The 142,195-nt window shown below is 48.5% G+C and overlaps 4 protein-coding genes and 1 pseudogene across 4 annotated transcripts; 2 read left to right on the forward strand and 3 right to left on the reverse strand.

The window, feature by feature from the left end:
* The first annotated feature begins 24,609 nt into the window (after positions 1-24,609).
* ZNF488 (zinc finger protein 488) lies at positions 24,610-28,014 on the forward strand. The gene is made up of 2 exons (XM_027530898.1): positions 24,610-24,902; positions 25,724-28,014. The coding sequence occupies exon 2, from the start codon at positions 25,873-25,875 to the stop codon at positions 26,845-26,847; it is 975 nt and encodes a 324-aa protein (XP_027386699.1). The 5' UTR covers positions 24,610-24,902; positions 25,724-25,872; the 3' UTR covers positions 26,848-28,014.
* A 4,587-nt stretch (positions 28,015-32,601) lies between these two features.
* Positions 32,602-48,543, reverse strand: RBP3 (retinol binding protein 3). Its single transcript, XM_027530901.1, has 4 exons — positions 42,005-48,543; positions 39,584-39,774; positions 37,481-37,623; positions 32,602-35,989 (listed from the first exon to the last, which is right to left on the reverse strand). Exons 1-4 carry the CDS (start codon positions 45,050-45,052, stop codon positions 35,511-35,513), a joined length of 3,861 nt encoding a protein of 1,286 aa, XP_027386702.1. The 5' UTR covers positions 45,053-48,543; the 3' UTR covers positions 32,602-35,510.
* A 3,423-nt stretch (positions 48,544-51,966) lies between these two features.
* On the reverse strand, positions 51,967-57,603 carry GDF2 (growth differentiation factor 2). The gene is made up of 2 exons (XM_027530844.1): positions 56,911-57,603; positions 51,967-54,100 (listed from the first exon to the last, which is right to left on the reverse strand). The coding sequence occupies exons 1-2, from the start codon at positions 57,254-57,256 to the stop codon at positions 53,151-53,153; spliced, it is 1,296 nt and encodes a 431-aa protein (XP_027386645.1). The 5' UTR covers positions 57,257-57,603; the 3' UTR covers positions 51,967-53,150.
* Positions 57,604-57,731: 128 nt separating this feature from the next.
* LOC113885477 lies at positions 57,732-59,745 on the forward strand (annotated as a pseudogene).
* A 6,795-nt stretch (positions 59,746-66,540) lies between these two features.
* GDF10 (growth differentiation factor 10) lies at positions 66,541-79,471 on the reverse strand. Its single transcript, XM_027530761.1, has 3 exons — positions 78,567-79,471; positions 69,524-70,449; positions 66,541-67,527 (listed from the first exon to the last, which is right to left on the reverse strand). The coding sequence occupies exons 1-3, from the start codon at positions 78,883-78,885 to the stop codon at positions 67,336-67,338; spliced, it is 1,437 nt and encodes a 478-aa protein (XP_027386562.1). The 5' UTR covers positions 78,886-79,471; the 3' UTR covers positions 66,541-67,335.
* Between the last annotated feature and the right edge of the window lie 62,724 nt (positions 79,472-142,195).

Here is a 142,195-nt window from a genome sequence, read left to right on the forward strand (position 1 = left end):
GCCTTCATCTGTTCCTGAAGAAACAGACCATAAGCTGGAAAAGCAACCTGAGGGCTGTCCATGAAAGGGAGAGTAGTGACTCCAGGCTGCCATGACAATGAGATGTCATCCTCTGCTAAAGCAGATTGCAGGGGATGGGACTGGGACACACTGGGGTGGGGGGCGGAGACTTAGGTTCAGGCTTATCCAGTGTGATGGGCTGAGCTGTCACAGCAAGTCTAAGGATTACATGGTCCCTGAAGGCTGGCTTCTCACTGCAGGCAGAGATGCTCAATGTGCAGTGAAATATGAGAGCCCCAGACCTACTCAACCTAGCCCATGAGAAGAGGAGACCTGGGACCCATTGCCAGGGCAAGCCAAAGCAGATCTTACCTAGCTGAGCAGAAACACATGTCCTGGCACTTTCTAGAAGATTTCAGTTTCGTCATTCACACTTCAGAATATGCTGGAACTCTCAGTGCTCACAGCCTCCTGCCCAGGACCCACATCATCAGGCAACGTTCTCACATGAGTGGCTCTCTCTTCTGCTGCCCTTCCAGCTCTTCTCATACCATGACACCAGGCTCCTACTTCCCTCAGCAATCACTCCTGCTCTTAAAGTACCCCTCTCACACGACAGGAGCTGCTGAACCTCTTCCCAGTTCTCACCCACCCCCACCAGCATGCCTGAGGCTTCCTAGCCCCGTGCTGTCTGGCTTCTCCAGCACCAGAGCAAGGCCTGTGTGGACGGTGCCCTCTCAGCCTGCTCGCCCCAGTGGATAGGGCTCAGAGAGCACCAGCCCCGGTCCCAGTCCTGCCCCAAATCCTCTGCAGACCCTCTAGAGTCACACTTCTTATCAGGCTCCCTCAGCCACTCTGGACTCACCTTGTACAGCAAGACCCACCCCAGCCCTCTGCCACATCCTCCTAAATGCCTAGGCACTTTTGGAAATGCCCAACCCCACGCTGAGACCAGCTCCCAGCAAGATTCTGTGGGGTCCTCCTGAGCTGGAAGAATGAGGGTCATGGTTGATGTTGACCTGTTTTCCTAGGTATGTATTCCCCTCCCCATCCAAACCACTCCCCCCCACCCCCCACACACAGGATTTCACTTCTTTTCCTCTCCCTTGAGCTCCATTCCCCCTCCTGAACCCTCTTGTCATGGAAGATTTCTCTCCTTCACTTTCCAGAGAGGACTGTGGAGGCCCTCCATGAGCCTCACTAAACCTCTCTTGGTTCGGGCCTCGAGCCCCACGCCTTGGAAGAGGCAGTTGTCCTCCTCTCCTCCTTGGGCAGCTCTGCCCCCAGAGGTATGTTTCCAGTCCTCACTGGACACCTCTCTGCCACCTGTCTCCATGAACTGACACCATCACACTTCCTCCTTGGAAACCTTGCTGTCCTGTTTAAGCTGCTGCTTGTGGCTTCTCTCCAAGGTCCTGAAAAGGGTGCTGTGCCACAAATCCTGGACCCACTTAGTTCTAAATGACCTTAACCTCTCTTTGGTGTTTCACCCACTGAACTGGGTTCAGCGCATCAGGAGCATCTTTATCTCCCTGTTACTAGAAGCACGTCTTAACACCTCCAGGCTTTTTGGCACACTTAGGATGCTGCTGTGTCATGCTTCCCTCCTACACCCATTTCTGCCTGGTATTTGGAACCACACGCATGGGCTTCCTTGTCTCAGATCCACCAAGGGACCAAGCTCCCACACAGTGAAGCTCCAGCACTTCATCACGCCCATCCCTGCTGCGTGGTTCTGACTCTGCCTGCCCTCTTCCCCCATGGCCCAGAGCAGAGACTGGCACGCAGGGCAGGTGCCCAACACAGGCCAGGGTTCACAAAGGGCCTGCATCTGCTCCTCCAGGTCCCAGGAGTCCTCACAGTGAGCCAGTTCTGAGAAAGGCGAAGAGGGCTGAGAGGACAGGATGAGTGGAAGGCAGGGCTAGGAGGGGGTTGAGATGATCCAGCAGCACAGGAGTCTGCTGGTGTCAGTACAGCCAGGGGTCAGTGGGAGCCAGGGAATCAGGACTGGGGTCTGAGTGGGCACTCAGGAGAGCCCAGGCTGGCCCAGCCTGCACCCAGTGGAGACCCTCAGCTCCCTGGGCCTCTCTGTGACCCTGCCCACCAGGCCTACCTTGGAGATTTAAAATGACACTTACCTGTCTGAGGTGAGTGGCAGAATGATATTGCTGACTGAGGAGTAGGTGATGAGAGAAATCCTCAGTTTAGGGCTGGGGAGGAAGCAAGGGCTCATAAGAAGCCATGAACACTGGTCAAAATTAATATCAACGAGCAGCCAGAGAGGCAGCGGTGCGTGTCAATTTCTGCCCTACCCATCCCAACTCTTTCGCCTTGGTGTGCGTTTCTCTAATCCTGAAAGTTCCAATACTTTCATGACGGGTTCAGAGGCCTGTAAGATGTACAATCTTGCTGAAAGTTGCTAAGATGTCATCTCGGTCCATTTCTATATCCCCCCACCCCAAGCCCCCAAAGTTTCTTTCTCTCTCTCTCAGACACACACACACACACACACACACAAACACACACACACACGTAAGCACACACAGAAACATGTGCATGCTTCCTGCACGCACAAGAAAGTGGGCACTTATGCACTTGTGCGTGAGGGCCTCTCCACGGACCTCTCCTCTAATGTAAAATTCTTTGGACCTTACCACACTTCCTTCCTCTCTGTCTTCCATGCTTGCCTTTTATCTCAGGGAAATTGTTCTACCTCTCAGCAGCCATTCATGCACACATCCTTCTCTCTTTCCCCCACTGTCTTCTGGTCCATTGACTCATCTTTTCATGAAATTGCTACCTAGCTGGGTTCCCCCTTCTCCTGGTTCAAGTTCCATCTCATTTAATCCATAATTATCAGACTTTTCTCCTGAAGCACAACCTTGATCATGTCAGATCCCTGCCCTAGAATAATCTATAGCTCCCTATTGCTCACAGCAGGTAATCACGAACCTGGCACAAGAAGCCTCCCGAACTGCCCTGTTTAGCTTCATCTCTCAGTCGTCCCTTGAGTCAACCCCGCTTTCTAGCCAAACAGACCACTCACTACAGAAGTGGTTTCCGTTACCCTGTCTTTCCTCATCCTTTAAGATCTAGTTCAATATTCCACAGTCTTTAGGAAGCCAAGCTTGCCTTCTTCTTTTTCTAAGAATACTTGCTTTTTCCTTAAAGTTGCAAGTAACTCCTTTGTTCTTATCCTTTGGTCGTTGGCACCCTTTAACTCGGTGTTTAGGTATGAGACTTGCCTGTTTCCTAATCTGTGAGGTCCTTAAGGACAGAGGGTGTCCCCTACACTGTGACCTGATTCCCAGGCAGGAGTCAAGAAAGATGTTGAGCATGTACTTAGTTGCTTGGTCGTGTCCAACTCTTGCAACCCCATGGACTGCAGCCCATCAGGCTCCTCTGTCCATGGGATTCTCCAGGCAAGAATACTGGAGTGGGTTGCCATTTCATTATTCAGGGGATCTTCCCAACCCAGGAAACGAACGCAGGTCTCCTGTATTGCAGGCAGACTCTTTACCGACTGAGCTATTGGGACCTGGTAAGATCAGTGTGACTGGTAATTCTGCCTCAGAACACCACCTAGGGCTCTCTGCTCCTGAAACCGAAGGACTCCCATTTTCACCAACTGTAAAGAGCTGTGTGCTCCGTCTGGCAGAGAAAAACGCCAGCCATACTTGGTAAACCTCTTCAGCAGCCGTTCTGTTAAATCACAAATTTCATTCCAGGTGTTGCCTTCACCGTTTGACCTGAAAACAAAGAAGACCTGATTAGGAGGGATGAGGCGCCTCCTTGCGGTGGGCAGATTGTCTGCCTCTCCAGTTTCCAGCAGAGTCTTTAGCAACCCTTCCCCACCCCGTGTAGCTGAAGGCTGTCATACTCCCTTAGCAACCTCTTTGGGTCACCCTGGTGGTGACTTTCACCAGCGTGAGTGGTGGAGAAGGTGACCAACCTGACTCTTGTTGGGGATGAGACACTTTGGGTAGTAAACCAGGTTGGTTGACACTCAAGGAATAAGGGAGGATATACTGGCTGGAGAAGTCTGAGCAATTCTAATACGTTTGCACTCCTGGTCCCCTAATTTCGACACGACAAGAAGAGCCCTGGCCTCAGGCAGGAGAAGGATGTACTACTTGGATTATTTTATTCTACTACTTTCTTATCGGCCTGCAAAGCTGAGCCACGCTGAACACTGAAGGCCTTTTCTGGGAACATTCATGGGGAGGGCAGCACTAGGTCCAGGATGCTGCTATCCTGGTGCCGTGATGCCACACCGTCAGGGAGAGCTGCAGGGCCTCCCTATCCCCACTTCCAGTTTCTCACTGCCATCGGCTCTGACCAGTTACCTGAATGGAGAATGGGGAGGCTGGAGAGCCTCACAACCTCTTATATGTAGGTGTGAAGAACTTCCACATGCCCTGCTGGCCTCGCAGTCCCACACCTCTGCAGGATGTGCTCCAAGTTACGGAGGGCAAATGTGGGTCTCTCTGGCTAACGGTTTTGTCAAGGTTCTGCACATGGTAGTAGAGAAACTGAGGCTGGTGCCTCGTTCTGGGCTCTTCCTCCGTGAATGTTGGCTCAAGTCTTTGATATGGATTGTGAGTCTGAGAAAACCTGCCGGAGCTCCTTCTTTTTACCTGCAGTGATCACCATGCCCATAAACACCCTGAATATCATATTTAAATGTGTAATTCTCATATACCCAAGGGCATCCTGACTCCTCTTGGCTGTATCTAAAGCTGTTAGGAGATGGTGAGTAAACTAAGGGTATATAATTCTAACAATGCTATAGTTATTATTCATGGAGTATGTCACCCCACTCCAGTACTCTTGCCTGGAAAATTGCATGGATGGAGAAGCCTGGTAGGCTGCAGTCCATGGGGCCGCTAAGAGTCGGACATGACTGAGTGACTTCGCTTTCACTTTTCACTTTCATGCATTGGAGAAGGAAATGGCAATCCACTCCAGTGTTGTTGCCTGGAGAATCCCAGGGACGGGGGAGCCTGGTGGGCTGCCGTCTATGGGGTCACACAGAGTCGGACACGACTGAGGTGACTCAGCAGCAGCAGCATGGAGTATGTATATACCAGACACATTACATGCATGATATCCAATGCTGAACACTTCTATGAAATCATCATTATTTGTATTTTACAGATGAGAAAATGGAACTACTTACAGATCAAGCAACATTTCCATGGATGTGAACCATAAGAACCAGCTGTAAACCCCATGATTTACCCCCTCAACTTAGCAGACCCGGGAGACATGCTGTGTGTGGCAACTGTGGGCGACAAAGCATGAGATGGCCCACCTACCCACAATGCACACCTACCCACAATGCACACCTACCCACAATGCACACTTTGTCCTGGGAGTTCCTGTACTTTTGGTGCGAGGCAACGCCTTTCCTGACTATGCACACCACATCCTGCTTTCCCTCCCATCACTCCTCTCCACTGAGTGCCCCCTCACTGCAGAGGGTCTTCCAAAGAAGATACAAAGGAAACTCAAGTCTTTAACCCACCCAACTACTCTGCAAAAGGTTTCAGTGTGGGATTATTGTGAACGAAGCGTTAGATTCTAGAATATAAGAGAACACCAGTGTTTATGGCAGTGGAAACCATGACAGGGAGCTCCGGGTCCCTAGGAAGGGGGCACTCTGGAACCGAGCAGCCACATGGGCTTCTGCCAAACAAGTTTCAAGCATCAGCAGTGCCCTCCTCTTATACGGGAGTGGAGAGACAAGGACCACCAGCAATTGCAGGATAGCTTTGATACTATGCTTGAGACCAAAACACCCTACGGAGATAACTATGATGGGACATTGGAAGTTGTTGGGGCAGGGTCATGTAGGAGAGCTGACCTCTAAGAAAGCTAAATTTTCTTCCTCCTCTAATAAGAACTCAGTAGAGAAGGTGTAAGCCTCAAAAAGCAGGAAACAGTAGTCAGTACAAGCACAGGACTGGAAATGTGATCGTATTATCAGAAGGAAAATCTGCAAGATTTTTCTTGGAAGTGAGATCCCGTGGCTGCCTCTTGGAAGTGAGATCAAAACTGGTGAGGAAAGGGTTAGGAGCCTCACGACTTTTGCTGTGAACAGTAAGAGTGTTTGATTTAAAATTTGTGTTCAAGTAGTTTCTCCCAAATGTGAAAATAAAATTGCAAACAACAACTTATAGCATGAAGGATGTCATCAACATGGCAGATTCTGAAAATCTAAGCTTTCATTCCCCCAGGGACACACTCAACAACCATACCTATCAGCATCAGCTTTCTAGGAGTCCTAAAAAACAAAAACCAACAATAAAGCAAAGGTGCAGCCAACAAATAGTTCATTTCAAAATGGTAGGAAAGTTCTGCTGCATATTTCATCACCTTTCTCCCACACCTTCTCTGGCATGGCGACAATTTTGTTTTTGATCACCGGCTTTGTCCCAAGCTGACTTTGATCCAGAGGGCGGAATGTTGACCTTACTTACACATGATTTTGTAAAACTCACCTTACCTGGCTGGTGTCAATTAGGATGTTTAAAATCAGCTGTGGCGGGCATAGGTGAATTTAGAAACAGACCCATATGCGCAGCCCAAGAGAATGCGCAGGAAAGTCTTGAGAAGACTTTAAGTTTCCACCTCAGGCTGGTCCCTAGGCTCAGTGGTGGTCTGGCTAAGTGCTAAAGAAATGTCCTAGTAAAGAAACATTCTACAAAGAATGGAAGAGGTGGCTTCTTCCCATCACTCCCATGTCTTTTTACTGTTTTGCAATGATTTCATGTTTGTTTCAGATCCTGGCATTTGGGAAATCTCTGTCAATACACTCAATGAATCAGAGTTACAGGAACAGAAACTCTAGTGATCACATACAACAACAAGGAATATTCTTTGCAAAAGTAGTTTGGAAATGATTCAGAATAAATGGACTATTACATGAGTCTATATTAACAGATGAAAGCAAATACAACCCAGTGAGCTATGGTGAATTCTGCTTTCTAGATGTACCACATTATAGTAATAAAAATCCTAATTTTCAACAAAAATAATCATAAAAAATACGAAGAAACCAGACCACTGTTCATTCAAAGGAAGTAAATAAAATTACAGAAATCATTCCTGAAGATGAATGGCATCAGACTTACTAGAAACTCTGTAAGGCATCAGACTTACTGGAAAAACACTTAAAGTCATCTTAAATATACTCAGACAGTGGGAAAATAAAGAGAAAGAAATAGAGGAAATTGGGATAGTGATACATGAGCAAAATAAATATCATGAAGGACAAATCATTAACAGATCAAGGAGGAATTTTGGAGCAGAAAAGTATAATAATAAATTGAAAAAATCATAATTAGGGTGGTTCAATAAAAAAATTTACTAGGCAGAGAAAGGAACAAGCAAAGCGGAGGACAGGACAATCGCTGCGGTCTAGTGTTAGGAGCATAACGGAAAAGGAACGAATAAACATGGTCAGAGTCTGAGGGACCTGCAGGACACACTTAAGCAGAACGATATACATACTGTGTGCATTAATAAAGCAAAAAGAAAAAGAAACAAACATTATTTGAAGAAATAACATCCAAAAATGTCCAAAATTAGACAAAATATGTGATCCTATAATTCCAAGGATCTTAGGTACAAATGAAATAAACTAAAGAGACTCGCATCAAGATACATTATAATCATACTGTTGAAGAGAAAGACTAAGACTCCGGAGCTCCGATTCTGGATCTGTGTATTCTATATTGAGGCTTCGGTAGGTCATTCATCCCCAGGCCTTGAGCAGCCTCCTGGCCTCATGCGTAAAATGGAGATAATGATATTTACTCACATTATGAAGAAGACATGGTGAAGAAACTGCTTTCCTCTCCTACCCCTATCTCCAACCTAGCAACGCACCTGGCTCCCCCAGCCGCTGACCATCCACACTCTCTGGAATCCTGGAGTCTCTGATTTCAAAATAGCTCCATAATCTTTCCACTCATCACTGCCACCCATATCTACTGGTCCACGCTACCATCATCTCCTCCCTGGATTCCTGCACCAGACCCCTCACTTAGAAGGCTCTATTCTTGTGCCCTTCATCTGTGACTCTTTTAAACATGATCCAATCACACACCTACTCTGTTCAAAAGTCATCCAAGTATTCTCAGTCTGTCACTATAGTCTTTCCTGGGTACCTCTTTAGAACAGTCCCTCCCTCAAAACTTCTTATCCTCCTGTCCTGATTTTCCCCCTGGTGTTTATCCCCATCTAATACCCTACTTCCTCTTTGATTTATGTCTTGCCTCCTAAAACGAAAGCTCTAAGAGGAAAAGGACTTTTCAAGTTCTGTTGTGTTTGCTGCCTTATCTCCATTGCCCAAAACAGTGAGTGGTGTATAGAAGTTTTCCAGTAATTATTTCAGTGAGGGGATGAGCAAGGGGACAAGGGAGTGAATAAGACTGCTCACCAATGGATGAAAGAGCCAGACAATTCTGGGAGTGTCACCCACAGAAGTGGGCCTTAGGAAGCATCACTATGAACAAAGCTAGTGGAGGTGATGGGATTCCAGTTGAGCTCTTTCAAATCCTGAAAGAGGATGCTGTGAAAGTGCTGCACTAAATATGCCAGCAAATTTGGAAAACTCAGCAGTGGCCACAGGACTGGAAAAGGTCAGTTTTCATTCCAATCCCAAAGAAAGGCAATGCCAAAGAATGCTCAAACTACCGCACAATCGCACTCATCTCACACACTAGCAAAGTAATGCTCAAAATTCTCCAAGCCAGGCTTCAGCAATATATGAACCATGAGCTTCCAGATGTTCAAGCTGGATTTACAAAAGGCAGAGGAACCAGAGATCAAATTGCCAGCATCTGCTGGATCATCCAAAAAGCAAGAGAGTTCCAGAAAAACATCTATTTCTGCTTTATTGACTATGCCAAAGCCTTTGACTGTGTGGATCACAATCAACTGTGGAAAATTCTTCAAGAGATGGGAATACCAGACCACCTGATCTGCCTCTTGAGAAACTTATATGCAGGTCAGGAAGCAACAGTTAGAACTGGACATGGAACAGACTGGTTCCAAATAGGAAAAGGAGTACGTCAAGGCTGTATATTGTCACCCTGCTTATTTAACTTCTATGCAGAGTACATCATGAGAAATGCTGGGCTGGAAGAAGCACAAGCTGGAATCAAGATTGCCGGGAGAAATATCAATACCCTCAGATATGCAGATGACACAACCATTATGGCAGAAAGTGAAGAGGAACTAAAAAGCCTCTTGATGAAAGTGAAAGAGGAGAGTGAAAAAGTTGGCTTAAAATTCAACATTCAGAAAACTAAGATCATGGCATCTGGTCCCATCACTTCATGGGAAATAGATGGGGAAACAGTGGAAACAGTGTCAGATTTATTTTTGGGGGCTCCAAAATCACTGCAGATGGTGACTGCAGCCATGAAATTAAAAGACACTTACTCCTTGGAAGGAAAGTTATGACCAACCTAGATAGCATATTCAAAAGCAGAGACATTATTTGCCAACAAAGGTCCATCTAGTCAAGGCTATGGTTTCTCCAGTAGTCACGTATGGATGTGAGACTTGGACTGTGAAGAAAGCTGAGCGCTGAAGAATTGATGCTTTTGAAGTGTGGTGTTGGAGAAGACTCTTGAGAGTCCCTTGGACTGCAAGGAGATCCAACCAGTCCATTCTAAAGGAGACCAGTCCTGGGTGTTCTTTGGAAGGAATGATGCTAAAGCTGAAACTCCAGTACTTTGGCCACCTCATGCAAAGAGTTGACTCATTGGAAAAGACTCTGATGCTGGGAGGGATTGGGGGCAGGAGGAGAATGGGACGACAAAGGATGAGATAGCTGGATGGCATCACCAACTAGATGGACATGAGTTTGAGTGAACTCTGGGAGTTGGTGATGGACAGGGAGGCCTGGCGTGCTGCAATTCATGGGGTCGCAAAGAGTCGGACACGACTGAGCGACTGAACTGAACTGAACTGAGGCTTATTCTTCTTACTGTAATGGCCTGAGGCTGGGGAATGGGTATGTAGGTCCCTTTCTTGGACAGCCTCTTTTCCTCCACCCATTTGCAGAATCCAGCAGGATTTGGTCCTGGCACCTCCACCAGCCTCTGTCATACCTCATCCAACCTCTAGGAGTCCATTTCCCTTTTCCAAGAGATTGCATAGGCAAATACATTCCCACTATGTCTCCCAGGATTGTCTTGAGGATGATAGATGCCAGTGATGAGCCTTGGAAACTGTAAAAATGTTTCAGTGCTACTGAGAGTCAAGCCATTGTTACTACTAAAAAGTAAAGTTTATCCTCCGTCTCACAGAGGAGTTGAAAATAGAACCAAGGCAATCTCTCCAGCCTGAGGATTCACCTCGCCCTTTCCTTTGAGGGTCAGAAGGTACCTAATGCACAGCTCAGGTTTCCCAGGGCCACAGGTAGACAAACCAAACTGTTCTTAAAGTGACACAAATTAAAACGTGGTTCTCCAAGCTTTCGAAGAAAGCAGCAAAACAGTTACAACCAGCAAAGCAAAGGACTTTCCAAGCAGAAACACTACAAGAGTGCCTAACAGAGGACACAGCAATCTCTCTGGAAAGAAAACAAAACCAAAACGCACTGTGAGCTTCCCACGGCTGCTGAGAAGGCGGGGCCTAGCAATCACCTGCCACTCCAGGTGTTTAAGGTCATGCACGTGCATCGCAGATCCTGGCCGAGCTGAAGAAAGAGAGACTGGGAAACCTTATGGTGCCCTTTTTCCTTCCAGAAGTAGATATCGCAGGAAATAGATGCCTGGGGCTTTCTTTTTGTCTAGGAACAAGGAGGCCATAGAGGTCTATTCCGTGGGTCTGACCAAGACCGTCCTCACCTCCTCTCTCACAGAGCCAGGGGACCCCTTGAACCCCTTCTTCCCGTCAGTGACCTTGGTGACAGAGGCTCCTTGAGAAGCACAGGGGGCCAGACGGGAGGGCTACTCACGCATCCAAGACTAAATAGAAGTCAAAAGCACCATCACAGTCATGCAACTTGCTCGCCTTGCTCCTGATGCTCCTGTGGAGGCTTCCCCAGCCTGGGCTGAGGTAGCGGTGAATGGTTTTCCAGCCAAAGTCAAGGTGGCGGAAATTTCTCCAGTTCAGGACATCGTGCTGGAAGCTCCCTGCACTCAGCAGTGGAGGGAGCAGCAACAGCAACAGGAAGAGCCCGGGGCCGGGTATCCAGGGCCCACTGCTCTCCATTTACCTGGCCATACATACGGCCCTGTTGGACCCTGGCCACTCCAGGCCCCCTCAGGCCACAGCCCCCACGACCTCCGCTGCCCAGGGGCCTCCACCCCTCTAGCCTTCTAACCGCGGTGCAAAATGAGCCGCCCCTGGTACCTCCCCCGAGGGGGAAGAGGCAAAGATGGTTGGCTTTGGGCCCTTCCCCCACCCCAAGGAAGCAGAATTCCTTGTGATGACCCTTATAATGGATGGGAAGGTTGGCATAGTGACTTTATGACCTGCGGTTCTACTCAATGTCCTGCCTGTGGACAACCCTGGGGGGAGGCAGGGGATGTTTGGAGGGGCAGTAGGGTGAGACCTCTGTCCCTCATCCTTCTCAGGGGGCCATTAAAATCCTGGAGAAATCCTACCTTTTTGTCAACTGAAAGAGAGCAGCTGAGATGGCTTAGATGAGGATATCACTGATGGGAGGAAGTCTGGAAAGTGGAAGTGTAGAGAGTTTCAGTGATCATTCTTGTGACTCCATGGATGGAAGGATCTAGAAGGGGAAGAAGGTCCTGCAAGGATGTCAAAGTACCTTGTGAATGAGGGGCATGCCAGTTATTTTCTGTTGTTTAACAAACCACCCCAAACTGGGTGACATAAAGCAAGAGCTATTTTATTATGGGGCTTCCCTGGTAGCTCAACCTGCAATGCAGGAGACCCTGGTTTGATTCCTGGGCCAGGAAGATGCTCTGGAGAAGGGATGTGTTACCCACTCCAGTATTCTTGGGTTTCTCTGGTGGCTCAGGCAGTAAAGAATCCACCCTGCAGTGTGGGAGACCTGGGTTCGATCCCTGAGTTGGGAAGATCCCTAGAGGAGGGCATGGCAACTCACACCAGTATTCTTGCCTGGAGAATCCCATGGACAGAGAAGCCTGGCAGGCTACAGTCCATGGGGTCACAAAGAGTCAGACATGACTGAGCAAGTAAGCACAAGCTTTTATTATGCTCATAGTTTCTGGGACCAGAAATCAGAAAGGGGTGGGTGACTTGTGTCTCCAAAGATCAACCTTGGACATAAACAACTCTGAGTCAAAAGTGTTTCAAAAACTCAGATTGTGAATATAAACATTTTTAGAAACAATTTTTCCAATTTATTTTATTTTCTTTTGTTGTCACAAAAGAAGAGAGAAATATGCTGCAAGTCATTGTGTAATAAATATAAAATAGATCTTCAAATATGTATAACAAAATACAAAAACTACAAATGTCTAGGCATTGTGTTGGAGATTTTTGTAGTTCCTGTTATTCAAGTGGTGTTTTAAATAATGGAATATCTTAAATAAAAGATATTTGGAATTGATGAAGTCCAGTATACTTCTCCCTACAGCTTATTAGGTTTTCTTTGCTTCACATCCTTCATGACACTTGCTATTGTCATATTTTTATATATTTTTATATTGATTCAACATCTGTTTCAGTCTGAAGGGACTGATGCTCTTTCTGTTCAACAGATTTTGGGTCATTCATTTTCCATGCTTTGTGAAATGCCTGTTTCTGCATGTATCCATTCTCCAATTCAGTTGTTTCTCTTTCATATTGATTCCTTAAAATTCCATGTTTATTGAGGATACTAATCTTTTATCAATTGTTGCAAAGATCTTCTTCAGTGTGTGGCTCTTTTTTCACTCTATTTAATGCCTTTTAATAAAACAAATTTTTGGTTTTATAAAAATGAAGTATAGTTGATTTGCAATGTGGTAGTTTCAGGTGTAGAACAAAGTGATTTATATGTGTAAATATATGTATTCCTGAATAAGTGTGTGTGTGTGTGTATGTGTGTATGTGTGTGTGTGTGTATTGTATGTATACATACGTACTCTTTTTTAAGTTCTTGATTTTAACGTAGTTGAATTTGTCACTTTTTAGAAGCTGTTAAGTTTTGCACAGCTTGTATCTTATTTACGAAATTCTTTGTTAAGGTGAAAGAGGTTTTATCTTAAAAGTTTTAAAGATTTGCCTTTCACACTGACATCTTGAATCCACCTGCAATTAATTTATAAGTATGATTCTTGCTACGGACCTGATTTCATGTTTCTCATATATAGAGCAAATTGTTCCCACATCATTTGCTGTCTGTTCTCTTTTTTCCTCCATGATTCACACATCACCTCTGATGTGTTCAAAATCCGTACTGTTTTGGCCCGGTTCTGTGCTCTCTGTTCTATTGTCTTTATCCATCTATTGGTTTATATCCAGAGTATTGATACCACACTGTCTGAATTACCATCATGTGAATGACTGTATTACTGTTTTTCCTGCTCCCTTTCTCTTGTAGAGGACTGCTTCCTTGCCATATTCATGGCAGACTTGGACTTGACTCCACCGAGGAAACATTAATAGAAGTTACATGTACCACTTCTGAACAGAATCTTTACAAATCCAGGTGTGACTTATGTGGAACTAACAGCCTAGGAGCTGAGTAAGTGAGAAGTGCTGCTCCCTCTTGGGAATCTGGGATGGACATGTATATGTGCAACAGTGAGATATATGAGTGAAATATAGTTTGTGCTTTTCAGCTGATAAGATTTGGTGTGGTTTGTTATAATCTAATATACACAGGGTTCAATTATTATACCTAGCCTAACGTACTTAGAGAGCTAGAGCGAGCCTTGATAGTACAAGGCAAATCACCCATTGAATTTTTCTTAGGGTAATTGTTGGCCATCTGTTTGGTCATGCACATTTTAGAATCAACTCTTGATTTTAGAATTGTTTTGTATATTTTGTGAGAAACATATTTTTCCAGTAATCTATTAATATGGCTAATTAAATTAATGCAGCTGAAACAACATTAACATATTGTCAATAGATTCAAATTGGCCATGATATTTTTTAGCTGCTGGATTGAATTTAGTATTAGTTCAGATTTTTTTTTGCCTTTGCTCATGAGAGGCTAGTCAGTAATTTCCTATTTTTGTGCTGTTCTTATCTGGATTGGCTATTAGGTAAGACTATTATGCCAAATTCAGACTTAAATTGAAGAAAGTAGGGAAAACCACTAGACCATTCAGGTATGACCTAAATCAAATCCCTTATGATTATACAGTGGAAGTGAGAAATAGATTTAAGGGCCTAGATCTGATAGATAGAGTGCCTGATGAACTATGGACTAAGGTTCGTGACATTGTACAGGAGACAGGGATCAAGACCATCCCCATGGAAAAGAAATGCAAAAAAGCAAAATGGCTGTCTGGGGAGGCCTTACAAATAGCTGTGAAAAGAAAAGAAGTGAAAAGCAAAGGAGAAAAGGAAAGATATAAGCATCTTAATGCAGAGTTCCAAAGAATACCAAGAAGAGATAAGCAAGACTTCCTCAGCGATCAATGCAAAGAAATAGAGGAAAACAACAGAATGGGAAAGACTAGAGATCTCTTCAAGAAAATTAGAGATACCAAGGGGACATTTCATGCAAAGATGGGCTCAATAAAGGACAGAAATGGTATGGACCTAACAGAAGCAGAAGATATTAAGAAGAGGTGGCAAGAATACACAGAAGAACTGTACAAAAAAGATCTTCATGACCCAGATAATCACGATGGTGTGATCACTGACCTAGAGCCAGATATCCTGGAATGTGAAGTCAAGTGGGCCTTAGAAAGCATCACTACCAACAAAGCTAGTGGAGGTGATGGAATTCCAGTTGAGCTATTTCAAATCCTGAAAGAGGATGCTGTGAAAGTGCTGCACTCAATATGCCAGCAAATTTGGAAAACTCAGCAGTGGCCACAGGACTGGAAAAGGTCAGTTTTCATTCCAATCCCAAAGAAAGGCAATGCCAAAGAATGCTCAAACTACCGCACAATTGCATTCATCTCACACGCTAGTAAAGTAATGCTCAAAATTCTCCAAACCAGGTTTCAGCAATACATGAACTGTGAACTTCCTGATGTTCAAGCTGGTTTTAGAAAAGGCAGAGGAACCAGAGACCAAATTGCCAGCATCCGCTGGATCATGGAAATAGCAAGAGAGTTCCAGAAAAACATCTATTTCTGCTTTATTGACTGTGCCAAAGACTTTGACTGTGTGGATCACAATCAACTGTGGAAAATTCTGAAAGAGATGGGAATACCAGACCACCTGACCTGCCTCTTGAGAAATCTGTATGCAGGTCAGGAAGCAACAGTTAGAACTGGACATGGAACAACAGACTGGTTCCAAATAGGAAAAGGAGTACGTCAAGGCTGTATGTTGTCACCCTGCTTATTTAACTTCTATGCAGAGTACATCATGAGAAAAGCTGGACTGGAAGAAACACAAGCTGGAATCAGGATTGTCAGGAGAAATATCAATAACCTCAGATATGCAGATGACATCACCCTTATGGCAGAAAGTCAAGAGGAACTAAAAAGCCTCTTGATGAAAGTGAAAGAGGAGAGTGAAAAAGTTGGCTTAAAGCTCAACATTCAGAAAACGAAGATCATGGCATCTGGTCCCATCAATTCATGGCAAATAGATAAGGAAACAGTGGAAACAGTGTCAGACTTTATTTTGGGGGGCTCCCAAATCACTGCAGATGGTGACTGCAGCCATGAAATTAAAAGACACTTACTCCTTGGAAGGAAAGTTATGACCAACCTAGATAGCATATTCAAAAGCAGAGACATTACTTTGTCAACAAAGTCGGTCTAGTCAAGGCTATGGTTTTTCCTGTGGTCGTGTATAGATGTGAGAGTTGGACTGTGAAGAAAGCTGAGTATCGAAGAATTGATGCTTTTGAACTGTGGTGTTGGAGAAGACTCTTGAGAGTCCCTTGAACTGCAAGGAGATCCAACCAGTCCATTCCAAAGGAGATCAGTCCTGGGTGTTCATTGAAAGGACTGATGCTAAAGCTGAAACTCTAGTACTTTGGCCACCTCATGCTAAGAGTTGACTCTGATGGAGTCATCAGAGTCATCTGATGCTGGGAGGGAAAAGACCCTGATGCTGGGAGGGATTGGGGGTAGGAGGAGAAGGGGACGACAGAGGATGTGATAGCTGGATGGCATCACCGACTCGATGGACATGAGTTTGAGTGAGCTCTGGGAGTTGGTGATGGACAGGGAGGCCTGGTGTGCTGCGATTCATGGGGTTGCAAAGAGTCAGACATGACTGAGTGACTGAACTGAGCTGAACTGAGCCTCCTAAAATGCACTTGGGAGGGTTTTACATTGTCTTTGGAAAGATTTTGAACATGATCACAATGATTTGCTTCATGAATATTTGATATGCTATCTCCTATATCTGGTATTTTCTTTGTGGGAAGTTTTTTAAGTACTGATGTAACTTATTTGATATTTACTGAGTGCTATGAGCTGAATTGTGCCCAAACTGCCAAGTTCATTTATCAAGCCCTAATCCTTAATGGGACTGCATTTAGATGCTGGGTGTTTAGGGAGGTGATTAAGGTTAAATAAGGTCTTAAGTGTTGGGCCTAAGTCTAGTATCCTCATAAGAAAAGGAAGAGACACCAGAGATGGGCCTCAAACAGTTACAGTGAAAAGGCAGTGTTTGGGACACAGAGGGCAGGTGGCTGCCTACAATTCAGGGAGGTTTCATAAAAAACCAACCCTACTGACATCTTGATCTTGGACTTACAGTCACTGTTTCTTGAAACTCTCTGCTTTCTTCTGGGTTCTGTTTCCTTCCTTCTGAAACACATTCTTTGTTAGTTCTTTCACCAAGGTTGTGAGGGTGTTCAATTTAGGCTCTGTACCCCTGAAAATATCTGTGTTGTGCTCACTCTTGAATAACAGTTGGGTCAGATACAGAATTCTAGGTGGACAGATTATTTTCGAGGTTGTCCTAGAAGTCCTGTAATTCCAGTAAGGCTGACTGAGCTGCACATTAGAGATTTGATTTCTCATGTCCATGTTAATTAGTGGGCTCTCTTCACAGAAGGAAAGTTTTGCTTTGGGGGCCGTTACCAGAACTTTAATGTCTGTTCTGAATTTCACTTTGCCCACCTCAGACTCATCATAATTTTGGTCCTTTACAATCTTGCCTTGTGTAACAGATGCTCCCAAATCTTTGAGAAAAGCACAGGGCTTTGTCACCTTAGGAAACCACACTCTCCTTTCAGGGGCATCCAGAACAGTTACTGAGTGACTGAAGGAAGGTTCCCTTTAGTCCCTCAAGGATTCTCTCTTCCCCTATCCAATCTGCTCTGCCCTTCTGCTGGGCTCAAACAATGTGACCCATACACCTGGATGCCACTGCAACCATTCAGGTTACCTGAGACTCTACTCCCGTCTCCTCTCACCCTCACTCCAGGTCTATGTCCTATTTAGTCCACGATCTGGCATGAATGCAGTCACTTAGAAGGCATTTCCTCTGGTCCCCAACCCTTTAGGTGCTGGCCTCTCCCACCTTCCGCGAGTAATTAAGTTCCCTGCCACCTGTGCATTCTGTGAAGTCACAGAACTCACCGTTATCTGGCAAAACGCTGCCATTTCAGAACTGAGGTGGCTCAGCAAAGGCTGAGAGGCCGAGGGTCAGCTCCAGTGAAGTCTGGGTGATTCTCAGGGAAGCCACAAATATGGAGCTTGCACGGGCGCTCAGCCTGGAAGGGAAGGAGAGTCCATGACGCTGATGGGGGTCTCTGGGCAGCGCACGGAGGATCTGCAGCCGCAGGGCACCGACCATCTGTACTGTCTGTCGCCTGGGTCTCGGAGACCTAAGAGAGTAGAAGTCGCAGCACACAGATCACGTACAGCCTCTGCCGTGGTCCAAGGGCCGCCTCCAAAGGCGAGCCCGCGCGCCAGGGCACCCTCCTCAGTCCCGAACTTGCGAGGCATGGGGCAAGACCTGAGCCAGCGGGGGCGGCCGGTCGAGATATGCGGAGCCGGGCTCGCGGGCCGGCCAGGCCCCGCCAAGAGGGCTAGGTGAAGGCGGGCGGTGCCGCGAGCGGGTCTCCTGCTGCTGCTGCTGCTGCTGCTGCTAAGTCGCGTCAGTCGTGTCCAACCCCATGGACTGCAGCCCACCGGGCTCCTCCGCCCATGGGATTTTCCAGGCAAGAGTACTGGAGTGGGGCCATTGCCTTCTCGGAGCGGGTCTCCTAGGCGCCCCTTTCTGAGGGCTCAGCCCACTCGCAGGCCCTTCCCAGAAACCCTTCTGCCCGCTGCGGGCGGGGCGGGGCCGGGCCCGAGGCCCCGCCTCAGAGGCGGGGCAGTCCGGGAAGGCGGGGACCAGCCGGCCCCCAGGGCTCGCGCGCCAAGTTCCCAGCCGCGTGTCACGGCCGCGACCTGGAGGCGGCCGGGGCTGCCAGCGCGTCCCCAGCGCCGCGAGAGAGCCGAGGTGAGACGCTCTGTCCTGCCCCCGGGACGGGGCCGCGAATGGGCGTGGGGGTCGGGAGTCATCTCATTTCTACTGGCCTTACCCCGGGGCAGGTTCTCAGCCCTGCCTTTAACTGCTCGGTTCTTGCCGCTGTCACCAGCCTTCTCCATCGCTCCTTTCTCCCCGCTCCTGTGCTGCCCCTCTCCCTGCCCTCTGCCTCTGTCTTTTGTCTCCTTGCTTCTCTCTGTATTTTTCTCTCATCTGTCTCACCTTTTCTTGTCCATCGTTGTTTTACCTGTGTCCCCCGTCCTTCCTTTTCTCTCTCCTTCTTTCTCTCTCTCCTCCTCCCTTCTTCCCCTTTTCCTTCCCCCATCAAGAATTCCACCTTGGATTTTTTTTTTTTTTTTCCTCCTAGGTTGACTTTTTGTGCTGCAATCCTTTTAATTCATCCCTTCAGCCCTTCACCCATCCTCTGCCGCTCCGTTATTAGCCAGAGTTTGTTCTGGGTACTAGGATAATAACGATGCATTTGTTCCAGATCCTTTCTCCAACTGATTATATCAAAGATCTAGGCATGTAACCTGTTCAGTGCCTGTTGTGGGAAAATACATAAAGGATCAAGTTATAAATCTCTGAGTTTTCAGGGTGAGCTGAAAGAAATACTTGGCTTTAGAAACAAGGCATTGATTGAATCCTTTTCTTGGTATTTGGCCTTTAGTAATAGACACAGACAGCACCAGGAAGCTAAATTTTGCAGGACCATTAAGGGAACATGGGGGCCCATGCCATCCTTCTGTGCAGGCAGTCCTAGGCCAGGTTGGTGGGGAGGGCCAGGGTGGGATTCAGAGAGCAGTTATGGGAAGACAATAGGCCAGAGCTTTGCATGGGAAACATTTGGCTGAGAGTTGAAACTGGAAGTTAACTATAAATTTATAAAGTGTATACTTGGCAATGCTGGTGGTGTGCAGAAATTAGGTTTCAGAATTACTGTTGAATGATCCAGCCTTTTTATAACAATTATTGTGACATTGGAGAGTGATGTTTTTGTGTACATGAGATAAGACCACAGTAGAAAGGTTTCATTTTCATATCCAAGATACTAAGTGAATATAGGAAAACAAATCTGATTCATTTTTGAGAAATGAAGTAGAAAATATTATATAGCAAAGCAGTTTTTTGCTTCTTAAAAATTTAATCAGACATGATTTCATTATTTGATGATATTTTTGTGGCATGTATAGCTATATGTTCAAACATGCGCATATACATACTATATATATATGTGTGTATATATATATAATTGTAAAAATGAAACTTGTTTGGTTTTAAAGCTGCTAATTACTGCCCAACATTTGAGACTTTTGTTTTTCATAATTAATTTAACCTGCTTTTTGAGTTTGTTATGATTTTTAGTGATAATTCATCTTATTTAACTTTTGGTTGATATGCAAAAGGAAATTTGTCAGTAGATAAATCACACAGAATTGAACAAAAATTAAAAATGATGGAAGAAGATTTCAGTGTGTTTATTGAAAGAAAATTTTTTTTCTACTTTATGTCAAAGAACATTGGACACTTTCATAGGTATAAGCATGACACTTTGATTTGGGAGACTGTTCTCTGGACTGAAGAGTTAAATTGTCTTTTGCATCATTTAACCTCTGACTTCCCAGGTATTAGACTTTGGGGAGGGAGGCGGAAGGGATGCTTTTCCAATGATATAGAACTATCATGTCTGCTTTGATTAGCAGATTTCTTTTTCAGAAAACCTAAGAGGTGACAACTTTTCTTTAAAACAGATGATCGCATAATTTTTTTTTATTCTAGGCAAAATCTTGAGCTGCAGTGCTTTTGAATTTCTTTTCTTTCTCCAATAGACTGCATCTCTTCTTCTTTCTAGCCAATGATGTTCTTGTAGAGTCTGACTATGCAGTCTATTGTACAAACCATGGACTTTTCCTCTGAAGACTGCCACTGGAACTGGCCAAGTTGTGTTAGGACTGCAGCTGACCTCACAGTGGGCCTGGGAGCTGGCTACATTCTGGGAATCCTGCATTTGGTTTTGCTTGATCATAGCAGGCATTGCTACTAGAGGGATGTAGGCATAACTGAATGTGGAGCCTTCGAGGGCTGGCTGGAAAGTCCTTCTCTTCTTTCCCACCACGTGGCACCAGTAGCCAACCTCCAGGAAGGCCTGGACAACTCTGCAGTTTTTCATTTTCTCAGAGTTCTTTGGCTAGAGGATATCTAGAAAACATGTGTTTCCCTTTTAGGAAAACCCAGCACCACACAATCCACATATAGAAGAGGTAGATAGATGATTATCCTCAGAAATCTTCCAAAAAAGTATGAGAAGCATCTTCAGAGTCTGAGGAAACCAAAGTCTTGGGGCCCAGAAGACTTTTTTCTGTTCTCATTTGTTTTAGCTGAAGAGGAAGCAGTGGAGAAAGGCCCTGTCGGCGGAGATGGTTTCACTGAATAAGACCTAGTTTCTGAGCTGCAACTTGGGACAATTGGAGGCTGGCTAGCTTGGGGTGGTGAGTATGTTCAGATATCAGTAACATGCTATCATTCAGTTGCTTGAGAAAGAGTTCTTTTTCCTGTAAATGGAGGGGGAAGGTGGAAACTGCCCAGGCCGTTTGGACCCTTATTAAACACTACTGTGTGCTGGTCCCTGGCAGGGAGGGGCATGAGTGGAGGGAAGGCAGCCCTGGGCTTGTCTTTAACCTTCAGAACTAGTATGATAATAAATTACTAGTATGATGATAAACCTGGGCTTCCCTAGTGGCTCAGACGGAGAAGAATCTGCCTGCAATGCAAGAGACCCGGGTTCGATTCCTGGGTTGGGAAGATCCCCTGGAGAAGGAATGGCTACACACTCCACTATTCTTGCCTGGAGAATTCCACGGACAGAGGAGCCTGGCGGGCTACAGTATATAGGGTGGCAAAGAGCTGGACACGTCTGAGTGACTAACATTTTCACTTTCACATTTATTGAGGCAGGCTCTTTAGCACTCTAGGTATGTTAATCCATTTAATCCTCACAACCACCTCATGAAGTGGGCACTAAGGTGATCCATAGTGAGACAACAGAGGCAGGGAGAGGATCGGGACCTTGTCCAGGGTCACGTGATTGGCAAGAGCAGAGCTGTATTTGACCCAGGCATTCTGACCCTAGAAACCCACACACTTAAATTCCCTGTGAACAGCCTGGTTAGAACCTGAACAGAAAGTTAGAACGTGACCAGTGCTGCTCAGATGAGGGAATGATTGGAGTCTGCAGCCAGTGCCCCAGCAGTAGGTAATAAACAGAGAAACAAGCGCTTTTACACTGCGGGGCAGGTGAGGCTTCACCTCTCGGAAAACTTCATCTTTTGGTCAGTAGAACACTGGTTGGTGGACTGAGTCCTGAGGGAGAAGTATTCCCGGTGGGAGGGGAGGACAGACGTGGTCAGACAAACTCTTGACTTGGGAGGCTCAGTTTCAGAAGTCTGCCAAGATCAGTACTTCATCTGAAGGCTGGGAAAAGGTTGGCGAGTTTGGGATTGAAGTCAGATTGCTTCAATAGGAAGACCACAAGTGTGTAAGTGTAAGTATTAGTCGCTCAGTCATGCCCGGCTCTTTGTGACCCCATGGACTGCAGCCCACCAGGCTCCTCTGTCCATGGGACTTTCCAGGCAAGGATACTGCAGTGGGTTGCCATTTCCTTCTCCAGGGGATCTTCCCGACCCAGGGATCGAATCCGGGTCTCCTGCACTGCAGGCAGATTCTTTACCATCTGAGCTACCAGGGAAGCCAGCACTGAATGATGTCTGTATGGCTCAGAGGTTTGTCTTGCTGAGCTCAGACTGAAATAACCAAGGAAGGCAAGAAGAGTCCCTTCTCAGGACACGTACAGCAGAGTGACAAGGATGAGTAAATAATGTCAGGGATCAAGAGCCCAGAATGGACTTAGGCTACTGAGGAGTGTGGAGGACAGCAAAGTTCCTTTAATATTGGAAGGGAGGAAAAAATCAAGGGATGCATAGATCCGCTTGCTGCTAGAACAGCTGGTGTCAGTGGAAAGAGAAAGAGGAGGGAGCGGCTCTGCTTTGCTCAGCGATCTTCTGGACAGAGAGCCACCTTCCAGTTGCAAAGGGCGTTGGTAGGTCCATGTAGGAAAGGGGGACAGAAGCAGCACTGAGCGGCTGTGCCTGTGTTCCCCTAACCCCGAACAAGCCACAACAGACTCATATCATCTTTCATTTGAAAGACTTCCTTCTGGTGATTGCCGCAGATGCAGTGGACCAAGGTTAGGTGGGTCCCCAGAAGGGGTTTGCTAGGACATTCTTTGCACTTGCCTGGGTGACCTGACCTGGCGGTGCTGGTGCGTGTGAGAGTGGTGACCCTCAGTCAGGGAGGGTGGACGGCATGCTAAGGTCTTCCATCAGTTCGGTACCTTGGTCTCCACCTTTCCCTCCTTCTCCTCCTTGTTCTCATTATCATTATCAGGAGTTGGATGATAACACTGATGAGTGTTTTGGGTGGATTCAGCAGTTGACAGAATCCAGATCTAGAAGAGTCTCAAACAGCTGGAGCAGCACAGGGTTTATTGATACGGCATCTGTAGGTTGTAGATGGACACATTTGGATTGAGACCTGCAACACTCATGTAGTTGTGAAAATGCCATAACGTAAGATGTGTTAAGCTCTGGGCATCTCTGGCACGTACATTTATGTAGTCAATAAATGGTGAGATGTATACTTATATCATGAAGCATTCTGGTAGCAAACACTCCAGCCTGCAGGAAGACAGCATGTTTCAAATTTTATAGCTGAGAAGGTCTTCTCATCTGTCGTTCAAAACACTGGAAGTTCTGTCAATGGGGTCTGCATGGCTGTGGTTGGACAATGTTGCCCGAGCTGTGAGGGCAACGCAGTAGGGCTGTGTGCAGAGGGGTACAGGGGTGCAGCCAGGTCAGCAAGGCAGCCTCCTGCCCAGCTGTGGGAAACATCAGGTGGTTCTACATCTGGTAAACAGTGAGGGGCAGAGAGTGAGAGAGAGAAGAAGGGGGAGTTTGTGTGAGGGTGTATGTGCATTTGATTGTGTAATAGTGTGTATGTGTTTGAGTGTATGTGAGTATGTACGTGAGAGTGACTACTTGTGAGATTGTGGGTGTGTGTGTATTGTGAATGAATGTGTATGTGAGGGTGTGAATGTGCCTGGATGTGTGTGTGTGTGTCGAGCAGACTGCTAGAGGGAGAAACGGCTTCATCCCAACTGGAGTCACACATGGTTAGATCTGGAAAGGACTGTGGAGATAATTCAGTCCAACCCCAGTTAATGGGAAATTGAAGCTGAGAGAGGTGAGAAGGACAGCTCAGGGTCACTCGGTGCAGTGACATGGCCATCTCTGCCTCTTCAAGTAACGTTGACCGGCACTAATTCTGATGTCAATGGCATCTCCTTTGAGGACTCAGTTTGGAAAAGATATTTGGGGAGGCTCACCTCCCCCTGGTGGCCCATCTTGGAAGTCCTTTCAGGACGACCAAGCAGGAGACTGGAGTCACACTGGATGGGCTGAAGGGTAGGTCTGGCATGTGTTTCCTCACAAACTGTTCAAACTTCACAGGTTAGACAAAGAGTCTGACTTTCTGATTGGGTAAAAGCTTGGGAGAAGTTGGAGAGAAGGCGGGAAAAGGAAGCTTAAACCTTCAGTATACCCTCCTTTGGTATTTGGGTCATGTAGTTGGCTTGCTTGTTCATCAGGGGGACTCTGGGAAGGCGACGTGGCCAGTGCAGCCATGCAGGCTTTGGGGGCGCACACCTGGGTTTCAGTCCCAGCTGTGCCTCCTCTTTGCAGGGACATCGGGCAGGATGTTTAGTACTGCAGGACCAGGGTCCTCTTCACTCATATGCCAAGCACATGTCACAGACTTCTGTCACCAAGATAGTGATAAGGAGGGCAGGTATCTGTGAGGCCTTTTACAGGTGGAGCAGGAGGCAGGCCAAGAAGAAGAAGAAGCTGAGTTGAACCTAAATGATGTCCCTGTGAGGAAGGATCAGAGCTGCCCACTCCTCACAGTCCTCCTGGGCTCGGGACACATATTTCTTAATGATAAAAGCTCAGAACACTCAGTGGAGTGTGGTCCGGCAAACCTCTCACAAGCCGAGGAGACACTTAAAGATGGGTCTGCAAGCTTCAAGAACTTGCTGGTGGGCTGGTCAGGGAAGAGGGGTAAATGTCTCCCCAGCAGGGCTGATGGCTCCCTCTCCTTCCAGGCGCATTCACATATGGCCCTTGTGTATCTCCCCTGCGCCATGAGCACCTTGAGGGCAAAGCAGAGGCTGATTCCCCTGTTAATGCCAAGTAGGTTGGCACAAGAAGACCTCTGACAGTTGACAGGTGAGCAGAGGACAAGCAAGTGGATGAATGTGTGAAAAACAAGTGTAGTCAGGAGAGTGGAGAGGGGAGACCCACACTTGTTGCAGGGTCAGGGCCTGGTAGAAAGGTGGCTCCCCCAGGCATGGGAGCAGGGGCCAGGAACAGCCGCGCACCCAGCCTGCCTTGCCTGGGTGTTTATTGTCCAGCTTTTACCCTCTGGTCACCTGTGCTACAGAGTTCCTGTCATCAAGTGCTTGAAATGTCCTGGTGTGTGTGATTATTTGGAAGAAAAATTAGCACACTGAGCAGGAAGGAACAAAAACTGCTGTTTATCAGGGTGCGGAGATGTTAAGAGTGTCAACCAAGTCACTACTGACCGGTGGAAGCCTCGTGCCGCTGTTAACACAGCAGCTCCTGCCTGGATGCTGATAGATGCTGGGCAGTACTGAGTCTGGCCTCTGGGTGGCAGCATTGTGCGCTGTGGTCCTCTGATGGAGCCCTAGTGGTGAAACCGTGGTGCTCTGAGTCAGGGTGAGTCGCTGCATCTGTAGCAGTCAGGATGCTTTGGAGGCAAAGGAGGAAAACTGTCTCTGGTCAAGTTAGCTGAGAAGATTAATTAGAAGGGTAGCTCGTCTAACATCACACAGCTGAAGACTGGCAGAGTTTGGACTCACATGGACACTTGTCTGCCTTCAAGTTCATGCTCTTATCAGCAACTGGCCCAAGATACTGAGGTCCCGGGTGAGGGGAGGAGTTCTCTAAGTTCCTACAGGCTGCATGCTATGATATGTCCCTGAGTGAAGAGCACACGTTTCATGGCCTGTTGCTTCCTCTCTCTGCAGAGCCCTGTCGTCCAAGTGTGCTGGCCCAGGCCCCAGGGGAGCCCTTCAATCTCACAGCCACTCCCCGGGCCAAGCCCTCCAGAAACTCCTGGGGCTGACAGCTGCCGGAGGATCCACCTTACTTAGCTGGCTCAGGCTCTGTGGCCCCCATGGCTACTGGGAAGGGAGTTCTGCAGAGCCCTTCAGCTGAAAACAGATGGCAGCTTAGTGAATCTGAGCAGGGCTGGGGCCAGAAGCCAGTGCTACTGGAGAAAACAAACTGCCTGGGCTCTGAGACTGCCCTGGGCGGCAGTGGCCAGGATGAGGCCTGTGCCGAGATGGTACTATCAGTGGCCCCAGGCAAGCTCAGGCTGGGAAAGCTGATGCCCCAAAAGACTTGGTGGGAACAGGGGCAGAGCGCCTTCACAGAGGTGCGTCAGCTCAAGAAGAGGCTTGGGGGTGGGCAGGCCCAGGACAGGAAGCACAGTGGCCCTGTAGGCCAGCCTGGCCCCCAGCAGCTGACCCCCGATATCCGCAGGGACCTAACTGGCAGCACCCGCGTCTCTGTGTGGCCCAGTGGAGCCCGCAGGGAGCAGAGAAGTGCCTTCAGCAAGCCAGCCAGGGGTCCAGCAGGGAGACTGGGACCAGCCTGTGTCTTTCAGGCCGGTGAACCTGCAGATGCCCTGGGAGAGCTGCTGGGACTCATCAGCACGGTTGATGTCACTTGCTGGGGTCGACTTTCCAACTCCAAGCTTTTGGTGGGTGATTTCTGGAACCTGCAAACAGGGCCACCACATGCTCCTCTCTGCGGCACTTTCCTGGGCGCCCCCGCGCTGTGGCTCAAGCACGCCACGGTCCAGATCCCCACGCCCCCATCGTCGTCCTCCACCAGCTCTTGGGCCCTGCTGCCCCCTACGCTCACCTCCCTGGGCCTGTCCACCCAGAACTGGTGCGCCAACTGCAACCTGTCCTTCCGCCTGACGTCCGACCTGGTCTTCCACATGAGATCCCACCACAAAAAGGAGCATGCGGGGCCCAGCCTGCATTCCAAGAGGCTGAGAGCAGAGGCCCTCACGTGCCCCATCTGCCACGAGTGCTTCCGTGAGCGCCACCACCTCTCCCGGCACATGACTTCACACAGTTAACGGGCGGTCTGGAGCAAGCGCTGGCCGTGAGGCCAAGATGGCTCACAGGGCCTTCCTCTGAAAAGGCTGGTCACGGTTGTCTGCAGGGCTGTCTCCTGGGGCATTTGAGGATGAACAGCTCAGTCAGAATTGGAAAAAGACAACCAGCCCCCATATGTGTTTTAAAGGAAATACAGTTGTGAAACAAGGCACTTTCTAGTCACAGGGTATGCCGAGGAAGAGGCACCAAGCGCTTCCGGCACCTTCAGGAGGGGGCTCTTCTCCTGTCAGCACAGCTTCTGCTCCACGTGGAAGCAAGTTTGGTGCACAGCAGGGGCTTTGGAGGCAGACAGGCATGATTGGAGTCCTGACCTTTCACATACGAGCCCTGAGCTTGGGCAGACTCTTCTAGCTGAGTCCCAGCATCCTTATCTGTAAAGTGGAGATGGTGACGCCTGTGTCTGAGGGATGTTGTCACGATTATGTGGGAAGATGTGTGGGAAATGGCCAGCACATGCCTGGCAGTGTCATCACTAAGTAAAGAGTGCAGTTGTCATGGTCCAGATTAGTCAGCTGTTGTTAACTCACAGAATTGCAGTGGCGAGCAGTGCAGGGCCGGGTTTCTCGGTCCTGGGTCTGTGAGTTGGATGGGGTTGAGCTGGGCTTGCCTGATCTTGGTTCCAGGTAGCTTTTTCTCTCAGGACTCATGGGCTACCACATCGTGCTTCTCTCATGGCTATGCCAAGAGCACAGAAGGATGAGTCCAAATACACAAACACACTTCAAGCCTCTGCTTCGGTCACTTCCAGTAACATCTGCTCGGCCAAAACAAGTTGATGGCCAAACCCAGAGTTAAGGGGCGAGATGTGCAGGGGGCCAGTAGGGAAGTCATGAGTGCGTGTATAATCCTACAGGGGCTGGAGGAACTGGGACCAGTAGTTCAACCAACACCTGGTCCACGGTTATTCACATTCTGAATATGTGAAAATGGGAAAGTGAAACAACACCCCCCTCTTAGTTCTCGGGAAGTGACCGTAAAACCTTAGGGCGTGAAGCACCGTGAGGACGGGAAGAGCTGTGGATGCTGTTTATCGTCTAACGCATGTTGTTTCCGCCCCTGCTGTTCATCCACATTTGTCCTTATTCCTAATGATGCAAATTCAGATCATAAACTCTGCTGAAACACAAGCTGGTTTGTGAAAGCCATTTGTTGGAATTTCTTTCAAGTCACTGCAGTGTGTTTTTAATTGGTTTCCACTTCACGTTCAAGATTTGCTCATTTGACTTGCAGACCTCAGTTGCAGAACTCAGGCTTGTGGATAGAAAGGAGCTGGTGGGGGTCTCAGCCAGCCGCCATCCATCTAAATACCCCCAGACTCCACCTCTCTCCGTCACCATATCTGGCTCCCGCCTTGCCCGAGGCAGCTGCTTGTCCCTCCTGCCACCCTGCCCCATCCCTCTCTTTCCTACTCCCCCGACTTCCTACCTACCCTCACATCCACTCTCCACAGCCACCCATATATTCATCCATTTCTTGGCCTCCCTGGGTGTCTGGGCTGTGCCAGATTGTGTGCCAGGCCCTGGGGGGGCCATATGAGTTCAACCCATGGTCCTTGTTTGGAAGGTGAGATGATTCGGGTGCAGTATGACAGATGCAGAACAGAGAGGCCTGTGCTGCACTGGTCACATCAAGGGGCATGACTGAGTCAAACCCATGGGTAGGGGTGGGGGTGTAAGCTGAGCTGCAGAGTCCAGCAAGAGCTGGTGATTCAGAAAGGGCAGGAAATGCTAGGGAGAGGGTGCTCCTGAGATACAGGTGTCTGAGGCTGCTGCAAGGCACAGATGGGCAGACAGAGTGAGGATGCGACTCTTGGAGATGCAACGGTGGGAAGGCATTGAAGGAAAGGAGTTGGAGCTAGGGTCCTGGAGGGCTGGCTCTGAGAAGACCTTCCAGGGGGCCTCTGGCTGCAACAGGTAAAGTGGGCTGGAGGAGCGAAGATGTACCTCCTGAACCATTTCCTCTCCATCTGGAAGGAAGAAGCAGGGTTCTCAGAAGCACCAAGGAAGCACTCCCGTTTCTACAGAGAGGCTTGGAGCCCAGGAGCCCTGCAGGCTGAGTCCCTTTGGAAACTGCATGGAGCTAGAATTTGCCCACAGGGAGGTTCTGCCCAGAAGGAGACTGAAGCTTTGGGGAGTCTCCCTCCCCTACTGTCCCATGCGGGGCAGGGAAGGACACCTCATGTGGTTGGAACCTTAGACTCCACATCACACAGCAACGTACATTATGTCATTTAATTTGCATGATATGCCCTGGAGATAGACACTTAATTCCCATTTTACAGCAGAAGAAACTGAACTCCAAGAGGCCAGCTGATTTTCCTAAGACTATGGCTTCTGGAGAAGCAGTGTGAGAATAAGAACCCAGACTGCTCCACTCGTGCTCACATCCTTCCCAGCCTGCCACGTGTCTGCTTGGCCCAGCTGGGCTGTGTGGCATTGTGCCCAGTTGAAAAACTGGGACTTAGGACCAGGCATCGACTCCCTGCCTAAAAATTCAACTTGCACCCTGCCCTCCCCAACATTTTCTGTTGCCTTCTCTTGAGGATTTTCATTCTCTTGCATACTGTTTTTTTTTTGTTTGTTTGTTTTACTGAATTTTTACTGAATTATCTGGTTTATTGTATCTCCCATCACTAGAATGTAAGGAATTTTTGCTGTGTTGTTCACTTCTCTGTCCCCAGCAACTAGAACAATGGAGGCCAAAGCAAGTGTTCAACAGACCTCTGTAGAAGGAATGAGTAAGATGCCTGGTCTGGCCTCACCCCTGATAAACCAGCTTCTCACAAGGGTTTTGACATCTGTTAAACTGCATGCACAGCTGTCTTCCTCTGGCTTGTTGGATTATTCCATAATTTCTTTGAAATCAGTTTGACAGGTATAAGTACACTGAAATAAAAAAAAATTATAAATAGAAATTTAGAATTGTAAGGGATTCTGCGTTTCTGGTCCATCCCCTCACTTTATAGCAGTGAGGTCCACCAAGAGCTGACGTGCAAAGCGATGCAGGGACAGGAGGTGGTGCGGTCAAGGCTAGGACCCTGTAGATGTCTAGACCAGTGTGTCTTCCCTGGCCCACCCATACTCCTCTGGCTTGGTTGCAAACAGAATGCTTACTAATAATGACCGCATCACTTGTAAGCAAGAGAAACATTTTGAAAACAATTTAATAAAGTTAATTTAATGAAGAAGCACAAGAAAACATCTCCCAACTTAACTTTTTAAGACAGAGTTCATTGTGGTAAAAACTGATGCAGATGCAGGTCGTTTTGCTGACATTCAGATCGACAGACTCCAAGATGACTCACGGAGGTGATGTCTTACAGTTTATTAATGTGGCATTTCCTCCTTGTCCCTAGGCTGGGTTCCCAAAGTCCCCATTGCGGTTGAAGACTGTCTCACCCCTTTTCTCTCCCCCCCTCCTGTATCTGCCGGAGAGCAGTCACTTTTAATCACAACTTTGCTCACACTCTCTCTGCCACCTTCCATCCCGGTTAAGAGTTGGCGGGTGAAGTTGCCACAAAACATCACATCAGCAGGTATGAATTTTACTTGACAATTCTGGAGTAAGAATTGCCACATTCCTTAAATTCTCTTTATATAATTTAATCTGTTCTTCACCCCAATCCTGTTCTGGTAGTGTAGGCTGGATGTCTTTTTAAAATCCCTGCCCTGTCTCTCCAGTTTACAGAAGTTTCCCCAGCACCTCACACCTGAGAATACCCTCTCAGCATCAAACAGCCCCCCCGAGCTGTGCTGGCATCTTTGCCTCTGTGGACCTTCTCCCTGGATCTCAGCCCTGGTGGCTTTCTGGCAATGCCAGCATTAGGCAGGTAACACAGGAACCACTGAGCCGATAAACAAAGTCTTGGCTTCTTTTCTGGACAATGGAAAGGAAAATACCTATAGTGGCTGGAAAAAATAGCAAATTATATTTTAATATGTGATCTCCCAAGTAGCAGCCATTCAGATAGGGTTTTTAAAAGTCCCCCCAAGTGTGCTAATAAGGCTAAAATAAGACATTCCACATTCACATCCATTTTAGTTTTCAATTTTGACCAAGATCTGGTTTTCTTTCTGCTTTTTCTGGAAGAGAAGTAAAACCTTAACAAGGTCAGGGTCCCAGATTTCTACTTCTGGCCAGTTCCTGAATCCTAGACCAGGGAGTCTAGTCAAATGGCTATAAAATTAGGTTCAAGAAAGTGAGTGAAGCCCACTGGGCTTGGGGGAGGGTGGCCCTGAAACCTAGAGTGATCTCTGGGTGAGGGCTCCTTAGGGCCAGGATGAACACAGGCCTCAGGCGAGGCCAGCAATCGGGGCTGTATGTGACATTATTACCATTTATCCAGATGTCCTTTAAAAACTGATGGTCAAAATGGCACGGGGCGAAGGAAGCACTTTAGTGGTGGCGGCAATGGGGTGGGGCAGGAGCCACCAGATGGAGACCTTTACCTCTACTGCGATCCCAGTCTTTGAATCGACTGGGTGCTGGCCTAGCCTTGTAACCTTGCAGTACCGCCCTGTTCCTCTGGCCAGAGGGAGAGACCCCTACAGAGGGGTGAAAGTCAGCAGGGGTTGTCCCAAGGGGAAGCCTGTAGTCTTTCTTTCCTTGGGAGGTGCTGGTGCCCCCTGGTGGCAGCAGGCCTCCCCTGCAGGTCACTTCTCTTAAGAGCCTATTTTGTTTAATTTTTTTTTTTTTCTAGTAGAAGTCATGTGCGCGGTCTAAAGATCATATAGTAAGATATGAAAGTAATAGAATGAAGCTTCTATTTAAAAAACAGATTATTCTCCAATGTGTTTTGATTTGTGCCATGTCCTAGAAAAGAATTTTGGAAGGCGATTTTGAATAGGGGTTGGGGAGTCAGTGCTTTCTGAAAGGAGGGTTGCCATTCTTTACGTTTAACCTTTTGTTCCCCAACCATCTCATGTTTTCCTGGAACTGGAGACAGGAAGCCAGTGGCCTCTGATACCCTTATTCTAAGCTGCTTGGATTATGCAGCTATTTTCACTGCCAGCCACCCTGATCTGCAAAGTAGTAAGGAGATCCTTAGGCCAGGTGGCAGCTAATCCTAGAGAAACCAGGGCGTGGGAGATGGGTGCCCTCCAGCGGGGACCTTGGAGGCAGGTTTCCTTGCTCATGACTGTTTCCGGCTGCATCCTTCTACTTTCTGAACTGTATCCTCTCATTGCATTAAAGCTGTGTGGGTGGTCATGACCCTCCCTGAAACACAGACGTGTCTATCTGATTCGTGTTGGGCTGCTTGGCAGAGGCAGGCACACAGGAAGCAGGGGGGTGAGATGGGAGAGAAGCTGGCATCCTCTCCTCTGGTGCTTCAGTGTGGTGCCTGGGAGCTGGGCCCAGCAGCAATCCTGATGATGCAGGTCCAGCACGTCTGTGACTGGGTATATCTTGGGAGAGGGGATACACAGCCTCGTCTAAACCCTCTCACGGCAAATCAGTGGGTGCCTTGAGGGGTTCTCAAGCAGCAGGAGATGTGAGAAGACTGCATGGCAAAACAGCGGCCCTGGCTACAGGCTGGGATACAGAAATGGAGCAGAAGGCTGGTGAGGACTCAGGCACTGAGCCAGGACCTCAAGACAAGGGAGGGGGAGGGATGGTGCAGTTCATTGTACAAAAACAAAGTCTGTGTATGGTTGAAGCAGAAAAGTTTGTCTTGAGAGGAGCCAGGGCTTCACCCGGTGTTGTTGGGTGGGCAAGCTGGGGGCCCAGGATGAATAGTAAGCAGAAGCAAGGAGCTACTCAGCAAGACCTCAGCTGTGGCCAGGCATAGGAACTGCCTCTGGAGGGTGCTGCTGCTGCCCCTGATAAGTTGGGGCGTGGCGGTGCTGCCCTGCACACTCGACATCTGGACATTGCTGCTACTCAGCTTCCCTGGGTCATTTGCTGCAGAAATTAAAACAAAACAAAACATCCGGTACAGGGGCCTCTGATTGGCCCAGGCAGGAACACGTGTCCAACAGAGAGCTGGAAAAGTGCACTCCAGGGTATCTGGTTTCATGGTGGAGGAATGGTTATAGTGGACATTGGCCAAGCATGAGATTAACTCATGCATGTACACAGCCCCAAAGATGCTAATATCTTGCCCATGGCGTGGAAGAGGAAACTGAGGCACAGAGATATGAATTAAGTTGCCCAGAGTCACACAGCTGGCCTTCCCGCCTGGGCAGGCTCAAGCTGGAACCTGGGCTCTCAACCACCTCTCTGCTTCTGAGTGAGCCTGTTTCCCACAAGTTCATATGGAGCAATTCTCTGAACACCCAAAGTGCAAATGCTGGTGGCCTAAACGAAGGCAAACAGCACTATGCTAGACGTATGGCTGCCAGTGAATAACCGCTGATGTCTATGGCTCTGAGGCAGAGTTGACTCTGCGGAGATGGTAATAATGGGTGTCCAGGTGGTGTGACACTTGGAAGGGAGATCTGTGTATGTCACCCACCCCAAGAACTGCTCCACCCCTTGCCCTACTTAAGACATTTAAGACCCACCAGGATCTTCTCCATCTGTGGACCCCACAACACATACAAGACACCTTAAACAAAATAAGCTATAGTAAATGTCAGTGGTGCATATCAAGGAAATCCAAATGATGTAAAAGGAAAACTCATAAAAGATAAACAACTGCTAATGATCACTATGATAGTGACTCAGTTATATAATTTATTTTATCTTATTATATTTTTGGAATAATGACTGCTGCATCCTGAAATAATGACATATGCTAATCATAAGAATTTAAGAAAAAGAGAAAGTATAAAGAAGAAAGTTAAAATATCACCCTAAATACTACCATCTAGAAGATACTATTGTTTGCTTTAGGTAATCATCAGATAGCTATATATATAATATATATGCATGTATATATATGTGTGTGTGTGTGTGTATGTATGTGAGAGAGAGAGAAGAGGGAGGAGAGAGAGTCCTAGAGTGGAAGCATAGAAGGTGATCATACATTTGTCTGTATGGCAATAGGTCTAATGAAGAAAAAGGTTAGATCACAGGATATATGATACTACTAAATTCAATCATGCCCTGAATCTTTCTTGAATTTAGCAGGAGGAAAAGGAGCTGGAGTAAAATCTTGCCTTTCATGGGGGCTTTCCAGGGCTGGTTTGAGGTCTTCTAGCAGAGAAAACCCCTAGGGATGGGTGGTGGCCCAGATTCTCCAGACCTCTGAGGTCTGGGAAGGGGACTGATGAAGTCCAGGCTGTTCCTAGCCCCCTGGGGAAGTCACTGTGGCGACCACAGCCTGCACTCACCAGAGGGCAAGGCAGAACTTCACCCTCAGCGTGCAGTCCTGGAGCCTGGGCCTCCAGAGGCAGGGATGGGCAGTGGGGGCCCCCTGTCCTCCTGGCCTCGCCCCACCACGACTTTGGTCCCCGTGACTCTAGCAGAGCAGGGTTGCATGGTCCCAGGACATCAGCTAGAGGTGTCTCACTTCCCCAGGCCACCCCTGGGCTCCAGGTCTCCTCCCAGGGCTGGCCCAGATCCAGGGGAGTTCTTGGGCTCTGCCTGCCTCAAACTTCTCACCCTGTTAGGAGTCAGCTTGGTTGTCAGAGCGGGCACAGTGACAGGCTGCACTTGGACGAGCTGGGCAGGTTCCCAGACTGCCGCCCAGGGCCACTCTCTCCTCTGACAGCAACACTGCATGGTGGGAAGCTTCGTGGCATCAGAGCTCATTTTTGGGTCCGTGGCAGAAGCAGGAGAAGCGGTCATGGGAGAAACATGCAGGAAAGATAGACTTATCGTGTACAATTGGATTGGGAGGGTTTGGGGCAGAGAAGAGAGGATTACTAAGGGACCTGAACTCGTGTTCGCGTGTCTGAGAGCAGCTACCTGGAGGAACACGTAGCTTTTCAGCTTGATAGGTGTGTGTTCACTGTGTATCCACTGCCTGTGTCAGGCGCCATGCCAGCTGGCAGCAGTAGGAGACGAGCTGAGCAGGACATCCCTGTCCCTGAGAGCAACATCGCGTGATGGGGACAGACGTGGTCCCAGGCAGAGGGAGAGAGGCGCTCTAATGGGAAAGATGCAGGCCCAGGGAGGACAGAATGGGGACAGTGTGGAGAGGGAGTGGGCGCTCCGCACCCCTGGGCCTGCACTGTGCCACACGGGAGCCGCCAGCTGCAGGTGGCTGCTGTGAGCTGGACCAATGTGACATGTGCTGATGGAAAGGTACAAGCATGGGCCACATACCCGATCTCAAAGACTTGGTGCAAAAGCATCCCAATTCATAGTAATTTTTGTATTGAGTATACACTGAAATGATACTACTGTGAATATAGTGAGTTAAAGTACATCATTCAAATTAATCTTACCTGCTTCTTTGTACTTTTCTTAAATGTGTCTACCAGAAAATGTACATGTGCCTAGCATCTGTGGCTCAAATTATCATGCGATTAGACCGAGATGCTCTAGTTGACAGCGTGAGGACCAGGGGCTGGTGATTAAGAAGCATGGGTGGGGATAGATTTGGACTTCACTTCCCTGCAGGGGACTGACTTTGAAGGGGATGAGCTTCCTGTCCCTAGGTGTTCCAACAGAAAGGATGCTGGCAGTTGGGAAGAGACCAAATGTATGAGCCCCAAGGGCAGCTGCGATTCTAACCCTAACCACACTGCAGCAGGCCCCTTTTCTGCCCACTGGGGGCCTCAGTCAGGACCTCAGGCCTGACCACCCCTTGGTTGCGGCCCAGAGATCCCGCCCTTCCCTGGCTCTGCCTGTGGTGGCCCTTGCGGCGGCCATGCAGGCGTGGGCTGCGCCTCGCCCTTAGCGGAGTGTGCTGGAGCATCTCCTGGGCTCTGGTAAGGGCGGCCTCTGCAGGAACAGCCACGTCAGGTACCACGCCCACCCCTTCCCATGAGCTGCCGTCTGCAGCCCCCACTGAGCGGGCGGTGGGGATGGTGAGGTACAGGTCAGTGTCATCCACGTGGTAGGTCTGCGGTGGCTGGCAGCCCCCACTGGTCACCTCTCCGATGACCAGTGCTCGGCCCAGCCTCTTCATGATGTAGGTGAATTCCTCTGCGGCGCCAGCAGTCAAAGTGCTGGTCAGAATGACCATACTCTTCTTGGAGCCATAGCGTTCACCTGCAAGATACAAGACCCTTCAAAATAGGGAGTCAAATCCCCACGCTGGGTACTGGTCTTCTCCAGACTGCCTCAACTCAGAGAGAGGAGGGTTGGTTCTGTATCCTCATGTCTGCGTGCGATTCACTCCACCTTTCTAAGCCCCAGTTTCTGCATCTATAAAATGAGGATAAGGATGTGTGCCTGATCCTGAGCATGCAAGTGCTTGAGAGTGTTTTTCACCAAGTGATGGGAAAAGGCTTGACTGATTTACCTGAGAGAAGGGCTAACCTGACCAGACTCTTTTCACTCTGGACCCCCAGAAGAGCCAAGTTTGTGATTTAATGGTGACAACCTCTAGGACAGTGATGTCCAATAGGAATGCAACATGAGCTTAAATGCAAGCCACCAATGTCATTTCAAGTTTTCTAGCAACCATGTTAAACAAGTGTAAGGGAATTGATAAAATGAAGTTTAATACTGTTTATTAATTATTTATTAATACTAACTCCATGGATCCAAAATATGCTCCTCTCAAAATTTTTAAACAATAAAGTTATTGAGATATTTTACATCCTTTTTTTCATAAAATCTTCAAAATCTCGTGTGCACTTAACACTTTACACATTCCAATGCATGCGGGGCATGTGGCTCCCATATTGGACGTGGCAATTCCTGGGCTCCATGGTCTGCAGATCTGATTTTAACTTCCAGTCTTGAATATCTATTTAAATTGAGAATTCATCTGGTCCTGATTTTTATTTACATTTTGTAATATTATTGAATGTGTATCTTGGAAGATTGCCCCCAAATGCTTGTGTGATAAGAAAATGCGCAAATGAAAATTGCAGAGCGCTTTTCTGATTAGATGCACAACCTCCGTGGGTTTCCCAGCGCCTTCCTGTCAGATGGGCATCCAGGTTCCTTGGTTTTGCAAGCTAAGCAAGGGAGACAGAGGCAGGCTATCCCCTGGGATGTGAACGGGAGACCCGTGGTTCTGTAAAGCAGAGGGGCTGTACTGCCTCCTCCAGCCTCTGCTCTGGGCCCAGGGCAGGTAACAGAAGGTTCATTAGAGTTATGAACTTTCTTCAGGCAGATGTGCTGGGCAGCTACTGAGAGTTCAGATAAGGTGGAAAACCACTGGAAACCCATTGGGATTTGGTTATGGGCAGGGGGTCCTTCTGGCTCTACATTTGTCTTTCAGACTGATGGTTGTCATGGCAAGAATGGCAGGCATTTTGGTTTTAGACAAACCAGTGTTCAAATTTTGGAACAATCATTAGCTGAGTGACCTTAGACAAGGTAGCTGACTTAGAACTCATTTTTCTCGTCTAGAAAATGGGCATAATGGTAAATGTTTTGCAGGGATTGAAGGTCTCATACACAGAGTGCATGGAATAGGACAGGGGTTTTATATTCTGGCTACGATTACTTTTACCTGAACCCAAACTGTCTTTCCTTGATTTCTCAGGAGGTTCTAGAATAATAGGAAGGAAAGCCTTCTGCACGCACCTTCAAGCTGAGAAAGGGTCCAGAGCTCACTGACAGAGTCGTTGGGCCGGTTGTAGATTTTGTCCAGCAGAATAGGTGGGCCTTCGTCGAAAAAGTAGGAGCACAGGGCAGAGATGGAGGAGGTGGGGCCACCGATGTTGAACCTGAAGGAAGGGAAAAGTTGCCCACTAAGGGGCAGAACCCACAGGGAAGCCCTCGATGCCCCCAGGGGGCCCAAATCCTCGCCCTGTGGACTGTTCTTAATTCCAGGCAGCCTAAGTATGGTGCCCTTTCCTTATCTTACAGAATTCTTTGGTTGGCATTTCCCAGAGTACAAGATTCTTGAGAACAAGGGACTTTGTGGTCAAATTCGTTAAAAAAAATAGTACATAACAGACCCATTCTTTCTGTTCATGTATTAATATGTTATGTGATACATATTGTATGTTATATTAAAGGCTCTGCAAGTCCTGCAGCTTGGAACTTGTTGATAAATTTCCTCAGCTTGCTGACCATGGACTGCTCCCCTGAACTCATGCTGCCTGTGAGTGGAGCACATTTTGAGAACACTCTCTTCCCAGGTTCATGCTTACTAATTTCACAGTCCCCACTGGGCATCTTAGCTGAGACGTCCTAACGGCATTTGGTGTGGTGGAGTCTGTCCTTGAGTGGTGGAGTGTTCAGAGCTGTGGGACTGCACCGCGGAGCCTGTGGTCATTCCAGGCCATTTGTATATGTCCCACTGTGTGACTTCTCTGGCCCCTGTCTCCTTATCTGTGAAACAAGGAGTCCAGCAAGGAATGCCAACAGCTGCGTTGGCAGTGTATTAGCAATCTCTTCTGGTTGATGGTCTAGGATGGCCTGGATGGGCTCAGGGCCCATGACTTCAGCATCTGAACCTCCAAACTGTGGCTTGGAAGGATCTTTAAGCAAAGCACACCTGTGGGATGGGTCTCCTCTGTAAAAAAAAAAAAAAAATGTGGACTATACTGTTAAGCTGGTGAAGGACGGGAGGCTTGGCATGCTGCAGTCTATGGGGTGGCAAAGAGTCAGATACGACTGAGCGACTGAACAACAAGTACAGTTAAGCAGAAAGAGATTTGGCATGAGGGTCATTTGGATGTTCAATAGAGCGTTTGAAGGATAAAGTCATTAGAGACGCCACAAGTTCTGACATACCCAAACCCAAGCCCTGGGAGTTTCTCTTCCAGGGAGGAGAACCCACCTCTGTGATCTAGGGCCACCTAGTGACAAATAAGAATCACAACAGTATTGCAAGCCAGCAACCAGAGTTCTCTCTCAGTCAATCCAGCAGCTGGGGGTGGAGGCAGTGTCCATTTTCCCGGGGAGCAGGCTTCCCTCCTCCCAGTGCACGTGGAAGATGCCTGATGGTCCTTGGAGTGAGGAGAGGGCTGGCCACTACACACGGGCATTCTTCTGCCCATTACCCTCCTAACTCCCCTCCCCCAGCTCTGGGAAGGAAACTCGCCTTGTGTGAGGCATACCTTCACAGAAGCAGATGCGAGGTCTAGCTGAAAGCATCCCCTCAGCAATAATTTTGTGATGTAAAGAGTTCTTTTTGCAGCAATAGTGGCTGAACTGTAATATTCTGACTGGGCCATTGGCTTTATGATTCTCATGACCAGGGTTGTCCTGCGCTGATTTTGTAAGATATGAGATCCAAGCATAGGAGGAGGCCTAGCTTTCCCAAACATGGCTGATCATCAGAGTCACTTGGATGATGCTTGTCAAATATACTAGTCACTGGGTCTCATGCCTGGGGCTTTGGATTCGCAGGGATTTGGATTCAGAAGGACCCTGGACTCAGTGTTTTTAAGGTCACCCTTCCCCTCTCTCCTCACTTAATCCTATGACCAGGGACATTTGGGGACCACCAGACTGGCCCAGCGCTTCTCAGCCTAGAATGCACATTGAGGCCATGTGAGCTTAAAACCTACCAGTGGTGGAGCCCCATCCGGCCAATTACACCAGAACCCCGGGCTAGCAGGCCAGAGCCCCGACAGCCGGGTGCTCCCCTTAGTCCCGTCCTGTGTCCCAGAGTCCTTTCTTCCCTACCATGCACATGGCTTTGACTGTCTACAGCAGCTGCTCAGGCCCACTGACCTCATGTCGACAATCAGAGCATCCGTGTGTACAATCTTCTTCCAGACGTGCTCCACCAGCAGCTCGGAGACCTGGGTGAGCAGCTCACAGTCCCCAAACATGTCAAACCTCAGGTAGCCAACATTGCCCTCCAGCACGTTAGTGTGGAAGGAGAACTTGATCAGGTCTTCAAAGACTTCAGGGGAAGGGATCTGAAAGAGTGGGAGGTCAGCTCCATGTCAGGAAAGGAAAGATTTGAAAGCTCACTTGTTTTTAGGGGTTTGATTACTTTATTTCTTTATTTCATTACTGATCATGGTACTTAAATGGACAACCACCTCTGCTAAAGAAGAAAGTCCACATCCAGCTCTTCCATAGCTGTGGTTCCCTGTTCTGCCAAGCCCCGCCCGGCATCTACTCCCTGTCACTTCTGCAGATACAGTGAAAGCTCAGATTTGAAAGTGGGTGCCATGGAATTCCTTTACATCGTGAAAAATGTTGATGGCACGGGAAGGGAGCTAACATTTTGTAAGGAAGGAGTGGGTGCCAGGGCCTTTCCTGATGGTACCTGGAAAGTTAAATGGGTAGTGGGCCTGGGGCGTGAATCCCATGTGTGATCAGCAGCCTCCTTACAGGGAATGCTCACGGGTGCCAACTCCTCAACCTGGCATCTGAGTTGAGAGGCCCAGGCGCAGTCTCCACTCTGACTTCCCTGAGCTCCCCAGATACTTTTTGTCTCTGAGTTCATCACTCCCTCCCTATCTGAGGCAGGAAGGGAAGGCATGAGCTACAGGGCTCCTGAGTCTTTACCGGGGATGTGGACCTGGGCTGAGCGCAGTGTGGAAATTGCTGTAGAGAAGACACTATTATCCTCATCTTTTAAATTAAAAAAAAAAAAACCGAAGCACAGAGTGATTAAGGAACTTGCTCGGGCTCATATAGCCAGCCAGTGGTAGAGCCAGGACCCGAATCCATACAAGGTGACTCCAGCCCAGGAGCACCCCTGCTGACTTCAGGACCCCTGCCTTCCAGACCTTGAGCTGACCTCAGTCACAAGTTCTCTGGCTGCAGGCCACTGTCCCGTGTGCTCCTCCAGGCCTCAGTGCCCCGTTTGGTAAAATGAGATGACAGTTCGGTCGTAGATGCTTTTGGTGCCTCAGCCCTCTGATTTCAGCCACAGCCGACAGGGCCCTGCCTCTGGGCACCCTTGTCTTTTTCTACTTCAAGATCTTCTCCAAGCTGCTCCAGAACCTGAGCGAGTTCTTGTTTGGGGGTGACTTTCAGCTAACAGAGGATGGAACTACTGAGTTCTATCTGCAGAGGGACAGCTCCAGGAGGCACTCTTCACACTTGTCAGGGTGCTATTGGACTCTTCAGAAACAACAGCCTCAATAATGGACTCACCAATTGGGCTCCATCCAATTCACCCTGCTCCCTCACTCCAGCTTCAGCAAACATCTCCCACACCAACTGCCCGCACGCAAGCCCCTGTCTCAGGTCCTGCCTTCAAAGGAACCAGGACAAATGCTCCCTGCTTAAGTGTTGTGGCCATGCAGTGAAATAGTAGATGATAAAGGCCGTGGAGAGGTGTTGTAAAGCTGTTTTGATGGAGCTCTTTGTTGACAGGAGAGCTTGCTGAGGCTTGCGGCGAACTTTGGCCCCTGATCTGCAGAATTTTTCTCTCATCCACCCTGCAGCAAACCTCCTTAGCCTTGATTTACCCAGATCTGCAATGCTGACATCAAATATTTTGACCAGACAGCTTCACTCAGAATTTCCCATTCTGTTGGCCCTTGTATCTAGGCGCACACTCACCCAGCATGACACCTTTGGGAGACAGTACTTGGCATTGGGGGAGGGGAGAAGGCAGTCAGTGCCCCAAGGCAGCCTCACCTCGGGAGTTGTCTAGGCTGGGCACCAGCACCCCTGGGCGTGTCCCCAGGCTCCTTGTTCTAGCCCCAAGGCACATGTGAGGCCAGGGCCACTCCCCGATTCCCTGTCTCCATCCCCCGGCTCATTCACAAAAACTGCAATTCCCCCGAGGCAGACAGGTGACGTAGATGGACACAAACCCCACATTTCCAGGAGAGGAACTCATGGGGACCTCATGTGACTTAGCAACCTCTTTCTCTAACACCAACAAAGAGAAATTCTGCAAACTCTTGCTTTCTACCCGGACAAGAATGAAGTTCCTTCTGTACTAGCATTTTTCAACCTGAGCTTCTGTGGGTACTGATGTTCTCCAGAGGTGGTCAGGGACCTCATGGGCACGAGGAGTGGAGGACAGGGTCAGAGAGAGGAAAAGATTTGACTGGTGAAACTTTAACATGAAAACAAGTCCGGAAGCCATTGCCTTGAACCCTGCACAGAGCCCTGGATGTGTGGACAGTCGATTGACTTCCTCATGGGACCATGTGGGACCAACTTTCCCTTGTGACTCACCTGCATGGGTACAATGCCAGGAATGCGGTCTTTGGCATCCTCAGGTATATGAGCTGTCTTCAGGTGTGGGTCCCCGGACAGCACCTGCAGGTCGGCTTGCAGCAGCTCGGCGAGGGCGGCTTCTGAGGTCACCCTGGCATAGCGGCTCTGCAGACCACTCAGTTCGGCTGCCATCTTGACTCCCAGCTCAGGGGAGGCGTAGTTATCCGCTACGAGCTTCCCAGCTGTCTGCAGCACAGTGGGCACCTTGGCACGCAGGGTCACTATGTCCCGGGCTGTGGAGAGGGCCACGCTCATGGGCACAGTGATGTCCGGCTCCACCCCAGCCAGATCCCAGGCCTCGCCGGTGCTGGCACTCATGGCCATCTGCGTGGGCATGGAGGCGTATAAGGCGCTGCTGCCCACCTGGTAGATTCCCACGGAGAGTGCCCCTCCGGCCGTGGGCTCCCCGATGATGGTGGCTCGCTGCAGATCCTGCATGGTGTGAGCAAAAGCCTCAGCTGCTGAACCGCTGGTGTGGCTCACCAGAACGTAGAGGTCCTTGTGGGAGCCATAGCGCTGGCCTGTAACGTGGGGCAGGGTCCATACCTCTGTGACCCTTGACGTGGCCCTGTCAAAGACAGAGTAGAGGTGCCGGCGGGGCTCTGCCTCGAAGAAGTAGGAGCAGAGTAGAGGCACGGCTGTGGAGTAGCTGCCGGGGTTGTAGCGCAGGTCGACCACCAGCGCGGCCGTGTCCACCAGCTTCTGCCACACCAGCTGCACCAGCTGTGGCCCGACGGCCTTCACCGTCTCCAGCTCAGCCATGGCGTCGAAACGCAGGTAGCCCAGCTGGCCGGGCAGCACCTCAGTCTTGAACAGGGCCTCGATGAGATAGGACAGCTCCTCCGGGGAGGGGACGACGGGAGGCGGTGGGGGCGCCTCCTCAGCCACCATTTCGCCGGGGCTGTGGAACACCAGCAGACGGTGGTCCCCAGACATCTCCTGCAGGTCGGCCGTAAGCTGGGAAGCCAGCGACTCCAGGTCCACCGCGGTGCGGTAGGCCCCCTGGGCCAGCTTGGCTCGCAGCAGGGCACCCATCTGCCCCACGACCTCTGGCCGAGCGTAGTGGGCCTCCAGCAGGCGCCCCGTGCCTTCCACCAACTCCCCCAAGCTTCGGTGGAACTCCAGCACCTCCTGGGCTCTGTCTAGGGCTTCCTCGGCCAGCACGATGGCATCGGGGACCACACCGCCCCCCAGCCAGCACTCGCCATGGTTGTCGATGAAGGTGAGCACAGGCACCGTGAGCGCCAGGCCGCCCTCGGGCGTCTCCAGCAGGGATACTGTGTGTGTGTGCAGCAGGCTGCCCGCGGTGATCTCGCCCACCAGCGTGGCCCAGCCCAGTGACTGCATGAGGAAGGCCAGCTCCTCGGCCGCGGTGGCGGTGCGGTGGCTAGTGAGCAGGTACACGCCACGCTGGGTGCCGTAGGGCCGGCCCAGCAGCTCCGTCTGGCTGAAGTGCTCGCGTGTGATGTTGGTGCGCCGGTCGTAGGTGGAGAAGAGGCGCACGGGGCTGGCGTCAGGGCTCTGGAAGTAGGAGAGCAGCAGGGGCACCGCGGAGGACGGCCCCCCGGGGTTCTGCCGCAGGTCCATGATGAGGTGCTCCGTGTCCTGCAGGGGCTCCCACACCTGGTGCAGGATGTAGGGGCCCAGCACCTCCAGGACAGAGGCATCAGCGAAACTGTCGAAGCGCAGGTAGCCCACGTTGCCCGGCAGCACAGAAACCTGGAACACGGAGTCCACCAGAGCCCGCCGAACAGCCTCGTCCTCGGGCACTTCCGGGACCGCCTCTGGAGGTTCTTCAGCTTCTTCCTCAGGCCCAGAAGAGGCTTCTTTGGGTCTGACCACCTGCACCTGGAGCCTGGGGTCCTCAGACACAGCCTGCAGGCCAGCATTGAGCTTAGTGACCAGATCGTCCTCGGAGACCACCGAGGACAGGTCCATGGCGGCCAGGTGGCTCAGCAGGGCGGGCACACGGTCCACCAGCGTGTAGTACTCGCGCAGCGCCTCCTGAAGGCGCTGAATGACTCCTGGCAGGGCCCTGCGCAGCATGAGAACGGCCAGGGCTTTCTCCAGGGCCTGCTCGGCCGGTGTCCCCACACAGGGCAGCACCCCACTGCCCTCCCACGTCTGGCTGCCCTCACCCAGGGGCCCCAGGGATCTGGACACAGGCACAGTGAGAAAGAAGTCGGACTGGCCTACCCTCAGCTTCTGGAGGTTCAGAGCCCCCCCAACAGTCCGCTCGCCCACCACGATGGCCCTGCGCATCTGTTTGAGGATGTAAGCGATGTCCTCAGCCACGCCCCCCGTGCGGCTGCTGGTGAGGACCACCACATCCTTGTCTGCACTGTACTTCTCTCCCAGGGCTTCAGGCAGGGTCCAGATCTCAGTGGTTGTGTTGGAGGGGCGGTCGTAGACGGTGTCCACGTGCGAGACTGTGCTCCCTGGGTGCAGGTAGGAGATGACATAGGGGATGCCAGACACGTGTCCCCCAGTGCAGTGCCGGAGGTCCAGCACCAAGGCGGACGTGTTCACGAGCTTCCTCCAGACGTTGGCCACCAGGAAGCTCCTCAGCTTGCTCATCACCTCCTGGCCCGGGATGTCGTCCACCCGCAGGTAGCCCACATTGCCTTCCAGAATCTCATGGCGAAGGCCATCCTGCAGCCCTGCGATGATTTCCTCTAGTGTGAGGTTCGTGACTGCTGGAGCTCGCGGAGGGGCCTCGAGGGTGCTGGGCTCATAGGAGATGACCAGGCGAGGGTCATTCAAGGAGCTCTGCACCCCAGCTGTCAACACATGGGCCAGAGTCTGAGGGTCTGAGATAGACAGAATCTCCTGACTTTTGATGGCCTGCTCGATGGCTCCCTGCATCCCCATCAGGTTCTCTGGGAAGCAGTAGTTATCCAAGAGGACCTGGGCCATCTCCAGCACCAGGCTTGGCTGGAAGAGGTGTGCGGGACCAGTCAGGCCGCAGAGCAGCATGGGCAGGAGCAGGGCCCATTTTCTCACCATGGGGATCCGGAGGGAGGGCTGGCTCCTGCACAGAAGCTCTCTTGACACCGTGCGAAGGCAACAGCCACTCCCCTGCGCAGCTGCCTTTCTCGCTCGTCCTTCTCAGCTGGCGGACAGAAGGTCTGGGGCTAAACTCAGGAGTTGGGGTGTAGCTCCCAGCCCTGATAAGCCTTTAATCCTATTTAATTCAAGCTCATAAGCCCTGGGGACTGGGGAGAAGGGGCGGAAGTGGCTTGACCCAGAAGGTATGTTGGGGTCTCATCTGGCTGCACCACCTCTGGTAGAATGACATGAATAACTTCCATTTGAATTCCTGCCACGTGCCAGGCTCTGTGCTCCATACTTTATATGCAGATGGTTTTCATCCTGCAAAGGAAAGTTATTAACGTGCAAGTAAATAGCATTTCCCCTCTACACTGGATGACCTGCACCACTGGAATTAGGGAGAACTCACTGGAGGTCTGGTTCTGCCACCCTCTGTGGCCTTAGGGAAGTGTCTTACTTATTGTATAGACTAAGTGAGAAAATATGGGTAAGGTGCTTAGCATCAGGCAAGAAGAAAGCACTAAATTACTGATAAGGTTTCCGTGTTAGATAGTCTATTTTGTAGCTGAATAAACAGAGTTCAGTAGCTACCAGAAGCCCACCGTCCTAGGTGTGAGGGGGATGTGACAGCCAGAAGAAACCAGTGGGGCCATAGTCACTCAGATCATGCCGAGGTTGAGTCTAAGCTTCCATCTGCCTCACAGCTTGAAGTTATTCCCTTCCATAGGGAACTGAAATGGTGCCCATGGCAGCTTTCATGTGACGGGAATGAAATGTCCGGACTTCACCACGGGGCATGGGGAATGGGATTGGTGATTCCAGGGCAGGAGAAGTTAGCTCTGAGATATAACAAGTATCCATTCTCCTGACTAGAGAAGACTCCCCTCCTGGTTGAGTGCCCAGCCCACAACCCTCTGCTTGCAAGGAGAATTGAGTTGGAGGACTTGGGTCTCTGAGGTCCAGGCCCCACAGGTATCCAAATCATTAGTCCCCAGTAAACAGCTGGACTTCTGCTCCTTTGCATAGACGTGACATGGGTCCATCTTCTGACTGACTTATCACAGATTTCCCAGAATACGTACTACAGAGCCTAGACCCTGGAACCCCTGCTTTATGTCCCCATCCCTCTGGGCGTGGGCATTTCCTTCACGTAACAGTCTGGATGATTATGGCTCAGAGTGTGGGCCACATAGCCAAGGAGAGTTGCCAGGCTCCACTCTCTTCCCTTAGCCCCGTTACCGCCAGGGTACCCTCCTGAGACCAGGCACGTATGTGCTTCAGCAGGCAGCCGGAGGAGGTGGTCTTGGGGCTGGGGGCCCTTCTCAGCACACTTGAAAGCCACAATCCGCTCTCTGGAAATCATTATCTGAGGATGTTTACCCAGTGGTTGATGAAGGCCAAAGAGGTCAATTAGCTAAACAAACATATTCTTAGCTCATGAGGATTTGTTTAATGCCCAAGTGACATATGGTCACATCACTCCACCATTTGCAGCCAATCAAGTGAGACTGATTTATTATAATAATAAGGCCTCCTTAGTCCCCACTGGGGAGGCTGAGCCCTCTGCTCCACCTCCACCTGGGGAATCACAACTCAGCCTCCTCCTCTGAGGACACTTTTCTATCATTGCTTGAGCCCAGGCAGAGCCTCTGGACTAGGAAAGGTGGGGATGGTGAGCAGAAATAAGAACCTCTTTGGAGAAAATGTTTCCCCTTAGTTCTTATTAAAATGAAGTCTTAGAATGGGATACCTGGAGCTGGTGCTGGGCTTTGATTCGTGCAGATGGCCCAGAGCCTCAGGGAGGATGTAGAAGCAGGGCAGGGTCTGTGGCAAGTCCCTGAAGTGCTGAGTCAGTGCCTGCGAGGGGACATGATGTGTCGTCCGTGGATGTGGCCTGAAGCCAGTGGGATAATTCTGTCCCCAGAACTCTCCAAGAGGAAGGGATGTCCCGGCCCCCAGATAAGGGGGATACAAGGAGGTGGCAGTGGGCTAAGGTGAGCATGTGGGAGCCAGGAGGATCTTCCCATCCAGCCCCTGCCAGCGTTTGGCCCCAGGGCTACAGAGAGTCCTGGAGGTGATCTCCGGGGCTGTGTTTGGAATTGGGATGGTTATAAGCCTCTGCCTCCCCCTCACTTGTACAGCACCCATGTGAGCAGAAGGGTCAGGAGTTATCCCCAAACCCTACTGCTTTCTAAAGTATAGACCCCGATTAGGTGACCTGACTGGTTTTTGCCCTAGTTTCCTCGAAAGGGAAGTAAGATAAGAAAAGACTCACAGCATTGTTGAGTGCTGACAGTGTCAGCATGTGTAACAAAGGAGTCCAGGGGGCTGTTCTTTGTCTTGTTATTGATCAAGTAAGAATTATTTTGGCGATTCTAAATGTCTTTGCCTGATGTATGTGTTGCAAATTTTCCTCCTAGTCTGTGGCTTGCCTTTTCATGACCTTAACGGTGCCTTTTGAAGATTAAAAGATTTTTGATAGATCCCAATTTATCGATTTTTTCTTTTATGATTCCTACCCTTGGTGCCATATTTAAGAAATCCTTGCTTATTCCAAGGTCACCAGTTTTTCTTCAGTATTTTCTAGAAGTTTTAACCTTTATAATCCTTTTTGAATTAATATTTAGGTAGAGTATGTTAATTTTATTGTATGAGGAAGGGGTCAAGATTTATTTTTTTTCCATGTTGATATCCAGTTGATCCAACACTAGTTGTTGAAAAACCTTTCCTGTTCCATTGAATTCCCTTGGCATTAGGTCAAAAAGTGATTAACCACGTGTGTGCGGGTCTATTTCTGTCCTCTCTGCTCTGTGGTATTCAGTTGCTTGTCTTTTTCACCAGTGCCCACTGTCTTGGTTACTATATGTCTTGAAATCACGTGCTGTAAACCCTGTAACTTTGTTATTGTCCATCAAAATTATTTTGGTTATTCTAGTTCCACTGATTACCCATATAAATTTTAGATTCTGATTTTTTTTTTTTAAAGAATCAGACAGTTGATCTGAATTGAATTGAAGCTATAAATCAGTAGGGGGAACAATTGACATCTTATCAAAACTGAGACTTCCCGTCTATGAAAATGGTATATATCCATTTAGGAGAACTGAGATTAGGAAAACTCTCTTATATTCCTAGTATTTCAAGAATTAAAAAAATAATGAACAGATGTTAAATATTGTCAGATGCATCTGTTAAGATGACCGTGTTTTTCCTTTTTTAGCTTGTTAACACTGAACAAACCAGTGGTTTGCTGAGGACACTGATTGGTTTTCTAGTATTTAACCAACCTTGTGTTTGTGAGATAAGCCTCCGTTGGTCATGATGTGTTATTGTGTTATATGCTGTTGAATTCAATTCTGGAGGATTTTTGCACGTTCATGAAGAATCTCCGTATGTAGCCCTTTTTATTTGGCTTTGGTTTCTAGGCAAAGCTGACCTTATTAAATGAGTTGAAAAACATGTCTATTTCCTAATTTTTCTACTTTATGGAACAGTTCATGTAGTATTGGTATTATTTTAAGTAATTAAGGCTCTAAGAAGTACTTCTCTAGATAAGGAAGGAGGGCTGGTTCTGTTTATTCCTTATCCCTACTTCCCAACAGAGCATTCTCACAGTTTTGTGCCATGACAGGAAAACTATAACTGAAGTCCCAGAATAAATAATCACTCCAGCTGTTAATCACTCGCATAAGAAGTGTTCACTGCCCCCAAACAACATTGTTTGCCTGATGGGAAGGCAGAAGAGAACTAAGTAACTATGGGCGCAGCTCCCATTGTCACCTCCAGGGGGTGCTGTGTGTCAGGCTATGAGCCTGGCGGCGCCAGGTGCGGTGGGGGAGGTGATTTGAACTGGAATTAATTCAGAGGTGTGTGTAGGAGGGGTGGGAGGGGAAGCTTCTCAGAGTGACCAAGGTCCTAAGAGCAGTGGGAATATCACCCACATGCTTTCTCTGCAGGCAGGGAAGCTCTATGAAGCAAGGCTGTCTAGCCTCTTCCCTGCATCAAATATTTTCTGCGCAGTGCAGGCAGAAATTCAAGTTTATAGACAGTGAGAGTAAATTGTGGCCAGAACCCGCCTAGAAACTGTGCAGGGCCTAAAGAGGTTCTGGGAATGAATGCTTTTCTTTCTTTCTTGTTTTTCACAAATAAATAAGATTTATTTTAAATTAAATCCGGAGAGAGTTTGTGCCTAAGCAGTCATTGTTACCAGAGAGATAAAACCGTAAGAGTAGTAACCAAGGGTCAAGTGGATTTCTTGCTGCCCTCAGTCGGCGAGGCCTTGTGCAGTATTTGTTCATGATGATGCCTTGACTCATAGGTCTTACTCACATCCTGCTTCTAAGACAAATTCTCCTAAACCACTCTTTCTGCTGTTTTATGGGTGAGGATGCTGGGGCTTGGCGGGATAATAGGACTTGCCCAGAATTACAAAGCTGAGGAGCAGTGGATTGACTGAAGGCAGGGAGGATACTGTCATCCTCTGAAGATTCTGCACACACCTACCTGGGCTTTGGTCCCTGACTATGTGTCATAATCCTAGGCGTGGACTTGTGGTGGGAGGTGGGGGGTAGGAACATGATCAAGGCCTAGATTCCCTCTGGCTTTAGTAACTCCAACAACGCCACGTCTCCATAACTCCAGGGCAGTCTGCTGGATGCTTGGGTGAAGCTTGGACCCAGCAGGGGGATCACCATCCCCTATTCCATGGGAATCCACAGGATAAGATGGGATGACATAGATGAATGGGGACGATGAATGGAACATAGCCTTGGAAATCTAAGAGCAGATACACCTGGCAGGCCTGGGAACAGGTTGCAGGGCACACCTTGGAGGGCTTGGGGATCTGCTCAGGTTACTAGGCTCAGCTGTTCCCTGAGCATATCTGTTCCCAAAGAGGGCTGCCTCCTGCCCTCTCCTGTTCATTCCCCTCTCTCTCTCTCTCTCCTCCTATCACCCTCCCAAGCCACTTAGCAAAGACTTCCCTTTCAGCTCTCTCCGGGAAGGCTTGGGAGCTTGTACCTGTCATCTCACAGCCTTAGCAGCTTTCGCTCTCGACGGTGCTCTTTGGCCTGGTCTACCTGTAGTCTGTCCTTCCCAGGACATCTTGCCCGGGGGGGCCTCACCTTGTGTCTGGAGTCATCAGTACATTGCTGGTGAGCAGGGCCTGCCCTCCAGATGCTGACCTCACTTTCCCTCCATGACTTAACCATTCTTGCATTTTTCTCCTAGGCTCACCAGACATGTCATTACATGCATAAACCCCAATAATGAACAGGTTTCAGGATTTTCTCCATGAGACCCCTGGGTCCAGGCAAATCAAGGAAGAAGAGAGTTGTCTTTGCAGTTCCCAAATATATGGTTACCTTTCAGGTTTGTGTGCCCAGGACCAGAGGACCTCTGGTGTGTGTGCCTGGGAAGGGGACATGCTGGCAGAGGTGACTCTTGCTTCCAACCCAGGTACAGGTAGGAAGGCCAAAGATATTGGCAGAGCATGGGGAAAAATGAAGAGGGGGGATCAAAAAGATAATGAGGAAAGAAATGAAGATTTCAGGGTGAAAGAGAATAATAGAAGGTAACAGAGTAGCTCTAATATTTTTCTAAGCATTATTCAGAAAGAGAAGCAAGACCTCAATAAACTTCTTCTAAGCACTGGGAAGCATTTGCACTTTGGGGGTTGTAAGCAAGGACATAAAGACTCAGTGACCATTGATGTGACTGTGAACCAGTGAGTGACCTGGTCAGGACGTGAGCCCAGGGTAGGCAATGCCACACCTGGTGTGCTTCCAGCCAACCTGCTGCTCCTAACTGTCCTCCGTTATTGGGCCCTGAGATGTCCCTGACTGTGGATATCATGTGATCTTTCATCCAAACAGGAGCCCTAGTTATATGTGGACTACATGGATTAACCAGGACCATCCCAGGCAAACCAGGGTGATGGTCACTGAGCCAGAGGAAGAGGCTAGTTAAGCAGCATCTGGCATGAGCATTTCCAGGCAAAGGAAGGACAGTCTGGGCACCAACCTGGATGATCCCTAAGGCACTGGAGGTGGGGCCCTGCATGGCCCCCAGAATGCAAGCGTGATACTGGGGTCTTGAGAGGACCATGGAGCTGACACACTCACTGTCCGGCAGAGACTTCATTCACACACGCCCACCACTCTCTGTGCCCCTCCATTCCACCTCCCCTCAGGGAAAGAAGGGCCTGGAGGGAGGAATGGGCAGGGTGTGGGGCTAGGGGACCACCAGGCCCAGGTCTCACACATAAGAAAGGCCACATATTAGACATCTGACTTTATTTCCAAGTGAAATTTTGATGCAGGCACAGAAACACCCTACAGGGACTAAAAGATGTCTGTCATCCATCCTTATGATTGAGCAACACTGTCATACCACGAATTAGTATTTTCTGTAACTCCAGTAATTAAACAATAATGTTTTATTGTGTTTTGGTATTAAAGCTGTTCATTGGTTCCATGTAAACATTTAACACAAGCCATTAAAAAAATAATCTGGGAACTTCAACCAATCGGAACGACCTAGGTCTCTCCAGGCCTTCTTTGGGATCTGCTCTGGCTGGTGATCAGAAGGGCCGTGGAGTGGAATCTTCGCCACTTCCAGAATCTTCCTACTCGACCCCCTTCCATGTGTGACTCTGAGAGTCAGAGGTCCTCTCTTGCGGTCAGTGGGGATGAAGTCTGGTCCCAAGGCCCAAGCCCAGGACCGGGACTGGATGCACATTACTCAAAACAGTCAGTGCATGCAGCCAGAGTCAAATGTGGCCAATAAAGACCTGAGTTCATCAATGGCGGGAGCCCTCACCCAGGAAGACTGGATGTTGTCACCTGAGTACTGGAGTAAAAACAAGGATATTGCAAATACCAAAGCAAGAATGCATTTATTTCAACAAATTCAAATCCAGGTCTCATCATCCATGGAGTCCTTGTGGGACGGGAGCCCATGGGTGTGTGATGGTGGTGAGCTGGTCATGCTAAGTAACTGCAGAGACACAGGCCATGGGCTGCCCATCCCTCAGGGTAAACTCAGTGCACCCCCGCCAACCATCTTGCAGTCTGAGTCCACGGCAGCGAGTGGCCCTGTATGAACCACTGGTCACACAGTCTCTGTGCCAGTGGGTCAAAGTTCCTCTGGCCACAGCGTACACTGCAGCCTGAGGGCGTTCGTCCTGCATTTGCTCCATCCTGCAGCTGGTTTAAGGGATAGTTCTGTGACTCAGGGGTATCTTAAAAAGCACTTGGACACTGAATCGACACAGGCACAGAGCAGTCAGAATGTACCCTAGATGCGACAAGTAGCCCAGTCATCCTGCTGGGCACTGGTCGGACTTAGTCCAGTTTGTCCCCCAGTCTCCATTTCCCAAAGTCTAATTGTCTTCAGTTACCAGATGACCTGCTAAACTGCAGCAGGGTACTTGGGGAGTCCTTGGCTTTGGTGACCGACGGACCTGTAGAGATCCCTGGATTGGAATCATGCCATTGACTGTTGCTATTTGGGCTACTTGAGCCCAAGTTTTGGCTCCCATATGTGTGAATTGGGAGTCATGACGCCCATCTCATGAGTTGTGGGAATAATGTGCAGTGGGTGTGGCACACGGCCCATTCCTTTCCCCTTTATTCACTGTGGTTATTGGAGTCAATCCTGTCCCTCTCACTTGCTTTAATTTCCATTAATCTGTGTGCATCTCCTGTTTAGACTTCTCGGCCTCTTTTTTGCTCAGTTTTCTGCTGACTCTGGATTATTCTTTCTCTTGTCCCCATTTCTTCATCTCCCCTCCCACCCCAGCAACCCTTCCAGGCTTCCCTCTTCTCCCCAAACCCTACTGCCCATTGGCATCCCCTCCCCTGTAGTTTACCCAGTGGCGTGTGCTTGGGGTGGGCCCTGAGAGGGACAGCAGGTCTTTACCTCCGGGACCTGGTGGCTCCCCTTCCTTCTCCAGATTGGCATGCAGGTGGGCTTGGTCCCTGTCATGCCCAGCGGGACACAGGGCCTGTCACTAAGAGCCCATCCACCCTGCCTCCCCGCCCGCAGGCCAGCACTACCTACACCCACACTCTGCCACGCTCATCCCTTCATAGTGGTACTTGAGGGTGGGGACCCCCATGTCATCCTTGTAGAGGATGGAGATGGGGCTCAGTTTGGTGGGCACACAGCAGGCCTTGCCCACCTTCATGGGGAACTTGAGATGCACCAGGGTCTTCACAATGGCATGTTTCGTTGGGGTCACATCGTCGGCCAGGGGGAAGAAGCAGCCACCTTTACATTCAAAGGCATCATACTCCTTGGGCGCAATGATCCAGCTGTCCCAGCCGATGTCCTCGAAGTTCACCCGCAGGGAGGTCTTCTGACAGTGGTTGTTGGCCCCAGTACTCCTCTTCCGTCTGACCAAAGACGATTCCGTGGGCGTGTGGCTTCGCACATCCTCCTCCTCCTCGTCTTTGTTCTCACCTGCCTCCACCACGGTGTTCTTGGACAACTTCCTGAGCACACTCTCCTGCTCGTGGCCGATCATCTCTCTGAGCTCCAGCCTGGTCTCCTTAGTCCCATTGCTGCGGTCATTGGAGAAGACGACAAAGAAGGGCAGGTTTTTGGATCCCGGGGGGACACTGATATCCAGCTTGTCACAGCCCTTCCTGTGACTCTCCACCGTCACTTCCAGTTTATTTTTGCTCTTGGTGGAGTCTGCCCGGATCCACCGCTTCACGGCACTGGACACCTCAAAGGTCTCCCAGCCCTCGTCCCGGATGTCCTGAGACACCAGGAAGGTCTTGGTTCCCGCAGGAGCGTCCCAGACCTCAGCTCCATCCAGAACGTCATAAATGACCATGTTTCCTTTCAGCTCGTGAGGGGAGTCCATGTGACTCTGACAGGAGAGGTAGAGTCTGAGCTCGGCCCTGGTGATCTGCTCATGCCTGGGAATGGAGATATTGAAGAGCAAGATGTGCTTCTGGAAAGGGAAGTCTTCTGTGGTGGCTATAGAGACAGCATCTGAAATGCAAATATACAGCAGTCTGCCGGGAGGGTCTGTTTTCACAATACCAAACCTGAGACTCATGGTTTATATGAAAGGGCACTGGGCGTGACACTGTCTATCTCTAACAAGTCTCTCTTTGGTTTCACTCAAGACCTTAATGTAGTAGGGTATTTAAAACATACATTTGACATCTTCCAAAGAAAAACAAAGGCAGGAGATGTCTTGCATTGAAGCTGATGTTTACTGAGCATCTACTATGTGCCCACCTTTGCATACTATATTTTACTTTTCTCTTCACATTGACCCAAGGAACATGTAATTATTATTACACTTTTACAGATGTGGAGACTTGGATTTAGCGTGTGCAGCTGCCAAAGTGCACATATCCTGTAAAGATCCTCACTTAAAAGAAAAAAGAAAGAACCAAGTAAACAAAACGGCAAAGCACGCTATCAGCCTCAGAGTGCAAATCCTGAGCGTCCAGTATTAAAGGAGAGACCCTGGGAGGGGATGGTGGAATTTTGTTACTACAGTGTTAAAAATATCACCTAAATCACATAGAAAATCATTCAGAATGGTAACTTATGAGCAAAATGAAGGTGGTTTTTCTTTTTTTTTTCAGTATGTGAGGAAAAAATAGATTAATCTCAATGGCTTGGTCATGTTAGACATATGGAGACAGGTATATGTTAGGCAGATATTTAGCCACACAACTGTCTCTCTTCCCACTTCCCTGGCTGACTCTCACTAGCACATCTCTATTATACCACGGCCTGGTCACAGGAGGGAAGACAAGTTGTGTTTCCTGAGCATCTACTATATGCCAACATGAGGGGAGACTGTGTGCTTCATGGAACCTGGCAGCATCTGGCAGCCTAAAATTCCAATCCTTCCTCTCCCTCTTCTAGGCGTATGAACTGGGAGAAGTCCTGAGTCTCTCTGGTCCTCGGTTTCCTCATCTGTAGAATGGGGCTCCATCCTACTACCTTCCCAGGGTTGGTGTGAAGCTTTGACAAGAAGGCACATGAAGCCTACCCAACAGTGCCCCTGGTTCACAGCAGGTGTTCAATCAGTACTTCCATGTCCTCCCCAGAAACTGTGCATCTCCACTTTACCTGTGCCTGCTCCCCTACCCCAAGCTCATGGCCTTTCACACAGCTCTCTGCGCGTCCTCACCCAGCCTGGATGAGCTGTTCAGGTTTCCGTACCATTTGTTAAGCCCACTGTGTCATATGTGGGTAGTCAGTGGGATCCATGAGCAGTGCATTAGCTACTGGCTGTGCTCTGCGGCATGCCTTGAAAATTGCCAAGGGACTCTAGATCCATCAGGTATCTAGAGAACAAGTGCTCTCTCTGCCTGAGCCACACTCAGGCTGTTTGTGATAATGATCACTGCCTCCACAGCAGTACTGGCCACAGGCAGAGCTGGGATCAGATCAGAGCACTTGCTTCTGGGACACAGAATATGCTGGGGGTAGGGGAGCAGGGAGGGGTCTCCGAGATGGCTCCCAACATTGGACTCCCAGACTACAGGATTTGGTGATTAGGGCCAGCCAAAGAAGCTCAGCCTTTCCCTAAAGCAGGGGTTACACACATGTCCCATGGGCGTAGTATGATGCTGGCAGTATCTATATTACCTGCAGACTGCATGTAAAAAAAATTAAACCCATCTTTTAGAAATAATACAGGTCCACATTAAATCTAGATTTTTGTTTTCCTTTGGGGCCATCAGGGGCCTCCCTGGTGGCTCAGATGATAAAGAATCTGCCTGCGATGCAGGAGTCCTGGGTTCGATCCTTGGGTTGGGAAGATCCTCAGGAGAAGGGCATGGCAACCCACTCCAGTATTCTTGCCTGGAGAAAGCCCATGGACAGAGGAGTCTGGCAGGCTATAGTCCATGGGGTCACAAAGAGTCAGACATGAGTGAGCAAATAAGCACAGCACAGGGGCCACTGGAAATACAGCTTTGCCAGGCACACAGCATGACCACAGCATGTTTTAGCTAGGGCATATGGTCAGGAGTCTGCAGGCCTCAAGCTCAGGAGGGAAGAAGTCCTGTGTGCCTGGTTGGTTAGAGGCTGCAACTGCAGAAAAAGCCTGAGCTGTGCAAACAGGTGGGACTGGGTCAGAATCCAGCTGATTAATTAATATGTGAACTGGGAAAGTTCCCTCAGGGTCTGCAAGCCTCCGCTCACTGCTCACAAGATCTTGTCACCTACGTGGTGTGAATTAGAGGACATAAGCCCTAAATTGACATTCGTTCTCTTCTAGTCCTACTAAATCAGGGAAATTATTTTATACTTAGAAAATAATTACGTTGTCTTCCAGTGTTTCTCAGAGGAATTTGTCTGAATTTTAAACACCTTTTGATGAGTGACAAAGGCAGTCTTTCAGTGTTTAAAAAGACGCCTGTTAGAGGCTAAATAAGTTGTCTGTGTCTAAGTAGGAAGGAGACAGGATGGGAAGGGAGGGGTAGGGAAGGGATGGAAGAAAGCGAGCAGGCATTCCATCAGCACCTACTGTGTTAATGTGGTGCTGGGCCCAGAGAGGGAGAATTTTCTAGAGCAGAGCTGTCTGGTAGAACTTTACGCAATGATGGAATTGTTCTACAGTCTCCATTTCCTATAGGGTAGCTAGGCGTGATTGCTGAGCACTTGCACCCAAGCTACTGAAACTAAATTATTAATTTTATTTCATTTAGATTAACCTAAATTGAAACAAAGAGTCCCACGTCTCCAGTGGCCACCATATTGGGCAGCGCAGCCGTGGACCGACCACTGAGCCCCCCGCCCCCGCCCGGGGCGCCCCGTGGAGCCGACTCTACCTTCCACGCTGAAGCTGCGCACAATGTTTGACGCAGGGGTGGACGTCTTGTCGGTGGTATATCTGTTGTACAGATCGATCATGTACTGCGGTGGCTCGGCTCGGGTTCTGTCCTGAGAAGGGACCCCACTCAGGTTGAGGTTGCGCAGAAAATCCACTTTCATGTTCTCCAGGAACATCCTCAGGTCGAAGGTGACCCCCTCCTGCTCACCGCCGGGCCCCCCTAGCAGGCCGTGGGCATCTGCCCCAGTGGACGGCCGCCCCCGGTTCTCCAGTGGCTTCCCTAGGGCGGAGCAGGCCAGCAGGCAGAGCACAGGCAGGGCCACCCAGAGCGCCCCACGACCCATCTTGGTATGCTCTCGCCCGGGTCTAGAGACTGCGGCAGCCGCGGTGTGTTAGCGGGTGCTGGGAGGAGCCCGGAAGGAGCCGGCCTACATTGTCCTGCACAGCTCTGTACAGCGCACCCGGGCCAGTTCACAGGCTCACCCTTCTGCTGTCCCCGAAGTGCCCTCCACTTGTTCTTATCTGGCCCTTGATGCTGTTCAGGCCTCTTATCTAAGGGGGCTCTCTGTTAATGAAGGCTCTATAAACATCTGACAAACGCACAGGGCTAATGGGAAGGACACGGACTGCTGCAAAGAATCCGAGTTTCTCCTTAGGGTTATCGCCCCCTAATTAGGATGGATCCTCTCTCATTTCCTTGCCAGCTCTCAAAAGAATCTTGAGGCGGGGTGACATATGCTCCATCTCCTGGGCCACAGAAACAAAGAATCCAGGAAAGAAATAAGACCCAGAAGTCCTCCAAATATGGGAACAACAGCACAAAACTCCCAGAAGCCCCTGGGCTGACCACTGGGGTGGGGATGGGGGGTGAGTAAGAAGCCTGGTTCCCGTGGAACTGGAATGTGCGTCTGTGGCTCAAGTACTTGGTGCCTCGGCTTCTCATCTGTCAAGTGAATTCCTGAGTCTTAGAGATCATGGGTAAAGGTGGCACATATAATTTAGTGAGGTGGTAGAGACTTTGGAGTCAGACCAGATGTGGGTTCAAATCCCAGCTCACTCAGCTGTTCTTACATGCGTGACCCGGAGCAAGTCATTTACCTTTCTGGGCCTCCACTTCAGAAGAGCGCAGTAAGGACTTAAGGTAATAAGTGCTAACCATCATGGCAGTCACTGCAAGCCGCAGTCGGTTGGGTGGTTGCATTCTGGCTACAGCTTCTCTACCCTGGGTCTGACTGAATGGGAGCTTGGGGGGAATCCCCAGAGGCCCTGCGCCTGCCTGGCCTGCTCTCTAGAAACATCACTTACACACCAAGGCCTCCTGGCCCTGGCACCCAAGTACAGCTCTGTCAGTGGTCTGGGGGTGATGGTGAGGTCTTGATTCATGTCATCCGGGCGGTTGCCTGGGCCACGCTTGTCAGTCAGGAGAACCATGTAATCTGGGAGACAACGGAGCAGGGAAGCACTGAGTCCAGGGCATGCCCAGGAGATGTTTCCCCTGCCGGAAGAAGCTGAGAGACTGTGGCCCAGCTGAGCCCTGCTGGGCTTCAAGGTCTGCGTTAAGAACGGCAGGCCCACACTTAGATCTGAACATTTCCATTGCATGTGGGTTTGACTGTAGCAAAGAATAAGCATAAAATATTCTGGGAGTCTACTGTGAGGAGGATTTAAATGTGAGGTTTTTCCAAGCTGGTGAGGCTTCTGGGGATGGGGGGTGCAGTGAGCTAAGCAGATTCAGGAAGATGAACAAGGGGCCAGGGCAGGCAGGGTCAGAGGTCCTGGGTGTGCATCCAGCTTTTCCCCACCCCTAGTGAGGGTGGGCTGGAACCAGGAATCCCCAGTGGCCAGGCCTGGACAGAACTTGCTGTCCCTGTCCTCTGGGGACTCTGCCAAGGAGGATGAATGGGAAGGGTGCCGTTTCAGAAGGGCTGCTTGCAGAGCGGATGGGAAGCATACTGGGCTTTGAGCCCAGTCAACTCAAGAACTCCGAGGCAGGGGAAAGATGAATGGGTGCATGGCCCCCAGAAGTGGGGCTGCAACTTCCCAGCAGGGAGCGGGCTGGGAGGAGCTGGGGAACTAGGCAGGCACCCCCCCAGGGTGCTCTAGTCCCTGGAGGCAGCCCAGAAGCCTGTCATGTTCAAGAGGTGGAGCCAGGGGACTCAGGGGGCAGGGGTGGGCTGAATGTGCTCTTGAAGCGGGAGGAGCTGCTCTTCGATGTTTTCTTAAAAACATGACAGATTGCTATTCTGATGATAAGAGTATATAGTGCAGATAATTTTGGAAATGCAAAGCATTAGAAAGAATGTAAAAATAACCTGCAGTCTCACCATTTTGAGATATATGCAGCTCCACAATCCCCTATTTAAAACTCTTGTGGCCAGGAGGGTTTCGAAGTTCAGGAAGCTTCAGATTTGGGGAAGGATCTTTCTGTGTTGTTGGGTGTTGTCATTATAGACATGCCTGAACCAGCTAAGTCTGCTCCTGCCCCTAAAAAGGGCTCTAAAAAAGCTGTGACCAAGGCCCAGAAGAAGGACGGCAAGAAGCGCAAGCGCAGCCGCAAGGAGAGCTACTCCATGTACGTGTACAAGGTGCTGAAGCAAGTCCATCCGGACACCGGCATCTCGTCCAAGGCCACGGGCATCATGAACTCCTTCATCAACGACATTTTCGAGCGCATCGCTGGTGAGGCATCGCGCCTGGTGCATTACAACAAGCGCTCGACTATCACATCCAGGGAAATACAGACTGCCGTGCGCTTGCTGCTATCTGGGGAGCTGGCCAAGCACGCCGTGCCGAGGGCACTGAGGCTGTCACCAAGTGTACCAGCTCCAAGTAAATATAATACGCCTAGCCGCTGCTAACGGAGAAGGCGATGGCACCCCACTCCGGTACTCTTGCCTGGAAAATCCCATGGACGGAGGGCCTGGTGGGCTGTAGTCCATGGGGTCGCTAAGAGTCGGACACGACTGAGTGACTTCCCTATACAGTATATGGAGTGTATACTGTCATATCCCCAGTGGGGACAACATATTGGTATTTCTGCAGTGAAACAAATAAAAACACAAATCTCCTTTCAGGTCAGGTTTTGTCTTGAAAGGAATTGAAATAAACTTCAGGTTTTCTAATAGTTTTGGATTTGGTCATCTCGGATATCAGACTGTAGACCTGTTTACATAGGGGGTCATCGTATCCGGTCATGGAGGCTGCACTGTCTGGAGGTCCTGGCCACATAGACTGTGATGAGGATGGCGCCTGCAGACCTGTGCCTCTGTGTGCGATGATCTGCCCCACAAACTCAGGATATCAATATGTCCATATCTCCTTTATTGTTCTTAAGTAATTGTATGAGACCTCCTGATCCATATTACTGGAAGGTCTGCTTTTCTTTCTTAGCGCATCCCTTTCCTGAATTGTCCAAGAGCTCTATAGGTTTATTTATTCCAAAAGAGATGGAGGTGGGATGGTATCAGTCCAAACTTTAAGGCTGGAAAGGGAAATAAGGTTGGGATAGAGGTCCTGGAAGGTCCCACACGCCGTTGCTTCTCACTGGCACGCAGCTTTGCTGTTGCGGGGGGGGGGGGGGGGTCCCACACAGTTCATAGCTGCTGGTGCACAGCTGCTGGGATGGCCTGGCAGATCCACGTTTCTGCTCAGGTCCCCACGGTGTTTCTGATTGGGCATCAAGGTGACAGTTTTCTTAAACATCCTCCCAGGCTTACCCTTTCTCCAGAAGGCACTGGGGGGGCAGGTGGCTGGGTGGAGAGAACAGACCAGCTGTGCTCACACTCTGATGCCATCCTACCCTCTCCCACAGATTTCTAGGTTCTTATGGGGAATTTCAGTTACCAGCCTGCTGCTGCTAAGTCGCTTCAGTCGTGTCCGACTCTATGCAACCCCATAGGCGGCAGCCCACCAGTCTCCCCCGTCCCTGGGATGCCCCAGGCAAGAACACTGGAGTGGGGTTCCATTGCCTTCTCCGAGTTACCAGCCTGGACTCCCATTTTCCTCAAGGTGACTTAGAGCCCTTACTACCTCTCTGAATGAACAGGCCTTGGTTCCTCTGGACAGATTCCCTTGACTCTGGGTCTTAGAGAACAAGGTTTGGGTCTTGTTCTGTCTTTCCCAGATGACAATCTGGGATTGTAAATCATATCCTCTCTTCCTGTGTCAAAAGGATTCCCTCTCTTCCTGCCACCTGCTTGCCTCAGGGAAGGGCTGCCTTGACTGCACCACAATGATCTTATTTCCTACTCCTCTCTCCTTTTTCTCTTCCCCCAAGCAGTTTACTCTGTGATCTAGCAATTCTATTTCTGTATATATAGCCAAAAGAATTGAAAGTAGGGTCTCAAAAAGATATTTGTAAACACATGTTCATAGCAGTATTACTCACAATAGCCAAAGGGCAGAAACAACCCTAGTGTCTATTGATCCATGAATGGATAAACAAAATGTAGTACATCCGCCCAATGGAATATTATTCAGCCTTAAAAAGGAAGGGAATTCTGACACATGCCATGACATGGAGGAATCTTGAAGATTTGCTAAATAAAATAAGCCAGTCACAAAAAGATAAACACTGTATGATCCCACTTATATGAAGTACTTAAAAGTAGTGAAATGTATAGAGATTAGAGAGTAGAATGGCGGTTGCCAGGGGCTGGGGGTGGTTGACTGTGATACAGCTGCCTCCACGGGTCAGGAGCCCCTTCCATCACAAGAGGCTTGACCTCTCAAGTTCCGCACTCACTCACTTATTGCTCAGAGGAGTGAAACAGCCCCACTTTGAGGTTCTAAGGAGACAGCATGAACCAGGCAGAGCAGCAGATCTGTCACTTCCCAGCTCCGTGCCTCAACTTCTTGAGATCCTGCTTACTCCTGGCACTTTGTCTCTGAACTGTGCCCAAGTGGTCAGCAGATTTGTCAGAACAGTGTTTCTTATAATGTGGTCCCTGGACCATTGCAGTAGCAGCACCTGGGAACTGGTTTAAAAATGTGAAGTCTTTCCCCAAATCAAAAACTCTGACTCAGCCCAGCAAGCTAGTCAAGCTCTCCAGGTGATTCTGATCGTTCAAATTTGCACATTGGCTTTGATAAAACAGGAAATTCATATGAGCCTTCCAAGAGGTCAAGTATGCGTATACTGCCTGGTATGGCATTTGGCATGTAGCAGATGCTAAATAACCAAATGAATGAACAGTTCATTCATTCCTCTGCTCGCCCACCCTCTACATATACAAACAAGACTGCCAGGAGAGATTGGACCAATCTAGGATTGGATTAGACTTGAGTAAGAAGGAAAAGTGGTACAAAGCTTGAAAGAGCACCATCATCTTAGGGAGTAGAAGACGGGAGGAGATTTGGAAATCTCAGAAGCACCAGTTTATCAGTGAATGAGATTTTATGTTTCCCGATTTTGGTAAAAGGAAATAGCCTTTGGCTCTAACTTCAATATTTTGGTGCACAGCTTGGAGTCAGAGCTGCCAAAGTGGTTCTGCCCTGCTCATTTTCCCACAGAAACCCACTCCAGCCTTCCTTGGCACATGCTGCCATCAAACACATTTTGCGCAAGGTGGGGCTTCAGCGGCTTTATGCCACTAGCTCAGTCCTGCTCTTCCATCCTGGGGGAGCCATCTCTGCTTCTCTCCACTTCTCTTCCCCTGGAGGCTCTTCCTCACACCCTCACCCCGGACTTCTTCAGCCTCTTTCATCATGGTCCCATCTCTACCTTGGCCACAGAAGGAGCCTGAGTTACAGGCTACAGCTCTGATGACATTTTAAGAGTGATTTAGACATACAGAGGCACCTATTGGGATGCCTCAAGCAAGACATCTGGTAGTATCCAGACTCAGTTCCCCTCTTTTTGAATAAAAGGGTTGCACCAGAAGTTTTCCAAAGGTTTCTTCCAGCCTTACTATTTTCAGCTCACAGCTGCACTGTCGTCCAGTTGCACGTGAACTAAGGCTCTACTCTTTCAGAGGAAGCATAACTTCAGGACTAGGGCTCAGTGGCTGGCCGGCCACCACCCTGCTCCCTCCACACAGACCCAGGTGTGGTTAAGCGAATTCAAGGACTGTGCGCATCTGGGCTGTGTGCTAGGACCTCTTGCTCCTGTGATCATGTGATGTTGATATATATAGAGAGAGAGGGGGGAAAAGTTGTTTCATATTTACGTTTCTTTTTAAACCTTGCTTTATTGTAAGGGCACTGAGTACCATTGAGACAACCCTAGTAGGCTGGAGGGGGCGGGGAAGGGCATCACTGGCTGGGAAGCTGGGAAGCAGCACCAACCACATTGGCCTTGCACCTGTCAGCCTTGCATGCTGCTAAGTCACTTCAGTCGTGTTCGACTCTGTGCAACCCCATAGACGGCTCCCCCGTCCCTGGGATTCTCCAGGCAAGAACACTGGAATGGGTTGCCATTTCCTTCTCCAATGCATGAAAGTGAAAAGTGAAAGTGAAGTCGCTCAGTCGTGTCCGACTCTTAGTGGCCCCATGGACTGCAGCCTTCCAGGCTCCTCCATCCATGGGATTTTCCAGGCAAGAGTACTGGAGTGGGGTGCCATTGCCTTCTCCGGTCAGCCTTGCATATCAAAGCCTTTATTACCTGTGGTCTTGGTAGACATTGGTGGCCATATTACTTACCTGTTTTGAGCCGGTTTTTCTGGAGCACCAACTGGGGAGTCAGTTGCAAGGTTGCTATGTGGCTAAAGGAGATACCCTATCCAAGCTGCATGGCACTCTGTAAACATGAGGGGTCCCTGCTGACACTAGTTCCTTTCATCCCACAGCAAAATCATCAGCACTGGGTACCATCCATCCCAGCTCAAGCACAACGCCCCTGTCCATGGCTGAGCCTTCTCCCTCCACCCCTGTAATCCAGAATTGAGGGCACAGGGAAGTTGCAGGCTTTCACAGTGACCTCAGAGATCTCCCAGAAACAGCAAATGCCAGAGAGAATAAGATAGAAGTATTACAGGACACCCCAACTTTCCTAAGAAATGGTATAAAACACCCTATCTTTCCTAAGAAATGGAAAGGGAGCAGTTGGATGAGAAAAAAAAATGAGGGAGAGAAAGGAAAAGGAAGACTCTAATATTGAGGGGAAAAAAGGCATTTGGAACTTTATCAAGGCCTAATGTTTTTACTTATTTTGCTAGTAATTTATATCCTGTCATATTTCAAAAAGGATTAGACATGGCAAACCAAGCCATAACCAATTTGCAGACCAATTTGAGACATCCCAGCCATCCAATGAATGAATCATTTAGTCCCAGTACAAGTCCTTCAGGAATAAGGCAGTGTGTGCCTTAAGGACCACCCCCCTCGCCTCACCTGATCTCTGCCAAGAGGTAGGGCCATGTGCCCAGGGCAGCTGTTCACACACATGTCCCACGGCCATTCGGAGCACCTCGGAGGGGATGCTCAGCAGATGCTGCTGGGCTCCAGCCAGGTGTGTCCAGTATTTTCACTAGTAAACATCTTTGCCGCGAGCAGCTTTGCAGCACAACTAATTGGCCGTAAGGCCATTTTGCCTTAAAAAAAAAATAACTGCTTGACAGTTATATTACACTAGAAAATGATAACATCGGTTTTTGCAAACTCTTGGTTGAATTAATTTAAGCCAGATTCCGTTAAAAATTTTCACCATTTTCCAAAAACCTCTACTCATCAGGAATCACATAAAAATCTCTTTTGTGAGGAGGGATAGGAGGAGCATCATTCTTCTTTCACCTCCAACTTCTAACACTGCGTGATAAATTTGGTAAAGATGGCCTGAGAGAACAAGCTGCCATATCTAAATTAGCTAAAGAATCCATCATTAATGTTCTTGAAGACTGTTGTGAATTAGTAGCTGCCTCTTCTATATTTTTGAAAGCTTAGCAAACTTTTGTTTGCGGTGTGTGTGTGTGTGTGTGTGTTTGCAGGCTTTTTAAAATTTATTTTGTTGGAGTACAGTTGCTTTAAACGTTGTGTCAGTTTCTGCTGTACAGCAAACTGAGTCAGCTGCATGTATACCTATGTCCACTCTTTTTTTAAGATTTCCCTCCATTTAGGTGAACACAGAGCACTGAATAGAGTTCTCTGTGCTGTGCAATAAGTTCTCATTAGTTGCCTATTTTATACATAGCAGTGTCCACACATTTAGTGTATATATGTCAATACTAATCTGCTAATTCAGCCCACTCCCTTCCCCACTTATAACCATAGGTTTGAGCTATGTATCTATGACTCTATTTCTGTTTTGCAAATAAGTTCATCTGTACCATTTCCCTAGATTCCACAGAGTAAACTTTTGGTTTTGATGGGTGAGAGGTATGACTGCTCACAGAAGACTCTGTACAAACTGATCTACTATTTACTGTAATGGAACTGCCCCCAGCTATTTTATCTTCTATGGCAAAATGGCCTCATGGCCAACTGGTTGTGCGACAAAAATGCTTTTGAAGAAACTGCTTGCAGCAAAGGTATTTATGAGGAAAATACTTAGACCCCAACCCAGGTACCCTCAGCTCCGCTTACTTACCTGTTCTGTATTCTCTTCGGTGCAGGTCGATTTGTCTCCAGTGGCTGTGGTTGCAGCCTTCTTAAGAGGCTCCCCGGGCTTCCTAAGCCACTGTGGCTGATTCTGCAGAGGGCCAGAGAACTGGGAATTTCCGCCTCTCCACCGGCAGGGTGGGGGTCTGAACGTCCAGCCTCCTGGCCTCAAAGCTGGACTAACATGGAGGTATAGCCTAAATGCAAGAGCTCCCACGGGATCCAGCAGTGTTCAGATGCTTGGCTGCTTGGCCTCCTGTCCCGCTCTACCCACGCCTCACTTGTTTCACAAGGAGTACATCCCTCGCCCAGGAACCCTGACCTCCGGAGCCTGGGCTCCTTTCTCCTTCCAAGTTCCCTCTTGGAGAACTGCTCATAGTTTTTCAACCTTCTCCAAGCAAGACTGGGGACCATGGCATCCTTTTAGTTTCCCGCCAAGGGACTGTTACACACCTGCCCCCAACCGGACCCAGTTTCATTCCATGGACTACAGTCCTTGGGGTCTCAAACAGTTGGATACGACTGAGTGACTTTCACTTTCACTTTTTCTTTCACTCAGAAATGCCAGTCAGTCAGCTTCAGGCTCTACAACTGTAAGGCAATGTCAACTCAGGGACAAGGGAGTCGCTTGGGGGAGGCTGTTTGGGATAGAGATGCTGACAAGGCGGCAGGGAGGAGCAGACATTTTAGTCCCTCAGGAGCAGTCCCTGAATCTCTGGAAAGATCCCCGACTCCTGTTGAGTCTCTTGCTTGAACTACTCCGAGAAGACCTCTGACCAGGCGTCCATAGATGTTCCTTTAAGTATCTCAAGCAGCTCCCCATCAACTGATATCCCCACTGAAGCTAGGATGTGAGACCCCTAAACATGCCTGGGTTGTGTTCTACCTGGACAAGCCCAGGGTGGGGACCTGAGGTGCAGTATAAGTGAGTAGGACCCTGGAAGGCATAGGAGTGGCCAGTGTCTGGAGCTTAGGCTAAAGATGAGAGAGTGTGGAGATGACTTACAGGGGCCTCAGCTCCTAAAGAAGGCTGTGACCCCCGATGTCATACTTACGCATGGGGATCCATCCATATTTTGGAACGGGTGACATTCAGTTTTTCAAGATACCATTGTCCCTTTAATTTATTAGCTTTCCATAAAAACACATACCATACACAATCTACAGTATAGAAAGTATAATTTACAAAAATATAAAATCTTGGTTATGTTTTAGTATCCCAACATATTGCTGTGTGGGTTATTTCAATAAGCATGTTTAAACAATGCGCACGCAACCAGCATGACTACCTCTGTGGGGGAACAGTGTCAACTCCCTTCTTTTTGTTTTAAAATAAAATATATATTAAGAAAAAGAAACCAAAATTGGTTATATGTGCATACTGTATGTATAAAAGCATCTGGAGTGGGTTTTGAGAGAAAACATCCATTTATACCATATTCTATATCCATTTTCCAGCATCACTCTGTGGCCCAAAGTGTTTTAAACCGATTATTTAAACAGAGGTTCTTTCCATATGAAGGGAGTGAGCACCTTCAAGTTCGTAGTCTTCTTTCCAGGTTATGAGATGATAGTCACAAAACCCAACATATGGATATGTCTGGTTTTCAGGCCTTCAGAGCAGAGGGGATGGGCTGTGAGCAGCCATCAGGTCAGGTTTAATTCCCAGATCCCTTTAAAGGATTCGAACTGGCATTGAGGAGGCTGAATCACCAGCAATGAAAGACCCCAACCCCAGAGCGATGCCCTGGGGTGACAGATGGCTGTCTGCGGGCTCTGCCCTATTTTTGCAGCTGCACCCTGAGTCAAGCGCTCACTCCAGAAGGTTCCCAGAATACTACCCTGCTGTGTGTGGGCAGGGCAGGCTCCTTCCACTCCAGAGCAGCTGGTCTTACCGGCAGGCACAGGTCTCCACAGACATGTTGGGGTACACCTTCAGAACCACATTCCGGTTCTCATCCAGGAAAAGGACCCCAAGAGAGCTCATCTTGTCGGGAACGCAGCACGGCTCTGGGATGCCCGGGACGATGCCCACGGCCCTGACGATGCTCTGGATGGTGGCGTGGTTGGATGGGCGGACCATCTACAAGGGGGAAGGGAGCGTGGTCACCTCCGAGCTCTGCCCACCCTGCAGTCCTCACCACCCACCATGCTGCCACATGTCCTTGACTGAGGACACAGAAAAGGCGAAGAAGAAAAAGTGAGAAAGAAGACAAGATGAGATCCCAGGGCTGGGTATACATTTCCTCTGAAGTCACTTACAGGCTGAGTCCTAGAGACCTTTGCAAAAGGCGTCCTCCCACCCGCTTCCCCCGAAACCTTGGGCTCCTAGAGGGAAGGTGCATCCGGGAAGGCACTGGCCACTTGAGGGCAGCTGCACGTCACACATCCCCAGGGAGCACCTGGAACTGGCCAGGGAAAAGGCTGGAGAAGGCGCCTCGGGCCACAGCCACCCAGCCTTTAGAGTCCAGCGAGCACTGACATGTGCTGTCCACGCAGGAGGGGAAGGCCAGCAGGCACAGGTGCACCACCGCGACGGGGCTGAAAACCCCGTTCCTGGGCAGGTCTGCCTGTGAGGCGGCGGGTGCCGCTTCACTGGCATCGCCCCATCTTGTCCTCATATCCATCTTATGGGGTGGGCATGATTCTAATTCTATTGGTGAAACTGAGGCTTAAAATGACTAAATAACTTGACCGAGAGCCCTCGGTTAGAAAGTAGTTTGGCCTGGAAACCACACTCGCTGGGCCCACTCCAGCTCTCTCCCCCTCCCTCTCCAGGCAGCCTCTCATATCCAGGAGTGTCTGGGTCCCAGCTGCAGACACGGAGAATGCCATTTTTCAAACACCTCCCCTAAGAGGAACAGGACCACGTTACAGATGCTTCAGCTCATTGTCGGCCAGAGTTTTATATGTCGTGTGCCTCTGGTGGGGAGGTGGGAGGTGGGAAGCGAAGCCAGGACACCGGCATCTGGGGAGTTCAGACTGATGTCAGGGAAGGTGGGAAGACAGTGAGACAGACTGATAAGGTAAGTGCTGGGTCAGCCAGCGGGGTCGGGGAGGGGGGCGGGGGGCTGCCGCATACTCACTCTGCATCCGCTGGGGCTGCATCCTTCCAGCAGACGCCTGTCTCTCTATCAGGCACCTCCCTTCCTCTCTCCTGCACATGCACAGCTTTGAAGCCTCTTAATTCCCAAACAGGTTAATACGGCCCTAGGTCTGGGTCTGGGATTTCCCCAGCTGACTGATTTATTTACATTCACAGTGAATTTACGCACTGACTTCCTCTCTTGGAGGGGAAGGCATGACCTGGAACTCAGAGGAAGAGCTAAGTAGGAGGAAAGCGTGTGCTCTGTGCCGAGGTTGACATTTCTGGCAGCCATCCCACGACAGTGCAGGCTGTGGGGAGATGGATGGACAGAGCCATGGCCCAGCCCAGAGGGAAGGTGAGCATCTGAAAACCCAGGTCAGTGCAATGGAGCAAACAGTCCCACGTGTGTCCTGCAGACTTGCGAACAATGAGAGCTAGTTGCCACGTGAGCCTCTGCCCTGAGAGGGGAGGGGAGGGTGGGGACAGGGGAGTCACACTGGGAAGCCACTTAGGCCAGCACCGTTAGTTACAGACACCATGCCCTGAAATCCAAACCTGATTTCTAGAAGAGCCTTGGCAAAGAAGGGGTTTAAGAGACCGGATCTGTGTGCGGGCGTGGGGGGGGGGGGCGCGTGGGGGAACGGCCAGTGTCCACGCAATCTCTGTGATTTTGCTGTGTGGAAACACATGCCTAAAAGGATGGATCTCCTGCTCTGCAAAAGCAGAAAGTTCTGATTTAAAATTCAAACGCTATGAAGGCAACACTTTCAAAAGGACAGCCAGACAGCATCCATCTGTGGGCTGTATCCACCCAACAGGCTGCCATTTGGGCATCTCTGTCTAGCTACTCCCTGGCTTGAATGGATGGGAGGTGTTATCATCTCTGTTTACAGACAGGGAACAGAGTCAGGAGGCAGAAGGACTTGCCTGCAAGGGCACAGCTGGAGTGACAGTGAGCAGAGCACAGCAGGGTGACCCTGACGCCCCCTACCTTGGGCATCGGGAACTCACAGGCTCCCGAGCAGTAGTAGGCGTCGAAGGACTTGGGTGAGATGATCCATTCATTCCACCCTATGTCCGCGAAGTCCACCTTCAGATACCTCCGGGAACAGACCCGTGGCTCATCCCATTGCTTCTTCCGGGCTTTCTGCATCGTCTTCTCATCGAAGTCCAGCACCTGTGAGGAGGCCATGAACACATCCTGGCCCTTCTTCCTGCGGTCCTTGCGGCCCGGCCGTGGCTTCAGCGCACGGAGGGGGTTGGGCCACAGCTCGTGCTTGTGGTAGTGCTGGGCGTGGGGGGCCTGTGCCGGCCTCTCGTCCAGCCCAGGCAGCTCGTTATTCTGGAGGGGCCCGGTGGCCTGCGTGGCCCGGCGCACTCGGGGGTCTGCTGAGCTGTTGGGGGCTGCACCAGGCTCTGGGTCCCCAGCCTGGAAGGGATCATATCTTTGCAGCGTCACTGCCACGCTGTTGGGCTCTGAGATGGCCAGGTCATTGGCATAGATGAGAATGTAGGGTGCGTGAGGGCCGAGCCTGGGTACTCCCGTGTCCTTCTCCCCAGAATCCAGCTGAGCAGACAGGAGCAGCTCGCCATCCCGGCGGGCTGCCTTGACAATGAGGGAGATGTCCTTGGCCTGCCACAGGCCTCGCGGCGGGGGTGGCAGGGCCATGGCCCCACGGAGCAGCCCCTGAGTGGCCGTGTTCTGCGAGAGGCTGCGGAAGAGCAAGTGCTGGCGTGCGGGTGGGCCAGGGGGCAGCAGGCGGCAGGATGCATTCTTGGCCCGCTGTTTGCAGGGTACCTCACGTGCAGGGGGCCACTGTGGCTCTGAGTAGAAGTGGAATGTGGCTGTCAGGATCATTTCTGAATCTTGCATGGAAGTCAGGTTGAAGAAATACACGGCCTTCTGGTTGACCACTTCTGTGAGGGAAGGACAGACCACAGCCTGTTAGGCTGTCTCCTGGATAAGCCCCATGTTTACAAGGTCTTCCTCCTCAAGTTACAGAGGAGGAACGCCTGTCGATGGGAGCACTTCCAGGCCAGCCAGGCTTTCCGCATCCCCTGTAATTCTCACATTGAACTGATGAGGGCACCCTTTGCTATTTTCAGTGACCAGATGAGTACCAGGGATTAAGGTCAGAGAGGTTAGGGAGATTGTCCACATCCCATTACAAAGAAAGGAAGAAAAAAAAGCCGGCTGACAGGGTAAATGCTCCAGGTTGCTGCACGCTGAAGCTCCCATTCCCACCCCTGCACTCTGATGCCCCTCAATGAACAAGTGTTCCCACCACCTTCATTCACGAGACAAGCTGGAATGAGGTCTCTGGGATAGCCTGGGTTGGATCCAAGCCCTGCTGACAGTGGTGCCCCCTGACCCCGCCTCTGCTGCCTCTTGTATTTGCACAGCCTTCTATTTTATAGACATTAAATGCAGTCCTTTGTCCAAATGAGGTAAATTAAGTAGCATGCCTCACACTGTACCTGCATTCTGAGTGGCTTCTGAGAAAAACTGAACTTAAGAACACAGCTAACCGAGTGTCTGCTATTTATTCTGCCCAAGGCCTTTTAAACTTGTTTTACAAAGAAAGAACACTATCAGGGTTGTAGCAGGTCACTCAATAGAACCTCCAACATCAGGTTGCTCTCCAGAGGCCAGAACCATGATAAGGACCAGGATCCCTCAAACACATCTGGGGTTGACCTGCACAAGTTCACCAACAAGGCAGCCCCACCCTTCAAGCTGGGAAAGACCCTAGGAACCAGGCTTCCAGGCCCTAGTGGGACAACACCTTGCTCATCTGCCTCAGGGGGACCTAGAATCTCTGTCTCGCCTGAATGCTTGGAGGATTAAACAAAGAACATATAGAAGGTGCCAGGCACAGAGGAGGAATCCCCCAAATGTGCTTCCTCACCACTTTTACCCAAATGACCCAGGCTGGCAGAGCAAGTGCCTCCTACACCCGCACAGGCCCCTCTCACTCAGTGGTCCAGCTAACACAGCTGAGGAAGAACTTTTCTTTTATCCATTTCAACTCTGTCGTTCTGCTAACAGGTTCTTTGCTGGAGAACGCTTAAGAGGCTTGAGGGCAGACATTTCTGACTCTTTCCAAAGAGCTGGCTCTTCACAGCAGGATGTAAGCATCTCTGGCCTAGAAATCTGCAGTGCGTGATGAGAAGGAAAACAGCAGACTGGGGGCAACCAAGATGGGACTTTCTAGAGGAAAGCACCTTGGCTCCCCTTCCCGTGACAAAGTAGAGGGCGAGAGAGGGACTAAAGAAGTATAACTGGGACCACCAAGGTCAGGACAGCAACCTTGACTTGAGGTGGGTATGACCAGACGAAGGTGCTGGGAGGACGGTCCCCTGGGTGGCAAGATGTGATGTAGAGGAGGAGAGTGTGGCCTGCCCTGGAGGTTATTTCTGCATGGGGTACGGGAGGGGAATGATGCATGCGGCCCCTCCCTTAGGATTTAGATCCAGGGAAAGCATGCTCAGGAACTCAGAGAGGGAGGAATCTTAGCAGTCAGGCAGCCTGATCAATTGCACTCAGGGCAGGCAGGAGTCTTCCCTCCATTTGGCTTGAATGCCTTTGGCCATAGGCAGCTTGGCCTTCACTAGGCAGCCTGCTACATGAAGACCCTCCCTGCTGGGAACCGTGTGGGTGGGTAACCCCCAAGCCTCCGGTGGCCTGAGGGGCCACAGACTGGCCCAGCTCTGACTGTGCCTGCATCCCTACATTGCAGGGAACTGAGAGAAAGGCCACCCACCTGAAGTCTCCTAGCTTGGATTAGCCCCGGCTAGAGAGGAGAATCCCCGAAAAGAAGTCCCAGTTTCCTGTGAACCATGCTGGCGCCCGTGGCTCCCGTCTCATGGTAGCTAGAAAAGAGCCTTCCTTCCTCCTTCCTATGATTTCCGTTTCCATTCCTGCACACTCCCCCGCCTCCCTCTCTTTTCTAGATAAATATTTGGGATACTTCTACTTTGGGCTAAGTGCTGGGCAATCAGGGTCCTGGCAGAGGCGGACAGAGGTGCTCAGAGGAGCTCACTGCCGGGATGAGACAGATGGCAATGACCGGGAGCGGCTGCGGTGCCCGTCACAGCTTCACAGGACACTGTCCACGGGAGGCCCCCCGTGGGCTGGGTGACAGCATCAGGTCACCGTCCTGCTCAGAGCCCTCCATAGCGCCCCCTCAAAAAAAACTCAACCTCTTACCAAGGCCCTATGATCTGGCCTGCCTACGTCCCCAGCTCCATCTGCCCTCCACACCCCTATCTCTGCCCCAGTCGCCCTGGCATCCTCTCCTTCCACACGTGAAGCTCCCATCTCAGGGCTTTGTCCCAGCTATTCCTTCTGCCATTATCACTTCTCCTGCAGGAATCACAGTGCCTCTCTCCTTCAGGGCTCCGCTCAAGCAGCATCCCTAACAGAGGGCACCACTGGTCTCTCTGGCTGGAGGAGCTGCCCCATCACTCTGTTTGTCCTGGGCTTCATATGTCTTCACATCACTTTGGGACACGCTGATATATATTTCATTGTAACTTTTTCTCTTTCCCCCTAGAACACAACATTCCAGAGGGCAGGGCTTTGCAGCTGAGTACACTGCTGTATCTCGAGATCCTAGTGCAAAGCCTAAGGGATTGTCACTGCTCAGAAATGCATGCTGAATGGTAGCGTAGGAAGGGGTCTTTGCTAGACCAATCTGCTTCACTGAACAAAGACGGTTCCTGGCCTGCTGCCCTGGGGCTCAGCAAACATCCTAAAAGAAGTCCAGAAAGTCTCTTTCTTTGGAAAAACACAGCCAATTATGCAAATTCAGCTGGAGGCACTGCATGGGAGGACATTTGTCCAGTTACTTCCCTTTGAGCCTTAGTTTTCTCATCTTTAAAATGGGAATAATATTGTTTACCAGTCAGGAAACTGAAAGTTCCAAGCATATATGCAGGCTTGATTCCTTGTGTTCATAATCAGGGCAGCAGAGATGGCAAGTGGACAAAAGCATGCAGCTTCAGGGAGGGCACATGACCACACAACTTGCCTCAAGTCCCCCACTTGGCAAGGGGCAGAGTCAGAGCATGCTTCCAGGCCTGTTTGAGCCCACACGCTCCCCATCCTCCCCAACCAGTGACCTTGGATAGAATCTGGATCTGCCTAACAGCTAATTAACAAAGGTCATGTGCTGTGAAATCTTAAAATAGTTTGCAAACACAAGTCATTACTTGGATGAGGTTGCATTCTGACTCTCCAGGAAAGAAAGGACCTGATTTAGACAAGTTGATCTCTCTATGGATCTTTGGAAGTCTTAGAACCGTAATCAGGTCCACTCTACTGGGCACTCAACCTCCTCCTGATTTCCTAGGGATGGGATTGGAGGGGAAAGAGGTAGGGAAAGGGCTCTAGCCCAGTGGTTGCTCCAGGCTCCCTGCTGGCCAGGACCCTCAGACTGCTCTGCTCAATAGAAACAGAATCCACTTGGTGATCTGTCCCCTCACCTACTGCCCCTGAAACAGCCATCAGGGAGACCAGCATGCAAACACCAGACTGAAGACGCAAGCACCAACATAATAAGCTGGAAGCAGGCAGCGGCGGCCAGTCAGTGGAGTGCAGAGAAGCAGAGAGGACTACTGCGTACTGAGCGGCTATTTTTAGGCAGGCTCCAGAGTCAGGGTGTAAACCCTGCTTCATCACTGACTAGCTGTGGGGCCTTAGGCGAGTCACACAGCCTCTCTGTGCCTCAGTCAACTAGGCAGAATGTGTGCATGCTTCCTGCACACTCTCCACAAGGTGGCTGGCACACAGCAGGTGCTTGGAACACAAGGTCATTTGGTTTCACACGCTTCTGTTACACTTAGGACCCCACACCCCTGACCACTGTCCTTCTGCCCGACAGGAGGCACTGCCACCTGTCCACTCTCTCCACCTGGAGCCTGAGGATCTTCACAGCCTCTTTTCCTTCCTGCACTCAACCAGTCCCAGCTGCTGCATCTTGTTTCTCCACAACCACCCTGAACTCTGCATCTTTCCACCACTGTCTTTGCCTACAACCTGATGACTGCCTGTGTGACCCCAGCACCAGTCACCCTCACACCCACACCCACCCTTCACAGGGAAATCCTCTGTCACAGATGAAGAGTCAACATCCTTCACAAGCTCTACATATCACTAAGAAAAAGATAAGAACCCCAAGTGGATGAAGTGGTTTCTGCAGGAAATTTTGCAAATGGCCAAAAAAGCATAAGAAAACAATTCAGGATGACCAGTAATGAAAAAGCACCCTAGTAACTTCAAATAAGAATGAAAATATGGCAGGTTTTACATACATGTTGAAAATATAATCCCATTAGGGTAAAAACTATATGTAATATTCCACAAAATATTATTAACCCTGGTTATATCTGGGTTGTGATTGGGGATAATTTCTTTTCCTTACTGGGATTTTCCATGATTTTTGCATAGTATGCATCACTCTCATGATCCTTCCCGTCTCCTCTTCTCTTCTCCACCCCCCTCCCCCGCACACACGCTCTACACGCCCTGCTTCCTATAGGCATCATCACACTCAAAGCTCTTGATGGCCGCGATGGACCGCTGGTCCACTTCCATCTCCCAACTCTCTCCTCCTGTTATTTCCTCATGGAGCCCAAACTCCTCAGAGGTCCTGGTGCGCGGGGGTATGCTTCACTCCCATACCTGGCTGACACCCTCTGCCCTTCAGAATCTGTCTGGCGCTCCCCCTGCTCTGTGGAGGCTTCCCCAGCCCCTCCCCATCAGCCCTTCCCCTGCCGGGTGAGTGCTGTCCCTTGGGGCTCCTGAAGCCCAGTCCCAACCCACTCTTACTCCATTGCTCTACTTGTCCTGCTGCTCATATGATTCTGTTTACTTCCTCCTTCTCGACCAGCTTGTGAGCTTTTCTGGAAAGGGCCAATAGTCTTTGTTTCTTCGTGTCCTTTGGGCTTACAGCATCTGCCACTGAATGAGGTGCTCAGGAAGGACTTCGGCAACTGAATGTGACTTTTCACATTATTGATAGATGGGTATGTATCATTACTCGCATTTTAGAGATGACACCAACCTCAGAGAGGTTAAGTAACTTGCCCAGTATCCTATGGGAAGGTGGAAAGGCCTAGACTCAAATGCAGATTGTGTGGGGCTGGAGGTGTCTAACCTTTAACCTTTATGGTCAGGTTCAGAAGCTCTCTCCATTGACGTGGACTTGTAGGGAACAAGACATACTTCAGGGAGCAATGGAAGGGAGGGAAGGAGCCAGGTGGCTGGAGTATTAATAGTAGAGCTAATACATTACTGAACTTACACGTGCCAGGCAGTGTTAAGCACGGGACTTACTGCAATTCATTTGAAAAGCCCTATAAGGAAGAGAACATGATTAGCTCCATTTTAGAAGTGACAAAACTGAGTCATGGACAAGTTCAGTCCCTGGCCCAGGTCACAGATTCAGGATTTGGTCCAGCTCCCAGCCTGCACTTGGAATCTGAGCTGTGCTGCCTGTTGGCAGGCAGAGGCCATGATTCCACTGCAACATGGGCTGCAGGGACCACCCCATTGAGACAGCAGAGGCCACCGTCCTGGAGCAGGCTGGCACTGCCATGATCCAGAGCTGAAACCCTTACATCTGTGCCTCATTCATAAAATAAGGAGTCCTGCCCAGGCTCACACCTCCTCACAGCAGGGTCACTGAGCATGAAGCAGGCACCTCTGAGGGCTGTAGCTGGGTACGAACCAACTTAAGGCAATCAAGGGAGGGGACGAGAAACCAAGCTTCCTGAGTCAGACACAAAATTTAGTTCGTCCCACTGAATCTTCACCTTGCCTCTATGTGCAAAGAAATCAGTGCTCAGAGAGGTACAGTAATGCGTGCTGCGGCACACAGCCAGTAGCTGGCGGAGCTGGGACTTCTACCCATGGCTGCCAGATGGTTTAAACAAGAGTGCTGGGTCTATCAGAAAATCTGAGACTGGCCCAGAATAACTCTCATCTGCCTAACAGAGTAACTGTCTGTTCCACCCTCCATCTCCCAAATCCTGGGCTCAGTTTTGATGGAAGTTTGCAGAGGGGCCAGCAGAGAAAACAGCCTGATCCTGACAAACGGACAGTGCCAGTCATTGCTGCTGTGAAGAGTTCTGCCTGCCCTGGCCTGGGTTTCTCTATCTGTAAAATCAGAGGGCTGGATCTGAAGTACTGCCACCACGTTCTTCTCAGAACAGAAGCAAGGCTAACTGTCGCTTCACTGTTACTTGTACCCCCAGTCTATGAGAAGAGAAAAACAGATTGTGCACCTTCACGCCTGGGCCTGTAGGAGCCAGGTGGGCTCAGCGGTCATATTCACCCCTTATTGCAGCAGTAACCTTGCCAGCCTTGCTTTCCTCAGCTGCAAGGCTTCGGGGACTGAATTAATGGATGCAAGGTCAAGTCTACACTGCTGTGAACACAAATGTTTTATATATGGGGAAATACAATGTACCAACACCTAACCCAGACAGTGCTGGGCTCAGGGCTTACACATATCATTTCATGTCATCATCTTTCCTGCAACTCCACAGGGAAGATACTGCCATGACCTGCCAGTTTTGGAGATGAGTACACTCAAGTCCACAGAGCTTCATTTCAGCCATTTGCCCAAGGTTACAGTCATGCTAGATGAATCTTGAGTGGCTTAATAATAATAATACTGCAGAAATGTGCCCTGAGATGTAACTAAAGGCACCAGGGGGGATGGAGTTAGATCTGGGTGGCTTGGAACCCAGGAACACTGACCTAGTGAGTCTGTCCAGTAGGGGATGGGAATGGGGTGGGGGAAGGGCCTTTCTGTGGCAGGAGTTCCCAGTATACATTTATGGGAGACCAAGCTTCTGGAATTTGGCTCTGTGGTCATGGCTGTGTTACCCCAAGTCACACAGCCAGTGATCAACAGGGAGATGGCAGATCTGACCCCAGGCTGTCTGGCTGCCCAGTGTTGGGCTTGTTCCCCTCTACCTCAAAAGGGGGCCTTACAGATCAATGATCTTTCTCCTGATGAATGGCCTCCTCCTTCACAAGGGCTGCAGGGAACCCCTACCCACATTTTCTGCAATGGCATTCTGAGACCATGAGTAATCTCCACGACAACGAGGGTCTTCCCTCAGCCCCTGCCACCAGGCTGCACCTCTCCCCTCTGCTCACTCAGGGCCTGCAGAGGTAGCCCAGGCTGGGCGGGCAGTCAGCGGAAGCTGGATTCTGAAGGGTTCTTGGAAGTAGGGCAGGTAGGGGTCTGCAAATGATCTCTGTCCAGTTTCATCCAGGGTGTGGGGAGAGGGGAAAGGATCAACCCAAGAGGGGCAAGGGCAGGAAAGAAAAGGGGAACCCCCACTGCCCAAGCTTCTAGAACTTTCCTCAAGCCACCATGGTTGAAACTTCATGCTAGTGCTCAGCAGACTTCAGTCCCATGTACCCAAGGCTGGGCACTCAAGCCCATTCTCAGTCCACCCTGCTTCCCCAACCCCATACCCACTAAATGCCCCAACTGTATGTGCCTGGGCCCAGTGCCTGCTCTTCCGTCAGGGCTGCATTATACCCACCTGGTAGGCACTCCTCCGCGCCTGCCTCATCTGTCAAGAGTCCACACAACTAAACCCTGCTACATAGATCCCCTAACCCCCACCCTCACGCTCTACCCACACACAGAGACCCTGAGCTCTGCCAGCCCAGTGCCATCTTCATCCTGTGCTTACAGCCTGTGGTGGGGGGTGGTGGTGGTCTGTGCCCAGCAAGGTTTCCACCTTCGCAGGCTTAGCGGCACCCCAGGGGCAGGAAATCTGTCACTCTGTGTCACTCTGGCTTCCCACTGGAGGCTCAGGGCCTGGCGTAGAGTGCTGCGGGCGCGGAGGGGCGAGGAGGGGGAAGGCGGAATAGTTGGTGAAAGAATGAATGAACTAGTCAATGAGTAGAAGGAAGAGGAAAAGAAAGGTGCAGGGATGTGAGAGGATGGACAAGCGAGGAGGGCCGGAGGATGAGGAGCAGGGGGGCTGGGGTCCCCTCTACTTACCCAGCCGGGCACGGAAACTGCGGACCGTGTTGCCCCCTCCCGGCCTCGCGCCCCTTCGGCTGTATTTCTCATAAAGCCGGAGCATGTGGACAGCGACCATGTCCTGCGCGCCTGGGCTCTGTGCAGCGGCCACGTCTCCAGGAGACCGCTGGGGGTTCTTGTCCCCTGCAAGGCCGTCGGCGGCCGCAGGCGGGGGAGGCCGAGCGGCGGCCGTGTGGCTGCCGTCCGCGTCCCGGAGCAGCAGCAGCAGCAGTAGCGACAGCAGCGGCAGCTGTTGGGACCCGGGTCCCAGGCTGGTCCGAGCGGGGCCTCGAGCCATGATGGGTGGCGGAGGCGAAGGGGCCGGAGCCGCCGGGGAGGAGGAGAAAGGAGATCGAGGACGCACAGGAGGCTGAGAACAGACCCTGCGGCAGGAGGGCACGCAGACTGCACACGCAGGCGGGGGCTCGGGATGCCGAGATCCGCGCGGGGCGCGGGGCAGAGCGGGGCGCACAGCCGGGCGCACGGTAAGGCACGGTCACGGCAATCCGGAACCACGCAGAGCCGAGCCGAGCCCAAGCCTGCGCGCTGCCTTGGCGGACTGAAGGCAAAACTTTGCAGCCCCAGGCGCGCTCGGCTCGGCGGGTTCGAGGGGCGGGGCGGGGCGGGGCGGCCGGCGGAACCCTAGAGGGAGACCCGGCTGAGCGCCCCGGACCACTCCGGGCCGCCGCCCACACGGCAATCCCTGGCCCGACAGCGGTGTGCGTACGCCGGAGTGTGGCGGCGCGCGCGCGCAGGGGTGTGCGCCCGAGTGTGCGCCCAAAATGTAGGGGGCGTGGGCGTAGGCAGGCGCCCTCGTCGCTCCCCTGCGGAGAGCCGGAGACCCGGGGACCCAGCCCGGCTCCTGTGTGTCGGCGCCTTGGCCTGGCCTGGACTGCGCGAGGGCTGGGAGGCATTTAGAGGGGGGCCCTCCTGCCGGGTTGCCCCTGCAATGGCATGCGATGATTGTGGTTGCAAGATGACAGCTCCCCCGTGAGCAACCGAGGCGGGCTGGGGAGGGCGAAGGGGGATGTGTGTGCGCCCGGTTGTCTCTGAGCCAGTGTGCGTCCAAAATGCAAAAGTGAGGGGAGCACAAACCCTCCCTGGGCATCCTTTGAAAAGAAAAACCTTGACGCTAAAGCTCAACCAACCTAGGGTAACTGAAACAAGATCCTGATTAACATTCATAATTAGTCGATTAACTAACCCTTTTTTGGCAACAATAATTCCTGTTGAAGAAACACATCAAAGGTGCTTATTAATCTTTGGACATCAGGCTTGTCCTGAAAAAAGGACATGGTTTTAAATTGTTTTACAAAACGTTTCCAGAGCTTCAGGACAGGAGAAGAAAAAAAGAAGAAAAGTCAAGTGACTTTCCCAAGAAAGTTCCACAGTGAAGGTACAGTGAATCCTGGACCACTGCCTCTCAGTTTAGCCCTAGGGCAGGAGGTCCTGAACTTCATCTTGCCTTTAGCTGGATTTCTTGTCCAGAGATAAAATTTTAGGGCATCTGTGAACTTGGATGGAAAAAGCTTCCGTCTGTATTTTCACTAACCTATACCTGAAACTTGTGTATGTGTTAGACCCTCAGTCATGTCTGACTCTTTGCAACCCCGTGAACAGTAGTCCACCAGGCTCCTCTGTTGGTGGAATTCTCCAGGCAAGAATACTGGAGTGGGTTACCAGGCCCTTCTCCAGGGGACCTTCCTGACCCAGGGATCAAACCTGGGTCTCCTGCATTTCAGGCAGATTCTTCACCAACTGAGCCACCAGAGAAGCTTGAAACTTGCTGCTGCTGCTACTGCTAAGTCGCTTCAGTCATGTCCGACTCTGTGCGACCCCATAGACAGCAAGCTCCCCCATCCCTGGGATTCACCAGGCAAGAACACTGGAGTGGGTTGCCATTTCCTTCTTCAAAGCATGAAAGTGAAAAATGAAAGTGAAGTTGCTCAGTCGTGTCCGATTCTTCGCGACCCCATGGACTGCAGCCTACCAGGCTCCTCCGTCCATGGGATTTTCCAGGCAAGAGTACTGGAGTGGGGTGCCATTGCCTTCTCCGTGAAACTTACATTCTGTAATGTAAAAAACTCAGGTAAACACAACCAAAATGGTATTAACCCTCACTGTGACTTTGTCACCAATGGCCACCAACCACAGATATTTTCATATCACATTTTCTTATCATGTTTTCAGATTTCTCAAAATTATCACTCTTGCTCATCACTATTCTGAAATTAAAGTAATTAATTCTGCTGCTATTTACTTAATGAATTCATTAAAAGACGTGTATACTATGTCGAAAAGTTGTTTTAAAAAACATTTTGATAGCTCTATTTGAACGTCATTGGCTTCCTCTGTAACCCTGCATAGTAAGAACAGTCTTTTGAGAAAGGGTCTATAGGCTTCTTTGGACCGAGCTAGGAGTCACAGAAGGTTTAGGAACCCTTCTGAGGGAAGGAAAGGACCTCTTCAAACTCATATTCTTCCAGCAAGGTCCAGGATGCTAACCATACTACATTGTAAAGGACTATCTGCAAACTTGCAAACATGCTTTTCCCATTCCTTGATAACTCTGGGTTGCGTGAGCCAAAATAGTTACTTTTCTTGGAGGGTTCACAATTCAATAATTGAAAAATTGCTGGAGAAAGCTTCCATTTGGTGCGTAAAGCACAACCCACTTGTAATTTTTCAAAATCTTGTAGTGTCAAATTAGAGGCCATCCCATTGAAAACCTCAGAACCTTAGGCCTATAGATTTTGGAAGAATGATAGAGAAGCATTTTATTTCTTTTGATAATTCACACACTTCACGTTCAACTTCCCATTAGTATAGCTCCCATTCGTCCAGTGAAACAGTTTTCGAAAGCGATTTGCTTGAAGGTGAGGTGACCAGTCACAGTCTTGAACTTGATGAATCTCTCCTCAAAAATGATCCACACCAACTTTTACTACTCCGTTCTCCCACCCCCATCCTCACTTCCCTCTTTCTTCGTGTGCCCCTTACTTCCCCTCCGCCCCCCTCTCCTCTTCTCCCCCAGAATGCCTCTGACCTGTACCGGCTGGGGGTAACCTCTGCTCATGGGTAGTTTTGTCTCTGCTGGGGCCATAGACAATCGAGGCCTGTGAAAAGGAGGGTGAGTCTGCAGGAGGCCGGGACAAGCTGGGCTATTCGGGGTCTGTGTCCATTAAAGCCTCCTTGCTCTCCTTAACTCATTCCCGCTCCATTCAAGCCAGCCTGAGGGTCAGGCTTTAGACGGCACTAAAACCTGGAGGGTACAGATTCTCTGACATTGTTGGGGAAGAATTAAGGCATCAGCCAGGGACGGCTAATATTTCTTGCCTCATTTTATTGCCAAACAGCGGGACTGTAAAGTCTTGAACACTGGAGCACTATGGCCCCCTTTCATGTAGCCGAGATGATGGGATAAAAATGTGTTTGGTGAAGCAATTCAGATTACCACCGGGTCACATCCTCGCTGGCTCCCAGCATCGCCTGCAAACAGCATCGCTGAGACAAGAAACAATCACTGTGCAACTTCAGTTAAAGCACAACAGTGTTCCGAGCGTGGAAATGAGGCTAATTGTGGAGCTTGCCAATGAGAATGTTTGGTTTTTAATAGCTCAGGCTGCAGCTCAAAATAAGAGTTGAGATGGCGGATGGTAGATACAAGTCCCCAGAGCTGTGATTTTTTGCAGCTTGTTACCAAAATGGTCCCAGTCCTGGGAGCATCCGACACTATTTTTATCAAGGGCTCTGAAGTCTTGAACTTACTGTTGGGGGTAGAAAATGTTCTCTCTTGGGTGGTGAGAGATTGTTTGAGGCCCCTGTGTCTCCCAGGTCTATCTGCCCCATATTCTGGGATAGCAGACTTTTCTTGGGCTCAGATAACCCTGAGGCTCCACAGTTATAAAGCTCTACACTTGATAAAGGAGAAATCAAACTCTGGACAGTTGGGGAAGTAGGCTCGTTTGGTTTCATGTGCAACCTCACCCCAAGTAAACCCGAAGGAAATGTGCCTGAGAAGTTGTTTCATGATGTTGTCCAGTTACCTTGTGGGAGAATCAGTTTGTGGCTCTAATTATCTCTGTCACCTAGGGACAGCCCCATCATCTCTTTGGAACCCCTGGGTGCCTCCTGTTTAAACGAGAAGGCCCCAACACTCTATGCCTGAGTCTATATGCCTGAGTCCATGTCAACTCACTCTTGGAAATGAGAGCATCTCCATGAGCTTTTAGAGTCTATTGAGATAAGATTCGTAGCCCTATTTTTAATCCTTTCTTGTTGTATGGCCTTAAGCAAGTTACTTGTCTTCTCTGGGTCTTGGTTTCTTCAACTCTAAAATGGGGACAAAAGTAGGCTATGAGGATTATCATCGTTAAGGTTTTAACATGAGGTGGTACTGAATAGCATTGATCCTTATTAACTACTCTTTTTGTTTATCATGTGTTTCAAAGAGGTTGTAGCCTGTTTAAAATGGCTCCAGATTCTGGGAGATCTGATGAGAAGTTCAGCCTGCTCATTCCTTGTTCTGCAGAGGAAATGTATTTCTTAGTGCACAGTGCCAAGAGCTGAAAAGATAAAGAAAAAGAGAGAATGTTTCCTTATTTAAGAAGTCATAGACTTCAACTAACGTGCCTTTATCATCAGTATCTGTGGGTCTCCATCCAAGGATAGGGTGAATGATTCATGCCTCTTCATCTAGATTTGCTAAGCTCTTGGCCCTTAGGACAAAAGAAATGCGAGCAAATCCCTCTTCCCATTTGGGGCATGAGCTGTGAAAAGGCGGCTGAAGGGTTTGCTGGGACGCTAGAGACAAGAATCCCAGGGCCTCCCCCAGGCCGCCAGGGCCGAGTGTAATAAATCTGTGAAATAACAAGCACAAAAGACTTTATAATCAATGACAGATTTTATTTTTGCTCTGGCAAAATCCATCCATGGAGTTAACATTTTATAGGGAAATAACTACCCACTTTGTGACTCCTCCTCAGCCCATTTTCTCTTTCTGAAAGTTGGGAAAAACTCAGAGAATCAAAGTCAGCTCCTCGGAGAACCGTGGCAGGAGAAAGCATGACTTTCCCTGGGCGGGAACCCAACTCTCCCGTTACTTCCTAGGGTGGCTCAGGCCATTCATTTCTGTTTTGCTAAAATACCCGTGACATGTGAATAAACCAGGATTACAGAACATTGTCTCGGCCAGTAATCTGAGCCGGCATGGGCTCTGGTTTGATGAAATATGGTGCTCTCTGAGCAAACATGGGAATTGGTATTACTTCTCGTTAAAGCTGAACAGTGGGACTATTTAGAGCCGATGCATGAATGCTGCACTGTGGGGAGTGACAATTTGAAGGGAGCCGACTTGAGGGAAGGGGGGGTGGTGTGTGTGAGTTGGCCAGAGCAAGCCAGTTACAAGTCGGTGGGGGAGGCAGCCATAGGGACACTTTAGAAATGTGTACCCCTTAGGGGCTGCACCATGTCTTTACAATCCCAAATAGTCTTCCTCAAAACCTTTGAGGGAGGGACCAAGCCTGAAGTTCTTGTGCTGGCATCCAAGCTCTCATCCTCTGGCTCAGCCATTTCATCCGTCTTGGTAGAGCCTTTCTCTAGTCTCTCTCTTCCTGCCAGTCCTCTTGTGCCCCAGAATTAGAAGTCTCCGCATGCTCTCAGGACACATCCCAGCCTCCCCTTGCAATGCTTCCCTACACACAGGCTATGGTGCATTACCAGTACCCCTTCCAGGACTCAAGCCCTCGTCATCCCCGGCAGCCAGGACAGTAATCTGCTGATTGCTCACAGCTGAATCCCCACCCCCCCCCCAACATCCTCCTATCCCAAGCATTACCTCACCCAAAGCTGTCCCTCTCCCTGGGACAGTCTGAGTGCTGTGTTGAATGCCCTGAAGGATCCCTTGTCCCCAAGGCAGGGCCATCTACAAGGACCATCTGGCTCCAGGACTCCCTGTGGACCAGAGAACTACAAGCCTGTATATTCCATGGAAGGGTTCAGAGGACTCTTCATTTACAGGTGACAAGGAATTTGGTGGTGAGTAGGGCATCAACACCATAAAGAGCTCACTGATGGCTGTTCCCTGTGGACTGGGGCTTGGGATAGGAGATGGTACTACTGAATTGGGATCCTTGGTAGAAATGGGATAAAAGGATCCCCAGATAATGGAGTAGTTGCCTGTTCGGGGTAAAACAGTTATCAGAAGAAGGCATAATTGGAGTGCAGCCAGGATGCCTGACTCACATGAAGCTATGGAGATGCTCAGTAGAACCCAGAATCCCTAGAGGAACCCAGAATCCCTAGATGGGCAGCCCAATGGGAGTACTGCTTAATTTGAACATCAAAATGAGATCAAGGGTAGATGAGCGAGGCTTGGGGCAGCCACCCCAATAAAAATCACAGTCTTGCCCAATTTCTGGTCCTGAGACAGTTTTTAGGCCCAGGACACATTGACTAGAGAGGCTGGGTCCCCAAGAGGATGGAGACTGCAAAAGCACAGCAAACAGTGTCGATTCCCCATCCTTCCCCAGAGGACCCACGGCATTCAGTCAGAGAACAACTACACCTGGGAGAAGGGGAGCATCCAGAACTTCAGGGATGGATGGACACAAGATCCAAGTTAACATTGGTATGGGGTACTCAGAGCATCACTAACTTCCTGTTAGAGGAGACATTTATGGGACTAGGTCATTAATGGATCCCGGTCATAAAGCTCAGCTTTTGTGAAATCAGTCTTGATTATTACTACAGCACGATTAAAAAAAAAAAAATGTTCTCATGTCTCACTATTGTTACCCACTCAGAGTTTAGTTGGTGCCAGATCCATTCCCATCCTTGTAAATGCACTCCAGGCTTTGGCATGTGTCTCCTAACTGGTATTTTTACACCCAGAGAGACTCAGAATATTGGCCTCCTGGGACCTACCTGGTTTCTTATTAATGTGTCCTCCTTCCCCACAGCCCTTCTCCATTCCATCTCCTGCCATGAATAGGTCAGACTCTAGAGGCTGTTGACAGGCTTCTGTCTGGTCAGATCCCCTTATGGCCAAAACTATGCCCTGACCTCCTACTTTTGATGCTGATGGTTGAGCCCCTCATTCCCTACCTGTGAACCCAGCTCAACCTGTCATGAACTCAGGCATCTATCCCAGCTCAGACAAGCTACAGATTCAGACTAGTGACTGAGTCGCTTTGCACCTTAGAGACCATGGAGGAGATCCTACCCTCTACCTCCTTCCCTGGCTGCCCGAAGTCCCCATGCCCAGCTCACCTCTGGGATCAGCCCACCTGTCTCCAATTTCCTTTTGGACCTGCCTGAATGGTCTGACTGAATGCTCTTCCCTTCTCTGGTTTCCATTCACCTCTGGCTTTAGCTTAGACTTCAGTATGCACTATTTAAATGTCTGGTCCGCTGGAAAGCACCATGATCCTGTGAAAAGAGATCACAATGGGATCTGTGGATCAAGGTCTGGCCCAAGGCTTCATCCTTGAGCTGGTGTGAGACTTTGGCAAGCTCTACTTTCTAAACTTTTGTAAAATGCAGATAATAGTGAACGGACCTCATGGGTTGCTTGTGAAAAGTAAAACGACTGAGGTGAGCCCTATTCTTGACTCACTCTAAGGTGAGGGTGACAGTGATGTCTGCTGACCCAGGACCTTCCTGGTTTTAGTGCTGAAAGTCCTGCATCCCAGGAAACTCTCAGACCTGGGCAAATGAATACTGCAGCAAATGCTGTAGGAAACATCACTTTTGCTTTCCTCCTCTCCCAGTGGGGCCCTCTCACAGGGGATGATGTCCTCATACACCTTCATTTCCAGCTTTGGAATTCCCTAAGCTGCTGCATGGAGAATACTTCTCCTGCTGTGCTCAGACCCCAGGATGATACCCCACTCCAGGTGTCCTCTCTACTCTGGGCTCAGCCTCAGCTTTCCCTACTGTTCCATCCTAGGAGGACTCAGGCCCTGTTGCAAGCCTGGGACATGCCCTGCTGTCCATCACACCCAAGTCCCAGCTCCACCGTGTGTGCTGATACTCATTCAGGCCTGCCTGACGAAGGACAAATGTGCCAGTGAAAACTGCCAGCCCGCAGAGGGTCCTCTGCTCTCGCCTCCCTTCTGCTGTGGCATTGGGCACCCCTCCTGGCTTTCCAAGCTCTGTGCAACCTCCTCCTCCTCTGCAAGCCAGGCACTACCTCCTGGGGGCTCCTGTTCATGATACCATTTAGGCTCTTTCCCAAAGTTTAGCTATTTTTGGGAAAATGTAATGGTTTGGTGGACTTGCTGTGAGGAATATGAAATGAAACAGGACGAGGAGGGCTGGACTGAGAAGGCAGCTGGACTGCTAGGCTGCAGGTGTATGTCTTCTGTGGCCCTGGGAGCCCTGGGGAGGCTTGCCAGCAGGGACAGGCTACGTGGGGAGGGGTTCAGAAGAGTGGGAGGCTGGGCCTGGAGAGTATGCCAAGAGGCCATGAGGACTGCCGCATCCCCACCTGCTTCCTGAGGACTCGGGCATGGTGCTTCCGTCCTGTGTTCGTGGTGCCCGCTGAGGGGCACAGGAGCGTCACATGACACCAGGGTGCGAGGTCCTTGGCCTGTATGTGTTCTCCTACAACCAAGGCTGAGCTGATGAAGGGACTTAAAGCCAAGTCCCCTGAAAGCAAGCTAGACTATAGTCCATTCTTCTAGAGCTAGTGTGCAGTGGTGCTCTTGTCTCAGATTTAGGTTAATCAGGTTAACATTTCACCTGGGATAATTTTGCCCTGTATGAGACAGTTGGTAATCTATTGAGTTTTTCCTGCTTTTTTTCTTTATGAGCATTTTTTTTTTTTACCCAATCCAGAATTCCAGTATGTCTTAAATTTGCCTGCTTCAGGTAAAGTCGTAAGATGCGGTGCTTCTCAGTATGTGTTCCTTTGTGTGGCTTACTGCTTCCATTTGCCCATCTCTGGGCACAGTGAATACTGCAGAGTTCAGCCCTGCTGCCGGGGGTGCTGTCTCTGACCAGGGACCCTGAGCCCACGGCCAGTGTGTTAGGCCCTCACACCCAAGTCAGCACAGTGTCAGAGCATAAAGCAGAAGCATTTTAGCTTTGCTTCAGAAGGATATTTGCTTTCTTATTATAAATATACTTCAACCTCGTTAAAGAATATGTGGAAAATATGAAAAGCAGAGATGAAAAGAATTCTCTATTTTTGTACCATCCAAACTCAGTGTCAATAGATTATTCAGTTCTCTCCCATTCTAACTCTGTGACTGTCTTTTGTTTTCACATGGCTGACATCATTCTGGATTCACAGCCTTCAATTTTTCACTTGTCACTAAACTTTGGAGCATAAACATTTCTTTATAATGCAAAAAATTTTTACAAAAGCGTATTTTAATTGCATATTTCATTGAGTAGCTTTACCATGGTTCAATTAACCAATATTCTCTTATTGATTACTCTCATTTTTCCTATGATAAACAATACCAAAAGATACATCTTTGTGCAATAAATATTTTTCCACATTTAAAATTATTGACTTTTGCAAATAATACCAAAAACGGATTTTCAGAAATGAAATTATTTGATCAATGAGTATGAATATTTATAGGACTTATGTGCCTATCTTAAACTTCCATCCAGTAAGCTTATTACTAAACTTAATTTTTTTAATGTATCAAGTTTTACATGTTTTATAAAATTGAGTCTGGTTCTTCTTATATCATTTATACTTCTAAGCCTTGTTACAGCCTCTTCTACAGATTAAATATGCAATTGTAGTTTGTCCTATGCTGTTTATTTATTCTGTTTTATTATTATACATTGTTACATTTGCCATTTGGTCTGTGTCCAATTTCTTTGACCTGCCATGTGAGGTAAGGTAATTGGGCTCTGATTGCTGGCTTCTAATTTGTTTGGGCATAAAAGCTAGGAATACACTCACCTCCCAAGCCACCTTCCCTCCTCTGAACTCATCAGTCAGTTTTTGTGCACCCTTCGTGGTGGAGCAGAGGGATTATAAGGAAAAGTGAAATGCTGTAATATTCCAGGAGCCTACTGGCAGGGCTGAGGTGTGGAAGGGGCAACCCTTACGCCCCACATCCTCCCTTGGTGGTCTTCTTTGCATCCCTGCACCCCAGCCTCATTCTGGAACACTGATGGGCCCCTGAACAGCCCCCACTGCCACTATCCAGGGCTGTCAGCCGCCAGCACGGGGCCTGGCCCCACACGCAAATGAGAGGAGACTGGAGCAGGTACCAGGACGCCCCTCAAGAGCAGCTCAGGGAGGTGCTGGCCCTCATCCCAGTCTACTTACAAGGCTCTTTGGAGTCTTGTTTCTGGACTCTCACTGCATCTGTAGGATATGGAAATTTTTTTCCTGTTCAGAATCCATTTAACAATGTTTCTTGAGGATCTATGATGAGCTGAGTGCTGGGGCAGGTAGTCCTGGGAATGCAGAAAAAGCAGGTGGGTTCAAGGCTTCCAAGACCTGAGAGTAAGGTGGGGTGGGTCACAAGATACGGTTAGAGAGGTAGGTGTGGAGTGAAAGCCATGGTAGAGATGTCACTGGGAGACCTAGTTGAGCCTGGGTGGAGAGGTCCAGGAAGGCTTCCTGGAGGAGGTGGTGAACTAGCATAAGGAGAGAGAAAAGAGGGATGCTCCAGCCAAGGGAGTATACAGAGTAAGAGGGAGAGGAAGAGGCATGGTCTTTCCAAAAACTGCAAGTAGAGTGGAAGGTAACCCCTGGCCCTTGTAGACTCTGCACAGTCAGCCACCAGCACAACAGAGGTGAGTCTTTAGGAGAGAAGGAGAAGCATGTGGTGTCCACGGAATAAGAGATGTGGCTTTTCAAGGCAGTTTAAGAAACTCAGAGACTGTTCATGGGCAGATGCCTGGGGCCTGGGGCCTCCCTCCAGGTGAGACAATTAAGAGAGTCACGAAGCAGGATCAGGTCTAGGGTTGATAAGCACACATCTCCTGGAGCCATAACCCGCCCTGGATCTGGGATTCTGGAAACAGTGGCTCTCTGCTCTCCCTGAGGACAGGGTCTAACTTCCTGCCAACCCAAAAGTGGCCCTCTAAAGCCTGGTCCGTGGAGGAGAACAGTAATGGAGAGTGGCTATCCCCAGCAGACAGCAGGGGGTAGAAGACTAGCCTGGCCTCTGACTGTATGACCTTGGACGACCTTTAACTTTCCAAGCATAGTGTCTGCATCTCGTGTAATATTTACCTTGCCTGGTGGATCCCAAGGCTTAAACTTCATTCTTTAAACCACTTTGGTGATGCCAAGTCTCTTCTACTCCCGAGAGAGGGGGCAGCCAGGTGATTCTCCAAACTGGCCACCACAGCCTTGCTGTGGCTACAATCTGTGCTGAGGTGTCAGGCATCTGGGGACCCTGTGTACCCTGATGCCACTGTGTCCAGACCCTTTCCGTCTGTCTTGGCTGGTTTGGGAGGCTCTGTGGAGCCAGCAGAGGCACCGGAGGGCTGGCAGGCAGCTTTTATGTGCCTAGTTAGGGTTTTATGGTGCAGCCTGGCAGATATGTGTCTGACTAGGTGTGTGGGTGGCTGGGGGGTGTCCGTGCTCCTGACTGGGCCCCAAGAATAGAAGCCATTGGCCACCCCAGTTGGCCCACCCTGGGGACTGCCCCACCCCACTCCCTCAGGCCCAGACACAGAGCAGGGGGGCTGGGCTTTCCTGGCTACAGCTTTCCTCTCCTGAGATGAGTGTTTCCATTAGTTCACAGAAGGGCTGGGTTGAGCCAGGTGAAGGGGGATAGAGCCAGATGTAAGGTGGGTAGGCAGAGACAGGCTCCTGGGAGCCTGGGGTTGCTGGGAGCTCCAGGGCTGCAGGTGTTATAGAGCAAGGAAGCATCATGGCCCTTTCAGCCACATTCCTCCAGTTCCTGCCGGGGCTCGTGCTAGGCTCGTGTCCCCTGGGAACTCAGGGGACAGGCAGCAGGGTCCTGCCCATGAGCTCCTGAGCCCATTCTACGTTATCTTCCTTCTCTAAGGAATGCATAACTGGGGACTCTCAACACAATCACAGAGAGACATGTTCTAGCTCTCAGTCATGTCTGTGATCCAGATGAGTGTCCACAGCAGTCTAGTGACGTTTCACCCAGGTGGGGTCTCTGCCAGCCGTTCCACCCCCTTGCTCAGGGGCAGAAACAAGAGACTTCATGTTGATCCAATGGGAGATTTTTGTAGTTAATCACTTTGTTGATAGTCCTTAATCCCTTCAGGGACAGATGCTCTTGTTAAGACCATAATACTATTTTTGCGCAAGTCTGTGGGGTCCGGAAGCACACCCAACTGAAGGGCAAAAACATCCTGATTTGGTGGGGATAACAGGAAAACAGCAGTGGTGATGGAGAAACATAAAGGCATGTGCCAGTTCCTGCCGCGTGTGAGTCATCACATCACTCCTCTGGCACAGTGAGTGTCAGAGCCTCTGAGGCCGGTAAATGGGACACGTGTGACAATCGTATCCCTCTGTCCTGGGGCCAGACTCGTGGGGAGGGTGAGGAGATAGTTCACTTTGTGACCATCAGCATGGGAAAAGGAGACAGAATTGTGTCAGGAGACTAAGAACACATAGTCAGTCCATACCTGGATCTGACCATCCCTGGGCTGCGTCGGGGACACCGGGAAGGTAGACATCTACTCCCCTGCAGCCTCGTGGGGGACCAAGAATCTCCCCTGAAAAATGGTCAGGTTTCCTGGGGCTTGTGGAGATCTGTGGGGGAGGGCAAGATGAAAGCCCTGACCAGCCAGTGACTGCTTGGTGGAACTCGCACCTTCATCCTCAGGCAACTTTCTATGACATGAGCCTTCAGATTTCTTTGAATTCCATCAATACAGAAACCTTTTGCATAAAGAAACTTATTCTCTGTTACCATACATGGGACCATTGTGGAGGCGTGGAAGGGCTACTGACTTGCTTTAAGCCTGAAGTTACTTTGAAAAACATCAAAATAATGATCAAACATATCCACTCATCAGAGGCAGTTTGGAAGATATTAAAGAAAGAAGAAATATAATCCTCATTCCTATTACATATGATGCTTTTGAACTGTGGTATTGGAGAAGACTCTTGAGAGTCCCTTAGACTGCAAGGAGATCCAACCAGTCCATTCTGAAGGAGATCAGCCCTGGGATTTCTTTGGAAGGAATGATGCTGAAGCTGAAACTCCAGTACTTTGGCCACCTCATGCGAAGAGTTGACTCATTGGAAAAGACTCTGATGCTGGGAGGGATTGGAGGCAGGAGGAAAAGGGGATGATGGAGGATGAGATGGCTGGATGGCATCACTGACTCAATGAATGTGAGTCTGAGTGAACTCTGGGAGTTGGTGATGGACAGGGAGGCCTGGCGTGCTGCGATTCATGGGGTCACAAAGAATCAGACACGACTGAGCAACTGAACTGAACTGAACTACCATTTTGGTATCTTCCATCTTTGACTTTTCCTGTGTCTGTTTTTGCTTTTTCACACAGCTGGGGCTATACAATTATATACATTCGTATGGTGATTTTATGTTTTTTACTGAAAGACACAAACATATTCCCATGTAATTACAAAATTTTCCTAAATACCACAAGTAGTGACTGAGAACATAAAGTAGGTTAATTTAGTCAAATTATTGGTTAATTAGTCCATTTTAAGCATTGACTGTGATAAATAATAGTGCAGTGGCCATCTGGTAGTTTTTTTTTTTTTTTCAAATCTGGAATTAATTATTTACAGTCAGTTCTCAGAGTGGAAGAGCTACTTGAAGCAGTGTGAATACACTTTCAGGTTCTTGATCTCCCGTGTGGAAGGCCAACCTGAGGATCCAGCTTCCGTGTGCCCAGAGGGAGCAGCAGCAGTCCCCTGTCCACTTGTTCTTGACCAGCCAACTGGCCTCAATCTGACCACGAGGAGCTCTGTGCGCCCTTCTTGGCTGGCCTTTCCCCACCCCCCACCTCTCATCTCTTGTCCAGAGCTGTGGGGAGCTGTGGTCTTCAGAGGCCTTGAAGAGCATTCCAGGCTGGGGTGCTTGGCTGGCCCTGGGCAATGCCATGGAAGCCCTTGCTCCCAAGCATCCTGTCCCACCCATGGAAAGGCTGGTGATGGCAAAACACATGAGCAGGGCCCCAACCCCAACATGGCCCACAGCAACTCAGTGACGAACCCATGCGCCTTCCTGTCTCCTCAGAGTGCGGGCCGGGGGTCCTAGGTTCAAATAACTGTGTCTGACTCACTGTTTCCCATCCCCAAAGGCAACTGCAATTGGAAAACACTGAAAGCACCTCCCACCCCGCCCAGCAGCAGCCCGTCCCCAGGGCTGGCTCATCCTGGGGCGTAGGCAGGGCCGGTGAAAACAAAAGCCAGGCCAAGGTGGGCACACAGGGCAACCCCCGCCCGGGGGCTCCTCCTCAGCCCTGGAGACGCTTCCTTCTACCTGCCTCAGCCCTCCTCCACCCATGCCAGCTGTGTGCTGGCCACTCTTGGCTTGGATTTTCCTTTGTATGTGGGCATTAGATAAAAGGCTGGTCTAGGAGTCTCTTTAACCCTGATGATGGGGTCAGGAGCCTGAGGTTACCAGAACCTGGAGAAGGGGTACAAAAAAGTGAAATTTACAAATAGCAGGTGTATTTTTCAGGAGGTAAGAAGGTTCCAAGCCAAACGCATAACCTCACAAGCATGCACATGGCCCTGAGAGTGCCCAGCATTTGTGATGCTGAGGAGTAGGGAGCAGGTGGGCCCTCTGCACCTCATGGGAACACCCCGCTGCTCTCAGGAGCTCTGTCTGCACTTCCAGGTCCAGGACTGGAGGTTCTCGCTCAACCAAGGCCTCTGCTTGGGAGCACAGGCAGCAAACACTCAGATGTCTCCAGGGACGCAGAGCCCACAGCCTCACAAGACACCTTGCTGAACTGGGGCTCCATCTGTTTGTTTCAGTTATTTTAAATCTTTTTAGGAATAAGGGGAGGCATCAATCATTAAATGCACTCTCTTCCATGGAAGGCAATCACCTCTCTCTCAGAGAGTTTACCCACTTGTCTCTGTCACACCCAAAGGGGCCAGCAGAGTGAGACAAGAACTTTCTTCACACTCAAGGAACCCAACTCTTATAGACTTCCCCTGTCTCCACTTTTCAGAGTAAACCTTCCCATTCTGCCAATGGTTTCCATGTGACCTGGTTCCTACTTGCTTATCTTCCTTAGGACAAGCCCCACTAATCAGTTTCCCCTCTTAGAATGTGGTCTGTAGAGCTGACTGATTCTTCAGATGAACCCATGCACATGCAGCCATTGGGACCAGTGTTCTGGATTCCCTGTGCCTCCAGACTCCATCTGATGCATCGAGCAGCCCACCATGGCCTTTGACTCAATGCACAGCTAATAAACACACCGTCCCCCTCACCCTAACCCCCATACACCCATCCTTTAACATGAACATCTAGGCAACCAAACCAAGATAAGACCCTTCTCTCCATGACAGGATATCTGGCTTCTCTCAATTGCAGTTTCTCTTGAGAAACCTGTATGCAGGTCAGGAAGCAACAGTTAGAACTGGACATGGAACAACAGACTGGTTCCAAATAGGAAAAGGAGTACGTCAAGGCTGTATATTGTCACCCTGCTTATTTAACTTATATGCAGAGTACATCATGAGAAATGCTGGACTGGAAGAAGCACAAGTTGGAACCAAGATTGCCAGGAGAAATATCAATAACCCAGATATGCAGATGACACCATCCTTATGGCAGAAAGTGAAGAGGAACTCAAAAGCCTCTTGATGAAAGTGAAAGAGGAGAGTGAAAAAGTTGGCTTAAAGCTCAGTGTTCAGAAAACTAAGATCATGGCATCTGGTCCCATCACTTCATGGGAAATAAATGGGGAAACAGTGGAAACAGTGTCAGACTTTATTTTGGGGGGGCTCCAAAATCACTGCAGATGATGATTGCACCAACCTAGACAGCATATTAAAAAGCAGAGACATTACTTTGTCAACAAAGGTCCATCAAGTCAAGGCTATGGTTTTTCCAGTGGTCATGTATGGATGTGAGAGTTGGACTATAAAGAAAGCTGAGCGCCGAAGAATTGATGCTTTTGAACTGTGGTGTTGGAAAAGACTCTTGAGAGTCCCTTGGACTGCAAGGAGATGCAGCCAGTCCATCCTAAAGGAGATCAGTCCTGGGTGTTCATTGGAAGGACTGATGTTGAAGGAGAAACTCCAATACTTTGGCCACATGATGCAAAGAGCTGACTCATTTGAAAAGACCCTGAAGCTGGGAAATATTGAGGGCAGGAGGAAAAGGGGACAACAGAGAATCAGATGGCTGGATGGCATCACCGATTCAATGGACATAGGTTTGGGTGAACTCTGGGAGCTGGTGATGGACAGGGAGGCCTGGCGTGCTTCGGTTCATGGGGTCGCAAAGAGTTGGACATGACTGAACGACTGAACTGAACTGAACTATTATATTTGGGCTGGTTATCTTGGACTGGTTTCTGAGAGTGCTCTGAGGTGTAGTCCCCAGAGTGCTTGGGAGATAGAGGTGGCCTGAAAACCAGGAGATAAGAGCACCCCCCCAGAGTTTCTAAGGTTTGGGTTGGGACAGTGAGAACAGGAGCAAATCACACACCATACAAGCATGACTTCATCGACATGAAGCACCAGTATTGATGCAGCACAGTTCTCTATTCTGCAGGGACACATTCCACATTTTAGAGCAAGCTGAAAGAAATGCAAGAAGATAAGTTCAAATGAAGACCTTCTCCCCCAAAACCCTGAAAGCTTTGCACACAGAGCGACATGGAGGACTTCGGCTGCATGCTGGAGCTTCCCCTCCCTCTCTGCTTTCTCAGAACTCCATCTTTGCAAAGCCACTAGGTCTGCATCTGGCGTTGATTAAGAGCGCACGGACAACGTGGCTTTCTCTTCCTCCTAACGAGAGGGTTGGAGACACACATGTACCAAGTTTCTTCCAGGTAGCAAACTCCTGCTGGGCATCCCATGTACCTGATCCCACGTAATCCTCCCACAATACCGTGAAATCCATTCTTATCTCCATCTCACGTATGGGGAATCTGAGGGTTATAGAGGTTAAATCGCTTGCCCTTGTCGACAAAGCTGCTAACGACGGAGTTTGACTCAAAAGCTCATGCTCTTTCTACTGCTTCAGACTCTAGACCAGCACTGTCCAATGGAAACAGAATCTGAGCCACAGACAGGAGCCAAATATGTAATTTTATATGTTCTCATAGCCACATTAAAAAAGGGAAAGCCAGGTGACGTTAATTCCAGTAATATTTTTTTTAACTCAACAGTTCCAAAATATTAGTATTTCAATTTGCAATTATTTTATTTATGTTTATTGAAGACCTATTATATGCCAGTCATTTTACATTATTTCCCTTTGTGGGTTGGATTGTGTCCTTCAGAAATTTAAGCTGAAGTCCTCACCCCTATTACCTCAGAATGTGACTTTACCCGACTGTTGAGTCATTACCAATGTCATTAATTAATATGAGGTCACTAAGGTGGGCTCCTATATATTGGTGACCTTATACCAAAGGGGCCTGGAAAATTCCATGGATGGAGGAGCTTGGTGGGTTAAAGTCCATGGGGTCGCAAAGAGTGGGACCTGACTGAGTGACTTCACTTTCACTTCCACAGGGAAAATGCAACTTGAAAATGAAGGCAGAATGTGGAGTTTGTCTTCGCTAAGCCCATAAACGTCAAAGATTGCCAGCCAGCCCCCGGAAGGCAGAGGAGAGGTGTGGGGCAGACGCTCACTCACAGACCCCAGAAAGCTTCTCACACCTCAGTCTGGGGCTTGGAGCCTCCGTGCATCAAGCCTCAGGCTTCCCTCAATAGAACTGTGAGACAGTAGATTCCTGTTCTTCAAGCCTCCCAGTTCGTGGTCCTCTGTTAACGGCAGCCCCAGCAAACTAATATATTAGGTCAGTTAATATGAATACCAGTCCTATGAAGGTAACGGTATCATGCCCATTTAATGGAAGGAAAAAACAAGGTTCAAAGAAATGACTTACCCAAAGTTACTCACGAGTATGGTTTGAACCCGGATTCATCTCAAGCCCGCTACGTCCTGTGACTTTCCGTGGGTAATTCCTCTCAGGCTTTGTCCGAAGGTTCAACTTAGGTAAAGAGCAGATCATTCATTCATTCATTCATGATTACACTCACTTCTCTGAAGTCTGTTCTCCTCCAGGTTCTTTTGAAAGGAAGGCTGACCACTGGGAACAGTGGCTGTGGATCACACTTTTCAGGAACCCAAATCCTGGACAACCCTGTTCCTCGGGTCCCCCTGAGGCTGCTCAGTAGATTCCCAGCAGTGGACAAAATGTTTATCGAGCTCAGGCCTCCCCCAGATGAAGCTATAGTCCTGCCTCGGGACCCGCCCTGGACGGAAGTCCCCTTCTGACAACAGAAATGTCCTCGACATAGATGAACAAATGCCCCATTTGTGGTTTGTGAGTTTCACTAAGAAACCCATGCTTGTAAGTCCCATTACAAGCATGCACGTCTTTCCACCTCCTCTACAAAATGGAATGGAAAGTAAGCCTGAATCTAAAGAATTTTTATTGGCTCTGCTTGTCATTTACTTTGGCACTATAAATCAAAGAGACTTTAGGCTCAAAAATACAGGCAGCCCCTTAGTAATATTCAATCAGGATGTGCTGTGGTACAGTATATTGTACTTACTGGGTCAAACAAACATCTTTTCATCTGTCTATGATTCCGTCTCTTGCTTAGGGGCTCTTCTTCTAGTTAACGTCACTCTTCTGATGGAATACTAAGGTGGCCAGGGTAGTTCTTAAGCAATGTAATGATCATTCTTTTCAGTGTTTCTTTCTTTTGCTTGACCTAGACTCCAGAGGAATTTTTCTGAGGCCATAAGATAAAACCAGGTACCCTCTGCCTCTTCCATCTACCACTGCAAGAAAGCACAGGACACAGCAGAAGTTCCACCCCTCACCCAGCCTGTTCACAGCAGGCTCACAATGACAATAGTGAAACCCTCCTGGCGGTTTACCCCTGAAAGGATATTCCCGTTGATGCCGTTCCTTTCTACTTTTAGTTTTGCCAAGAAATTGCAAAAATAGAACTTGATAATTGTATGGTATTATTTGTTACGGAGGTGCGTAAGGAAAAAAATGTGATCTAAGCTGAGTTTTTGCAATTTTAAGTTTTAAAAGGAGACATGGAATCATACCACATAGACTGTTTTTCGGTGGCTTTTTTCCCCACTAAACAATACACAAAGGGGTCTTCTAAATCAGTAGAGATCATTTGAACTCTTTATTCCTTTTAATTCCTCCTATGTTTTTCCATATTTTGTTTAACCACACTCCTGTTGGTAATGCTTAGGTTATCCACAGTTTTTGAATCTTAAAAAATAATCTAGCTACTAACATTTGTGTGTTTTGTGCAAGTATTTTCATAAGGATACAAACTTTGAAATAACATTTAATTCCTGAATTGAGTATGGGGCAGTACCATTCACTTTCTGCTGCTGCTTGTTGCTGCTAAGTTGCTTCTAGTCGAGGTAATTCTTTGTTTTCCCCATTGCATTGTAAGAGAATTCATTTTTCCCACCTACTTACACCTTGGATGTTAAGTATCATTTATATTTCTGCTGACATGAAGGGCAAAAGTATCTCGTTATTTTAATTTTCAGCTACCTAATTACTAGAAAGAGTGAGTGTTTTATCAGATGTTTATCAATCTTTTCTCTTTGTCTATGATATGTCACCATTTCTGTCTGGATGACCTTTTCACTGTAAGTGGGATGTTAAAATCCCCTACTATTATTGTGTTACTGTTGATTTCCCCTTTTTTGGCTGTTAGCCTTTCCCTTATGTATTGAGGTGCTCATATGTTGATAAATATTTATAATTATTAAATCTTTTTATTGGATTGATTCCTTGATCACTATGCAGTGTCTTTCCTTATCTCTTATGACAGTTTGTATTTTAAAGTCTATTTTATCTCTTATCTTTATTTTATTTTCACTAGCATGGAATATTTTTTCCCATCCCCTCACTTTCACTGTGTGTGCCCCTAGGTCTGCAGTGGGGTATGCCACTTTTTCTACTGGATTGTTTCAAGCTTTGTGGTTCAATTAGTTAGTCTTTTATTTTCAAAATAATGTTTCTGCTTCCATGACTCGCTTATAAAATCTTGTTCTTTCTCAGGATTAGAAAACTCTTTGTGCCAGTCAGTATTCTTGGGTGCAAGCAATAGAAACCAGTGTTATTTAACTTAGGCAGAAAAGAGATTTATTAGAAGGATACTGGATAGTTTAGTGAAAAGAGGGAGTGTTTGGAAACAGGCTTTGTAAAACGGTCAGATTGGGGAAAGGCTGGAGAACCAGGAACACAGAGGAATGACACCCTCAGGACAGTGGGTGCCACTGGTTCTCTTGCCCTGGGTGCTTGCTGTCAAGAAGCTGTTCTCTTGACTCTGCTGACATCCCATCTTCACTACCACCACCATCAGCCCCAGTGCCATGAGCTCCGCTGCTACCAGCGCCTCTCCCCACCATCTCCATCACCTCCGTCATTAAATTCAGAACCGTCCTCTGATTCTTTGTAGTACTGGTTACAGTTTCAAAATCCTTAAGCGACAAGCTTTAGCTGTCAGGAGTTAGGGAGAACAGTCTGATATTTGGGTTCATTTGAGGAGGATTATTATCTTTAGCGGAAAAGGCAATGGCACCCCACTCCAGTACTCTTGCCTGGAAAATCCCATGGACGGGGGAGCCTGGTGGGCTGCCATCCTGCGGTTGTACAGAGTCGGACACGACCGAAGCGACTTAGCAGCAGCAGCAGTATCTTTAGAACATGAAGCCTTCCCATCTAAGGAACATGTGCTGTGTGCTGTACTGAGTCGCTTCAGTCGTGTCCAACTCTTTGCGATCCTATGAACTGTAGCCCGCCAGGCTCCTCTGTCCATGAGATTCTCCAGGCAAGAATACTGGAGTGGGTTGCCATGCCCTCCTCCAGGGGACCTTCTTGACCCAGGGATGGAACCCATGTCTCTTACATTTCCTGCAGTGGGAAGTGTGTTCTTTACCACTAGCGCCACCTGGGAAGCTCTCTAAGAGTCGACCCCGTGGACCGTAGCCCCCCCAGGCTCTTCCGACAATGGGATTCTCCAGGCAAGAATACTGGAGTGGGTTGCCATTTCTTTCTCCAGGGGTCTAAGAAACATAGTATATGTTAAAAATCTCCCATGTTGCCAACAATTGTTAATGAAATGCCAGTCTTACTCATTTATAGGTGATTCTGTTTTCTCTTTCAATGGTTATGAATTTCTCTTTATCTTTCGTGTTGTAAAATATTATATGATTTTTTTTTCGCTCATCCTAGTAAAATGTATGGGTCATTTCAATTAGAGTTCCTTCTTCATGTCTTTCTGCTGTGTGTTCTGGCTGATTTGACTCCACATCTTGGTTCATTTTGAGGACATGGAATGGTAGATCATATTTTATGTGTCTAAGAAGATATTCTTTCCTGGATTTCTGAGAGTACCAGTTGGAGTTTTAAACATTTTTTTGTTCTTTGAATTATCTCTATGTCCAAAGGAGTCTATCGGACTGTCTGTCTCCACGCCACACACGTTGACTTGCTCTATCTGCGTGGTGCATCCCTGTTTGAAAATCAGGTTGGTTCTTCAAGAAGATGGGTACAAAGGCCTCTTTCTTCTGGAGGCTTCTTCTCTGGTTGAACTGGCTGCATGGGGGCTCTGGGTTCCTGGGCTGGGCTGGCGGCCTCTCTTAGCATGTAATGGAGAGCAAATCTTCAGGGTGAAGCCATTTCTAGTAAATGAGTTTGATGGTGTTGACACCAGAAAGCAGGAATTTCCTCTCGGTTCACCTGCCTCTCCTCCAGCCCCTCTGGCTGACCTGGGGTGTGCCTAGCTGCAGAGGCGAGACCCCCTTTCCTGTATCCATTTGTTCAGAAGGAGCTGACGAATGGCTTCCTCTGAGTTCCTACTTTCTGCTGGTGAATTTCCATTCCATTCTCTGACCTGTGCCAGTAATAACATTTCACACTTGTCTGACACCTTTTCTCCTCTGAGCTCCAAGCACTTTACAAGCAAACAGTTACTATTATTGCCTTCTGAATTCTGATGGAAAAGCTGACAGTTACTGGATCAAAGCTGCCATGTGTGATTAGGGGTGAGGGTGAAGCTCCCAGACACCTAAGACAGTCCCCAGCCCTGGCAGGACCAAAGAGAGCTCCCCAGCCCCCAGAGGGAGGGGGGCCCAGGCTTTAAAGAGGTCCTCAAGGAGAGGTGGCCCAGGGAAGGGTTGTCAGCACCGGCTTCCACAAGACATCGTCAGAGCCCTCTTATTTCAGTGTAAAGCTGAAGGTGCATTTGTCCCTTTCTAGGGAAAGCAGGGACTTCCCCGATGGCTCAGCTGTAATGAATCCACCTGCTGATGCAGGAGACCTGGGTTCGATCCCTGGGTTGGGAAGATCCCCTGGAAAAGTAAATGGCAACCCACTCCAGTATTCTTGCCTGGAAAATCCCATGGACAGAGGAGCCTGGTGGGCTACAGTCCATGGGGTTGCAAAAGGGTCAGACACCACTTAGCGACTAAACAACAATGGTAAAAGCAGAAGAGAATGAGGCTCTTGGAACCCTTCCCTGAAAGGTAAGATGGATCAATGATTGGTCAGCGTTTGGGGAGGGGATGAGAAGACTCACAGAATCTGCAGAGTGTCATCAGCTTGTCTTGAGGAAGGAGGAGGGGCTCTGTGTTGTGCAGCCCAGGCAGGGGAATAAAGTTCAACTGATACAGGCTGCATGCGGCAGGGTTTCTCCATTTGGAGGCCTTACTGAGGCAGTGAGCTATCCAAAGGGGAGTGAATGCTGGTGAAGTCCCAGTGGAAGCTGATCTAGCTGTCAGTGGGGATGTGCATCACGTTATGACATTATGCGGCTTGGGCAGGAGGACACGTGAGCCCGCTTCCAACCCAGACACATGCATCGTAAGGTGTGACTGTCATGCCATCTCCTCCAGGTGGCCGAGGCCTTGGGGCTGAGACCCTGAAACTCTGGGGCGAGTCACACCTTGCAGGATGTACAAAGCTCCTCAGGCCCCTCCTTCTTTCAGTCAACAAGCCTTGATCTGGGGTCTACATTTCACCCATTCTATAGGAGGAGGCTTTGCCCTGTGGAAGTTGACAGTCTAGTTAGAAAGAATACCCATGACTATGAAATTTGCAGCTGCCAAAAAAGGCTCTGTTGACTGAAGTGTCTGCTGAGTTGGTGTGGGGAGTCAGCAGTCAAGATATGCTGAATCCAGCTGCCTTCAGTCTGGTGTCTGGAGTCTGGCCCTCAGTGACTTGGGAATGTATCAATTTCATGGAGGATTCGTGGAATCATGAGTATGGAGGGGACACTTAGCCAGGCAGCAGCTGAAAACAAGCCATCTCTACCCCATGGATCACAGAAGGAGACAGGCAGCTCTGGGTATGTGTGTGTGTACCAAACAGGTACACTGCTGAGCACGTCTGTATGTGTTACAGCTCAGTTAAAGCCTTCACAACTCAAAGAGCATCTTGGAATTCCATTTTTACAGGGGAGAGATGAGATGTTCAGGAACGGGCGCAGGGTCTCAGCACCAGCTGGGAGCAGAGCTGGGATGCACACCCCGTTGCCCTCAGCTCTGCCATTCTCTCTGCTCTGTGATGCAGCCTGCCTTGAAGTTAAGTGCCACAAATGGGCTCCCACAGATCTTGTCTGACAGGCCTGGAGTCTTTTTTGGCTAGCAGAGCCCTCCCAGGCCCCAGATACTCTTTCCCAAGGGCTGGCTGCCCTGCGAGTCTCCGGTGGCTTCTCTGGGGTCCAGCCCTGAGCCTCACAGACTCTGCGGAGAGCTCTGGGCCAAGGCCCAAGCACAGCAGGGCCGCCCTTGTCCAGTCCTGTGGTTTGTGATCCGGCCATTCAGAACTGGCTCGGAGTAGGCACTTATCATTCTTCCACGACCACCCAGTCAGCCCCACACTGCCTAGAAGTGAAGCCTCGAGCTGCCCAAGCCAGCGGCTGCTCAGCTCCGAGTCCTGCTGCTCCCACCCTCTGTCTGCCACCCTCATGGCAGCTGGCCCAGCCTGCCTAGCTGAGGGGGATGCCGGAGCCCAGAAACAGCAGGGCTGGGCATCCCCCGTGAGCCATAAAGGGAGTTTCACAAATCAAAGGGGCCCGGGAGAACAAAGCTGTCACAACAGCTCATCACGGAGCCGGATCTCCAAATAACACTGGGTCAGTGGCCTGCCAGCTGTGAGTCCCCCCTGGGGCTCCCGGCCGCCAGAGAAAAACACATCGTTGGCCAGCTTGCTGCTCCCAACCAGACCTAGGAGATGCAGGTGTCTGCAGGGTGGCTCCACATGTCATGCCATGGTGCCGGAAGGTGTCAGTCATGGTGGGAGCACTACAGGGGCAGGAGGGAAGATGGGAAGAAACACCTTTGCCATGACTGCTCTGCCTGACGTGAGGACTGGTCTGGCCCCTCCATGCCATCAACCTGTTCCCAGACCTGCGATGATGACAGGCTGGCACAGTCTTCGAGGTCATTCTCTAACCTACCTGTGCCTCTCCATTGCTGGCCCTTCCTGGGTGACTAAGGCATGTCAGGATGCTAAAATGAGCTACAGTTCCTCTGCTATCACCCAGGGGTAGCTTGGAGGCCTGGGCATTGCCCCCAAGTCTTGTAATTTCCTCGCTGTGCACTTTCCCTGCCGTCTTCTCTTCAAGCTTTGAGCCATCACACGGATAGGGTACATGAGAAACACTCACAGATGTCATCATTTCCCTTTCCTGCAAGTTTAAGAGTTTTCCTGACTCATCCCTTTCTATTAACCCACCCTCCTGAAACCTCGTTCCTTCCTCCCAGCATCCTTACCTTCTGCACTGAGGCAGTGACTTGTGCATCAGTAAATATGAAAGGGCCTAGACGACAAAACACCGGGTTCTCATCCTGTTTTCGTCACTAACTCCTTTCTCCTTCTGAGCCTCACTTCTCCCATCCTTAAAACAAGGAGTTGATGAGATGTTCTTAGAGAGACTATCTGTTCTGAAATGTCTGGGGTTTAGAAGATGAACTGTAGAGGACTATTAATTAGGAGGATATGTTTAAACTTGGCCAAGGAGGCAACAGAGTATTCCATTTAAGGAAAGATAAACATAAACACCTTTCCTTCGTGAATTTCTTTGCTCTCTCTTCCCTGATGCTTTTCCCTAAACCTGCCTGGGGTTACAGCACTGTGAGAACTGAATTTGGTCACCTTCAAGACCAGTAGCTGCTGACAGGAAGAGGATACCACGGCACTGTTTTTTTAAAGATACAATTTAATTAATTAATTTTTGATTGTGGTAGGTCTTCATTGCTGTGCGGGCTTTTCTCTAGCTGCAGCAAGCGAGAGCTAGTCTCTAATTGTGGCGTGCAGGCTTCTCAGTGCAGTGGTTTCTCTTGTTGCGGAGCATAGGCTGTCGGGTGCACAGGCTTCAGAGTTGCAGTACACGGCTCAGTAGTTGCGCCTTCCAGACTCTAGCGCGCAGGCTCAGCAGTGGCGCCTTCCGGGCTCTAGAGCGCAGGCTCAGCAGTTGTGGTGCATGGGCTTAGCTGCTCCAGTATGTGGAATCTTCCCGGATCAGGGATCGAACTTGAGTCGCCTGCGTTGGCAGGTGGATTCTTTACCACTGAGCCACCGGGGAAGCCCAGGGCACTGATTTGAGGTTTTACTCACCATCATACCCTGGAGAAATGAGGAGGCCTGCCTTGCCCTTCTTCACCTTCAGCCGGAGCCATCTGCCCCCAGCCCAGAAGAGAGTAGCGGTCGTGTCCCTTTTACAACTGGCACGCCCTTTCCACTTTTGTGCAGCCCCGCACCACACTGCTGACGGGTGAGGTTCATGTAACCTGGAATTAGCCGTTCTAAAGTGCACAGTTTGGTGCTGTCTCGTGTTCTCACAGTGCTTGGCAGTCATCAGTTCATTCGAGCTGCAGAATTTTTCATTATCCCCATGAAAAACCCCATACGGACTAAATAATCATTTTCCATTCTGCTCTCCCCCTACTCTGGTTTCTGTCTTTATGGATTTGCCTATTCTAGATATATCTTACAAACTGAAATACACCTTATGTGATCTTTTGTGTCTGGATTCGTCTACTTAGCTAAATGTTTATGAGATTTATCCAAGTTGTAACATGGATCAGTACTGCTTTTCTTTTTTATGGCCGAGTACTATTCTAAATAAACCACATTTTGCTTATCCATTCACCCACTGATGGACGTTTCAGTTGCTCCCATGTTTGGACTTTGATGAATAATGCAGCTACATTCATGTATAAGATTTTGTATGGACAGATGTTTTCATTTCTCTTGGGTATATGCCTCAGAGTAGAATAGCTGAGTCATATGGTAATTCTCTGTTTAACTTTTTGAGGAACTGCCAGACTATTCTCTAAAGCAGCTGTATCATTTTACATTCCCATCAGCAGTATATGAAAGTTTTAATGGCTCCACATCCTTGCCAAGCTCATTATTATCTGACTTTTTGATTATAGCCATCCAAGTGGGTATGAAGTGATATCCCATTATGGTTTTGATTTGCATTTATGAACAAAGCTAGTGGAGGTGATAGAATTCCAGTTGAGCTATTCCAAATCCTGAAAGATGATGCTGTGAAAGTGCTGCACTCAATATGCCAGCAAATTTGGAAAACTCAGCAGTGGCCACAGGACTGGAAAAGTCACTTTTCATTCCAATCCCAAAGAAAGGCAATGCCAAAGAATACTCAAACTACTGCACAATTGCACTCATCTCACACGCTAGTAAAGTAATGCTGAAAATTCTCCAAGCCAGGCTTAAGCAATGTGGAAACCGTGAAGTTCCTGATGTTCAAGCTGGTTTTAGAAAAGGAAGAGGAACCAGAGATCAAATTGCCAACATCCACTGGATCATGGAAAAAGCAAGAGAGTTCCAGAAAAACATCTATTTCTGCTTTATTGACTATGCCAAAGCCTTTGACTGTGTGGATCACAATCAACTGTGGAAAATTCTGAAAGAGATGGGAATACCAGACCACCTGATCTGCCTCTTGAGAAATTTGTATGCAGGTCAGGAAGCAACAGTTAGAACTGGACATGGAACAACACACTGGTTCCAAACAGGAAAAGGAGTACGTCAAGGCTGTATATTGTCACCCTGTTTATTTAACTTATATGCAGAGTACATCAGGAGAAATGCTGGACTGGAAGAAACACAAGCTGGAATCAAGATTGCTGGGAGAAATATCAATAACCTCAGAGATGCAGATGACACCACCCTTATGGCAGAAAGTGAAGAGGAACTCAAAAGCCTCTTGATGAAGGTGAAAGTGGAGAGTGAAAAAGTTGACTTAAAGCTCAACATTCAGAAAACGAAGATCATGGCACCTGGTCCAATCACTTCATGGGAAATAGATGGGGAAACAGTGGAAACGGTGTCAGATTTTATTTTGGGGGGCTCCAAAATCAGTGCAGATGGTGACTGCAGCCATGCAATTAAAAGACCCTTACTCCTTGGAAGGAAAGTTATGACCAACCTAGATAGCATATTGAAAAGCAGAGACACTACTTTGCCAACAAAGGTTTGTCTAGTCAAGGCTATGGTTTTTCCTGTGGTCATGTATGGATGTGAGAGTTGGACTGTGAAGAAGGCTGAGCACCGAAGAATTGATGCTTTTGAACTGTGGTGTTGGAGAAGACTCTTGAGAGTCCCTTGGACTGCAAGGAGATCCAACCAGTCCATCCTAAAGGAGATCAGCCCTGGGATTTCTTTGGAAGGAATGATGCTAAAGCTGAAACTCCAGTACTTTGGCCACCTCATGCGAAGAGCTGACTCACTGGAAAAGACTCTGATGCTGGGAGGGATTGGGGGCAAGAGGAGAAGGGGACGACAGAGGATGAGATGGCTGGATGGCATCACTGACTCGATGGACATGAGTCTGAGTGAACTCCGGGAGTGGGTGATGGACAGGGAGGCCTGGCGTGCTGCGATTCATGGTGTCGCAAAGAGTCGGACACGACTGAGCGACTGATCTGATCTGAATAACTAACAATGTCAATCGTTTTTCATGTGCTTACTGGCCATTTGTTGATATCTTCCTTGGAGAAGTGTCTACTTAGGTCCCTGGCCCATTTTTAAATTGTCTGTCTTTTTATTATTGAGTTGTAAGTGTTCTTTATGTATTCTGGATATTAGACCTTTATCAGATATAAGATTTGTGAAATTTTTCTCATTTCATAGGATGTCTTTTCACTTTCTTGATAATCTGCTTTGATACACAAAAGTTTTAAATTTTTATGAAGTCTAGTTTATTTAATTTTTCTTTCGTTGCTCATACTTTTGGTGTCATATCTAAGAATCCTTTGCCTAACCCAAGATTGTGAAGAATTACCTCTATGTTTTCTTCTAAGATGTTAATAGTTTTAGCTCTTATACTTAGGTCCATGATAGATTTTGAGTTAATTTTTTGTATATGTTGTGAGGTAAGTGTCCAAATCCATTCTTTGCATGTAGATGTCAAGTTGACCTACTTGAATAGATGTTTGGTTGAGTAAAGGAGATTTTAAACTGATTTTTCTGCCTAAGTCCTTATGCATTTCCCTATTTGAGTAAGCAGAAGTGTTCACATAGAATTGCGTGGAAGCCAGTTCACATTTTTTAAGTTCAAGGTTGTCATAAGTATTAAATAAGATAATGTATGTAATACTTACATAGCAGAGTTGATTGGTACCTAATGTTGGCACTGAAGCCCAGTGTGAGAGGGACATAAATTATTAGACTCATTAGCAGGAAAAACAAGTAAGGAATCCTTCCCTACAGGGGAGCTTGGCTTGCCTGTACCGTGTTCCCTTTGTTTCTTTATAAGACAATGTTGCTGCAAAGTCCTGTGCCTTATTTCCACTCCCATTCACTCTGTGTGTGTTGGGGATGCCTCCTCTGTTTCTGGGTCATTGGATGGACAAGGCCAGCCCCAAAAGATACCCCTTGCCCTGGGGAAGTCAAGGCTGCCACCCTGGAGCTTTCCCCAGAGACCATCGTGCCTAGTGCCTGACTGTGGTCCCAGCCCTGGTTCTCACCCAGTTAGTGGGGGGCTTGCTCTCAGATGTCACCACCACATCTCTGGCTGTTCATCAGCACAAAGAGAGTGCCGTTCTGAGAATGTGATTTTCTTAAGTGTCCACATCCCAGGGACAGGGTGCTGGGTGGGTCTCCCCTGAGCTGTGGGACTTTGGAAATAATTCTCTTTTGTGGCCACCCTTGGCGGTGATGTCCACCGTCCTCGACTCCACTGCCTTCCCCAGTCACCTCTAATTATTATCATTGTTTCTCTACCACCCACGTATGTCATTGTCTAGAATTAAATTTTCTCAATTTCTCCATAATTTTTTCCCTTGTGCCTGTCTCAGTCCATCATGCTGGAAACACAGCACAGGACATCCCAGACCCCTGTCTTCTCCCTACTCCTGGGCTCCCTCCTGCTTTCCTCCCTACCTCTCCTGCTCAGACTCCACAGAGCATCACTGCCACCTCTCTCGCAGGTGTGTCCACATCCCCTGCATCGCTCTTCTTGGATCCAGCCCCCCAGGCAACACCCCAGCCATGGACTGAGCCAAGCACACCTTTCTGAGAGCTGACACTGGGCAGTTTAATGCTGCTGGAGAGAGTCAGTCCGACATCGTGCGCCAGAGCCATAGGAAGTCCACTCTCCATAGTGGCCACTTTCACACGTCTCCATCCCTCTCAGTAGGCGGCCCTCCTGCCCCCTACCACCACCTTCCTTGGTGCCCAGAGGACACTTGTCCTCCCCCCATTGTCCCTGGATCCTCCATACCTCCTTGTGCCAGCTTTCAGGGCTCTGCCATTTGAGGGCTCATTTTTGCTCCCATTACTCTCTTTCTTTATCATTTCTTTGCTGATTTCTGCCTCACTCCTCCTTCTCACAAAGAAAAGAGACCCGATTGTCCCTATGAACCCTCAATCACTGCTTTGACTCTCTCCCTATTTGACTAAACTTCTTGTCCTTTCCCAGCCTCTGCTCCCTGGCACCCACCCATCCCCCCGGTGCCTCTGCTGTGTGAGGATTGGGGCTGTAGTCCTACGAGCAGAGTGAGGGCCTTACTGTTGAACCCAACCTGGAACTACCTTTTAGTCTTTAACTTGTGTGATTTCTCTACAACACTGGAGTTTGGTGATCGTTTCCTCTTCGGTTTCCATGGCAACACTTCCTTCCTGGGGCTCCCCACCCTCCTGGTGGGCTCCTTCTCCAGCTCCTTTGTAGGCTCCCTACCTGCCTGCTGGTGACTTAGATGGTGTGTCTCTGGCTCTGTCCTTGTTCCTCTCTCCCTGCACCTCTCTCCTCCCTGGGCCACCTGGTCCACTGTGAGGTCTCCTCTGGAAGGTCTGGAGGAGATGCCTGTTTCCTTCCATGTGTGGGTTGCGGCCTGCCCTGCATGGTGGCTGGACAGGGGCGTTCTGATGGCTCTACCAGGAGTGTCATGAAGATTCTGGCTTCTAAGTTCTGAGCAGAGAACCCTCTGGAGAAGAGTTCTGACCAGAACCCAGATCTTCAACTCTCACCCATATGTGGCCCATGGGGCAGCAGCATGGGCATCACTGAAGTGCTGGTCAAACACTCAGGGTCAGAGCCCCACTTCAGGTCCAGAATAAAATGTGAGTGTTGACATGCCCCTGGAGATTTACACGCACAGCAGAGGACAAGGGGCTGCTATGGGCCCATTGATTTGCATGGGGTCTCAGCTGCGTGTCTGCTAAAATGAGGCTGAGCAGGGAAAGTCTCCAGAACTCAATCTCTGAAAATGCTTTTGCCTCAAAACAGAGGCCAGGTTTCCAAGACAAATCTGATGGAAGGAGCTGTATATATATTTTTTGTATTGGAATGGGAGTTTATACTCAGCAAACAAAAGAGATTCTTGTTTGAAAATAACGCTTGCTCCAGCCTTGTGGGCTACCAGAGGGAATCAAATTAAAGAAGAAAAACCAGGCGCAGTGCGAACATTTGGCTGTGCCCAAGGCAGGAGGATCTCAGGGTTGAACTGTTCCCATCCAGGGTTTGGGGCCAGCCTGGGTCTGATAACACTCTAGGGGAAGGATATCCGGAGAATTTCCTCTGAGGGGCTGGGTGCATCTTTTGAATTTCGGCCAAGTGCAGAGCCCTCTACGGTGCTGATGCCTCCCCCCGCCCGCCCTCACTCTGCCCATCAGGGCTGACGTTCAGACCCTTCGCTCACCCGATATGGACACGTGGAACTTGAGTGTGAGGGTATTCAGTGGCTGGATATGACCATAATCAACCCTGGCTTTTGAGCAAGCTCCTGAGGCCAAAAACAATAGGTCCTCCTGCTCCAAGTTAGCAGAGCGGTTTGGGTTTAGTTGGTAACTCACCCTGTTGCCAGCCCTGCCCTGCCTCTGTAACCAGCACCTCTGGGCCCTGGAAAGACAAGGTCAAGACTGCCTGAAAGAAACAAGAGCCCCACCGTGGGGCCGGCATGCTCTGGTCCCCGCTCCCAGTGAAGGTGACAGGATGGAGAGGAGGGGGGCGTGGGACGGCCCCAGGCACTTATGGTTTCGGGCACAGGGGAAAAGCCCGAAGGAGAAAGCTTTCAGCAGCCTCCTGGAATGGATTGGGGTCTGGGCTCCAGAACAGTCCTGCAGCCACAGCCCGAGGCCTTAGCTTTGTCTAGCCACCACCTTGTTACCAGTAAGTGCTGCTCCTAGGCCAGTGGCCTCCTTCCCGGTCCCTCCCAGGCACCTGTCAGTCACCATTTATCCCTTATCCTAGCTGTCACTCACAAGAAGCCTCACTATCCCTCTAGGTTCCTCTGGCATCTTCAGAGCACCCTGGCCTGCCAGCTCCTGTCTGTACGTGAGGCTCTGTCGTAACTGCGTCTCAGCTTCCATTGTAGGACTCCCAGAGAGTTTTGTAGGCTCTGAGACCTGACGCAGTTCTGCCTTAGAGAGAGAGGGCTTCTCTGCTGCTCAGCTGTGAGAGGTGTGGTTAGCTGATGGCTACTGGCTGCTTCCCCCACTCCAGTACTCTTGCCTGGAGAATCCCGTGGACAGAGGAGCCTGGTGGGCTGCAGTCCATGGGGTCGCTAAGAGTTGGGCACGACTGAGCAACTTCACTTTCACTTTTCACTCTCATGCATTGGAGAAGGAAATGGCAACCCACTCCAGTATTCTTGCCTGGAGAATCCCAGGGACAGAGGAGCCTAGTGGGCTGCCGTCTATGGGGTCGCACAGAGTTGGACACGACTGAAGCGACTTAGCAGCAGCAGCAGCAACTGGCTGCTTCCTAACCTAATCACCCTCTCCCTGGGGCAGCCTCCATCAACAACTGAGCAAGGCGAGGTACCAGGGCAAAGCTCTTTCCCCAGTGGGTTTCCTCTAATGGTTCTGCTCTGGAGCTCAGTGGGTCTGGCAGAGATTTGATTATGTCTACATCACAGCCTGACCTCTCCTTGCCCAAATTAGGTGGTACCTGCCTGCCAATCTTTTACATTCTAACTCTCCCTTAAAATCTGCTTCCCAGGCAACTCAGCAAGGACTGGACAGCCTGGTAGGGCTAGAACCCATGTGTTTCCTGCATCTGGCCCCTTCTCAAAGAGGGTGATGGGGGAGAATGGATAGATGGATGGATGGGTGGATAAAAAAATGGATGGGTGAGTGGACAGATGTATAGATGGATGAATGGATGGATAAATAGACAGATGATAGTTGGAGCTGTTCTAAAGATTTCACTTAACTCAGAGCTGAATATTCATGAGGTTGGAGTTATTACTGGCTTAATATCATACAAGAGGACTGAGGCACAGAATGGTTAAGGAGCTTGCTTGGGGTCACCCAGTTCAGGGGTCAGGACATGGGATGGGTAGGTGGGGTTCCCTTCAGGCAGAGGCTGCCCTTCTGAGAGCTGTCTGTGTTTTTACCCCATCTACCCTACATTGTCCTGGAGGATTGTTTCAAAGGCCCAGGGAGCCTGACAGAGAACAGAAATGACATTTTGGTCTAGAGTATGTTTCCAATGACACACCCACACTGTGTGGACTGTGAGAAGGGCCTCCCTTCTCACAAAGTCTGGCTTTGAAGTGCTGCTCCCTGGATATACATTTTGGGTCTGTGCTATGCCTGAAGGTCCACCTGCCAAGTTGTCCCAAGGAGGCTGCAGCTGATTTCACTGTGACACGGTGTGTGGCTCAAGGCCTGGACCTCTGGGCACAGAGCAAGCCCAGCCCAGCGAGTGCTGGGCCCGTCCCGGTGCTCCAGCTGCTGAGGCCCCTTCCTCGGGGCCACAGCATGAGCTTCAGCTTGAGTCCCTGAGCTGCTGTCACCCCTCCCATCTCGCTGACTCCACAGCGCCTCTGAGGGGATAAGCTCGGAAATTAGGTGATGGTCCAAGGGTCTCCCAGAGGATAAGCAGGGTAGCAGCCAGGAGGAGTGTGGCTCTGCTTCCATGACACACCGGCAAGATGCTCTCTGGGTTTTTATTGAGCTGCATCAGGACCTGGGTCATGAAGCAGATGCTGGCTTTTGCCCTGGGCTGGGTGGCTGAGCAGAGTCCAGCCTGTAGTGGGCCCAGGGCTTGGTGGGCCCAGGAGAGGAGGCTCCCTGGAATCCCCAGAAGAAGGTCTGGTCCTGCTGGGTGGAGAGGCCCTTTGGTCATCTTGCTTCATTACAAGTGGTGACCAGCTATGACTGGCTCCATGCACGATGTCCAGCCCAGTCCCTGGAGGCCTGTAAGTCCACAGAGACCTGAGTGTTTGCCTGCTGTTGGTGAGGCTTCCCAGGGGCCAGAAAGACTGAACTGGGCATCCTAGGAGGCCCCTCCTGATTCTATGTTCCATCCTTGGGGCCTAGTAGGACCTCTTCTTTCTGCCCTCCTGGGCAGGGGCTCTGGGGAAGCTCGCTTTTGCTCATGCTCTGAGGCTCTGGCTTAGGCTGGAGCTGAGGCCTCTCAGTGTCTGCTGCTGCCCCTACCCCGTGCGCTGACGGGGTCTGAGGGACACAGCGGCCTGCCCCTGTCAGACAGTCTAGCCTGTTGGGTCCTGCGGGACTGAGGTGGGAGCAGCAGGTGGCCCTGTGGCTTGTTGTGGACCCAGGAGGTTCAGGCTGTTCCTCAGACATAAGGAGCATCGAGGCCCACCAGAAATGCACAACAGGACCACAGAGCTCCCAGCGCGTAGTGCCATTTGTTCCGCAGCAGTCACAGTGGGCAGAAATACAGCTTTGCAATCAAAAACATAGGCTTTGATGAGCAGGACCGGGACTAAAATTCACACTCAGACTCTCCAGCTGTATCACCAGCCCTCTGAGTCTTTCTCAGCACCCTCACGTCCCAGCTGGGGAGCACATTTGCCTCCCACGGCTGTGTGTGAGCGTCCTGTGCTTCAAGATAAGCCCTTTAGAAAAGTGTCTGAGTCTTGCACACGGAGGTGTTGGGGAAGCCAGGGGATTATCACTGGTGCCATGGCACTGCATGTGTGGTTCACCTCAGCCCTTACCTTGAGGGCACTCTCAGTCCTTTCTTGGAGGGTAAGGCAGTAGGGTACCCCTTTTCCAGACTGGGAAAGCTAAGGTAGACATGACTTGCTCAACATCTCACTCTAAGTAAGAGGCAGAACCAGGCAGTGGAGCCTGATATATTTAACCCTGAAGTCTGGATTGTTATTTACCACCTTTTGTATTATCTCCAGGGTTTGGGATTTTATATTTCTGACACTTGGGCTGCCCCCAGAAATAGGAAAGAATCAACTGAGAGCTTATGGGGTTGCTGAACAGTACAAGGGCCTTGCAAAATTCCTCCCCAGAAGTGCAATATGGGGCTACAGGAGATCTCTGTAGCTTTCCTGCCCCAAGACAGCCTGCCCCTCTGGTCTTTGGCTGAAACCAGAAAGAATTCTGCCCTCCTCCTTACCCCCTATCCCCTGTGGATCATGAAATCAAAGAGGACCTCACGCCTGGCCAGCTCTTATCTCCATTGGTACCCCAGGATGCCCGGCTTTGCATTTTCTATTTTCAGAAGGCTTAGGTTAATCTGAAAGTCCTGCCAGAGACCACCCACCACCCTTAAACAAACAGCTCACCTTTCAGCCCAGAGCCGACCTTTTCTGCCTGGGATGTTTGATAGGCCTGGTCTCACCGAATGTGGCTAATTAGCCCTAACATCTGTGGTGCTTTCACAGATGTCAGAGCCAGAAAGCCAGGCCTTTCTTCTGAAAGCCCTTACTCTGGCCAGTCTCCTTGCTCCAGGGCAGAGAAGGCCAAAGCCAAGAAGGCATGTGGAGATGATAAACACTAGACCCTTGACTAAAGGTTGTGTGTGCAGAGCCAGCAGTGCTCCAGACCACAGAGCCACACATGGGGACCCTGACTCTACTCTACTCCAAGATGCTCCTGGGGCAAGGATTTGGGTGATGGTCAGAAGGAGCTTAGAGTTCATTTGCAATTCTTCAGGAGCTTCTGGTTATCCTCTAAAGTGGAATTTGCCACTCAGGCAAGGAATGGCATGTGTAGGGCATGCTGGACCCACCTAAAGTCACTTCCTGGTGCTTGTCACTCTGTTTTCTCATCTTTGTCTCTGTAGGGAGCCTGTTGTAAGAGCACTGAATTGAGAACGATCCCTGGGCTTATCTGGGGGGACAGCAGAAAGTAGAGATAGATGCTGTGGGACAGAGTGAGATGAAGCCACACTAGGAAGATGATGGATCAATTCATACATTAGGGTTCAGGCGGGAGAGCCAGGGGCCCCAGATGCCTAGAGTTCCACGAAGACCTCTTTCAGTTCAGTATCCTGCTTTACAACTTAGTTGCTTACAGTAATGATCTATTATTCTTCCTGGTCCTCTTCTGGGCTGACTGGGCTCAGCTGGGTGGTTCTTGTTCAGCCTGTCTCATGCTGTTACAGTCAGGTGATGGCTGTGCTGGAGGGTCTGAGGGCTCAGCTAGGCTGGATATCCAAGTCAGCTCACTGACATGGCCAGCTGTAGATGCAGGGCATGGGCTAGGAGCTCAGCCGAAACAGACAATACCGAAATACCTACTTGGGACTTCTCTGTGTGGCATGGAAGTGAGCAGCCAAGAGAGAATTCTGAAAGAATGTATTCAAATAGATCCAGATGGGAGCTGCAAGGATGCTCTTGGCCCTGACTCAGAAGTCCTAGAATGTTACTTCTAGGTACTGGCCAGGCAAGTCACTGAGGCCAGCTCATTTTCAAGAAAGGGGATTAGACTTCTCTAGACATGAGGAGGAGCATGTGCTGATGGGGAGATAAGGACAATCATAAGGAGGCAAGGACAACTGCCACAGTTGGCACTCTGGAGCCCATCGCCTCCTGGTGTTGCCTGGTAGGATGTGGAAAGCTGGTATGAGGATTTTCTCTGGGTCCTGTCTTATGTTGCTTAGCACTTGTGAAAATGGTGAAGATACCTTATGTATGTGTTTTATAAAGCATTTTTTCCATCCACGTGGTTTGCCAAAGAGTGAACAAGAGGTTAGTGAGAGGTAGAGTATTCTTGTATCTACCTATGTTGAAGAGGAAGAGAGATTTGAAGCAGCTCAGTGACTTTCTTTACTTAGGATGGGTCTTCTGCTGCTGGCCAAGGTCAAAGCCCACTCGTCTGGTAGGAGACACCTTCAGTGGTGAAATGTCCTCTTGCCCCACCTCCCCAGCATTCTCAACCCTTGGTGGCTTTTTTCCATGCCCCCTGGGCAACAGGGTCACCCTTGGGTTCTGACCTGGCTTTCCTGCTCTTTGCTGCATGCCCAGCTAACTGGCTTTGCTTCTCTGTGGCTCAGTTTTTCCATGCTTACTGTGAAAATGGAGTCAGGAGTTGGGATCAAGCAAAGCAGTCATAGAAAGCAAAACCTCCCTGGGTGGTACAGAGTGGGCTCTGGGAACTGCCCAGAGGCAGACAAAAGGGCCATTTCCAGCTGGCCCCACTGGTACCTCCCTTGCTGCTTTCCAGGTCACTGGTCCAAGGGAAGCCCAGATTGAGAGCTAGCTGCTGGTCAGATCCCCAGCCTCAGGGCAAGCTCTGAGCATCCAATTGTGTGTGGAACCTGAAAACTGTCCACCTCAATCTTTAGCCAGTTGATGTATAAAAAGTAATTCTGTTTTGTTTCAGTTCAGTTCAGTTCAGTCGCTCAGTCGTGTCCGACTCTTTGCGACCCCATGAATTGCAGCACGCCAGGCCTCCCTGTCCATCACCAACTCCTGGAGTTCACTCAAACTCACGTCTATCGAGTCAGTGATGCCATCCAGCCATCTCATCCTCTGTCGTCCCCTTCTCCTCCTGCCCCCAATCCCTCCCAGCATCAGAGTCTTTTCCAATGAGTCAACTCTTCGCATGAGGTGGCCAAAGTACTGGAGTTTCAGCTTTAGCATCATTCCTTCCAAAGTTTAAATGTACTCAAATCCTATAGGTGTGTGTGTGTGTATGCTTAATAAGATAGTTGATATTTTAAAGCAAATTGCATTAATAGACTTTGTATTTATTTTTTCTGCCCAGGCACTTATCCCACTTCTTCTCAGTCTTAACTATTAGAGAAGTAGACTTGGCTAGTGCTGGGATCAACATAAGTGAAGACCATTAGTAACACTGACTACAGAGCCCTGCATATGACAGCTCATCTGAAGATCACGGGCCCAAATGCCAACACCATTGATGGCTAATCCCTTAATGTCAAATGCAAGTGCCTTTCTGGGACCCTGGCCCTGGAAGTCTAAAGAACAATACTGTCACACCCATGAGCAACTACACCATGCTTGTATTAGGAGAAAAGTGCTTCATGGATGAAGTGAGCTAGTGTGTCTTCCAAAGTGGCCAGACATGGGGTTAAGAATAGAATTTTCACCCCAAGAAGCAAGCTCTGTTTTGCCCCTGGCGCAGGTTTAGGAGGAGAAAACTGACAGTGTACAGAGAGAATAAAGCTCTGAAACATGACTTGCCTCTCAAAATGCAGCCCAGGAAATGCTGCCCCCTGTTGCCAGCATAAACACTTATGTGTAGCCTTGGCCCAGGGCCACCAGTAATAAAATATAAAATACACAGAGCCCAAGTCAACAGGCAGGGAGGGCCAGGGCATGTGGTAGGTTCCAGTCTGGCCTGGGAGGTTCTTTTGGGCATTGATTCCAAGAGCCTCTGCCCTTTCCAGATCTTTCCCAAGTTCCCACAGAGAGATCTGCCCAAGCCTGGGACAGGCAGCAGCAGGGTATTTCAGAGCTCTGGGATAGAGAAATGAAGATTCAGCCAGGTGACAAATGGCAGGGTCCTGGGCATTGCCCATATCACTAAGTGCTGCCAGGGAAATTAGCAGCCAGAAGCAGGCAAGCCCAGGGCTCCATGGGCTTTGTGCTCAGAAGAGCCTACTGGAATCTCTCTCACTTTCTCAGGACAGAGGAGAAATGTGGAGATGGGCACTCAATGGGTTCTCCTCATCTAGGGATGCTGGTCAAGCAACTTGGTAGCAGGGGTGTGCTGCTGCTGCTGCTAAGCCGCTTCAGTCGTGTCCGACTCTGTGCGACCCCACAGACAGCAGCCCACCAGGTTCCCCCGTCCCTGGGATTCTCCAGGCAAGAACACTGGAGTGGGGTGCCATTTCCTTCTCCAATGCATGAAAGTGAAAAGTGAAAGTGAAGCCGCTCAGTCGTGTCCGACTCTTCGGGACCCCATGAACTACAGCCCACCAGACTCCTCCGTCCATGGGATTTTCCAGGCAAGAGGACTGGAGTGGGTTGCCATTTCCTTCTCCAATGCATGAAAGTGAAAAGTGAAAGTGAAGCCGCTCAGTCGTGTCCGACTCCTAGCGACCCCATGGACTGCAGCCCACCAGCCTCCTCCGTCCATGGGATTCTCCAGGCCAGAGGACTGGAGTGGGGTGGTAACAGGGGTGACAGTTCCCCATTTATTTCCATCCATGGAAAACGTCCTAGTGTTTGCACAAAGAGTGGCTTTCCCATGGCTTCCTGGGCTAATGTTCCGATTATTTATTTCTGGGTAATAAAGTGCCCCTAAACTTAGAGAATTAAGGCATTTTGTCATGATCTTTCATGGTTCTGAGGGCTGTTTGAGTTCACTAGGTGATACTTTGTCATGTAGTCAGATGTCAGCTGGGGGTAGAGTCATCTGAAGCCTAACCGGGGCTGCATATCTAATGTGCCCAGTGCCTAGGCTGAGGTGGCTAGGGTCTTGGGGCTGGCTGGAAATCTCTCTCCACACACGGCCTTTTCCTGTGGCTGTCTTGAGCTTCCTCATAGTAAGGCCATTTCTAGGAGAGTTGGACTGCTCACATGAAGTCAGGCTTCCTCCAGATCAAGTGATCCAAGAGACTAAGGCAGGAACTGCAAAGCTGTCTCGTCACCTAGTGTGGGAAGGCACTCTGTGTCACTCTCCTGTTACGCTTTACTGGTTATATTGGGCCAGCCCAGGTTCAGTGCAGGAGTAGATTAGATGAGGATGTGGCTGTTGGGAGGCATAGTTCATTTAGGAGGCCAGCTTTGGAGGCAGCTGTCACAGATAGAAAGGGGGGAGGTAAGACTGGGGAGGGTTAGAAACTTTTACTCCTTCTTACATTCACCATGGAGCCAAAATGGCCAGTGGGAGTCTCTGGTTCAGCACCTCTGGCTGACAGACGGGCAGGACTTCTGGAGCCCGAGGCTTCTAGGAGCATGTCCGGGCAGACTCCCTGGTCCTGCGTCAGCCCATTACCCCGTGTTCTGAAACGATCTTCACACAAGCCTTCCTTATTTCCACGTGCTCTGTTGCTCTGTCTCCAAAGCAGCTTCTCAGTTTTGGTCCCTGACTCTTCACCATTTTTAGCCATTTTCTCCTCAATGACTTTCACTATCTCTACCCTCTCATTGTTCCAATCTATGGAGCATAAAGTTGCCAGGATAATTATAATGAGATGCTGCTCTTAGCCTCATATTCTCCTATAGAAGAACCTGCAGTAGGTATGAATGAACTACAACACCCAAATAAGAGGCTCTGAAAGGAGTAGAAAAGAGATCAGCTCTGTATGATCTCTCTATTTAAATTCTCTCTATAATAGAGAATTTATCTCTATTCGATCCATGAATACTAAAGAAGGCTTAGAGGGCTTTATTACGTTTTCTGACTATGTATCTATATATGGTATGGAGAGGCTTTCCACATGGCACTAGCGGTAAAGAATCCACCTGCCAATGCAAAAGACAGAAGAGATGCAAGTTCAATCCCTGGAGTAAGAAATGGCAGCCCACTCCAGTATTCTTGCCTGGGAAATCCCATGGACAGAGGAGCCTGGTGGGCTACAGTCCGTGGGGTTGCAAAAGGTCGAACATGACTGAGCGACCCAGCCCATGGTATAGAAAGTACTTCAGATCTCTTGTAAAGGCTATGACATCATGAGACAGTAGATGAAATACAAAAGAGCTTGCAAGTGATGAGTGTTAGCTCTCTGCTACGAGGAGTAAAGCAAAACCAAATTGGTGCCATGAGGTGGCCTGGCAGGAATTGTCCACAGGGTTTCTAGCCCTCAGGACAAAGGAAAAAGCAAGTCTTTAGAGATGGGGAATTAGTGTCCTGCCTCTAGTCCTGCTGCCCCAGTAAGACTCTGTAGTTTATCATTTCTACTTGGGGAAGGCTCTGATTTATGGGGTGGGAAACATCTATTTTTCCTTGTTCTGAATCTTAGGGGTAGGTCTGAGATCTAGAATGTTTAAATAATTGCAAAGAGTAAGAAATCCCAGGCTTTCCCTAAAGATATTTGAAAGGCCCTATTCACAAGGTTTTTTTGAACCTACAACAGCAATGTTATATTAACTTCGCCTGTGGAATTTATTCCTTTATTCTCTTTCATACCCATCAAAATCTCTCAGCTTAGACGAACAACTCTTCCTTCTGCCCAGCCTTCACCTCATGCAGGCCTGAGGACGTCTTTGATTAAGGGGTCTCTAGCTTCTTTAGTTGGCATGTACCCTCATTTGTCTGTCCTTCTCTGAGGCGGCACCAGTGGGAAAGAATCTGCCTGCCCATGCAAAAGACACAAGAGACGTGGCTCTGGTCCCTGGGTCAGGAATGTCCCCCTGGAGTAGGAAATGGCAACCCACTCCAGTATCCCTGCCTGGAAAATTTCATGGACGGAGGAGCCTGGAGGGCTACAGTTTGTGGGGTCGCAAAGAGTCGGGCATGACTTAGCACACGTGTGCACATGCACCTCATGTGTTTATGGCAAGCTATGCCCTTTCTTTCAAATCTAGATCAGAAATTGATGTGTAATTAGTTAGAAGGGGGACTTACAGGAAAATTCCAAGTAAAGATAATAGAGGAATGGGTCTTTGCCTTTAGATTTGAAATGATTTGGGAATATTAAAGAGAGATAAAATAGAAAAACATGACATGTGATGAAAATAGAAATCCAGCACACCTTTGAGGCACAGTTGGTGAAGAATCCTGCACAGTCCTCCAAAGACAAGTTGCACAGCCTGAGGGGTCAAACAAACGGCCCCTCCTTTAGAATGACAACAGCCAGGGACACTGGAGGGTTTTAGAGGGCAGCATGGCATGAGGAGGGCTAGGAGTATGCGCTGAGTGAGAAAACATGGTGGAAACACATGGACATGCATCTTTGCAAAAATGTGTGTATCAAGGTGGAGGCGAAAACAGGGAGGTGTCTACAAAAAGAAATGCATAATGTGAGAGTTGTGAGTTAGGTTTTATTGGGCACAAAATGAGGGCTATAGCCCTGGAGTCAGGCTCTCAGATAGGTCTGAGGAACTACTCTTCAAAGGTAAGGGGAGAGGTCAATATATATGTGGTCTTAGTGAAGTGGGGAACATGCAGACAAGCACACATTTTGGCAGAAGGTCATTGCCAGTCACAAGAAAGTTGCTGCCAGTCACAAGGAGCAGATGTCTTCATTAATGATTTTAGTGCTTTTCTAGATATGAGAAGATGCAAGAAATCAGGCTCATAAAAATATTCTCCTGAAAATATCTAACTATCTGAAGGTCTGTTCTGCCAGTTTTTCCCAGAGCACAGAGTGCCTCATTCCTGATCTCTCCCCTGAACTCCTTTTAGAGTGTATTGAAGGCCAGTGACTGCTGTGGCTAGTGACTTCATCCTTGTAAAGGCAGATGGCGAGGGACAATTTTTCATCCACAGAGGGAGGGCAGCTGACTTTCAGTTACTGATCTTGGTCACCGGAAGAACAGCATACATGAAATCATAGATAGAGATATAGATACGGATATAAGTGCACATCCATCTGTATAGATATAGACGCATCACTGGTTCAATAGACATGAACTCAGGCAAACTCCGGGAGATGGTGAGGGAGGGAAAGGCCTGGAGGGCTGCAGTCCGTGGGGTCATAAAGAGTCGGACATGACTTGGCGACTGAACAACAACAACAGATGCATAAACAAATTGCATGCATACAACTGTGACAGTAAGAGCTTTCTTCTAAGCCTGGAAGGTCTCCTGACCTAGTCCAATCATGTCTTCAGGGAAGAATGTTAGTGAGAGTATGTTTGTAGACAAAAGGCCAAAACCAAGCTGTGTGCTTACCTGCTCTTCTTCAACAACTAGCTGGAACAAAAAGAAGGGACTCCCTTCAGAGATAAGCAGTGACCAGGAAGAAATCAGCATGGTACCTATGAAAGAAGGGAAATATTAAGACAGAGGACACCTGCAGCCCTGTGCCATCCAAGAAAAGGAACTGAGACCAATTCCATGAAATCAAGGTAATGAGACTTGAAAAAGAGATGATAAAACAATGAAAGATGAAAAAATATGAATCTCTAGCAATAAGATTAAAAACTTTATAGAAAGAAAAGTTATATGAGTCATCAAAAAGGAGACTTGATCCTGTTAAATATACAGTCAGTGGCAAGAACTAAATTGAGGAAATCAAGTAAAAGGAAATGAAAAAATAAAGAGTTAAAATGGATTAGAAGAAAGTGAGATTTGAAAGACAGAAAAACATTGCCTAATACTCAATTTATTTTCCTCAAGACAATAGGGAAAAAATATAATTGAAAAGTAAACATATAATAAAAGAAACTTTCCTTAAATAAAGCAAGATTTAAATTTACCTGAAATTTCATGATCCAGAAAAATTGTTATAGAACACAATTAAAAAGAAGAGACATTCCTACAGGAGCACTGGAATTAGAATGCAAAGAAAAAACTCAATAGCTACCCAGGATTAAAAAAAAAAAAACAACTCAACTTCAAGGAGAAACATTTTCGTAATAATGGCTAGCAGTTTTCACAACAGAATCATTCAAAATTAGAAGACAATATAGTAATCTTCAGAGAATAAAGCAATGCTTAAGAATTAAATCAAGTTAGGCTGTTATTTAAGAGTAAATAATAATGAGAATAATGAGCAGTATTTCTGAATTCCAGACCCTGTGTGCGTGTTTACACATACAATCTCCTAATTATCTCAAAAACCCCATGAGGTAGGTACCATTAAGTCACACTTTAAATATGAGTTTCCTCAGACCTAGGGAGATTAAATAAAATTCCCCAGTTCACACAGTTTGAAATAGCAGAACCAAGATTTGAACACAGGAGTCTGAACTCAAATCCTGCTCCCCTAAAGTATTAATAGTATCCTGTTTTCACACTTGCAAGAACTGGGATATAAGCCCTTGAAAATCTACCAGAACGGGGGGCCCAACCTCCAGGACCTAATGCCTGATGGTGTGAGGTGAAACTGATGTGTTAATAACAAACTACCCAATCAATGCAATGCACTTGAATCCTCCTGAAACCATCCCCCCACCCCAAATCCATGGAAACGTTTTCCTTCACAAAACCGATCCCTGGTGCCAAAAAGGTTGGGGACTACTGTACCAGAAGACCAGTGCCTGTGATGCAGGAACTGAGTGGGACAGGTGTTTTAAAAACAGAGCAGTGGTGTGTGATGACTCCCCTTCAATATGGCTCAGAAACAGCATGGCCTTGGAAAGACGGTTTAGGAGGTTTGTGATTTGCAGTTCTAAGACAGCCCAATGAACCCCACCTCCTAGTATTCCTATCCTTGTGGGATCCCCTCCCCTCAAGTGTGGGCTGGACCTAGAAACTTGCTTGTAAAGATAGAAAACAGCAAGTGTGACGGCAGTCACTTACAAGATTAGTTTACAAAAAGACAGGTTTCTGTCCTGCTCACCTTCAGTTCAGTTCAGTTGCTCAGTCGTGTCTGACTCTTTGCGACCCCATGAATCGCAGCACGCCAGGCCTCCCTGTCCATCACCAACTCCCAGAGTTCACTCAAACTCACGTCTATCGAGTCAGTGATGCCATCCATCCATCTCATCCTCTGTCGTCCCCTTCTCCTCCTGCCCAAAATCCCTCCCAGCATCAGAGTCTTTTCCAATGAGTCAACTCTTCGCATGAGGTGGCCAAAGTACTGGAGTTTCAGCTTTAGCATCAGTCCTTCCAAAGAAATCCCAGGGCTGATCTCCTTTAGAATGGACTGGTTGGATCTCCTTGCAGTCTAAGGGACTCTCAAGAGTCTTCTCCAACACCACTGTTCAAAAGCATCAATTCTTCAGCGCTCAGCCTTCTTCACAGTCCAAATTTCACATCCATACATGACCACAAGAAAAACCATAGCCTTGACTAGACAGACCTTTGTTGGCAAAGTAATGTCTCTGCTTTTCAATATGCTATCTAGGTTGGTCATAACTTTCCTTTCAAGGAGTAAGCGTCTTTTAATTTCATGGCTGCAATCACCATCTACAGTGATTTTGGAGCCCCCCAAAATAAAGTCTGACACTGTTTCCGCTGTTTCCCCACCTATTTCCCATGAAGTGATGGGACCAGATGCCATGATCTTCGTTTTCTGAATGTTGAGCTTTAAGCCAACTTTTTCATTCTCCACTTTCACTTTCATCAAGAGGCTTTTTAGTACCTCTTCTAAAACTCTTCAAAATAATACTACAGTATATACCCTTGAGCATTAAGCCTTTTGTGTAGTGGATTTTTTCTGAGTAAATTCCCACAGGTGAAAATAATGAGTCAAAATATAAGGTGGGTCTGGCACAGGATCCTAAATTGTTCTTCAAAAAGGTCATGTTTGTTTACACTTATACCCAGGGAAAACCCATTCCATTACACATTGCCCATCCTTTGAATATTCCTTCAGAGGAGAGAAATCATTCTTCAGGAGGCTTTTATTTTTGTTTCATTGTTAGCTAATGAGGCTAAACCTTTCTCTCTGTGCAGCTGAGTAACTGCTGTTTCTGTCCTGGTGTAGGGATCCACAGCTCCCAGCCCCCTGCCCAGTTATTTCCTCTGTTCAGTTTTTGAGCTCTCAGGTCTAAGCATCATCCACCCCACCCTCAGTTCAGTTTTCTGAGCGTCCTGGGAGACCCTGGCCCTGTTGTCCTCCATTCAGTGAGACCTCCATGAGGGCAGGGAGGGCTTTGCTTGCTCTCCCTTTACCTGTAATGCCACACAGGGCCCTCGCTCTGCCTGTGCTTAGTGTTGGGGGAATGTGTCTCTTCATCCCGGTGGTATCTGATGAGACCTCAAGCTGCTATTTTCATTTTAGCCTCTTGGCCTCAGGCTCTGGATCTAGAACTGTGGCTGCCTCTAGCTACGGAGGTCACAAAAAACCTCTTCCATTTCCTAATAAAGTTGGTTTTTCTGAGCCTCAGGAATCTCTAATCCCTTCTCCAGAGCCTGCCCATTCCCCACCCCCTCCACCCCCACTGTCCATGCTCATCACTGCTCAGCTAATCCACTTGGGAAGCCTGTCTGCCCGGAGAGTTTAGTAACTGAGATGATCACATTTATCAGTTAGTTAAAGGCTTCATTTACTCCTGCCCTGAGGCGTGCGCAGAGAGACGTTTTCTTGGGCAAACTTAATTATTGCATCAGAAGTAAAAACATGTTCTCATGTTAGTCTTGGGGAGAGAGCAAGAGTCACCAAGGCTTCCTGTAATTTTCATTACCAGTAATGACATTTTCCACCATCCTGAATTCACCAGGTTATTTTTATTCTTTTTACATTCCTTGTCTAAATGGTGACAGGATGTATCAGGGTCAAGCTTGATATCAGTTTTTATAATTCAAGGAACTGTCATCAATTTTGAAAAGTCACCATATTCATGCCTTAGCCTTGTGGCTACAGAGCCATGCCTAAGTTCTCTGACTGCTAGGAATCTCATTAATTGGTTAAGATTTCCAGAGAAATGACTTCCCAGATTCTATGGTTGAGAAGCTCTCTGAATTAGGAGGCCTCCCCCTAACCAACAACCCATTGCCCAAAGCTGCAAAGGAAAGCTGCCATTTTCTATCAGCCTGGGCTGGACACGGGAGCCATGTGGGGAGCTTTAAAGCCTGATGCTTACACGCAGATCAATTAAATCAGACCTTGGTAGCTCAGTTGGTAAAGAATCGGCTTGCAATGTAGGAGACCTGGGTTCGATTCCTGGGTCAGGAAGATCCACTGAAGAAGAGATAGGCTACCCAGTCCAGTATTCTGGCCTGGAGAATTCCATGGACTGTATAGTCCATGGGTCGCAGAGTCGGACACGACTGAGTGACTTTCGCTTTCCAGGGTTGTTGCCAGAAATCTGTGTTGGTTAATAATGCTGAAGTGAAGCCAGAGAGGAGACTCATGGTTCTGTCTCTTCTCATCAAATGCATCACCTAAAGGGACTTAGCAGCAGCAGCAGCAGAGAGACGTTAAAGGAAAGAATTTAAAGATTTGTGGTTCCCCCACCAACACACACACGACTGTCTGAACATTAAAGCACCTGGAAAGATTAAACAGTCTGACAAAGTCCAGCCGCACCTGTACTGGGTCTGGATGATAAGGTGTAGATTCTGGCTGCCTTCTGGGAGCCCTGGGTTCTCTGTCCAGGGCTGAGCGTTACCCCACTGATCCTTTAGGAGCTTCTCTGGCCTCAGGCTTTCAGAGAAACTGAGGAAGGTGCCAATATTTGCATATGTGGGAGCACTTGTCTTGCAAAGGGCTTCCAGGTGCCTTGAGGCCCATCTAGAAATACAGCAGCAGTTCACGCAACCTGACTTATTTCCACTAGGTCATTTACAAAATAAAGAGCAAATGCCTAGAGAGATCCAGTGACTCACCAGGACCAGGACTCAGTGGCAGCAGCACATCAGGAATCCTGGATTCTGCTGTTCACCAGCAACTCTTCCAATACCAAGCCACCACCCATGTAGGTGCTGTGATGTCTCATTGCCTGGTGTGGCAGCCTGAGGCAGGACACCCAAGAGATATCGAGGTCCTAACCCTTGGAACCTATGAGTGTTAGTTGTTGTTCAGTTACTAGGTTGTGTCCAGCTCTTTATGAGTGTTAATTTATATGTAAAAACAAGGTCTTTCCAGATGTAACTATGTTAAGGATCTTGAGATGGAGAGTTTCTCTTGGATAATTTGAGTGGATAACCCTGATCGTAAATGCAACTGTTTATAAGAGGGCAGGGTAAGAAGAGATTTTTCACACACAGAGGAGAGGGTGACGTGAAGACTGAGCAGAATGTTGGCCTTGAGAGATTGCAGCATTGGGGCCACAAGCCAAGGAAACTGGGAGCTCCCAGAAGCTGAGAGAGACAAGGAACACATATTCCCCTTGAGCTTCCAGGAGAAGCAAGGTCTGGGGACATCTCAATTTCAGATTTCTAGCTTCCAGAACTATGAGAGAATAAATATCTACTGTTTTAAGCGACTGAGTTCATGGTAATTTGTTACAGCAGCCTTAGAAAACTAATGTACTGAGATAATGGAACTTGAGGATTATGAAATGGAATTTGGAATATGTGTCTATGTGACTAGTTCTAACACTTTTCCAGAGTACCAGCTCAGGGAAGCAAAGTTAAATCCATGCAAGGGATTCAGAACTTCCCACAGTGTTCCTCCAATTTTAGTTCAGGCCCTCTAGTTGCTTGCTTGACCTTTTGGAGAGCATCACTCATAACCCAGAGCACCAAGCACTGGCCCCTCTGGGCCTATGTGTAAGGAGGATGTGTGAACCCAGAACACCCTTGGTGTCTGTAGTGATGCTCAAGGAATGAGAACTGTTGCTCTTTTTTTCTTATTCATTTCAGTTCAGTCGCTCAGTCGTGTGTGACTCTTTGTGACCCCATGACTGCAGCATGCCAGGCTTCCCTGTCCATCACCAACTCCCGGAGCTTGCTCAAACTCACGTCCATCGAGTCAGTGATGTCATTTTTTACTTACAGCTAGGTCCAAACTCAGTGACCCCCCTCCCACCCTGGCCAGGCATGACTAAGAGAGGGGGATTTCATGGGGTCCTTTGCTGCCTGCTTCAACTCCTCTCACTGTAGCATCTAACTTACCGGTACCACCCCATCCCTTGCCACCTCTGAAGCCAGACACACATGTTGGATCCACCCATTAATTGGAGTTTCATTGTTCAGAGCTCAACTCAAACATCCTTTTCTGTGAAAGCTTCCCTGACCTCCCCAGCTAGGTCACTGGGTAGGGCAGGATCCCAGCAGGAAACAGATGGTATATTTAAATTGAGTTATTTGATGAGGGTTCAGTGAGGGGACTGCCTACAAAGTGTGGGCCAGGGTTAGGGGAACCTTGAGGGGTGGGGTGGTCCTCTGAGCCAGCAGGGCTAAATTATGGGGGGAAATTCTATCTCCCTTGGCCCGAGGTTCTCAGATGCAGTTGGTGGGAGGTGGGGGCGGGGGAAGACAGGAGCAGAGCCTTCTGCAGAGGATGCAGCCACCCAGGTGTGAAGCAGGCAAGGAGCCAGAGGAGCCAGAGTGCACCTCCCTCCTCCCTCCTCCCTCCTCCATCTTCCAGCTCCCATGGGGACCCTGTTGGGTGAACCCAGCTGGAAGCCACAGTCCTGCAGGGAGGCAGATGTGCACACCCCACATTTGGGCCTGTGCACCGTGTGACTATGTGATGACTGTCCTCGGCTTTATCACGCCCTGCCCTGCAGTGTGAGTTTCACAAGAAGGGAAATTTGCATGTCCTGCTCATTGTACAGAGCCTGAGGCATAGCTGGTGCTCATCACATGTCTGCTTATTGGCAAATGGGCATAGCAAACTGGTGGGAGTTGAACCATGCTAGGAGCCATCATTAAGGAACCAGTAAGGGCCCGACAGTCTCTACAGCTCCTCACTGCCCTGAATGGGAGGCTGCCCTTCTGTCCTCTCTCATCTCTCACCTTAACTCAGGAGGTCCCAGATGAGTGGTACAAAAGACCACTCCTGCCTTGCTTCCAACTCCTATTATCATGACAGGCTCACCCCAACAACCCTGCCTGGTGAGAAGCCATTGACAAAGCCTGTCATTTCCTAAATCTGTGGCTTCTCTTCTGAGAGGTTTTGGTTCTCCCTCCACTGACTCCTCCTCTGTTCTGCTGCTCTGGCCTGAATGTTTGTGTTCCCCCAAAATCCATATGTTGAAGCCCAGCCTCCAATGGGATGGTGTTGGGAGGTGAGGACTTCTGGAGGTAATTAGATTTCCATGAAGTCATAGGATGGAGCCCTCATGATGGGCTTGAAGAGATCAAAACTCACTCTCTCTCCAGCCTGTGAAGATTCAGTAAGGCAGCTGTCTGTTAACCAGGAAGAGAGTTTTCACCACAACCCAACTGTGCTGGCATCCTGATCTTGAATGTCCATGCCTCCAGAATTATAAGAAATAAATGTCTGTTGTTTAAGCAACTGCTGGGAGCCAGCGTGAGGAACTCCACCCATGGCAAAGGTCATGAGGAAGGAGGCTTGGCACACGCAAAGGCAGGATCAAGCCTCAGGAGTCCCCCTGGAAATTCTCAAGCATCTACCCCCAAAACCAGAGTCTGCCTACTTTACTGCTTTGTGCTCTCACATACACCTCTGACTTTACGGGGAGCTGTCCCCCACCACCTTTCTCTGAAAAACAGTTAACTTACAGCTCCAGTTAATAAAGTTCCCAGGCATGACAAAAGTGTTTCAACCTACAAACTCCTTTGGAAGTCCTCTAGCCTGCCTGAATAGGTTCTTCCGGCCACATGTGATTGTTCACAGCCTCCCAACCATGAGAGGCATGAGATGTTCTAAACTGTCTAAATACAAATTCCTTTGAGTAGTTAAAAGATTGATTAGAAATTGTATTGGTGAAGGGTTTTTCACTTGTTGGGCCAATGTTTGCTGCTAAGTTTCCGTATCTCTTACCTACTGTGTCCTTGGGAGTGTATTGATTAATATAATTGGTGTATAGGAATGTAAGTAGTAGCTTTAATGTTTGTAACCTTGGACCCTTGAGTTAATTCTTTTCTTGTTATATCCCACCACACCTTTGCCCTATAGGAATTCAACTTTATCTAATGCTTTTGGAGGGTGGCGCCTGACTTTAGAATAATCACCTTTAGAGAAAAATAAGTTTTCTCAAGAAAGGATCATAAAATGTTAACAGGCCTCTTGGCCAGAAGATGATGTAATTCACCTAAACTTTTGCATATGGTAAGTTTGCAGGAAGAAAGCCTGGCTTACTGCTGACTCTACCCCTTCCCCCATTATCCTCTATGCACAACTTAAGGTATAAAAACTACTTTGGAAAATAAAGTGCAGGCCTTGTTCACCGAAACTTGGTCTCCCCAGGTCATTCTTTCTCTCACCTTCCGGCTGAATTCCCATCTGGAGCGTGGAGGCTCGCCAAGCCTACTAATTTTGCCTGGGCTTCTAAGATCTGACCGGGGAGGCCTTAGTGTATCCTCTCCTTCGGGAGAACGGGAGGACGCCTGCGGGCTACGTAGGTGATGCAAATTCCTTATTTTGGAATTTTATTAGCTTTCCACGTAAACCAAGTTATTCAGCCTCTTTTCTCCACTGAGTTTTCTCACTGAGCTATCCCTATTTAACCACTCTTTATATCTTTAATTCTACCGTATCCTGATCGCCAGAACTGTCTCCCCTTCAAATTCCCTGGATCCACCGGGGCTGGACCTCGGTAAGCAACAGTCCATGATATTTTGTTAAAGTAGTCCAAACTGACTGACGGCCCTTGACAGTCCCTCCTCCAGGGACCCTCAGCTTCCCTGTTGTCCTAGCCTACGAGGTGGAAGATACCATCCCCAAGTCCATTCTTCCCACCTTGGAAAACAAGGTGCCATGTTATAGATTTTGGTTTTGTGTTTTTCAAGCAAATAGACTTCTGAAGAACCCAGAGCTTGTGGGCCCAAGGAGAAACAAAAGCTGAGTTTTGGCTTTCTTTTCTCCTCATGGAACATTAGCTCGTGTCATCAGGTGGAAATTCTGCCCGGTGGCTTAGCTGGGCTTGGGAGGGAAGCTTTGACTGCACCCCTGAGAGCTTTAGAAAAAAGTCGCCATGAGATATTAAATGTCATCACTTTCAAATTGCCATGATTTTATATATATAACTTGGAATAATTTAAAGTCACTTGAGAGATCATCTGAAGATGTGTGGACAGAGTATTCCGCACAGATACGCACATTGTAAACCACCGACTTCAGCAAGAAGGAAAGGAAGCTATGCTGTGTAACAGAACTCAGTGCAGAAGAGAGTTGGTGACAGGAAGAGTATGTATAACGTTAAACCGAAGAAATAGAAAGTCCACACGTAAAATATCGTCTCAGCTGGGTAGACTTCAAATAGGCCACAGTTTTCAAATATTTTCAGGTACTAGAGGCTTTCACGTGTTAGCTCATTGTGTTACAAAATGAATTATTATTTTTTTCCATGTATTTTAGTATTTCCTAGATTATACAAGAGACATGTATTATTTCCATAATCAGAAAAGAAATTATAACCAGAAAGTCAATGGATTGGCAAGTTGCTTTTCTCCTTGGAGGTTGCATTTCTACATTTAGTAAAAAGGTATGATGCTTGGTTACATTTGATTTTCAAGTAAATGACAAATTTTTAGTGTAAATATATGCCAAATATTGCATAGGCCATATTTAAACTGAAAAAAAAAAGTATTTATTACTTATCTGAAATAGAATTTAACTAGGCATTCTTTTATCTGGCAGCTCTACCTGGAAGAGAAGGTGAGCAGGGCCAGGCTAGGTGGGAAATTGCCAGCAGGGGTCCCTGAGAGCTCCCAGGTCCCCAGGCTGTGCCCACTTCTCAGGCAGAGGTGTTGGAGGCCACTGTCCATGCAACGGTCACACTCTCTCCCTCATCCTTTGGTCATTAGTCTTCTTATTTCCTAAAGTACAGCTGCCTCCTTGTATACATCTATTTCATGAAAACTGTGACAATAATGTTTATTTGTGATATATGTCTAAATTCTCAGTAGGCATCGTAGCCTTGATCACAGGTATGCATTTGTGTCTCTGATGGGTCACCCAGCAAGTGTCAGCTTTTTAGCCCACCACCTCTAAGGTCGTGGCTATTCTTAGCCCCATTTTGTGAGTGAGGAAACTGATGTTCAGAGAGAAGGGCAGAAGCTTACTCCAAGCCACTCAGCTGGAGGCCCGTGAAGCTCAGTGCTCAAGTCTGCCCTGGGAAGCATCTCTTTGCATCACCCTACGTCAGTTCATCAATTTACAGCTCATCCTCTGAAGCAAACTTTCAAGGCAACCACTGGAATGTGAACGCTAAGGTCCCCCTGTTTCCTCCACATCCCAGCACAGTTGGATCCCACTGGTCTCTTCTTATCTCTCTCCATCATCCCTCTCCTTTACACTCCCCTCCCCTTTCCTCCCCTCCCTTCCTTCTCTCCCTCTTCTTCCGTCCCTTTCCCTTTCTCTTCCCCCCACCTCCATCTTTCCCCTTTCCACAACCAGCTACAGTGAAGGCATTTGGAATCTCCTAGGCTCACTAAATTCCTCCCACGTGCTCTGAGACCTCAGGCAAGTCACCAGAGCTCCCTGTAGTTCAGTGTTCTCAGCTGTAGAACAAAACAAAAAAACCTCAGATACATGAGCTTAGTGCTTAGTGGGGAAAACAAACAAACAAACGTCCCCACTGGATTTCTGGTATTCCTAGGAAGTCTTCAGGTGGGTTACAGTGAGTGGTTCTTCAAAAGCATCTTCCCCTCTACTACCCATGGCTTTCACTGCTGATTAACGATCCAAATTATATCAAACAAAGCTATACATTGTGTCTTTGAATTTCTGGCTTGATTTTTCCTACCCACCTTACTTTGCCAGAAATAACCAACGTCAAGGTTCTTAGGCAAAACTCCTACGTACATCCAATTGTCCTTATTTCTTGGTGAGATCCTTAAACTGAGAAGTCTTGTTATGAAGAAATTGCCTCTCGTTTTTCTTATCCTCTCGGTCCCTTCAAGGTCTTTCACCAAACCAGGTCCTGAAACTTTCTTGGAAATCCAGAAAATTAAGTGAAACAAGAGCACCGTAGAAATCTAAGAATATATTAAATGGTCTGGCACAAATTAATGAAAACCTCTTTGCTTGTAAAAGAAAAATAAAGATTCAGTTCATTCAAACAAGGAGAGCTCTGTGGAAGAAGCATACATTTTCCATTTGCCTTCAACACCTCCAAATGTCCTGAGCAGAGGGTGAGAAGCCCGCACACACATGCCGTCTACATGTGTGGGGTGAGAGAGAGGGATGCCCAGGGTGGGACTGAATCCTCCCAACAGTGGTGAGAGATAGAGAAGGAGGAAACCAGGACTGAGAGGTCCAAAGACTGGCCCAGAGTCACTGGGCCAGTGAGTCGTGATGCTAGACCTGACCCGGGGTGCTGAGGTTTACTCTGCATGATGCTGCCTCTAAAGCCGAATGAAGGATGGCTACTTCAAGGTAAGAATTGACCGCATTAACCTGCCTTTGGCCAGGAATCCACCTTTTGTGCTTCCCTTCATTGCTCTGGATAAGTCCCTGAAGATTTCCCATCATCTTCATCCTTGGGCCCCTATTCTACTCTTATTTGCCTCTCTCAAAACCTTTATATATCCTTTCCAGTTTCACCGTGAGGGAGAATGCAAAGATCATAGATCCCAACCAAAATAAACTGTGTTTAAATGCCTCAAAGACCTTAGTGACTTGGAGAAAGTTGTTTAACCTCCAGAACTTAGTCTTCTCTTCTGTAATGTGGATACATTAACTGTTACTCCTGGAGCGCTGAAAAGATGAACTGCACACCAAGGATGCTGAATAACCTCTTCCTGTTCTATCTCAGGTTCCAACTTCCCTCTCTCCCAGCCTCAAAATGCTCCAGATCAATATCCCTGATTGATTGGGAACAGGAGCTTGAGAAGAAAGCTAGCACGCAGAAGCCAATGGTATCCCTCTCTCAGAACAAAATAATATACCTCTAGGCCTGAGAACAGCCTTGAGTGAAAATATATGTATGATGTAATAACGGGCAGGGATCTTTGATCTCTCCCGTCAGGACGTGGAGAGAGGCTCTTAACATAATCAGGGGTCAGCTCCATCGACCAGGCAAATCCTTCCTGGTGATCAAGTACGCATCAGGACGCTCTTGGGAGAGTGATAGCCTGGTGATACCCAGGGAAGGTGATGTGGCCAGTCCAGGTGATAGATACCCAAAGCTCTGTGCAGAATGGTGGAGGAGCTTCAGACTGCCTCCTGGCCCCAGGCAGAAGGAAATACCCAAGCCAGGCATTCTGTGGCCATGCTTCTGCCGCTGGCCTGGCTCCTCATTCAGTCCGCAGCCCTCTGCCAAGGACTGAAGTCACAGCCACCTTCTCTTCCAAGACCCTCTCTGTGGCTGTGCCAGGAGTTGGGCATTAGCTCCCTTTCACTTATTTGGAGAGGATGAATTATGCCAGGGTCATGCTAACCATCATTTAGAGATTATTTTTGGACACAGAAAACTCTTTAGCAGCAGGCGTTGGAGGTTACACAGTGACTCCAGGAGTGAGACGCTTGAATACTCCAAGCAGACCTGCCAAGAGGAGGTCCTCACAGAATGGTGCCCTGGGGACTGAGTGTACAAACTCACCTTTGGACTCTGCTACAGCGAGCGTGCCGAAGCACCAGCCAGCATGGGGCCTGCTCTGCTGGGGCAGGACTCACCCTCATTTACGCTGGGATGGTGTTCAGGGCGGACTGACGGAGGGAAATGAAGCAGGATCCAGAAACATCTACAGCCTCTGAGGAGCACCTGGCCCTGAACCTTTCAAAAGTCTAGTTCTTTTTTTAATCCCTTGCTGCCAAGCGCCGACTGGCTGCTGGGCCCCTGTGGCTGGTTCCTGCACAATCTGTGTGTTTCATTTTCATGATGAGAGGCAGATTACAGGTCTGCTGCATGCCCAGGTTCGGCCCGGTGGGCACTGCATAGGCACACTCATAGAGAGTGCTGATGGGGAATGAAGACCCCTAGGGACGCTTCCTTGCAAACTGAAAAGCAGACCTTTATTCCTTTCAGCCTCCAAGGAGTTTTCAAGTTTGAGTGGCTCTTTGAGACAGCTAAGCTGGTGACTGTCTAGCTTTGTTGACTGAATCCACTGTAAAAATTACATTATATAGCTGTTAGGTTGATAGGGCTGCCATAACAAAATGCTGCACTGGGAGCTTTATTGACAGAAATTTGTTTTGTTCCTTCCATATTTTTTGCTATTATTTTCAAATTTCATATTTTAGATGCTTAAATCATTAATTTTGAGCCTTTTTTTCCTACCATAATCATTTCAGGCTATAAATTTTCCTATAAATACCACAACGGTAACACATGGTATTTTTAATTTTATTTATTTATAAATATTTTCTATATGAAACCATTTTTAAAAAAAAGTTTGTTGAGGATAGCTTTATTTTCAATATGTGGTCAGATTTTATAAATGTTTTCTTTGTGAGTAAAGTGTATATTCCCCCATTTGTTACATATGATAACTGTTTGTTGATCAATTACTAAAATATGTTGTGTTAAAATATTCCTTTAGTAAGGTAGATTAGTCAATTTCTCATTGTTTTGGCAATTTTTGTTCTGTAATTTTGAGGTTGCTTTAGTAGTAAGTTCAGCATTTTTTTCTCAAATTATTCTTTCCTTAACACACGTTATTCTACTTTTAATTTAAATTATTCCATGTCTTCAGGTTTTACAGTTATTTCTTGTAAACTTTATGTGGTTAGATTTGGATTTTCTTTTGTTTCAAACTGATGATCCTCATATTTTAAGCCAGACTTTTGTCCATGTACATCTAGTATGATTAGGGTTAATGCCTGCAATCCTACTACACAATTTCTACTTATATCATTCTTTTTTCTTTTTTATCTTCTCCTTTTGTGACTTAATTTGGATGGAGTGCCATAAAATCTGATTCCATTGTTTTCCCTCTGCTTGTTTTAAGGGTGTACAGTATGTGTGTGTTCTATCGATCATCTTAGCTATTTCAATATGCATATCTGAGAATGTCTAAAGTTTATTAATATCTTTATTGTCATCTCAAATGATAACCTTAATATGGTTTTTCTAGGTTGACTACTTTCTATAAGCAGATTTACTGTAAAGCTAATGAAACATGAGTCTTCAGTTCAGTTCAGTTCAGTCACTCAGTCATGTCCGACTCTTTGTGACCCCATGAATCACAGCAAGCCAGGCCTCCCTGTCCATCACCAACTCCCAGAGTTCACTCAGACTCACGTCCATCGAGTCAGTGATGCCATCCAGCCATCTCATCCTCTGTCGTCCCCTTCTCCTCCTGCCCCCAATCCCTCCCAGCATCAGAGTCTTTTCTAATGAGTCAACTCATCGCATGTTGGGACTCTCCATTTGTGTGAGCTCTTTCCAAGACACTGAGCCTCATTTTGTTTTTAAAATTTAGTATTCTTTTTAAACTTAGTATTTATTCTAATAAAGCATAACAAATTTAATATTATTCTGTGCTAGCTCAGCATTACGTTTGAAAAGATGCTTCTTATATTGTATCTATTTTTTTACTTGTCTCATGAAGAGATTCATTCAGGGATCTAAATGGCAGCACTGCTATAGAAGGGACTAAGATTGTGAAACTTGCAAAAAGGCCCCTGGGTCCCCAAATATTTCCAGGCAGGAATCAGGCTGAGAAAGCTACTCAGCTGCAAACATAGACATTTCTTACAGAAAAGGAAGAACCTCAAAGAGATTGGGTCCAGGAGCTTGTGAGAACAGTGAACTAGGAACCACTTCTAGGAAAAAGAACGGTCTCTAATCAGGGATGTCTCTTACCCCACAGCACGGGGATAAGTAGGAGCCCAGCTGGACTGCTGCAGTTGTGATGTGGTTCCATTTCAGCTTCATCCCTTTTTGGTGGAGGGGTCTCTTACAGCTTCATCATTGTATCCTAAGGTGGGGATGGGGGAAAGTAGCCTTTCGGTTTGCAAATCCCTGGGAATGAGTTTGATGATAAGAACCTTAACTTAGAAGAGCCTGATCCTATAATGGAATGAGTCTTCTGGAGATAGGGGTGAGGCCATCTCACCATATGCTTCTGCTGTCAGCCAGGAATGCCCCTGACTGCAGCCTGATTCAGCTCCCTGGAATGTCACCAGAGTTGTTCTCAGGGGCTCCTGCACTGCTCCTAGTGTGTTTCACATTAAAGGACAATAGGGACATCTCATCCTGGGGTCTCCTTTTCTTAACATTAAATGAAATAAAATATTAAATATAAATATTTACCCATGGTGCTCTATCATTTTTAATAACTGAACAAAATATTTTAAGTGGTAACCTAGGTCAATTAATTTGTCTGTTTAATTTTAAATAGCATGCCCCTCTACACATACACAATTACAGGAGGTATTTATGAAAATTGATATGGGCTAAAAGAAAAGTCAGTGTGGGTTAGTAGGATAGAAATAATATGAATGTGCCCTTCAAGTACCCATGCATTTGTCAAAGTGCTCTTAAAGGTGTTTCTGAGTTTCTAAGCAGCCAAAGGCGGAGGAAAATATGATCATGCAACATGATTTACAGTGCCCGTGATGTAAACAAACCACGACAGCGACCCAGGAGGTAACTCAGTTTTGTGCTTCTGAGACTTGAGACTCGCGTCCCTTTGGCCTGAAACCAAGCAGTCACTATGCAGGACAGGGGACCGTGTCCTTTACCAGAATCCTCACAGGGCTGGTGACTGGGAGTTTTCCTGGTTGTCTTTGGGTTTGCTTTACATATACGCTAACTATGAAGTACAGTTGTATGAAAAGAGCTCCAGGAGAGGGGGCTCAAAGAGTTTGTTCCACGCTGCTCTGACTTAATCCTTCACCCAGTCCTTGAGGAATAATATTTGTCTAAATTTAATGTTTAATTATGGAGTGATAATGTTTTCAAAGTTTTACTCTCTGAAACCAGGAGTGAAGGTGGTCTTCATTGCCTTTAAGATCTAGGGTAATACGCATACACATATGACCAGACTGAAACCCAGATTCCATCCTCTAGAGAGCTGGACAGCTGTTTGACCACGACACCTGTCTAAAGAGGAAGTCACCTGCCTGCCCCTCCCACCCCCACCCCCTCCCCCAACTGCTAAGTTTCATCACGTGCAGATCAGGATTCTGTCTTCGCCCCCATGGGCAGGGGGCTTTCTGAAGGTCAGACCCGCCCGTGGTCTGTTGACCACTGGTTTCCCTGCCACAACCAAGTGTCACAAACCGAGTGGCTTAAACTATAAAAATGTCTCACAGTTCCGGAAGCTAGAAGTCTGAAATCAAGGTATAGACAAGGTTGGTTCCAGGCCTCTCTCACTGGCATACAGATGGCCGTCTCTACGTTCACAGGGCATTTTCCCTGTGTGTTTGTCTGTCTCCAGATTTCCCCCTTTTGTAAGGACACCAGTCACATTGGATTAGGGCCCATTCTAATGACCTTACCCTCACTTGCTGACCTCTGTAAAGTTCCTATTTAAATAAGGTCATATTCTGAGGTACTTGGAGTTAGGACTCTAACATATAAATTTTGGGGTGACATAATTCAACCCACAACACCACTGCATCCCCTAACAATGTCAGGCACAAAAGCAAACTGGAAGAATATTTGGAGAATTAATGAGAGGAGACATGAATTGGGATTTACTTTATCAATAGAGGAAGTGTGTTCAAGGCCCAAGATTTTAGGTTAGAGCAACAATTCTAGGCTGGAAAATCTAAAATAGGTGTTACTAAATGCTCGTGTTAGTCATAAAAGCCTTAGTAAAGCTTAGCAAAGGATGTCTCACTTTAAGTTATGTGACTTCCTGAGCAACACTCCAAGATAAACCAGTTATAAAAAGTACCTCTAAGTAAATGCATGAGTTGAACCTACACAGGGTCATTATCCAGTCATAGTTAAATGACAGGAAACCTTCCAAAGTGATCACTTGGGTTTCAAATGGCTAGTCCTGATTTGGCACTGATGAGATGCCTGCTTAGCTACCTGGCCTCCCGGCTTTAAAACAAGCACACCAGCTCTGAGCCAACACTCAGTCCCCTCCCCTCTTTAGCACTGAGTCAGGGAGGCTGGTGGTAGGGAGGCAGTCTTTATTTTCCGTCTCCCCCTCCAAAAATGGCTGTTTATTTTTTCTCATTAAAATGTTAATGAGTTGGAAACATGTCTAACAATTCTGAAAGTTAAAAAGAAAAACTTCCTCAAAATTTCTAGACGTCTGTGGTAGTAGCTATTGCAATTAGATATATATAACCCCAAATATACAACCGCAAATACTTTCAATGTACATTTTTACATTTAATATATGATCCATATTCACCCAAATGGGATCCTACAAGACAGACTGTTTCATCACTTGAATTTTGAACTTAATAAAGCCTGGCCATGAACCCACACAGAGCTACAGCAGCCTGCACGGCACCATTGTAGAACACAGCTCTCCCTACTGCCCCAGCTCTCTGCTGAAGACATGCACCACTTCTGATTTTTTGCTACTATAAATATTATTTAATAAAATTCCCCATATGTACGCATTTTTATGATCACTGGATTATTTCCAAAGGCTAAACACCCTTAAGTAGAACTGTCTTGTCAAAATAAATGCCTTTTATCCAAAGTAAAAAATACATCTTTCAAAAATATTGGCTCTATCTTCACTCTCACCAGTAGAGCATGAATGTGTGCTTACCCAACATCTTAGATGACATTGGACAATATTCTTTTAAATTTTTGCCAGTGTGATGGGCAAGACTCATAACTCACAAATAACAAAATCCACTTAAGAGTAACATCGAAACCTACTACAGCTTTTTTTTCCCCTTTTTTTCCCTCCTGCACCAGGTACTGGTTCAGAGGTTTGAGGCTGTCAGGTCCACGTTGTCTGAAATTCTTGTGGCCTTTCCTAACTGGAAACAGACAATCTTGTTTTCTGAGTGGGAGGAGGAACATAAGACAAGAAAGAAAGTGCAGCACTTAGAGCAGGAAGGCAAAACTTGCCAGAAACCCCTGCAAAGGTCTGCTTTTGCCTTGCTTGCCATTTGAAACAATTCTTTTTCCCTTCACCTTCAGCATCCCTATAGCTGAAGGTGATCATATGGCCCTGTGACTGTAGAGAGGACGTTGTTAGCTTCCTGTCTGTCGCCCATTCTTAACTTCGTAATAATAATCCTTGAATTTTTGCTTAGTCTAGTTTTTTTTTTTTTTTTCTGATGGACTTTTAGGGCCTTTAGGGGAGGCCCATGAATTACCTTATTTTAAACCCCTGTAGACTTGAGCACACAGAGGCTTCACAGTTCTTGGAATTTGGTTGGCTGCCAGTCAAGAACTTAGGAAAACATAAATACTACTTCTTGAATACTTACCATATGCCAAGCACTTTTCCAAATGCTTTACATATATTAACACGTTTTATCCCATAACTGCCTTATGAGGTAGATACTATTATGATACCCATTTAACTGATGAGGAAATTGAAGTGCAGAGTGGTTAAGTAATTTGCCCAAAGCCACACATTCAGAAAATTAGAAGCGGGAGTTGGGCTTTTAAGGTAGGCTGGTTACTTTCTGGCCTTGTACTCTACTGAACCATATCAGTAAGTCATAAGTGCCTTTCACTATCATACCTTAATTATGTGATGAGAAGTGTTAAAAAGAAAACAAAATAAACAACTATTTTAAGCCCATACATTAAAGGGAAGGGTGACAGCTGTTTGAAGCAGGGCACTACAGAAAAGACTGTATATGCCTCATTTCTCATCAGTGTCGATCAGGTTAAAAGCATAACCATCTTCTTCCTCATTCATTCTGTGTTTGTGGAAACTTCACGGTGATCAAAGCTGTCTTGGGGCCAAGGGAGAGCTCTGCTGTAAACTGAACTTCTGTGAGGAGCCCTGCTTTCCTCTCCAGTCCGGGGCTGTCGACACGGAACCTGGGGAATGTTGTTTGATTCTCCTTTGAAGAAATACTTCCCTTGTGCAATCACCATAGCCTGGCTTGGTGAAAAGACAGAAATCCAGAGGACCAAGCTTCAAGATCACTGGAACCGGTAGCACCTTGGTTTCTACACCTATAATATCAGGCTAGTTTGGATTCTTCAGCAGGAATTTGTTTATAAAACCAGTGGATTCTGTGTAGCCCCAGATATGCTATGTTTATAGACACAATGAGGTTGGCTTTTTCTCTCAGAGGAGAAGTCTTTGGTTTTTGTGAAGGACCAAGATGGCAACTCCAGAAGCCAAGTTTAACTTCATTTCACTATTCAGAGTCACTTTGGTCCTCAAAAATTTCATATCAGATATTCTTCATTTAACAGTTAAAGAGATGTATCTGTGGCCTCAGAGGGAACATTAGAGATGTATATAATGCTTCAGTGCTCTTTGAAAATTTATAGTCCCAGGAGATCTGAGTGTGACTTTCCCTAGCTGCCTCACCAGATATCCTTCCAGCTTCTCTAGTTTCTTTCCTATTAGAAACTCACATGCTCTCTGTTCCTGAAGTGTACCAATCAGGGTAGGCTAAATTTTGCCACAGTAACAAATCACCTAAAAAAAAAGAAAAACTCAGTTAATTTCTGGCTCTCATGAAGCCTGCTGCAAATTCGGGTGACTCTCCAGGGCAGCTCTCCTCCATATTGAACAATTTACATGGTTTCCTTCTCTTGGCCCCTTTATCTCAACACCTTCACTGTTGCAGATGAAGAGTCAGAAGGTCAAACATCTGTAGTTAATTGCTTTGGCTCAAAGTTTGGCCATCATTTTCATTTCCATTTTTTTTTTTTTTTTGGTAAGAACTAGTTACATGGACATACCTAACTGCAAGGATCAGAATTTATAATTCTCTGTGTGAGCAAAGTTAAAGGAGAACTAGATACTGGCAAACACTGATTTTGTGGACCGTATAGACCAAGGTTTTCTTGATTAGATAAAGAGTTCCATCTGGCTAACCTGGGCGCTTTTCTCTTTGGATTAGTCAGATTCAGGATCATAGAGTTTTGGTGAGAAATAAATTTGAAAGCTACGGAGGAGGGAATGGCACCCCACTCCAGTACTCTTGCCTGGAAAATCCCATGGATGGAGGAGCCTGGTAGGCTGCAGTCCATGGGGTCGCTAGAGTCGGACACGACTGAGCGACTTCACTTTCACTTTTCACTTTCATGCATTGGAGAAGGAAATGGCAACCCACTCCAGTGTTCTTGCCTGGAGAATCCCAGGGATGGGGGAGCCTGGTGGGCTGGCGTCTATAGGGTCACACAGAGTCAGACACGACTGAAGCGACTTAGCAGCAGCAGCAGCAGTTCAATTTAAGTCAGGATGTTTGACATGAATCCTAACAAATGACCATCAAGTCTCTCTTTTGCTCTTCCAATGTTGGAATCTTACGACCTCAAGAGCCTAAAATTCCATGCTGAGACAGCCTGATTGGAAAATTCTTTCAGTACCCAGAACTACTTTCTGCCTTTAAATGGAGCTTGCTCTGTCCATATAGCCTCTTCTATGACCCTTCAAAATGCCTGAGGTCATCAACATGTCTCCTTTCAGTCCGGGATACACAGCCTCAGGTACCATCAATGACCCTGACATGACTTCTGCTACTCACTGTCCTAATCACCACTCTCTGTGGAGCTCAAAAGTCTTACCATTGCCAAATAAGGTTATCACTGCTCTTTTCTGGACTCTGCACAATTCTAGCAATGCCACTAAGACAACATTAGTTTTTAGAGCAAGTACATCATGCTCTGAGCTTATATTCCATCTGGACCTATTGGGAACTGCAGCCTAAGACTTACCCCTCTTCCCTTCCAGGGTTCTGTCCAGTGGTTTGTAGACAAAAATAGATGAAAATTAAAATGAAAAGGCTTTATTAGTGGTTGGGCATGCATCCCAAGATTGACAAAAGGCAGGCGTCTTTGATCTAAACTGGAACAGAAAATTCATTTTGGTTCTCCAGTGCTGAAGGATGACCTCAGCTCTCTCCATCTGTATCGAAGACAACTAGGAAAGAGTGTGAGGTTGACTTAACTCACTCATTCATTTTAACATGAAGAAACTGAGATATACGGCATACACACACATTCTGCAAGACGGTCAAGTGTGCTTACCATGAGGTGACCATTTACACTTAGGGGAGGAGAGAGATTTCTAGTTCTTCTACTAGCCGTGAAACATGTTCTGAAAGTAATAAGTAAAGGAGACTAAATGGCCCTGTCCACTGGTTAAAGGTTCTCCGTGTACGTGCTTTACTTCATCTTCAGA

The sequence above is a fragment of the Bos indicus x Bos taurus genome, chromosome 28 (assembly GCF_003369695.1).
Source record: "Bos indicus x Bos taurus breed Angus x Brahman F1 hybrid chromosome 28, Bos_hybrid_MaternalHap_v2.0, whole genome shotgun sequence".
NCBI lineage: Eukaryota > Metazoa > Chordata > Mammalia > Artiodactyla > Bovidae > Bos > Bos indicus x Bos taurus.

What these genes read in the sequence shown, in the direction of transcription:
- GDF10 (XM_027530761.1), bottom strand. Translation starts at nt 78,885, where the DNA reads ATGGCTCGAGGCCCCGCTCGGACCAGCCTGGGACCCGGGTCCCAACAG. An exon ending in CAGTTTCCGTGCCCGGCTGG is followed by an intron (nt 70,450 to 78,566) that starts GTAAGTAGAGGG and finishes CTTCCCTCACAG; the next exon opens with AAGTGGTCAACCAGAAGGCC. An exon ending in GTGAGTTCCCGATGCCCAAG is followed by an intron (nt 67,528 to 69,523) that starts GTAGGGGGCGTC and finishes TCCCCCTTGTAG; the next exon opens with ATGGTCCGCCCATCCAACCA.
- ZNF488 (XM_027530898.1), top strand. Translation starts at nt 25,873, where the DNA reads ATGGCTACTGGGAAGGGAGTTCTGCAGAGCCCTTCAGCTGAAAACAGA.
- GDF2 (XM_027530844.1), bottom strand. Translation starts at nt 57,256, where the DNA reads ATGGGTCGTGGGGCGCTCTGGGTGGCCCTGCCTGTGCTCTGCCTGCTG. An exon ending in GCGCAGCTTCAGCGTGGAAG is followed by an intron (nt 54,101 to 56,910) that starts GTAGAGTCGGCT and finishes TTTGCATTTCAG; the next exon opens with ATGCTGTCTCTATAGCCACC.
- RBP3 (XM_027530901.1), bottom strand. Translation starts at nt 45,052, where the DNA reads ATGGTGAGAAAATGGGCCCTGCTCCTGCCCATGCTGCTCTGCGGCCTG. An exon ending in CTGGCATTGTACCCATGCAG is followed by an intron (nt 39,775 to 42,004) that starts GTGAGTCACAAG and finishes CCACTCTTTCAG; the next exon opens with ATCCCTTCCCCTGAAGTCTT. An exon ending in GACCCTTTCTCAGCTTGAAG is followed by an intron (nt 35,990 to 37,480) that starts GTGCGTGCAGAA and finishes TGTATCTTGCAG; the next exon opens with GTGAACGCTATGGCTCCAAG.